General features: G+C 40.7%; 11 protein-coding genes across 14 annotated transcripts; 3 read left to right on the top strand and 8 right to left on the bottom strand.

The window, feature by feature from the left end:
* Positions 1-55,238: 55,238 nt before the first annotated feature.
* On the bottom strand, positions 55,239-67,667 carry LOC115581690 (zinc finger protein 236-like). The gene is made up of 4 exons (XM_030416981.1): positions 65,917-67,667; positions 61,079-63,477; positions 58,309-58,717; positions 55,239-57,874 (listed from the first exon to the last, which is right to left on the bottom strand). The coding sequence occupies exons 1-4, from the start codon at positions 66,086-66,088 to the stop codon at positions 56,514-56,516; spliced, it is 4,341 nt and encodes a 1,446-aa protein (XP_030272841.1). The 5' UTR covers positions 66,089-67,667; the 3' UTR covers positions 55,239-56,513.
* Positions 67,668-67,794: 127 nt separating this feature from the next.
* LOC115581537 (zinc finger protein OZF-like) lies at positions 67,795-74,474 on the bottom strand. Of its 2 annotated transcripts, XM_030416704.1 has the most exons (3): positions 74,188-74,474; positions 71,313-73,455; positions 67,795-69,218 (listed from the first exon to the last, which is right to left on the bottom strand). In XM_030416704.1, exons 2-3 carry the CDS (start codon positions 71,482-71,484, stop codon positions 68,050-68,052), a joined length of 1,341 nt encoding a protein of 446 aa, XP_030272564.1. In that variant the 5' UTR covers positions 71,485-73,455; positions 74,188-74,474; the 3' UTR covers positions 67,795-68,049. The 2 variants fall into 2 exon arrangements, with proteins under 2 accessions (XP_030272564.1, XP_030272565.1); XM_030416705.1 differs by lacking the exon at positions 67,795-69,218 and having other exon boundaries at positions 71,752-73,455.
* Positions 74,475-76,967: 2,493 nt separating this feature from the next.
* On the top strand, positions 76,968-82,094 carry LOC115581533 (zinc finger protein 37-like). Its single transcript, XM_030416697.1, has 4 exons — positions 76,968-77,288; positions 77,438-77,878; positions 79,069-80,731; positions 80,908-82,094. Exons 1-3 carry the CDS (start codon positions 77,117-77,119, stop codon positions 79,842-79,844), a joined length of 1,389 nt encoding a protein of 462 aa, XP_030272557.1. The 5' UTR covers positions 76,968-77,116; the 3' UTR covers positions 79,845-80,731; positions 80,908-82,094.
* Positions 82,095-84,858: 2,764 nt separating this feature from the next.
* LOC115581548 (zinc finger protein 502-like) lies at positions 84,859-87,498 on the bottom strand. Its single transcript, XM_030416720.1, has 2 exons — positions 87,194-87,498; positions 84,859-87,087 (listed from the first exon to the last, which is right to left on the bottom strand). Exon 2 carries the CDS (start codon positions 86,765-86,767, stop codon positions 85,904-85,906), a length of 864 nt encoding a protein of 287 aa, XP_030272580.1. The 5' UTR covers positions 86,768-87,087; positions 87,194-87,498; the 3' UTR covers positions 84,859-85,903.
* Positions 87,499-89,267: 1,769 nt separating this feature from the next.
* On the bottom strand, positions 89,268-92,341 carry LOC115581528 (gastrula zinc finger protein XlCGF57.1-like). Its single transcript, XM_030416689.1, has 2 exons — positions 91,996-92,341; positions 89,268-91,220 (listed from the first exon to the last, which is right to left on the bottom strand). Exons 1-2 carry the CDS (start codon positions 92,171-92,173, stop codon positions 89,734-89,736), a joined length of 1,665 nt encoding a protein of 554 aa, XP_030272549.1. The 5' UTR covers positions 92,174-92,341; the 3' UTR covers positions 89,268-89,733.
* Positions 92,342-92,943: 602 nt separating this feature from the next.
* Positions 92,944-96,261, bottom strand: LOC115581539 (zinc finger protein 699-like). The gene is made up of 2 exons (XM_030416707.1): positions 95,986-96,261; positions 92,944-95,890 (listed from the first exon to the last, which is right to left on the bottom strand). Exons 1-2 carry the CDS (start codon positions 96,155-96,157, stop codon positions 94,836-94,838), a joined length of 1,227 nt encoding a protein of 408 aa, XP_030272567.1. The 5' UTR covers positions 96,158-96,261; the 3' UTR covers positions 92,944-94,835.
* An 894-nt stretch (positions 96,262-97,155) lies between these two features.
* Positions 97,156-101,085, bottom strand: LOC115581534 (zinc finger and SCAN domain-containing protein 2-like). The gene is made up of 2 exons (XM_030416698.1): positions 100,760-101,085; positions 97,156-100,600 (listed from the first exon to the last, which is right to left on the bottom strand). The coding sequence occupies exons 1-2, from the start codon at positions 100,998-101,000 to the stop codon at positions 99,477-99,479; spliced, it is 1,365 nt and encodes a 454-aa protein (XP_030272558.1). The 5' UTR covers positions 101,001-101,085; the 3' UTR covers positions 97,156-99,476.
* A 1,024-nt stretch (positions 101,086-102,109) lies between these two features.
* Positions 102,110-104,238, bottom strand: LOC115581540 (zinc finger protein 98-like). Of its 2 annotated transcripts, none has more exons than XM_030416708.1 (2): positions 103,957-104,238; positions 102,110-103,872 (listed from the first exon to the last, which is right to left on the bottom strand). In XM_030416708.1, the coding sequence occupies exons 1-2, from the start codon at positions 104,126-104,128 to the stop codon at positions 102,986-102,988; spliced, it is 1,059 nt and encodes a 352-aa protein (XP_030272568.1). In that variant the 5' UTR covers positions 104,129-104,238; the 3' UTR covers positions 102,110-102,985. The 2 variants fall into 2 exon arrangements, with proteins under 2 accessions (XP_030272568.1, XP_030272569.1); XM_030416709.1 differs by having other exon boundaries at positions 102,110-103,888; positions 103,957-104,219.
* A 536-nt stretch (positions 104,239-104,774) lies between these two features.
* On the bottom strand, positions 104,775-107,262 carry LOC115582456 (zinc finger protein 761-like). Its single transcript, XM_030418439.1, has 2 exons — positions 106,787-107,262; positions 104,775-106,655 (listed from the first exon to the last, which is right to left on the bottom strand). The coding sequence occupies exons 1-2, from the start codon at positions 106,956-106,958 to the stop codon at positions 105,637-105,639; spliced, it is 1,191 nt and encodes a 396-aa protein (XP_030274299.1). The 5' UTR covers positions 106,959-107,262; the 3' UTR covers positions 104,775-105,636.
* Positions 107,263-107,277: 15 nt separating this feature from the next.
* On the top strand, positions 107,278-112,405 carry cenatac (centrosomal AT-AC splicing factor). The gene is made up of 11 exons (XM_030418441.1): positions 107,278-107,608; positions 108,152-108,318; positions 108,632-108,730; positions 108,814-108,880; positions 109,130-109,192; positions 109,556-109,623; positions 109,738-109,852; positions 109,956-109,986; positions 110,474-110,575; positions 110,859-110,991; positions 111,559-112,405. The coding sequence occupies exons 1-11, from the start codon at positions 107,492-107,494 to the stop codon at positions 111,650-111,652; spliced, it is 1,056 nt and encodes a 351-aa protein (XP_030274301.1). The 5' UTR covers positions 107,278-107,491; the 3' UTR covers positions 111,653-112,405.
* A 969-nt stretch (positions 112,406-113,374) lies between these two features.
* atosb (atos homolog b) lies at positions 113,375-141,916 on the top strand. 2 transcript variants are annotated; one of them, XM_030417538.1, is made up of 10 exons: positions 113,375-113,753; positions 132,424-132,610; positions 133,045-133,258; positions 133,723-135,078; positions 136,588-136,646; positions 137,574-137,673; positions 138,485-138,643; positions 139,511-139,579; positions 139,740-139,945; positions 140,677-141,916. In XM_030417538.1, exons 4-10 carry the CDS (start codon positions 133,888-133,890, stop codon positions 140,828-140,830), a joined length of 1,938 nt encoding a protein of 645 aa, XP_030273398.1. In that variant the 5' UTR covers positions 113,375-113,753; positions 132,424-132,610; positions 133,045-133,258; positions 133,723-133,887; the 3' UTR covers positions 140,831-141,916. The 2 variants fall into 2 exon arrangements, with proteins under 2 accessions (XP_030273398.1, XP_030273397.1); XM_030417537.1 differs by lacking the exon at positions 113,375-113,753 and adding an exon at positions 125,800-126,481.
* The last annotated feature ends 1,014 nt before the right edge of the window (positions 141,917-142,930 follow it).

The following is a 142,930-nucleotide window of genomic DNA, read 5'->3' as shown; positions in this document are numbered from 1 at the left end:
TCGCTACAGACCTCCAAACTTCATGTGGCCTTCAGATTAGTTCAAGAACAGGCCAAGCCATACATCAGCAAGTGCAATGCAAAGCGTCGGATGCAGTGGTGTAAAGCACGCTGCCACTGGACTCTAGAGAGGTGGAGACGCATTCTCTGGAGTGACAAATCATGCATCTCCATCTGGCAATGCGATGGAACAGTCTGGGTTTGGCGGTTGCCAGGAGAATGGTACTTGTCTGACTGCATGGTGCCAAGTTTGGTGGAGGGGAGATTATGGTGTGGGGTTGTTTTTCAGGAGCTGGGCTTGGCCCCTTAGTTCCAGTGAAAGGAACTCTGAATGCTTCAGCATACCACGAGATGTTGGACAATTCCATGCTCCCAACTTTGTGGGAACAGTTTGGGGATGGCCCCTTCCTGTTCCAACATGACTGTGCACCAGTGCACAAAACAAGGTCCATAAAGACATGGATGAGAGAGTTTGGTGTGGATGAACTTCACTGGCCTGCACAGAGTCCTGACCTCAACCCGATAGAACACCTTTCCAACATCAGTGTGTGACCTCACTTATGCGCTTCTGGAAGAATGGTCAAAAATTCCCATAAACACACTCCTAAACCTTGTGGAAAGCCTTCCCAGAAGACTTGAAGAAGAGTTGAAGCTGTTATAGCTGCAAAGGGTGGACCGACGTCATATTAAACCCTATGTATTAAGAATGGGATGCGAGTAAAGGCAGGTGAACAAATACTTTTGGCAATATAGTGTACCTTTTCTCTTGCAGGGATTTAGTAATTTTAATGCCGGGACTTACTTCCACATGCAAAACAAGTTCCCTATTTTGTAGGGGCATCCTCACTGGGTTTGGTCAAGGAACCGAGAAAGGAAGGAAGGGTCATCATGTCACTGAATCTTGCTTTGGAGCCAGACTGTATTGACAGCTGTATCGTAATCAATGGGAGATGCATGGAAAAACACACTTTAACCTAACATATCTACTTTGCATGACTTCTGATGAAGAAATGCCTCCAGCAATGAAAGAACACACATCAGTGAGAGGGTTAGCCACTGATTTCCCCCCAGAATGATCGACAGGGTTGATGATATCGTGCTCAAATGAGGCAGGTCTGACTGATCTCCGCTGATGAGACTGCAATCACATGCTAACGGTAGCGCAAACAGGAGCCCCTCCTACACAAATTGAGGACAGGAACGTGTTGTTAAAAAAAGAAAAAAAAAACTGTTGTTTACCTGCTCTCTGAAGTGTGGTCTTTCATTTTCTGTAGGCATTTCTGCATCAAAAGTCATGCGAAGTAGATTTGTTGGGTTAAAGAGTGTTTTTCAATGCATCTCCCATTGACTACAATACAGCTTTCACCACAGTCTGGCCCCAAAGTGAGATTTGGTGGCGTAATGACCCTCCCTTCTTTTTTAGGTTCCTTGGGTTTAGCCCGGCACAGGATGACTGTGATTGGCTCCAAGAAATACAAACAGGCCAGGGCGTTTTTTCTCCCCATTGGACATAAAAAAAAGCTTTGGTATTGGAGAATTGTCCAGTATCAAAATGCTTCTCTGGGAACCAGGCTGCTTTATGATGGTTTTGTATTTTGTAATCTAAAACACCAGATTGGAAATAAATAAAAATAATTACACTCCACTGAACTTTTCACTGCATCTGTAACATTTACACTACCCAGTCTGTCAGTACACAGTGGATATGATATGTAAACAACAGACCACGCAGCAGAATACCACCTCTCCACGGCATTCAGACTGGTGTCCCAGAACCCCCTGCAGTGTTTTCTGGCAGGCCTCCAAATCTCGAGTACGAATTTAAGAGATTAGACCAGGAAAAAGCACACAAGACCAAGACAAATGGCCCCCACCAGATCTCCAGCCCCCACCAACCTCAACCTCTGGCATCACAGTCTGTTATAGAGACGTCAAGTAGTGCGGGAGGGAATGTGAAACCCAAGCATGTTCCCCCATTTGGCACGTTCCTGAGGCTCCAACGCAGTTATGAGGCCACTTCATAGGAGTGTAAACTGTGTATTTAAAAAGCCGTCATTGTGGGACTAACATTGGCCCTGGTGTAGGCTGTTAGAATAACTGAATGACACAATGGTTTCTTTTCTAAATAAACAGATGTGGGTAGGCTGTTAAAACCTTCATTTTTTTTTCTCTCTTCCTCTTAGTCTCCTCCTCCCCTCCTCCATCCCATCTGTAAGTGGCCTCACACACAAACACACACACACACACACACACACTCTCTCTCTCTCTCTCTCCCTCTCTCTCTCTCCTTCACTCACTCTCACTGCTTCACGCTCTCCCATCTTCCTCCCTCCGTCCACATGTCTAAGAAAGGCAAAGGGCCGGTTTCCTCCTGCAGCTGTTCAGTACAGACAGGCCTCTATTCCAGCCTCGACAGTCAAGTGATATCAGTGGTCTGCACAGGCTGATTAATTGCGTGTCATTCTTAACTCCTCCAAGACCACTGCCCCACTGCAGCAGCCCCCCACCCCTCATCGTCTTCCTCCCATGCTGCACATGGAGGAAATTAACTCACCACAATCCTGCTGGCACTGGACTCCTATCAAATCTAATTCCCAATGAAAGATTATTGTGATATTTCAAAATGACTGAGGCCAGTCCAAAATGATAACAATTATTCATTAGTCCTATGAATAGCTAATGAAAAGCAGCTTAATTCACAATTAGAGTAATAATGAGAAATATATTTTTCACTTATTATTGTTATAATTGCTTGTTATAAACTAATAACTACCTAACTAATAGTTAGCAACAAAACACAGTGCCACAGAAAGTCAGATGGTATTAATTTGAATTTAAAGGGTTGATTTGTCTCCAGACCACCAGGAACAGCAAAAACACAGAGAATAACTTTAGTATACTGAAATCCATTAATAGTTATTGAAAAATCAAACAAATGAGATCCATCACCAGTTTGGCATTATGGCCGTCTTCATGTTGTTTGATTGGATCCAGAGGTGACCATATTTGGATGAGAGGGTGGAGCTGCGGTGGATTTCCTGATTGGATCTGACTGAGAACCCGGGGACACACCTTGGTAGCGACTTCTCAATCACAAGCTAGCCACACCTTAAATAATTTCCTGCTTTATCATCTTATTTTTCTCTAAGTGAGACCATAACTTACATAATGGACATCGTGCTGCGTTGCTTTGTTCATCATTTTGTGAGTTGTTTCTGATCTGAATGGAGGGTCTAGGGATCGAGGGTGTCATATAAAAAAAGATTTTAAGGCCCTTTGAGGCAAATACGTGTTTGGATTTGGGGCTATAATTATCAAAGGAACTTACTTGACCTGATTTTGATGTACAGTAATACTCACTTTCTGTTGCTTTCAACCATCTGGTTCCCAACATTTATAAAAACAGTGGATTTATCAGATTCACTGTAAATCTTCCATTTGAAAAATCTCTAGTAATAATTTATGGTCCATTGAAAGGAAGGAAAAGAGACTTCAATCTGGTTCCTGGATGAAAATAAGATGAAAACTTTTCAAAGTTGTTTAGTTAAAAGTTCAAATGAAGGCTCGCCGTGTGAGTTTGAGATCTACTGAAAATTCGATCAAGATATGCAAACTTACACTGGAAACTTAAGGGGGAATTTTGTTTTAAGAACATTTCAACAACTATTTGCCAGTGTCCCCAACAAAGTAGTGCAGGAGTGCGTTCCCAGCTGGTTCTGCTATGCTGATAAGGCAGCACGGCTGCCTGGTGACCAAATAAAAAGCACATGTCTGACATAGCACCAGAGACGCATCAATCCTCGGTGAACTCTTGACTCTTGGGGATTACTGTGGATAAGAATGATGTGACCGATCCACATGTTTCGCACTTTGAAGAAACACATTCGGCATTTTGGAGTGTCAACTTTCAGACAGTTTGAGTTTTTTAATGTTGATTGTATGTACTTATAAAGATGGAGACTTTTCTTGAAGTGCAGTTTGTCTGTTGTTATATAGTGTAGTATTGTTAGTGGACTGTATGGATGGACAACCCAAAATTAGCATAATAAATGTTGGCAATGTAAGTTTCTGTAAAACATGGATATGTTGACACTATGTTTCTTTAGGTTCAATTTTCACATGAAAACACTTAAGTGTTTGAAAAGATAATCTTTGGCGACATTTTTAGTTACTTGTTTTGCTCGCCACAAACTCAGCTGGAGATGTCCTGACTTCCTTTCAAAAATATGTGTTTTTTTAACCATAAACACAGCTTGATCATTGTCCCAAGGTCTCCGAAGATGATTGAATGCTTTAACACTTATAAATGTTGAAACACTGTGGTCCCTCATCAAAAATATCCATTGGTTTAACAATTAAACATGTTGAAACACAGGCTCGAACTGTGGTCACTGGCTAGGCAGCCTTCTCACCCGTAACTTCCCCACTCCACTTCTCCACTCCCGCTTTTCTAATATATAGATATATTATAGTTTTTTGCCGTGGGCTTAGTCATTACTGAGCTTGAGATGTGGTTATCTGAAGGAAGTCACAGCAACAACAAGAATAATATCAGAAAGCAGGAAAACGTCAATGCTAAGCCAAACATGCAATGACAAGACCGGCAGGGAAAAACCATCCTGAGCACTACGATTGCTAACTGCAGATTCCCCCACCTTCACCTTCAGCTTGCTTTGACTTTATGGATGCCAGTAACCTTGGCCTCAGGCTGGATGGTGATTCAATGAAGACAGCACATCAGGATGAGTGACAGCGTGTTGGCAGGAGCTGAGGGAGGCGGGGGAGACCGGCATCATGAATACTGCTCACTGAACCAGAAGGGCGAAAGGTTGATCTGAGTCAGAATTACTGATGCTGGTTAGTGTTCACCTACTGGCACATTTCTGATTCTGTAATAATTTGAACAGATACTGACAGGTCTAAAATCTTAATTGAATCAGTAAAGTAGAGGCCTGATGTGTTATTGGTTATGGCCTGCAGTATCAAGTTTCTTGAAAATATCCCTGAGAAGAATAATTAAGCAAGAACACCAAAATACTCCATCAAACTAGTTACAGACTGACACTAATTTTTTAAATTAGGTTTTGCTGCCTGGCCTATTGATATTAATAACTTGTTATGGACTAAAACTTTGTTAAAACTTTTACAATTTGACACTTTCCTGTCTGAGGGATGTAAGTTTCATTAGTCTGTCAATTAGAAAAGCAATAAGAAGAGAATATTGAGGGAGGATATTCTGAAGAAGACAAAATTTGGAATGGAATTTTCCTGACAAACAGGTTTCAATACGGATGAATCTGGTCTACTCACATGTGTGTCATTGTCTGGTATTTCCCATGAAATAATTGCCCAATCAGGACAAATGATGATCCACAATAAGGGGGCATTCAGAACCTCTACACCACAATGACTCTGACAGATTTTTACAGCACAATTTTCACGCTCAGAGGACTCACTCGCCGTTTTATCTTTCTGTGCAAGAAGACAGGCTTTCCCAACATTTTCCTCCTAGGTATGAAAATGTTAAACAAAAGCTGTCTAGGTGCTGATGTTTTGCCACAACATACCCCATCAGTGTCTGCTTTCAGCTGATAACGGCCAGGCAATAACTCTTGTGGGGCCCCAGATGGTTTTGGACAGATTCATCACAACTAACACCCCGGGTCAGCAGCAGGTAATCCATCAGGGCGAGGAGCTAATTCAGCAGTGTCAGGGTAGGAGCAAAATAAGTCTGTGCAACTTTTTCCAGCACTCAGTTTAAGTCGAAGGTTGCGACACCATTGACACAACTTATGGCTTTCTCGGAGTGTGTAGCTGGACTGCACACAGGTCACACTCCGATATAAAAAATCTCTAATACTCTCACCTTGAGGGGTTTGCAGCGTGAAAAGTAGCTTCACCCACAGAGAGTTAATGGATTCTCCCACATCCATTAACTCCCCAGAGGAAAAGCTCTCACTTGATAACTGTGTTGTGTGATATAGTGTTCGACTTCAATCACCGGAGCGACGTACAGAAGTAACACCAGTCGACAGCCTCATCACTCATCCCTGTGGACAACGCCTGACATGGCAGCTCACAACAACTGCTAGCACACAAATCACACAGCACTCAATATTACCAGAAAGAATTGGGCATCAGTCCAATAAAACAAATAAAACTTCAGAGAGAAAACATTTTCTTAAGACAGTCCTTCGGCAATGTCTTAGAAATTGCCTCTGTAATGCTGCATTATGCAGCGATATTGTTAACGTAAACATAACATGGCGCGCATTATGCATTTTCTACCCAACTTCTGTAGGCCAAGAAAACGAATGACTTCATATCCAACACTGGATCACTCTGAGATTCTCATTAGAATCGTTGCTACAATGGTTTATGTTTGTTTGGTTTATGCTGTATAAACAAGCAATAAGTCACGAGGAATTCACAGCTAATTTAACATTGATCCGCAGGAAGGGGGAGATCAGTGCAGTGATGCTTGGAGCTTAGCTATTACAAATATTTATTGGCCAAGTCGTCCACACGTCATATTCATTTAGCTCCAGTCGCTGTTTCTCAAGCCTCCAGAAGTCTAATTACAGTTTGTGTGCTTTATTACCCACAACAAGGAGGATATGGTGTATTTGTTTGTTTGTTTGTTAGCAGGATTCAATTAATTAACAACCTCAAAGGATTCAATTACCTTTAGTGGAAACTTCAAGCAGGGGCCAAGTAAGTTTTTAATGTCAGCTGCACCGTGACTTGTCGAGAAAAAAAGCTTTTTTTCATATATTTTCAAGGTAGCCCAAACAGACCTTCAGCCATTTTGAACTTCTTTCTTCAATATTTTTACACATTTTCTTCAATATTCTCCACATTTCATATTTGAAAGAGCTCAATAACCTAAACCACCTTTCCTGTAATTGCATACACTGTACCTGTGATTTGTCTGTCTGCTATTCATTGCAATTCCGCCAATCATGAAATTAACATACAGCCTTGTTCAGCCTTGGTGGAGGTATGTGTGCTTTTTAAGCACCTTTCACACATGAACTGCTTCCCTGAAATTATCCTGTTATTACCTGGAGGAGCTGTCTAATGGAATGGTAGAAAGCAGTATGCAGGAAAGACGAAAAACAGCTAAGACACAAAATCATCCAAATAGAGGTAGCATTGATATCAAAGCTGAAACTCGTCATCATTACAGATAAGTCCTCCTCCTGCCCCCTGCACCGCCCCTCGCCTATTTCCAGTAGGTGAGAATGCATCTGACAAGGACGTCCTCCTGTTGTGTGAAAGGGAACCTGCAGACACTGTTCATGTTCATCTGAAAGAGCAGCTTTAGTTATGTCAAGGGTTGCTAATGGTTTGATTATTCAGCCTCAGTAAAATCCAGGCTTGTTTGATGAAGGAGTCAATACCTTTTATGCACAAAAAGTGAACTGTTGCCCGTGTCTGTGGGGTAAAAGTCTTAAAATTAAGTCAGTGAGCTCTTAAAATAACCATTAAGACTATTAAAAGTAAATCAAACACCACATAAAATCTAAATTAGGAGTATTATGGTCCAGTGGTATGTGTTTAGTCTTCCTCAGAAAGTTGGAAACAGTGAAGGAGAACTGTCCTGGCTTCTTAACTGAGACAGAGTGAAGAGAGGGCAGAAGAGAGAGGGCATCAGTAGGCACTTCAAAATATTTGGGAATCATTACTTTTCATGAAGTAATTAAGCAAATATAGTTAAAAGCTATTCTGCTAAAGGGCTGCACATTAATATCAGCCAAGTGATCACTGCAGAGCCTTAGTTTCCACAAGCAAAAGCTATTTATCTGCGATAAACGACTGACCTTGACTGGTGTTTCTCTTTTCTGCTCAATGCATTGTGAGATTTCTGACTCTAAAAGCTCCTAACATTAGATAACGTTGCATGTCTGTAGTTTTAAAGGGACAGTTCACCCCATAATCCGAGTGTTTTGGTGTGAGTTGTCCGATATTTACCATAGAAATGTCTTGTGGCGCTCAAAAGAACCTCCAGAAATCATGACCCTGTTATTGTCTTTTCACATCACTTAAGGTCCATAAATAATCATCTCTAAGTCAAGTAAATCAACTTAATAACAGTGTTAGAAGTATGTTTATTGGATTCGATCAGTGCTCTGAAGTTGCCCTGCTTTGTTTATTTGCTGTACTCTCATTTCCAATCCAGGTGTGTACCCGTGAGTTCCTCCCTGAGTCTGTTTGTGTAAAAGGGCAGGTGTGTGTTATGGCCAAGAGTTTACAACCCTGTGTTACCTCAGACCGTTGGCCTCTGGTCGTCCTGTGAACCGGTAGGAATGTGAGTGTGGATGTGCAGCGGCTTGCTTGAGACGCCTTTTATGACCCCATGTCTTGTTGGAAGAAGTTCCCTGATTTAAACGAACAAAAAAAAAAACAGAGGAGATATTAACTTTGGTAAAGAAAACAAATACAGATGGCTAGTGAAGAAAAGCATGTCTAATTTTAACATACGGACTGATGGGACAGCAGAGGCTGTATCTTTAGAACAGTGAGGCCACATCTCCACCCTATTACATACCATATCCATCACCACAAGGGACACTGAGGCGACATTTGGCATAATCACGGTCATTTCCTGCACCCAGCCGTGCACCCTGGCTGTCTCGATGTATGGAGCCTGGCAGTCTGGGCCCATATAGACAGCGCAAACACACAGCGAACACACTCATCCATCCAGCACACAGCAGACCTCTGATCCATCTGCGACAGCAGCCTAACAATCTGCTCCTTCTTCTGGCCTTCCCTGTCCAGACATACTTTCTGTCGCAATCTGTCCACCCTGAATGAAGATAAAGGAGAACACCAGAGCCCGATCTATCAGTCAACATTGAACTATCTGAGAGTCCCTTGCACAGATGGCTGGATAACGTCAACTTGAAGATGTTTTTTTCTCCCCCTGCTGATGTCTTTTATCTACCTCCTCCAGACGTTTTCCTGAGAATACTCAGAGCACTAATGATAAGCCTGTGTTTCACAGTCAGAACTAGAGGATTAAGAAGTGAGTCTGTGTGTCTCACAGCAGCAAGCCTTGCCATATACACTGATAACAACTGTAAGAATAAGAGGGCTGTTTCCTTTATTAGATACCTAAGGCGACCTTTCGGGTCAAAAGTATCAGGCACTCCAAAGCCTACAACGAGAAAAGGATGAAAACACAGCTGGTCTCTCAGCTAATAAAGTTAGTACCAGTGTTACAAACAGACCTGGCATTTGTCAGTGTATTTTCTCTGAGATACCTTGACAAAGACGTTGACGCCAGTTATAGTCTGTCAGGAGCTAATAAAAGTAGCCTCACGAACTTGTGTCATTTATGAGTTTTGTGAGCCAAACAAGCTGCTAGCTTACAGTTTCTGCTGACAGATCCAGCAAACACGGAGAAACATTTATTCGGAGTTGTGTTCCTGGCCTTGTTTTGGTCTCCACTAGCTCCCAAGGGAAATATCTGACTCATTGGCTGCTGAATGCTTCACTGTGTTCACCAACTATTTGTTAACTTTGTTTTCGTGCCATTTGGTGATGGGTACGTACTGTCCAGTGAATCTGTTAGAGGTCTTTCTACTGATAACAGCTGCAAAGTTGCTGAGAGCATGAGACTAAACCTGCACAGTGAGTCGCACAACTTAAAACCAAAAACAAGTACAACAAAAGCAAGCCTATGGACATTTTTCTCGATGACCTTTTGGCATGTATGGTCAGTACAATGGTGTCAAAATGACATTGCAACATATGATATCTATCTGTCTGTATTCAGTCTTCTTGCCTTTTCAGCTCCTCTGCTCACCCGTCAAGTTGACTGCTCCGCTGATCACATTAAGCATAATACTTTTCTTGTCTGTCAGCGCGGCTCAACCCACAAAAACACGATGAAAAACATCAAGTGATATTATCTGCGACTGGCATCAACTGTTCTTTCTAGAGGTGTTGCATCTGAAATCCCTTCAACTTCAAACGTGTTTTGACAAATCTGGCATGTAGCGAGAGTTTTTCGTTTTGTTTTTTAAAAGTATGCAGACGCTGATCACTGATAAAATGTCATCAGTGTTATCTTCTTGATCCAAGAATGAAATAGGTGCTTAAATGTCACAATGGTGACAGTCCTCTCTCTGTGAACAGCAGACAGACAGCTGTTTTTGTAGTAGATAAAGTCATGGTGTTTGGCTTTGATTTGATTTGATGAATGTATACCTAAAGAGCATGATGCGATACATGTGCTCCATCAGCTTGAAGAAAATGCCATCAAAATTGATTTCCAGCATCTTTTGTATTTATTTCTGAGCAAAAAATTTGATTTAAAGATTGTAAATAGATTGAAAATAGATAAAGATCTTATATTCTACAAGCCAAAACCTTGGTTATCTAATAATACAGAGTTTGAACGACTGGCACTTTACTTCAGCCAACAGCACAGACGTTTTCCCCTCACACAGAAAAGGTCAGCACGTCTGGTCTTTGAATCTTTGATATCAAACTATCCAGCACACTTAGGTCTTATCATTAAAGCATTTTCTAGGGTTGAGTAAGCCTCTTGACAGAAGAAGAAAGACACCCGGGCTCCGCTTTGAACTTGAGATAACATGGTCTCCACATGGTGTGTGTTAAGGAAGTGTTTTTGTGTGCGTGCATCCATTTGTGTTTGCACATCAAAGTTAAATTAGGCATTAGGAACATTGGGCAGTACATATCCGTAGAGTACAGTTTCCTAAACGTTTTTATCATGCAGGCACCTTGGAACACAATTAAGAACGGAGTATTTAAAACTGCTCATCTGCAGATGTTACACATCAGCAGACTCACACGAATACAAATCTACAGAAAATTTAACCAATTTCCCACATCATGATGCCTTTTCTCCTGAGCTCCCTGCAAACTCATTCCTGTTTAATTCAGTTTTTTCTAGTTGTATGTTCCGGCCACCCGGAGGACAAACCCTCCAGAGTGAGGCCTTGAGAGTCCAAAGGATTCCTTCAAAGTGGCCTGATTTTTCCATCAGGCTCCGCTCAAGTCTCTGGTCTGAGTTTGGGGACAAACAAGACCTGATTTACACATCCTCCACTTCTCCCTCCACCCACCCACCGCCCCCCAGTACCCGACAGGAGCAGCTGCACCTCATGACAGATAGGCCATGTCATCTCCAAAATTCCTGCAGCGCTGACCTGCTCTCAGCATTTCTGTCAGCACTCAATATGACGTTCTAATTTTACCAAGGCTGGCACGCCCTCGCACCCTTACTCATGTGTATATACCCGGTTATATAGATACGCTCTTCAGCAACTAGTTGTCGTGGAAAGTAAATATGTAGACATACTCAAGAACTGTACTGATCTGCCATTTTGAAGTGGCAGCTTTATACTCCTTTAGTGAACATTACTGTACTTTTTCCTGCAATAATTCATTTGGAAGCTACAGTTGTTAGTTTCTATGCAGATAAAGTTTTATCTCCACCTTGACATTTAAAAAAAAATGTGCCTTACAGGTTAATTGGTAATAATAATCTAGTGATATAACATGTAAAACACTCATATGGGCCATAATGTTGATACTTTAAGTACATTTCCTTGAAAATACCCCCCTTCTTGAATTTGAGTAATACTCAAGCAGATACAATGACAACAAAAGAAATGACCTGCTAGTTTATCTGGATTGTGGAGCCATTAATTCAATATTTTTACTGAGAAACGGGTGTTGTAACTCTCTTCCACTCCCACCATATTTTGAAGCAAAAACGCTTAAAATTCCATGCTCAAATTATAATGGCTGTAGCTTCTGAACCACTTTGACTATATGCATGAATGAGGGCTTGCCAGAAAGGGGACACTATAAAGTGTCAGAAAGTTTTCAAGTATTACTGGACCAGAGCAGTGGGCCAGTAAGTGAGCCAGAAATTAAGATTGGGATCGCTCAGGACACAACATCCAATGCATAGCCTCACAAAAAAACCAATGCAGACCCTCCAAGGTCTTGTTAAGGCCATGGAATGAGCTGCACAGCCCTCTGGGTAATGGACTGGGGATGTGCTGGAAGGAAACTCAAGCCCTCTTGCCATTCCAGGCAGAGCACAGCAGGACATGCTCAGTATCAATGACAAAAGCAGACAGGCAGCAAGCACTGATGCATTAAACATGAGCCTGAGAAAGTTAGCACAACTGAGTCAATTATCATTTTTGGAGGAACATGGAACGCTGCAGCAGAACGTCTAAATTAGCGCTTGGTAAGCCACATAATAACTCCGTATACCAAAGTAGGATGCCATTTTTTGAGCAGTGCTGTTATGAACATTGCTACCCCCTTACAATCTGTTACTCTAACAGGAAACAAAGGTAAACAGACTCCATAGAGAATCTTGCATTGTTTAATATATATATACAATGATATTTGATGAAAAATGTCTATGCAAAGGAGTGTTAACTTTAAAACAAACACATTTAAACAAGCACGTAGTCAAACTACTGTGTAGTCCACAAACATACAGCAGTTTTGTATAAATCCAGACAAGGCCAAGCAGTTGTTTTGGCTGAAACCATATGGGACTCATTTGCAAGGGAACTTCTGGCACTGATTCCAGGGCCTGGTTTTGATGTTCAGATAGGCACGATACACATTTTGGTCAACATGAAACTATTCCAAGATAAATGTGTCGCTGTCACTGTAATAGTGAGGAAAATTCCTAACCCAAACCATGCGCACATTTAGAATTACTTTTATTTTTTTTCCACACAAAAACGCAGGGCTTTAACTTGTGCCATATTTTCTAATAACTCTGTATAACATCCATAAAAAAAAGTCAGCTTTAATATTTCTTGTAAGCACAAAATTCTATGTCGAGATGTTCCAGTAATTGGATTCCTTTTTGAAAAAAGTGTAAAAACAATAGTGTCTATAAAGTTACAGTGAACGTCAACTTTAACAGGCAGATTTGTGTCTGCTTTTCTCTCCTGCTTGGATCGAATTAGTTCAGGGGCCTGTTTAGGGAGAACTTGGGCTACAGCAGGGACCAACACAAGCTCTAACTCCAAAACTCTTCTGTTGCATCAGCTTCTCATGCAGTTGCATCAAATTTTGGGAAAACAATAAGAGCGAGAAGCTTCCCAGGACATGAAACCTCATGATGACGGACCGAACTAACCTGTGACCGCTGAGACAAGGAGCCAAGAGCATATCTGTGAGAGCTCGAAGATTTCCATAATGAGGACAAGTTCAACTTATCTTTCAGGCCTGTGGAAAAAAATATGTCTGTACTCTACACAGCTCAAAATGTCAATGTCAAAAACAATGTTTTTACCCCCAGCTCATAATACTTCGAAAAGAAACTAATCAGTGAAATAACAACATATTACTGGCATAGGTTGTTTAGCTTTTTTTGTACTTAACAATGTTCTCACAATGAAAACAAAAGCACAATGTTGAGTATGGGTCCCTAGAGCAGCCAGATTTACTGGCCAATCCAACTCCCACAGATAAAAATACATACAAAAACAAAAAGACCTGCCTAAAGTAGATGAAATTGTTGCTGATTGCGGCAGCACAGGTAATCATTTATATAATGCTGCTCTTTGACAACAGCACAACATATTTGGGTTCCTGTAATCTGCTGTGCCCTTGAAACATGAGTGTTTCACAGTAATGCCCTCACCATGTTAGCCATGCTGTGATTACAATCTGTGCAGCTATGAGAATGCCATTTGCCTTAGCTGCGTGGTAAATTGCAAGGAAAACAAAGCACACACACACACATATAGTAGAAGGCAGACACTGTGGCACCGAAATACAAAAATGCTGCACCATTTTACCTCCAGCACCTCTGGCACTACCTACACTGTCCTGGCATCGGACACTGGGGAGAAAAACTAAATGAATCACTGTACCGTTCTCAAATTTCCACCGGCCGGCTTCTTGCTCCTTTAAAGCTAAGGGAACTTTGAGCACAACCTCCAACTGGTCGAGGATTTTCAGCAGGGCCACGGCTACCTTCAAGCTCCAGTAAGTGGTTTCTTGGCACACAGAGGGAGAGCTCTCCCATTTTAGCGAAGCAGTTTAATCTTGTGGTTTTTCTGCACATTGATGGACTGAACTTTACCTTAAATGTTGGGGTTTGTTTGTGGAATTGTGTCCTACATAACGATGAGATCTCCAAAATCACACTATCCTGCAGTTGTGACCATTTAACCATCATCACCATGCGTTATGTTCCGGTGGGGTCAGTAGCTAAAGGAAAACTGATTTCACACATTACAGTCAGTTTGCAGATCTCGGGGAGCACTGTAGCGTATGCGAAAAAGGTTTTATTAGTACACGTGTGGCTCCAGAGGGAGCTGCATGAAATCTGGTCAGGTGATGTCACTTGAGTAAGCGTCAGTTTGGACTGTAGTTTGAAAATGAACAATATCTGAGGGTGTGGAGTTACAAAGACGTGAGCTTACCAGACCTCTTATCTCTGTTGGAGGCTGTAGTGGTTTGAGGCAAACCTAGCAGAACACACACTAATACACTCTAATCTCAGACTGAACCATCGGCAGTGGAGTTTGGGGTAATGTAGCTGCAGGTTTTGATAAATACATGGGGTATTCTTTTAATGAAGCAAGTGAATTAATAGTGTTGAGGTTTGTCTAAAGATGCACTCTTTAAAGTGTCAATGGGATATTCTCACCAGAAGTCACAAATTGATAAACCAATACCGCAGGCATTTTCCATGCATGTTAAAAGATACTAATGAACTGACCTGAACTGACACAACGAAACATTAGAGCCACATAGGAGAGGCAAATTTTAACGGTTAACTTGTCATTTCAGATGTGTAGGTTGGTAGCTTTGAGGTTGTTGTTGTTGTTTCCCGTAGAGACAGGGATTTTGATAATGGTAACATGCAGATATGGGAAGGGAGGAAGAGAATGATGACTTATACCAACAATCTATCTGGTGAGTCAGACTACTGTCTTGGGTCAAGGTCAAGACACAAACATTTCATACAGTAATAAAGATAATAGATAAAAATGTTTGTGAAGCTTTGCTCTACTGCTCAGATTGCCAGGCACTCAGCTGATTTAAAGAGGCACTACATAGCAATTTGTAGCATTTTACATTTGTTAACCACTTCTTTATCAGTCATATGCGAGCAGATTGTAACATGACGTGAAACATGAGACCTTTCCCAAACCTGTGGACGACTGTTTACTTTGACTTGTGACTTTATGCACATACTCAAAAGGGCCTCAACTCAGAGCCTCTGTCCACTCTGCTAACAAAGAGCAACAGTAGCTAACGTTAGTTTAGTGGAGTCAGCTAACATAAACCAACGACCGGCTTCCAGCACAACACAACATTAAACAGAGCTCCTCTACCTGGACTAATTTAATCAATTCTCACAAAGACTACTTACTGACATAGTAACTGCTTACATCATGATGAGGATTTCACCCAAGAACATTCATTTAACAACTCGCAAATAAGTTACGACAAATGCAATAAGTAGACAAGTTGGCTTATAAGCAGGAAATTTGAGAACGCTTTCAAGTGCAGGTATGGCATATAATTTAGTGTTTGGAGACAGAGGGGCAGCAGTAAAGCCTGCTGGAATTTACCAACCTCAGCATAAATCAAAGTGCCTGCATAGAGCCTCTGCTTTTTAATTTTTTTTTATGCAGCCTTAATATGCCACAATACGTTTTTTTGGACCAGTAAAAAAAAAAGCGTGCTATAGCTTCTATTCCTGCAGCCCGTGACTCTTTCAACCTGTAACTTCAGCCTACCAGCAGCTGCATGCCCGCATGGAGCCGCCTCCATGAGAGATCCACTGCCTGCATCCTTCAGACAGGCAGAGAGAGATTGAGGATGCGGTCCACAAGTGGCAGGCACTGCAGGTTAGGTTTCACATACACATATTGATCAGACGAGATACAGAGGATCAACAACAGGGACTGAGACACTCACTTTCACAAACTCAGAGTACTATTCTGCAGTGATATTCTTTGTTTTTGTCAACAGACCAAAACCAACAATTTGTTTGACTGTATCTCTCTCAACCCTATTTGTTGCACTCCTCTTTCTATTCAAGGCTTACATTTTTTAATCACAATATTTTTGGTTCCCTATAAACCTTGCTTTCAATATCGAATTTTATCTGCCACAGCACACAAAATCTCAGCTGGAGAAATGAAGCCTGACATTCAATCCAGTCAGGCCGGCAGCCTGCCACCAGTTCAGTTTTTACATCACAATTATAGACTGTTATGTTGGTAGTTGCTACTGTGTCAACGATGACACCAATTGGAAACTATTGGGGAGTAAATAAGAAATCTCTTCCAGTCTAATTATTATTTAAAAAGTAGTTAAACGTGCTAGACTAAAAACTTTTTTCCGTTTTCGTTGGCCTAGAGAGCACGCCCACTGGGTCAAAGTCAAACAAAGGTACACTCTGACTCTCTCACTCTGAAGTTTTAATAAAAGTGAATGGCAAACAGTGTAATTTTTTCAAAGGTTGAAAGTGTTATCCTTTACAACACCAGGATGGAGTATGTGGGCTCGATTTAAAATGTTCATTATGATGAAGGAACATGTCAACCGATGCAACAGATGGCACAGAAGCATAACGATACATCAGGCTTTGACACAAGCAGTACTTGGCAGTAGAAACATTTCATCATTTGTTTTGGTCTTTTCAGAGTTTTGGGCTCTTTCATGGTCTTTCTGTGGTCAAAACTGTTGATGTTCCCCTTCATCTCCTGCCGATACGTCTTTAGGGAGGTGAGAAGATGGAAGAATTTGCTGCATCTATGATCATTTCACATTCTTGATTTCTAAGTAAGGACCAAATACTTGAAGGGAAACGAGATACCTTCAACTTCTGGTGGTGACAGCTGGTCAGAGAGAGAGAGAGAGGAGAGAGCAGTGTGTGTGTGTGTGTGTGTGTGTGTGTGTGTGTGTGTGTGTGTGTGTGTGCGTGGGCGTGTGTGTGTGTGTGTGTGTGTGTGTGTGTAAGCTGGAGAGGATGCAGCTGCAGCCTGGCTATATGATGGTAGGGGTCCAGAAGCAGATGGAGGCTTCAGGCTACTCTGCAACACGATAGCCATTTTGAAATACCCACATACATTTTTTTTTTTTGAATAAATAAATCAAATTACTTTCTGTACTCGGTTCTTGAACAAGTTTTTATCTTATGTTTTGAAGCTCATGCATCTGGATGACATTTTCTTGTCCCACACACTGTAAACCTTTAATTTTAGGACTTTACAGCGTTATTGCATATGATAAGATAAGATGCATTAAAACCCAGTTTTTGTCTTTCTGTAAAGAAAACTGAGCTTCTCAGGACTGGAGGCATTAGCTGATTATGAAGGCTTGCAGCCCAGGATTCATATCAAGCGTCTGTCAGAAGACTTCAGGTTTGAAATGACCAAGAACTTTGGCATCTGAACGGAAGGAAACCTAATATTAGGGAATGCCTCCCCCATGAAGCATTCCCCCCCCTCTCTGCCCTGAGGACTTTCAGCCAATAGCCTCACTAAGGCCTCACTCTAATGATATCGCAAATTTTGGTCGAACAGGAACATTGATTGAAATTGATTGCGGTCCAGTCATAGACGGCCTGTCTGTGATGAAGAACCAGTTTCTAATTATTTAACTTTTTCCCAAACTACTGATAACTGCTAATGAGTAGACTGAGTAAAACTTTTACAAAAGAAGATTGATTGGAATTTAAATTGTTATGGACAAAACTGAATCTGTTTGTAGTTTATGCAATTCTGTTTTGTACTAGTTGAATTTAAAGGACCTCAATACACATGTTCACAAAGCATTCGACAGGTTCATGTTCACTTCTGGGGTCCAGCCAATTTAAAACAAAAAATCTAAAATATGACATAACAGCATCATAAAATTTCACATCATAATAACTTATAAAGTGTTTAAAAAATATGAAAAATCAAATCACTACTTGATGTACTGCTATTAATATATTTACGTGCCTATATACTGTTCTCTAAGTGTTGTTGAAAGGAATTCTTGGAAACAAAACAAATGACAAACAAAAACGTAAACATACCATGGCCAATCACTGTTTGTATGATAAAAATTGTATATTACTTAAACATAAGTTGACACACTATAGGTTCCAAAGCAGAAAATTTACGATCACCACTAATCAATCACAATTTTAAAATATTAAGAACTACATTGTCTCAGATCAGCCTCTTACCTCTCATAGGTTTTGGAGCCTCACTATGGGGTTCAATAGATATCAAAGGCTGAAAATTATAAAGGAGAAAGATCCCTCACTCGATGTGAGACCAAGACCTGCCGTCCCTCGAGGAGGTCGACCCCATGAGGCCGAGACCCTAGAAAATCACAAGAATGTCATCAGTCTTCAGCCAAATCTGTTATATTACTTTTCTCATGTTTGTCAAGCGTGACAGCTCTGGGAAAAATAACACTGACTGCTCTATAATCCAGTAAGAAACACTGAAGGATTTAAGGTGAGGCATCAACTGAAGCCATACAGATCCTCCGTACTAATAATCTGGTTGTTGATTTATTACATATTAATAATGCTAGGCTTTCGGTAAGCTCAACAAAGGTACATATTATCCAGTTTTCTGAAAACTGGGATGCAGCGTATAAACAGTTAACAGACAAACTGCCTACAAACAATACAGATGAAGCTGGTAGATGTAAGCTCATATCATGGGTGGATAAATTAACCTCTTGCCTGGTTGCTAGACAAGTGGATGGTTAAGCCAAATTATTTAGGCACTGTTTAATTGAACGTAAAAGTGATACTAACCAGATAAACCGCAGTCAAGCGCTTTGGATAAAACCAGGAATTTTTTTATCCATGTGTATTCATGTGTATCAAAGGACATTTGAGCGAATGAACATATTTCTTAAAATGTCAAATTAAATTTAGATTAAATATATTTCAACATTCTGGGAAATATATTTTATTCACTTTCTTGCTGAGAGTTAGATGAGATTATAAATACCACTCTCATGTCTATCAGGTAAATCACATGGTCAGGATCGATCTTTTGGCTCACAAACACACCAGGAAATGTCCAGAGGTCTCGCTAAAAACAACCTGGTAAGACTTCACCGGTAAAACAACATGTTTAATGATTAGATGAATTAGATATAATGTGTTAAAGTTGCTGAGGGTAGCAAGATGTTCCCCCGGTTTTCGGTCTTTCAGCAAAACCAAGCTAATTAGCAGGAATGAGTAACCTGGAAAAATAAAGATTAATAATGAGTGAAAGAAGGCAGATAATGACAAGTGGCTAAATGAACCAACAGAAGTTGTCGTGCTTGTTGAACGTCGTCCCACCGAACACAGAGACTCACCTCCTCACTAGAATGTCGTTTACTGGTGGACTTTAGCAGTAAACTATCAGCTTTTGCCTCTGCTGGTATATTCATTGCATTCATATGCAACAGAAATCCTTGGGATCCATCAGTAAAGATTATCCTGCTGAGGTGTGTATCATAAACTTGGGGGTGCCAGGGTGAAGCAAACTTCCGGGTAAGCCAACAACAATACATCATCCCTGCAGCGCTCAATAATCAATGGACATACAGTTTATGATAATGCTATCAATCCTCTCACTGAAACATCCACAAGAAAGTTAATAATGATATTTCCAAAAATGGAAAACTTTTCCTTATAAATGAGAAATATCTAATTGTTCTCTAGGCTTCCATTAATGATTAAGAAAACGAGCCAATAAAAGCTGTCTTTACCTCAACGTGCTACATAACTCTTTTGCACAACAGCATGCAAATCCACCTATATGTTTCCCCAGTCTGGACCATGAGTTACAGCGGCTATAATGTGGTGGCTGTTTCACTTTTATCACTCCAATTATAGTTAAAAAACATGACGCCTGCGTAAGTGCCTGCTTGAATTTTCACTGGTCAGGGGGAGCGAGGGGGGACTGAGGGGGGGAAATGTACACTCAACATTGTGAAGTGAGGGTTTATGAAGAGCCTATCCCCCCAGCAGGAGATGTTTTATTAGCGCTGTTTAAATGACCGGCTTGTTAAACATCAAGCGGCGGGCGGGTAGCCAGGCGGCTGTGGCCTCAGGATCCGCTGCACTGCTACATCGCTGGCTATTTTCACCCTCTTCGGAGCTTTATTTGACATGCTAGTGTGTAGACAGGGTTGTTTCAAGACACAATAATCACTTTTAAGTTAAGCTGAAACACTAGATTCCCACCTGTGAGTGGGAGTTAGGACTCGGGTGGTCCTGGGTTTTTCAGTATCTCCACAGCGTCAGAGAGAGAGAAAAAGGCCAGCCAGGAAAGAGAGGTTAGATAAATAAGAAGCCATTTGCTGAAGTTTGGTGATATTAACACCTAAACACGTGCAGAGATCAACTTAAACGCCCCACACGGACAGTCATTCGCACGCAAAAAAATTCAAAGACGACTGAATTTGAGCTCCGTTTTTCTTTATTTTAAAGTAAGACACGATGTGATTCCTTTGCTTGAAGGTCATGGGAGCACATGAAATATAAATGATCCCTGGAGATGAGGGCTGTAGTCATGGAAAATACGGGGCATTAACTGTGTGCTTTGAAGATGATGACACAGATGGAACATCAGGAAATGGGAAAAGTCAAGGAATCACTTTAGATGTTGAGTCACTTTGGGATGATTGTTGATCATTTCCCATCATCTCTCCTGGTTAAGATCACTCCTGAAAACAGTTAACGTCTGCACCGTTTTTTAATCTTCAAGCCATGAAAAAAACAAACTCAAGGAAAGAAAAGCACCATGAACATTATTTATGGCTGGCTTCAATTAAAATGACTTAGAGGAACTTTGCAGTAATTAAAGTTCGGCAAATCGGGCTGTAGAAAATTGTAATAGACATGTTTCCCTTTCTCTGACAGTGGATAGACCAAGCAATTAACAACACAGATATAACTGACAGATGAATCTAAGCAATGAACCAATTAAACCAATTTTATGAAACAAAGAACATTATGCGCTTAATTTACATCCTATTTTGACATATGTTACGAGTGCCTTGAGCTATTCGCATACATAGCCTTCACTAAACTGCAGAGACGGTGAGTAGCATCAGACGCTGTGCAACAGAGGATGTGAGATGATTATTCTCCTCTCTCCGCTGTCAGAAACCTGCCTGGAAAAACAAAAATGTAATGCCTTATCAAAGATGCACCACCCAATCAATTCCCATCCCGCCGGCTGTCAGTCAAAACAGCAGGGATACTGGTTGCATAAGTAGGTAGTGAAGACAAAATATCCCATGGAATAAGTGTTACTCTTCGATGATTGAATTATTTTATCCTCTCTGCCAGTGTCAGTGTCAGCCTGAGGGGTGAATATGAGGACTTATTTAATTGAAGACGGAAAATGTGCTGGACTATTTTTAAGATGAACGTAAGATTCCCTTTCAAATGTTTTTTGTTCTGGATGTCAGAAGTATAATTTCGTCAGTGGTGCTCTAAGGGTTAACCTTCAATCAGGTAAACTAGATGATGTTTGACAGATAATTTGCCTGCTACGAAGAGGCTTCAAAGTTCTCAAAGGAGTTTTCAATAAACTTTGTCAGGAAACAGGCAGTGTTCACATTTTCAGTCTTTATGCTAAGCTTATCTAATTAGCTGCAGCTTTACATCCAAGAGAAATGTGATATTTGTATCAATGTTCTTATCTTCTCTCATCTGACAGCAATAAATCGCTGTAAAGTTTTGTTGACCGGAAAAAGGACAAAGCCAGGAATTTGTCAGTGTCTACCAAAAGGGATAAAATAAGCACCACATATTCGCTTTGACATGAAGTGCTTTCAACATTTACACAGACAAGAATAGCATGCCATACAACGGATAAGCATACAGGCTAGCGACCTTGAAGCTATTCCAGAAGCAGACAACTCAAATTCACAGAAGACTACTTATCTGCGCAGTAACTCAAACAACGCACTAGATTTAGAAACCTTATCATCAAATCCACCTGCAACTGTCTAAATAAATATCTGTATTGGACTGTTGGTGTGCCCAGCAACACTTGTGTTAGTCTGCAGCCCGTGTATGGTCCTGGTTACCATGATCACGAAGAGGTGGTCTAGTCTGTTACTGATATATAATCACTATGTTCCAGCTTTTCTTTGATTAAAGGAAAGAATTGTACAACGATTTGTCTTCACTTGAACCTTCTCCCCAGCTGGAAATGATGGAGGGATGTAGGATGAATAAAGGATCAATCAATCGGAGAGCACACACACAAGGTCAGGCATTTGGTGACTATAAGGTGAAGTCGCTCGCTGAACTAACTTGACTTAAACTAACTTGACCATAGTTGTGCCAGTGATAAACTGTCACTGGGGGAGAATAATGGCGCAACAATTATGGCTTCAGCTGCTCAGCGGAACTAGCGTGAGTATCATAATAACTGACGAAAGGCTGAACTCTCAAGGCTTTCGAAGCGTTAGCTAAGCGAGCTAAGCAATAACAACAGCGTTAGTAGTTTTCACTTGATAAGAGTCGTTAACCTAGATCTTCATGAATGACGGACACACCCTACCACAAGAAATAGGATCAGCGTCCTGTTCACATGGAAAATGCTGGTTCCTGTCAAGTGACTCGACACACTGGAAATCACGCCTATCATTTGTGCAAGTATCATGGGGCCTAGGAATAAAGTGTCCATGGTGTTTGCCTATTTTGTACATTTCCTTTGGGCCGGTGTGAAAGCTGTCAGACAATCCCTGATAGTGACCAAACAACTGGACCAAGACGACTTGATAAGTATCTGTTACCATATATGTACCTGTCATTAAATATTGTAATGAAATATTGCTGAATAAGGAGCCTCTTTTTCGTTCCATCTCTACGAGTTTGTTATTGTTCACAACACATGGTCAATTTGTGCCCTAAGAATGCTCCAAATCAATGAGGTCTATGACCTAAGAAAATGGACATATACACATAAGAGACCATAAAATGCGGCATGACTGCTGTTGCTCAGGGATATTGAACTCTCCCATTTGGTTCCTGATAATGCAGGATGATAGCCGCCCGAACTGTCCAATCGATAGAATCTGGAGGTTAAATACAACATGGTTTATAGCATTTTTCCCTCAGCAACTTAGAGAAACTACAGGTGCGAAAATAGTTTTAGATATAAAACATGTTTCTATTTGTGCATTACTCATAGTAACCAGAAATATGCTGTTGTTGTCATTTTTCAGTGCTGTGAGCACCACAAAGACAGGCTAATTTACTCCCACTGCATTTGGAAGGTAATAGAAATAGTTGTTATCACACGTCCAGCTATGACCTGTTCATATGGTTGTGTTTTCTCTCTTTCTGACCTATGAAGGATTTTTTTTTTCCAATGACGATGATGTGACATTTTCTTTTCCAGGAGCATAAGCAGGCTTTTATTACCAAGTCCTGAAGCCATCCGTTTGATAGATTCGATTCTGATCCTGTGAGAACTGCCCGGCGTAGTTGTCCAGACTGCCTGTGATTTATCTGGTGTCTCCAGATTAAACAGTGTACACTCCTGGCAGCCTCAGAGACGAGCTGCGCTCTGAACAATTTCAAATGTAAATACAACCTGACTATGAATATCTATCTTTGAGCTTTGGGGCTTCATTGTGTTCTCAGAGCAAACGAGGGCAGGGAGCAGGAGTCAGATGATTGACTGCCCAGGGAGTCCTCCTGCAGCTAGAGGAAAAACTTAGATAGGAGTTTTGGGAAGTTGTGCAAGCCTGAAAACCTGGGCTAGCAACCAGGAAAGGGAGCAAAATGCACAATCTCTCTAGTTTGACGCACATTAATGCAAACAAAAGCATACACGCTGATCGGATAATTCAAACAAGGTGGAGAGAGCACAAACATTTGGTCTAACATGGAGTCTAAGCAGAACAAGCTGAACAAATTCTCCTGTACTGTGATTATATTCTATTAACCCCAGCCTGTTTTCTCTGTAAGAGGCGGGGGTTGAAAGCAAATGCTGGCAGCACAGACACAGCGCTGTATTAATGATCCACTTGGGAGTGGTTTGAGTCCAGAACATATTTCATGAGCTACAAGAATGAGTGCTGAGGTTTCGGGTTTGGGGTCATCTGAAGAGTCAAGACCAAACATCCCTCGTGAGGTCCCCACAGGAAGTCATCGCTAAGAGTGTAATTAGGGAGAGGAAGCCCCAGTTTCTTTTTTTTTTTTCTTTTTTTTTTGCTCTGTGAGTCTTCCGGCCCAAAAGATAGCATGAGCATCTCTGTCCTGGGTTAGGATGTGAAACAATATCTGGTCGATTCAGTTAAATGAAAAGTAAAATTGATGCTGAAAATGTGCTTTACACATGGTCCATGACTATGAAGATAACAACCATGGTGCCAACACAGCATCAGAGTCTTGGCAAAACTATAATTCTTTTGATCCCTCACCATGTGGATCTTTTGTTAAACTTAGAAGAAAAATGTCTTAAAGAACTTTGAACAGGTTAAAAAAAAAGCCTATTTCATTTAAATCAGGAAATATATAATCAAATAATTTGTAGACAAAACAAGTCCCTGATGATGCTTAATGATGTTTAGACTACCGATTTGCAGTTGACATCATCTGTATTCACCAAATTATCCACTCTTATAAGCCAATTTCTGCTTGTAGCCAATAAAGCATGATTAAACTTTTTATGGTTATGTTTAAGCCCACACAGCACTCGATAAAGATGAGAAACAGATTGTGGTTTCAGTTTAATATTAGAAAAAGGCAACAGCGATGCCAATAATCAATATTTGTGCATAAAAAAAAACTTGCGCAGAGATGTCACAAATGGGAAAAAAATGTGCATGTGCAACGCTAACCAAAGATTGAGACGAGATGTCTCACTCTGGAGCTAAAACGGAGCATTCAAGACACAGTGTGAAGAGGGATGCTGCAGCAACTGTAATAGAGAAAAATAATGTGTGTTTTGAGAATTGAAGTATGTAAAATTATTCTATTAGGACCCCCAGATAAAAGTATGAACCTGAAAATTGATATGACCTCTTTAAGACAAATTTTGGTTGGTACACAAATATTAAGGTTGATTCCTATCCCTTGTTGGGAACCGGTGAGGACATTGAGACCACCAGAAGCGCTCACAGGTTTTAAGGAAAGGCTCTCTGAAATCGCCAATTATGGCTGAATTGAAACACAGTGACAGTTTAATGTTGTATTCTTTGTTCGCAGCATTATCAATGATTGATGAAGGTGAAGTCATAAAAAAAAAACACATAAATGTTACCAGCTGATTTAATTCAATCAAATTAGCACAGTTAATAGAGCTGCTAGCCAGTGTTCTGAAACAGATTAAAGCTTTTAGATCTAACTCTCCAAGTCTCTGCATGTCGATGTCTCCAACTGTGATGACTTGTACGTGACCGTTTACTCACAAAGCTGAGGGATGTGTGTTTACGTGTTGAGGAGTTTGGCGCTCGCACCAGGCGGGCTTCTGCTCCAGCTGGTTGTTTATGTTCATTCTGGAGACCAACCACCTTCGACCGACATCAATTCAGGCGAGAGAGACACAACCACCATGTGTGAGTGTTCTCTTACTGTAAATATTTCTTTAGCTGTCGGCTGCCCTCCCTGCCAGCACTCACATTTTTAAAAGGTGTGGGCTCCGACAGATTTAGACAGTGCAGGTTTAACTTGTCACGGTGTTATAAACTATGTCTTATAAGTCTTTCTACTCATAGAGAAGTTAGCAGGTAAATAAATGTTTGCTTTTATTTATCACATTGATAAGTGTTGGCTTTGCCCTCATTGGACGTCAACAGTGTGGTGCAAACCTGATCTTAGGACAGATCTTAGTATTCATGTAATCTGAAGAAGTAAATAACCTGAACAAAAAAATGTATCTGATACGCATCAGTTTTGACAAGAACCTGCAGGCTTACTCAAAAACACATTACTTCCCTTCACCTTACAAAGATGCATTGAGACTTCCTGATTTTTATGAGTTTAGACACACTGAGGGCCGATTAGGTGTTTAATCAATCAGTTAAACTAAATAAATGTAATTTGCAACCATTCAACCAAAAATGGCAGGGCTTCACCCAGCCCAGTCCCCAGATATAATGTTTGCAGTTAACCCTTCTTCAAACCACAGACATTCACAAGTGTGCATGTAATACAAGTTTACAAGGTAAATTTATTTAAAGTCATTTTAATAAAAAAAACAAGACTATGCTTGAGTCTTTTAGCTACATCCTTATATATGGAGTGCTAATGATAGTAAATAGGCTGACATACCATATTGATATTTCTCATATCAGGACGCGGAGTGGACGGTGATGGAGATACAGGCAATACGGCTGCCAAGACAGTGACCGCAGATCATTGTGGCCATTGCACGAGCGTGTTTCAGTGTACATAAGTGCAGAATTACTGGATATTTTAAGGAGACCTCGGGACAATTAAGAGGCGTGTTTGTGGCAACAAAGAACGGCTATTTTTCACAAGAAGTCAGAAACATTTCCAGCTGTTTTTGTGGCAATCAAAGCAGGTATTTTTAGCCCAAACATGATGCTTTTCTGACTCTGACCGACTGTTTTTTGTACCTAAGCCCTGATCAGATCATAAACACAGCATTGTCAAAGCGTAACATTTGAAATGCAATCTAAACAATCAAAAGTATCACCATGTCTTTGTTTTGTAAAAACGTACACCCCAAAAATGTGATGCTTTACTTCACTCCCCATAAAAAAGACATTTCACTATAGCTGCTCCATGAACAAGTTAGTGCATCGGGTTAAACCGTGAAGGAATTGTACAATAACAGCAAGCTACAGTTCACAACTATTTACACAGAATCAAATATCTTGTATAAAATAGTACTCCAAGGAGTGTACTGTACCCCTGTAGTTTTGTAGGAAGACTATGAGAACACATTACATGACAATGTGGACTTGTGAGGGGGAGGATAAACCAAAAAGCAGTACCAGGAAGAAAAAAAAAGACTCCAAGCTATTCATTACTAGATTATTGGCTCATGGTTTTCACTTAGAAGTGATGATCGGAGTTTAAACTTTCAGTACACAGTCATGTTCAGGGGCCTGGAACTGGTTTGCTGGATCAAATTAAGTGTACCACAATGGTATGAGTGAGTGTCCTCAAAATCCAATGTTTCTCTTGTGGCATTTTATTTCACGAAAGCAAACACAAGCATGACTAATCTCGGTGTATAGTCTCACTTTCCTCCTTTTCTTTTTCCACGGATTTTCAGACTTTACACTATTTATCTTCCCCAAACTGTGTCAGCGTGAAAAAAAAAAAAAAAACACTAGTTTTTATTCCAATCCGGAGAATGATGAGTGACCAGAACACATCAGTTGGGTTTAGAAATGGATTTTTTCACAATAAATAGTTAGTTTCTATGGCTATGCTGAAGGGAAAATATGATGTTGCTGCTTTGGAATGTCTCCTCTATGTCCTGCCAAATCTGAGCTGGAAACACTTAGTAGGGAACCTGTGTGTACTAGGAACCACTAATAATTTGCTTAAGGGAACCCACATCTGGTCGGATGGCTGAGGCAGAGGTTAAGAGTGTCGAAAATGGGCCACTGCTTCTTGCCAGTTGCAGGCTGAGAATAAGGCCTAATGTTAAACAAAAATCTTAACTACAGGAAATAGGCCTGTTATCATAATATAACCATTTGCCTTGGCCGACTACCAGGCTAAAATTGCTCCTTGTTTACTATTTTTCGAGTAGGGCCAAAAGTTTTTGGACAGATAAATCACAAAATCCTTAGCGGAGCAACTGCAGTCGCCCGCTCTGTTTGTTTTCAGTATCATGGCCAAAAAGTTGAACAAATAGACGGAGCAAGTGTGAAAAAAGGCAAGTTTGTTTACACAGCTATCAGCTTTGTTTGAGGGCTTAGATGATAATCCGGAGAGTTCCGCCCTCTGAGCTACTGAACACTGACGAGCGCTCGAACACCTCTCAATGTCTTGCAACAGCTGCTTTCGGAAAAAAAAAAAAAAAACACAGAAAAGTTACAGTTTGGCAGGAGGAAAAACTGAAAACCAACATGAGGGTGGAGATGTTTCTTCAGCCTTCGATGACTGTCTCTACGGCTGGAGCAAACTATTAGAGAAATAGTAATATCGCCAAGTGCAATAGCCAAAACAGTATAATGAATTACTATAATGCTGCAGAGATGCCCGACCAACAAATCTTGTTCTCCAGATGTAAGAAAACATGTTTGTTTGGTTGGTATACACCTCACTGAGAAACATTGTCAGGAAAACTGGGATGCAAAAATGATAATTGCCACTACTGGTGAATCATACTGCAATCATAATATCTGTCAACATAATCGACATGATTATTAACCACATTGTGCAGCCCTAGTTGTCACGCGTATGATCTAAAAGTAAGTTCTAAAACATGTCACTCATCATTTGTCTAGAGGGAATGCACAGATGATCAGACCAGAAGGATTTGTTTTGGCAAGACATTTGTGTTTCAGCATCATGGATCAACGTGGATGAAAGTTGGTGTGGATTTTGGCCTCAAGGGTCTCACCTGTGCACTCCCAGCTCTGCTGACAAAGCATTCCTTCGACCTGTGGTAACCTTCAGTGCTTTCAGCAATAAATTAACTCAAAGCGACAGCATTGCAAAGTTCAACTCGACGTGAAAACGACTTCTTAAATCCCCTGTAAAAGAACCTTTCAGGCTGTGACTGCAGGGCCTGAGCGGTTCATTGGTGACCAGGATCAGGCCTCAAATCAGTGCAGTGTTTTGGCTCCTGCATCAGGGTCTACTTTTCCATCAGAAAATGGGGTGAACCACATCCATATGAATTGCTGCATATTTGAGGTTATTAAAGGCAGGGCTTAGTGGCCTATGCTGGCATGCTGTTCCTCAGTTCTGCGTATGATAAAGTTTTAGGACCCCGGGACAGTGCGGCACCCTTGTAACTGCAGCAGACCCGCTGCAAGAGGCCTAAAGTAAAAAGAAAAGAGCAGCTGGGAACACTTAAAACCAAAGCTAACATATGAAGTTTTTCCAAAAGCAAAGCAAAGGTCCTTTCACTTATATCGCTATTATATCAGGGGTTTTTTTTGGTTTTATTTCTTGGCTTTTCCTAAATGTAAGCAGTGCCGTTACCCATTTGGTTTTGTGTGTTGCCTACCAAATAAAAGTTGTTTGTATGAGGTTCTTCAGAAGTTTTACGCTTGGACTGGCACTAATATGTAAAAAGAAATATAGTGTAGGCTACTGTCACGTCAATAAAACCCAGGGATAGTCAGAGTTGGGCATATCACGGCCTGATGAGGGCCAAAAATGCTAGCTGTAGCTTTTTTTTAAAGTAATATGGTAGCATCCCCTTACAAATGAAAAGTTGGATTAAGCTGAAAGCTTTTTTTTCTGGTGATTAGAAGTGCAGAAGTGTAATAATAACAAGTTGTTCACTTTCAACATATTTTTTTTACATGAGATGCCAACCACAAAGACATGCAGCATAAATCTTCTGAAGGAAAGAGAGAACAATAAAGAAAAAGTGGGTATTGTACGCAGTGTTTTGTCTTACTATCAATTACACCAACACACTGTGTAGACAACTCCAGAGGGATATAATTAATGTCTCAGACCAACAAAGAACAGATGTAATTCTGTTCATAAAAGGGCCAACTTACAGCCTCTACCAATGTATTACAGAGAAACTATTTGCTTCAGGCACTGCTGCATGCTTATTTTCTTTTAACAAGGATTTCTAGGCTCATGAGTCTCTCATATTTAGGCAGTGAAACACAAAGAGGAGAAACTAGTCCAGCCATGAAGAAAGGTGACATTCAGTATAAAGCTACAGGTAGTAAAGGAAAGTTGGACCTTCACTCCAAGGAAAGACCTGATTCACAGCATCATTTTTGCAGGATTTGAAGCTGGGACGTTTATTCGGAAAAACAAATGTGGAAAAAGAAGGCGCTGTGTGTGAGAGAGATGGAGAGGTAATTACGAGCACAAACCTGGGACAAATATGTAAGGTCGCTCATATCCCTGACAACCAAGTGTTTTATTTGGACACCAATAAACAAAAGAACCAACCAGTGACGACGCTAATGGAGGTTCCTCCTCTGAGTCTTTCACTTTTATTTAGAGCGGTAGTTTATCAAACAAAGTAGAGTGGTGTTACATTTTGGTAGGATCCCATTAATTACAAACTGTCCATTAGAACCAGAGTAAAGGTTAGAAGGTACAGTGCTGCGAAGGCATTATGAAGGAGAGTGGTAGTAAAAAGATTAGACTTTAGAGCCAGATGCACAAAAACGTCAGTTTTTCCCAGCGTATTACAGTTTTTAAATTACTTTAACGATCATGAGCACATTAATATGTTCCCAGATTACACATCAGCTCATGTAATCAGGTTTTTTTTTATTTATTTATTTAATATTTTTTTGCAATTGCATGCTGTTTTTCTAGATTTAACAACCATTTGGTCAGGTTTTATAGACTTCTCACATCTTTCTGAGCAACGTTAGGCTCAAGTGAGCTCTGCATCTCCCAAACACAAAATAGACCATCAACATGTGCAAGGGTGCGAGCCAGCTTTCCAGCTTTTTTTGTTTTTGGTCACTGTGACTAACATGATGACTCACATTGTTAATGTGGAAATGCAACAGGTCTCTTTGAGGTTTACAGTTGTTTTTAATGGAAAAATTGTTGTAAAGTTACGAGTTACAGAGAACACATTCTCCAGTACAAACCTCTTTCTATGGGGTCATTACAGGCAAAGAGAGGGTTTAATTGTGGGACAAATCCAGGAAACAGAAACATTATGGATTTAGAATGAACTGTACTTAATAGACAGACACTGTTTTCCAGGTTTTAATAGAATAAAATAAAAGGTTCTGTGCAGAAGTCTACACTAACTGTATTTTGCTGATATATCAATGTTATGAAAGCAGTGCTTTTTTTAGTGCCAACACTAACAACAAAGTCTTATTTGTTTTCAGGGTGGAACAGGTAAAAGACTGTGTGAGACAAACTAGTAGGTTTTTGTCTGCAGGCCTATCTTAACCATCTGAGGGAACCTAAAGCAGGGGGCCGAACCCAAATCTACAGACTCTTGTCGGAGTTCATTTCCCCCAAACCTCCTCCTCTCAATGAATTCCAGATGTTTTGCAGACGAAAGTGAATTTCAAGAGGTGGAGGGGCAATGGCACTGGGGGGAGATTTTTTTGCACAGTATGTATTATGTATGTATGTCGCCTACCTAAAAAGCAGCATAGGCCTCCTACACATGGCAGGACTCCAAGGTCATGCAGAGACATTTTGTCCTTAATGTCTTAATCAAGTAGTAACTCACAATTCAACTGTAAAGGCAGATAAATAATTTACATTTAAAGAAATTACAAAGAGGAGTATACAACCGATACAGATGAAATAGTTGTGACTAAGAGCAAGTTCACCCATACTATACAATTGCCAGCACAGTTCAAGTAACAGCCAAGAGAGAAACTATTCCAAGTCTAATGAAGTCCTGACTTGCACATCTTTGGCACAGAAAGTCCACAATTCTGTGAACCCTCAAATTCAAATAGTAGGTCATGCAAACAGGCAGAGGAGGTGTTTCAGATCTAGTGACTGTGTGTGGTCTGCCTCACTGGAATAACCTGAGGTAATGAAGTCACGACTGGAAGAAATATACTCCCCTCTATTTTTAATAAATATCAAATCCTTCTTGCCTGAAGGCAAGATGAAAAGAAGCCCCGACCTAGTGTTCCTCTTGGCTCATAATAAAGTGGCAGCCCCCATGCAAGATTCTCACACACGGGGGAATCAAACAAAAAAATGCATGAAATGCAATTACTGTCCCTGCAGTCTATATACAAATGAATGAAAGATCTAAAAGCTCACTCGCAAACATATTAATTTAAAGGTTGCACTTGAACATTAAATACTTTTGAAACTCGTCTTTTTGCTATAACAGCTTGAGGTTAATTTTTGTTTCAAATATGAATGAGGCTGGTGTGAAAAATTTGTGTTTTACCATTAACTTCCGTGACCGCTCATGAAAACCATTACAGCATCCCTCAAATTGCTCTAAGCACCACTATCCTCGAATCAGTCTGACTTCTAGCTGCAAATCATGGTTTCATGCTCACCACTCTTTTGCCTGACTCACTCGACCAGGACTGCAGACTCATTGTTTGCTTTCCTTCCTGGTAGCGGCACACGTCGGCTACCGCGCATGACATTGGCAGCAGATGTGGCGGGGCCCAGAAAAAATAAACTGGCCGACGATGATGCCATCCGCAGAAGCTAAATATTGACTTAGCGACCTGTAATCAGATTCACACACATGACAGAATGGAAATAAACAGCAACATTTGCCCGTGTCGCCTCTGCCGACCCTCCCACCACAACACAGGAACCCCAGCTCGCTGGGAAAAACCAGCCGCCTGGGGCTCTCGGCTCAGCCTATCTGGTAATGAGAACTTGCCGATGACGCCAAGGGGTGGGAATAAGAAAGAAGGAGACATATTATAATGTATAATTAGTTGTATGACAGTCCTTCCTCCTTTTGCTTTGGAGTGAAGCTTTGGAGTGGGCTCCTCTCAGATTTGTTCTCAAAATAGAATTCTACTTAAATAGTCAACTAAGGATTTAAGCTAAAAAGCCGACCTTTGAAGATTCATGACCGAGTCTCCGATTACTATTCAATGCAGCTATATTTTGACCTTTTTATACAAAATAATGACTGAGTGCAAACAATTTTCTGATTACATTCAGTAGTTTAGAGCTGAGGTTCTATTTGAGGCTATTTGAATAAAGCTTATGCTGCCTGTTTAAGAGATAACCTTTCTCCACATCTGTTTATAAGATCAATGTAAATCCAAGCATCTGTTGATCTGCCTGTGTCACAGTGCTAGCTCATCTCGTACAGAGAGAGAAAACATTAAGCATGCATTCTCTGAGCTCTATAAATTAAGGCTCCAAATAGAAGACCTTCATGTGGTTGGAATCTGGAGATTAAACAATGGTTGTAAATCAGGCCCATCTGGGGTGCAATAAATCTGTCGTTCTATCTTTGGGCTCATCTCGCTCTGGGTCCCGTTTACCAGGATTTGAAGAGCTCACAGTGCAGATAGAGGAATCACTTTGGGAGGGGATTATCTCACGCAGTCGTTGCATTGTTCATCCATGAAAATCACTTTTTGCCATGGATCAGCATGTACTTGGAATCAAATTGTCCATGAATTTCATTACTTAGATACTTAGATTTGGTTCCAGGGATTATTTTTGGCTCAGCGTTTCACTTTTCACTGATTTGCAAAAAGGCACATGATTGATTCAGAGGTGACTCATGCAGCTTCGTGGCTTGCACTGAAAACTTTGAGCGAGCACCACCATGTGTGTTATATCCCAGAATTATAAACCAAACTCTTATTGACTCTGAATTGTGAGACATACCTGTGGGAACAGGTTCATCCAATCATTTTTTCATGCAAATTGTGTTCTGCATTATCTTCAATCATGCTACGCGATCAAGTTTGTGTAAGACACTCGTCCTTCCTCTAGACACACACAACCACTCCCTTCTTTAGGATGCGTGTTGATATATGGCAGTCATCCCTTCATTATTATGAAGTAATGTGTTTTATGTCCTTCTCAGAATGCTATTGAATTCATTAATGCATTATTATGTTGCTGAAGAAAAGCGAAGCTTTGATCCAGCTGTAGTCACGTCTATATTTGCGTTTCACGCCTAATTATTATTTCTCTCCATGTCTCCCCGGCTTATTTGCAGCAGATGTTTGGGAATTGATTCTGCATTATACACCAAGCCAGCTGTTATTCATTCACTCTTTATTTGTTTTGTTTTCTATGAATTGAACACACTCAAAACGAATGTTCAGAACCTTTCATCACTTGCCAGTGGACCCAACTAATGAGGGATATGAAAGCTTTCTCCCTGGTTTTATGTTTTGGAGCACTGAAGCTTTTGACCACATACTTTTGCCTAAATATATATTTGTATCTAAAGCCATCAAACTGATGTACTGTAAGAGGAACATTTTATGCCGAAGTCAAAAGATGTTCATGTTTGAACCATAAAAGAGTTTGCAACATAAAGAGCTTGAAGCTTAAAAGTGAGACCACACCGAGTTGGCGTGGCGTCTTTCCAACCAAACCCATACTGTTTTTACAAGAGTTCAATACTTTACTTTTTCCAGCCTTCTCTCATGCACTTGAATGTACCAGGAAGTGTTCACCATGCATTCTGCAAATTCAAGCAACAACAACTCTTGACTACATTAAAACAATACATGGCGTCCATTGCAATGTTTTATGTATTTCAAGCAAGCTTCAAGCCTCTGCAAGTCGGATTTGGATTCTGTGCTGACATGAACTGAAAGCACTGGCTGCCTGGAAGGTAAAGTAAATCTAAGAATCTACAATCGGCTTTTGGAAAACTGTCAAATGCTCAGACAGCGTCCAACTGTCGCTTGTTTTAGCCGTCATGTTTCCAACAAGGCTAGACTTGTAAAACCTTGTCCTTAGCATTCAGCCTTGTTCTCAGGATAATTGTGCACAGGAAAAAGAAGTAACCATTTTACAATTTGACTCAGACGATTCAGAGCTACCTGACCAATGATTTGAATCATTAAAATGAAGGGGGAAGCTCTCATTTGTCCACCAAGGCCTCTCCTAGCATGCAATAGGCTTCAGTCACAGAAACACCTCAGACAGTCTATTGTCAAGACATCAGCATCTTTATTTGTCTGACCAACACATCTGTTGACAGTGGGAAAAAGTGTAATGGATAGGAAGATTAGATTTAGAAATTACATGGAGAAGATGCTTCATACATGAAGACCAAACAAACATTAGCATTCATTCCCTTGAATAGAAGCAGAAGGGCCATCACAGAGGGGAAAAAAAACACAAGGTTGCCCTACAAAGAAAGCCATTTGAGCCATTCGGTCCAATATCATTTGGAAAGAGCCACACAATTAGCCTCAGTTAGCCAGGTGCTAAACAGGTAGTTAGCCAGCACAGTTGGCAGAAGTCTTTAGCTTGCAGGTAGTACTATATACTATATGAATCATCACTGCTATACAGTATATCTGGCATATTACTGACATAGTGAAATGTAACAGTTAAAGCTGAAATTTAATGAGGAAATATATTGTACAGGACTGCATTTGTTACTTTTTCCATACAATCTGAATAGCAGGTTTTGAACACAAGCCAGGTGAGATGGCTGCCATATGGTTCCATTTTGTGTGTGGGAATGTGTTTTGACATTTCCCCTCTATTGTTAGGATCTAAATGAACTATCCAAACGTTGCCTTTTATTTCAGTAGGAGGCTATAATTGTCGAATGCCTGGATAAACTGTCGGCTTAGACCAATTTCTTCCACAGCCATCTGGACCATTCACGATTTGGCCCATTAGTCCCTCTTCAGTGCTTGGACATTTTTGGCCTCTCTACACAGGAGAGGAGATAGCGGCTCAGATGACGCCAAAGGTAATCGCACAGGAACTTGAACGAGCCCCTGCCATTGAGGCCCGGACCGGACTGATAAGTTGGACAAAATGCCTATTGGGGGTTGAGGAGGAGATTTTATTCGAGGTCAGGCTAATTGCTGCTGATTGTCGGGCAGATTGGCGGATCGTTGGCTAATCAAGATGGCAGCAAATTGATTAAACCCTGGCTGGGCCTTTGAATAAGAGCCTGGTCTCTCCAAGTTCAAGCACGCTGTCAACGAAAACAGAAAATCAGCAAACAGGAGAAACACCATTGTTTCATTAAAAATGTTTCTTACTCTTATTCATGCATTTTTGGTCTTATGTGACAGCAGCGCATATACAGAGCTAAATTGTTTACTAACAACATGAGAATATGTTAGGAAAAGTGCTTGGACCGGGGCATTAGACACGTTATCAGATCATAACTATTTGAAATCTAGTCCTTCACGCATCTTAGCTGTCAGGTTCTTGCATAAAAGAGCTGGAGACACTGTAGCTTTGCTGCACGAGACATCAGGACAGGGTTTTAACAAGGTATTCAAAGTATGCTGGACAATTTTTTATCAAATCCAAACCATCTGAGAACTCCATGTTGTGTAATATGAAAAAAACATCATAAACCATTTTCATGATTAGCTCTAAATGAAAACCACACATGAAACTATGGCTACCTCCAAAATAAAGTAACTCCATGCTTCCTCAGGGCCATGAAGTTGTTGCCTACTATATCTTTTCAAGACATTTGGTTTATGTGTGGCAGCTCTTCCTGGCTTTCCTGCTGGGGTGTCACTAGTGTGTAAAGGCAGCTGTGGGGAAAGCAGAGGTGAGCTCCAGAAGTCATAAATCCTCCTGAGTTCGCTTGTTGTTTGCTTGGTGACACTACTTCAAAGAGGAGCCCCCTTCTTCAAATGAACTTGATGCTTCAACTAACACCAGATTGACTTGTCCAGCTGTTGAAAGTGTTTCACTTGTATTCTTTTGAACACCTCAGAGATGATACATGAGATGGTGAAGCAGTGCACTCATACAGTATCAGTATCATTTCTTGGAACAAAGCAGATCCCCAGAAAATCAGCCCAGAGAATGTCATGTGCATCTTTTCTGCATTTTCCATCTCATCTAATTCATTTCCTATGGAGCTTTGCTCAAATGAAAGCCTTCACTTGCCTCTGGCAGAGGCAGTAATGTGGAGTAGTGAATGTTTACTGCAGCGGACTGCAACCATAACAGGGAGTTGCCAGAACTTTCAAACACAATATCCAACAGCAGTCTGTGGTTCTTTGCTAATCATAGCTAACTTAATATACAAATCTGTAATTTAAGTGATTAACCCTGTTTGACTAAGCTAAACAAACTGATCAACAGCAGTTGTGTTGGTTTGATTTAGTGTAATTGAATAAGAAATAGATGAAATTAATATCAAACCTGCCTTTTTGGGGCCACTTTAAGGCAGTGCAACAGTGACACATTATCAACTTATGAAGTTATTGTGTTTCTAGTCATCATACAATTTATTGCACTCTGTAATAAACAACATAAGTATAGCACTATCTCAAATATTTATCGAGACATGCAAGGACAAAAAATAAACAAGGTTTTATGCTTACAACCGTAGCACAACATAACGTACAATAACCCCTTTTAGTGCTATATTATATTATATATAATGTTATATTCTGTCTGTCTGCAGGGACACTGGGTTCATCAAACCTTTTTCACTGAAAACAGCTAAGGAGAGTAAGAGCCAACCAGCATGACCAACAGTCAAGTGTAGCTAAAAGAAATTGCTAAAAGCCACTAAATGCTCCACAGAGTTGAGGGGAACTGCATAGATGTGGTAATTCTTTGTAGGTTTATCACTACCTTTTATATTACAGTTACGATCAACATCATTAATATCAGCAGCTTTAACTGAGCTGTAGTTAATGTACTACATTAAACCTAAAGATCCAAATTTCATTTTGGGGGCATAAGTGAACATCGCAGCTTCCCATGTCATATGTGAGTTTCAACTTTAAGGCAATACAAACGTCTCTAATCCTTCTCGCTGACCTGAACACTTTACTGTAGGGCAAAGGGATTTCTGTTACTGAAAGAAGATGGATGGAGAGTAAAGACAGAGCAGTGACCCTCTGAAAATTACATTTATAGATTTCACATTAACAGATTCGAGCTTCAGGTGCTTTGTTGTCTTTTACAGCTGCAATCTTACAGCTTTAGTCACACTTGTGGTGATTTTTGCGCATTTCACCCCTCAAATTCACAATGAAGCCACAAGTCGTATTATTCAATACCGCATCCAACTGAGCTCTGCCTCGGATGAATTTAAATCCACCCTATTTCCATCTGGGAAGGGCTGTCAAAGATACAATCACGTCTGAGACGGGGGGACAGCAAACTGTTGTTTATTCTTTGGTTTTCTCCAAGGCACTAAGGAGATGCCAACAAGGTTTCCATTGTGAAGGAACAGACATCCTTTGTGTGCCCTGCCACTGAGCTCTGTGTTTCCATAGCCCTGTGCTCTCCACCCTCTAAATCATATAATATTCCTGAATTACAATGACATGTGCTGGATAGGGTTTCTCCTCTCTCAGACGTTTCTGTCAGAGCGTCTTAAAGTTTTGTCTTGGCCAGGAAATTTGAGCCCCTCTCACTAGGCAGCTCAACACACTGGCTGAGGACAATGGCTGTCAGTAATTTATTGGCTGGAAGAGGTCTGGTGGAAGAAGTTAAAGTCTCGTAGAAGAGGAGAAGTTGCGCTTGGTTAATGAATTATGAATATTTCTTGTGCCAGCAGCATCCAACATGGATTTGATCAGTCAATCACAATAGCAAGACAAAAAGTCTGCTGCAGCAGCTCTGTGAGTCATGGGTCAGCAGGTCATTGAGCTAAATGCTATCGTTAGCATGCGAGCGTGCTCACAATAAACATGCTACATGCTTGTTTAGCAGCCATAATGTTTACCGTCTTTGTGACTTGTTAATTGTCATTAGTTGTTTGAGTGTAATATTTACTAATTAGCACAAAGCAAATAGTTCACAATAGTTCATTTTTTGCATTTTTTTCTGATTTATTGTTTAAGCAATTAGCTGTTACCTATAACGGAATACATTCATCAACATTGGGCAAGAAAGCGCAGCAGATTTTAGGAAGATTAAACTATGTTTACCCAGCTTAGATTTAAAGCTACTCCTTGCTAATGGCCAATCACAGGAAAATTGCCCAGTTGGTCAAGCAACGGGGTATCAGAGACTGTTGAGCCCACATCATTACAGAGTCCTTTCTCCATCACAACATCCAGGATTGCTAAAGCACCATGACTGTCTGATGAATGCCTAAACCTTATGGAAAACTATCCGATGTTGTAGGGAAATGCACTTTCACATGTAATTGTGTGCTTCTCAGTTTGACCCTCCCACAATACTGTGCATTAATATCTTGCAGGGTACAATGTCTTATAATTCCTGCCTTTTTCTTTCTCACTCCTTCCCTCCCTCAGCAGCTCTGCCTTCATTCACCTCTTCTCCTCCTCTTATTGGCTGTCAGAGACATGTCTGTGGTTCTGTGGGATCCTCCCATGTAAACAGGCATGTTTTACCGCCAGCAGACTGCCAAAACCCCTCAATTTGTCACTTCCCCGAGTCAGTTAGTGTTTTGTGGCTTGCAAGGTGCTAGCAAAGGTACTTCAAGGGGAAACCTCAGGCAAAGTGAGGCCAGAGATGGAAGCGATGTGGTCGGTGGCTTGCGCTGTTTTGTAGGTGTGCTGAAAGTACAAACCACCAGACTGCCTCCAACAGTAACCAATACAACCTTCATCTGTTTACACTTCAGACTATGTTTTAGCTTGACAGATGTTACTTCTTAGCGAATTAGACCATCAGATCGTCATATTACTCTTGGTGCAGCTTGACTGTGCAAACCGACGGTCACTGGCAGGCTCTGCACATCCAGGACTTGGCATCTGCCTGGTCTGAACCACAAAGCCACCATTCATTAGCAGCACATGGCAGTGGAAGGTTAATATGCGAAGTGCAGAAGTTGAGCACTGTCTTATGCAACCTGGCACTTCATATGCTTCAGTTCAAGAGTCACAGTGTCAAGAGTTTAACCAAAAGTTTCAGAGAAATCGCACACATGTCTCACTGCAGTACTACAAATTAAGGAATTTATTTCAGAAAACTCTCCAAATGTCATCTGTCAGTACTCTGTATGAATGTTTTTTAGTCTTCCAAGAGAGTGAGCAGAATATCTTTTGGTTTTTACACAGCCCCCAGTCATGACATCTTTGAAGTTGTTCTCACAGTCAGAATCAAAGTGCAGAGGGACGTTAGGCACTGACCCATTTCAGCTGCGTGTTATCATACTGAACAAACAATTCGCTGGTTTCATGATGGTGTCAGCTTTTTATACTTGTAACAGCTTGTCAGATAATCGGCCTCCACATCGTGATAATCTGGTGTGGGTCTGATGGTACTTGCGTTTTCATATGTACAAAGGATATCTAAACATTGACAATGAACTCTGAAAATTGCTGAAGAACTGCATTCTTTTTAATACAGAAAAAATGCAGAATAACACTCAAAACAACTCTAAGATGAACATATATCATATGTTTGTGTGTATATTTCTGTTTCTTTAAACTGTATAAGAATACACACTACAAAATGTAGAAAGGTAAAACAATACTGACGTTGTTGTAATATTTTCAAAATCGATCTTTGCACCATCTGGATGTTTTTTATCAGTTAAAATCACCGCTAGAGGAAATATTTTTTTTGGTTTAACAAACGCTTCTAGAGATTATGTCCTGACAGACATGAAACTTCATATAAACTTAACACCGACTTTTACATATTTTTTAAAATAACATCCATATGGTATCAATAAGAAAATGTACAGAAAATGATCACAACCAGATGAGCTACAGTGGGCGCCCCATTAGCTTCACTTTTCATCTGCATGTAGCTAAAAACATCTTCAACTAAAAAAAAAAAAAGTCCAATCACCTCTTGTTGGCTCAGACAGCAGAAACACAACAGGTTTCAGTGGCAGCCTAATTAAAATGAGGTGTGTTGCATAATAGAGTGAGGAGAGACAAAGAAAAGTTTGATAAGAAGTTTGCTGGGTTCATAAGAGGACCTTTATAAACCTTGGTCAGACGCTTTGACATGGAAGCAGCTACTGGAACCTGTCTCTAATTGTACCAGAATAACAAAAAAAAGTATGTAAGCCAGACACAGTGTGCACTGATTTTAACTCCTTTCTGTATAAACCACTTTGAGTTATGAGGGCTACCACACAAGAGTTGTTAGTCCCCGCACAAACCAACCATTAAATGTATGCCTGTATGATTGTGTCCAGTTCTTGTGACGATCCAGACAGATGGATACATTTGCTGTCAAGCGGTTCAGGAATCACTGGCCAACCATCGAGCTTTTTACACACGTGCTTTTTTAGCATGTTCATGCTACCATTGTAAATTGGTGAATATTGAGAGATTTCAGCAATCCTTGTTGGACAGCTTAGCGACTCAAGTGTCAGTGGTTTCTGTGGGTGTCTGTTCAGTGTCGGTACAGAACCAAGAGCTCATATGAAAATACTTTCAGATGGGATTTGGTTGACGAAGACGCACAGTTGCCTTTGTCATCTGCGGGTACGGCACACATGCAGATGTGCACAGCCGCCCCCACACAACAGACACACACACACTCGCCCACACACTTCTCCCAGTACTTGTCTGTTGTCTTTCCACAGCTCATGTTCGCCAGATGCACCAAGAAACAGATGAGAGAGTGACAAAGAGCGAGAGAGAGAAAGAAAGAGAGAGAGAGGAGTGAAACCGTAAAAAAGAAGATAGAGAGAGATAGAAGGGAGGAGAGAAGTGAGGAGTGTGAATGCAGATGTGTGCGTATCTGATGATTCACGCCTGCAAGGTGAAGGAAGAGCGGGGTCAAGGGAACTGCAAGTAGGGGAGGAGGGGGAGACAGAGAGAGAAGATAGCACATGCTGGCCTCCTGCTGATATCTGTGTTAGCCATGAGACTGGCCTGGACAGGTCTCCTCACTCTTTTCACACTCTTCGCATACTCACACACACCATCTGCTCTGCGCTCTATCACCTTGAAATTCCTTTCATTTTCCTTTTTTTGAAAGCTCCAAACTAGCCCTTTTTACACAGCGACGCCACATTATCGCCCCAGCTTTGGTTTTCGCCAACTCTCCGCCGATAGTGATTCACACTGAGCAAAGCATCTCCGCCTTAAAGACGAACCGCTGTGTAATTCACACAGAAAGCCGGCGCTGCGGCTCCTAAAGAGGCGTGACGGTACACGTCATGATGTTGATGTCGGTGTGTTTTCAAGGTGTTTCCCAGGTGTCCCCCCTGTCAGTTGACAGTTTATAATCATATGGATGCAGTTATAATGCGTTGTGATTGAGATCCCACCAGCGAAATTACGTTTTTTAAACTGGAAGCTGTCTGACTCTCTCACTCGCGGGGAGGGAGGCTGTTTTCTGGGGGAAAGTTCACTGAAGTCTCGGTCCAGAGGGCTGACGGTCACGGTGATTTATTTTCATCACAAACACCCAGTGAGTTAAAGTTTTTTGCCGGTGACAGACGCTGTTTCTCGGGCAGAAATGTGACGAAGAGTCGGTAAGACGATCAAGCGGACAGACAGGAGGACGGACGCTTCTCCACATACAACTGTGGTATTTTTTTTCCTCATATAAGTTGCCAAAGACAGTCACAGTTACTACCTTACTTTTGTTTGCTTTGTGGAAAATTTCTCTTTATTTAGCTGAGTGAGGGACCTGTGCAGTTATCAGACTGGACGGTCGACACGCTCTCACTCTGCGCCATCGGCTTATCCATTCACACTGGTTCGGTTCGCCAATAATACGGCCCTGATACTACCTCCAGAGGCGGATCAGCACCAGAGGGAAATTTCACCCCTCGCCGCATCTGAAACTTTCACACAGAGGAGGAGACGGAAAATTGGAGCAGGATGAAACCACACTGCTGCTCTTCTTTTTCTCCCTCTTGCTTTTCAAGTGGCCGATACATCAATTTGAGCTAATTTTTCAAGCATAACTGCAAAATGTTCCTGTTTCACACAGATTCGGTGCTATACGTGGGCTCATGCTATGGGTAAATGCATATTTCTGGGGGATGGACTGTTGGTTGGACTTAACAAGCGATGTAAAGAAATCTGCTTGGCTCTGAGGAACTTTGACAGACAGTTTCCACTATTTTCTTCCATTGTTGGACCAAATAATAATCAACAAAAACAATCATCACAATTATTGATAATGGAAATCAGTGGCAATGGTTATAGTAATAGTAACATTCATTTGGGATTTATCAGTGGAATCATATTGTGATTATGTTTATTTATCATGTTACTGATGTGGAAACTACAGAAAATCAGGATCCAAAATTGAGCCAATGAGTTGTAAAAGAAGTCATTGCATTCAACAGACATTTTGTGTTAGAGCTGAAATTATCAAATAATCATTCAATGGATAGATAGAAACTGAATTACATTACTTGTTTATCAAATTTTCTTTGTATTCTGTGATGAATAAAATCAAACATCTTGTGGTTTTTGACTGTTTGTCAAACAGAATATGACATTTTAAGATGTCCTGTCCTGTCCTGTCCTGTGAAAACTGATCAGTATTCACCAGATTAACTGAAAATGAAAGTATTTGTTCGCTGCACCCCAAATCAGGTAACACGTGATTTACCTGACTATAGGGAAAATTTTGGTTGATTTCACAACAGCTTGAACCAAACTTTTTTTCTTCAGTCATGTGTCTTTCTCCCTCGTAACCGTACCTGTAAAATGTGTCCCACTTTGCCTCCCGTCCACGCAGACTTCCACGGGGGCACAGGGTCAAACTAGAACACAGAAAAAGCCCAGGAGCCTCCAGGAGATATCTGGAGAATGCCGAACATGGCCGACAAATGAAGACACAGCTGCGCTCGTCTGAGAGCTCCCAGTCTCTCAGGAACGTGGAGTTATGAGGCCGCTCACACACGACTCTGTTTGCTTAGTCTCTGACACGGAAAGACAACCAACACAAGAGATGGGGAGAGAGAGAGAGAGAGAGAGAGAAAGGAGGAAAAGGAAGAAAAAAGAGGAGACGATGGTGGGTGGGAGAAAGACTGATGGTAAAGTAGAGAGATCAAAGTGAGCGCAAAGACAGATCCCATAAAGAAAAGAGTAATACCAGGAAGATATTGGAAGGATGTTGCTGTTACTGGAATGCTCTAACACCCTGCAGGCCCCCCAACACATGATCAGCCCAGACTGCTTTCACAACAAGTGGAAGTCAGACACTTGTTAAAGTGATATGCCCTTTTAGAGAAACATTGCAAACTGGTGGTGTTTGCATCATAAATGCAAACACCAGCTGCTTTAATTAATTCTAATCTGGGGTCACAGGAGCGTTCAGGGGCTTTTTCTCTAAACTACCAACAGGTTCATTTGTTTCTTGAAAGAATGCAGAATACAGTCTGATACAGAAAACTGCAATATTATGTATTTGAAAGAAAAATGTATCCCCAGATCCTCTATAATAACTCAGTCTAGAATCTTAACTTAGATCAAACTCCTCCTTATTTTACAACTAAAACTTTTCTTTTCCACCTCCAATCACTTTCATGAGATGTCAGACGTCACGCCACAGCCTCTTTTAGATATTGTTTTGTGTTTTTCCAATGGGTGTGACCCACTCAGAAACAAAATGGTACAAAAATGTGCTCCCATTGCCACATTTTATTATATTATTTTATAGATTTTTACTGTTCGGTTCTTTAACGAGATTCCAAATATGGTTTATGTCTGAGAACTGTGAGATGCAACTAGTATTTTTTTCTGTTTTACTCATTTCCTGCAGATCACGTACACTATTCCAGACGAACGGCTGCCAAAATTGCGCAGAAATATTTTAAGGTATCTTTCCTTTGAAAACATCAGATCTTACTACTGCATCAACAAACTGAGAAAAAAGTCAATACATTCACATTCACAAATGTTGGTCAACAATGATTAACCAATAATCAAAACACACTGCAAGTGCCTGTCGATCAGCTAATCAATTAATAGACTAATTGTTGCCTCTTTCAAATAAGTTGCTTTTAAAATGACACAAACGGCTTTGTGGAAGGTTTAAAAATACATTATAGAATCAAAAACACTAATAGGCTTTGGAAAATGAGCTTGAGTAAAGTAGCGTTTATATGATTTGTATTGTAGCAAATGGACAACAATATACAGAAACACTGGTATGGCCCTTTAACAGTTCAGAATGGCATACACACACACACACACACACACACACACACACACACAAACACACACACACATACAAACAAACCATAACTCTATCCAAAAGGTGTCATTGCTCCTCGTTGGTGGCCCACTGATGTCAATTTCAAGACACGCACACACACACACACACACACAGTTGAAACAGCTGGCCAAGCTAAACCTGTATCAGTTAAGGCAACAAGTTCATTTGAAGACAGGGGTTCTCTTTGAAGTCATGCCACTCGGTCAGTGAGCCAACACTATTGTGAGCTGAGGAAGATTTATGACCTCTCCAGCTCATCTCTGTTTTCCCACAGCTGCATTAACACGATGTGCTGCTAGCAGCCCAGACACACAACTGACTACCACTTTTTAATGTAGTAGGTGTGATGCATTATAGACTCACTAAAAATGTTCCATACAGCTGATTCAAGCTTTTTTTTGTCTTTGTCTAGTGTGTACATGTTAAAATTACGGTAACTGGCTTTATCTGCTTCTTTTTTTTTCTGATGCATGTTTGGTTTGAAAATAAACCTGAACTTAATTTGTTTCCTGGTTCAAATCCTGATCCTGGTGACAAGCTTTTGCTATGACCACCTCTCGTCCAGTGTGAAAGGGGAAACTGAGATTTCTTTTCAGGGTGAGGCAGTGACAGCCCAGTCAGCCAGTGAACTGCTGCCCCCTGCTGGATATGAGCAGGTACTTATTATTGGCAGCTCGAAAGGTGCTAAGGGCTGAGATTTTGATACTTTCTGGTACATCTGGATGATATATGATCCATCATCTATACCAAAGTCATTTATATTATTTACCCTGATGATTATAAATGTAACAAGGATTGTTGTTTTATGCATTTTTTTGTGGTTCTTTTTATCATGTTGCTGTAATTTCTGATCAGTTTGTGTTTTTTATTTACAATTGACCACTTCATGGCTGTTGGCTGACTGTTGGTTGTTGGAAAATAAAAGCAAATTTAGGTCAATCACAGGATTAATCTGGTTTATTAGCTCTGCACTGTCTTTTTTTTTTTTTTACATTGAAGTGCAGTATTGTGTTATGCATACATGCTTCTTCACACTTGAAATGTTTAGAACTGATACTATTTAATTAATCAGTTGCACGGTTGATGGTTATTTTTATTGCTGATTGATGGCTTTATTTCTGTGATGAACATTTTTCACAATTTTAAAACATTTGATAATGTAAAAGATTAATTAAGAGGATAATCTGTAGATTCTTCGATGGCGAAAAATCACTTTTAGTTGCAGCTCTTGAAATGTCACAAGTGATCAATTGATCCGTACATTAGTTTCCTAATTCATCAATAAATTTTTATATAAAGTAACAAAAAAAGTAAAGAAAAAAAAGGCAAGCAGAAGTAAATATACTATATACGACTATATAAATATTTGGCATGTTTCTTTAAAACGACTGATGGATTTTCAAAACTGTTGGAAGATTCATTTTCTGTCAGTCGACATCTGTTGCTGTCCCACCCACCACATGCTGACAAATACATTCAAGCACTGGTGGACTCAGGGGGGATGATTGGCTGCCCTGATGCCCCCATACTGGAAAATACATTGCGAAAGTGCCCTCTTGGATGCTCCTAAGGAAGATAAAATTTTATAAAGTGCCCACTAGGGTGTTCCTCCAGGGGAGAAAATGTGATTAAGTGCCCTCTCTTCACTATATACATATATATATGTCACGACGCTGGTGCCTTTTTTCATTTTTTTCATCCCTCACCCTCAAACATCCTGAGTCCACCACTGCATTCAAATGTCTAACAGCAGTCGCATACTTTAACAGCAGGCAGAATAATGCGTCTTCTGCTCTTTTCTTCAGCTACACCGACTACACAGCAGGTTTAAAGGCCCTTCAGAGCTCCACCATTATCCCTGTAAGAAAAACAAGTTCTCGCTTCATTCAGTCTAAATTATTGCAACAATTGAGCTGCACTTAAGGTCATTATTTATGTTAGAGCTCAGGCTGCCAGGTGGAAACCAGAGCATCAGTCTCCTATGGCTAAGATGGAACTGGTGGAGTGTAAGCACAAAGAGGCACTGCTGCTATAACACATCTGCAATGTGTCTGCTCCATCTTGGCTCCCTGATGGTGGAATAACTGTCCTACTGTGATCAAAAGAGCAGTCGCTTCCTTCTTAGAAAGTCATCTTTTTCGACTATTACCTCATGTCACCTTGAAACAGTCAGATTCCACGTCTGCTTTTCACTGAAAAGTTTCCATAAAACTCCCCTCGCACAGCTCTTCAAATATCATACTGAGGCCATGGAAATATAAGTGGAGAGAAAAGAGAAATATTGTATTGGCAACTGTACAACTTTTAATTGTTTGGCTCCAAATTTAGCAAAGTAGGAAAAAGAAGTCGTCCTGTTGTAGCGCTGATTATGCGCTCAGCATAACGGCATCAGTTTAAAGCCTGAAGCGTGAAAACACTAGACGTCTTTAAAGTAGACAGAGACATGGAATAGATTCAAACTTCTGGGAGCAATATAATTCTGGCAGGATTACAATACATAAATGGGGTCTTTGATATGTAAAAACTGGATTGCTAAGAAAGTCACACAGATTTGGCTGTGTGTAAAGTAAGAAATATAGTTATAATTCAGGAGAGATGGTGGTAGTCCACAATGTTTGTCCTTCACATTTTCAGTAATATACTATATGCCGGTGAAAATGTACCTGCACAATTTGGGGAAACATCTGCCACACTGTGTGAGACATCATCGTGTACATAAGTGTTGGTCTTTCATCAGTTACAGAAGTTCAGCTGTAACACAACTTCTTGTTAAATAATGACTCACAGCGATTAATGGATCATCAAAAGTAAGACTTATTTTCAGTTGCAGCTCTAAATTAAACACACAATCGACTTTGTTTTGAAATGCTGGGTCTCAAAGGTCAATGAGACACTTTACAAGTGAGGAAATGTATTTTACAATTGACAATTAGTGTTTATTATCAATAGGTTTTTTGTATTTTACTTTTGAGTAAGTGAGGTAGCTGTTGTCCCAATACTGTCATTTTGATATAATACCTTGAAAAATATTTGATATGCTGAAAGAACATTGAGGGCATTTAAGTTTTGATGATTAACATAATCTAAACATAATAGATAAAATACAGCCAACAAGAGGTCATGCATTTAAGGTGCTTCTTATAGTGATACCTTTTGCTTTGGTACAGTCTAAATACAGTGTTAGTTAAGAATATTATACAGCCAACAGTGTATGATCATAGTTTCAGCCTCATGAGTCGTCAAACATCCAGCCAACATCCACTGCACACCTGTCTCTCCAGATCCATGCATTTTTTAGACACAAATCAAACATCTACAAAAATACCACATCCTGTGAAAATTAGAGCCCAGTTTTCAAAAACATGCATAACTTCTTACACAAAAAACGCAAACAAACAAAGCCAAAGCAAAACTGGGGTCTCGAAATTGCTACATTGGTAACCATGAAATTACAAGGTAACATTATAGTTTATACAGCTATAAAAACATAATTATGCACTGTGGCTTTATGAATACTGCGGCTTTCAAAATTAGGTCTCTTAGAAAAGCTAAATACCTTTCTGTTAATTTGTTCCCTTTTCCCAGGCCTTTGATTCGGCCTCTGCGGTGAGATAAACGTTTATAAATCACGGGGTTAGTGACTGAGACACTTTCTGCAAGCACACAAGTGTGTCGGGCCAGAATGAATATGGTTTTGATTTTGCAGTGCACGCCAGCGCTCCAGCCAACGCTAATCACCGGGGAAAGCTTGTGAAAACCATGATGGATTTCGCAGACATGGTTTTGGAGCTCAGGGTTTCATCACAAATCCATTTAAGCTTTTATGTAATTTGGTTAAATATACAGAATCTTTTTAATCTTTTTATGTGTCCATTTCAGACACACTGGCCTCGTTGGAAAATTTGATATAGAAGGGAAAATTCCCACTGAAACTGACTTGTATATGAAACTTAAACACTGCTCTGTGTGTGTGTGTGTGTGCGTGTGTGTGTGTGTGTGTTTGTGAGAGAGAGAGAGAGAGAGAAAGAGAGAGAGAGCATGAAAGAATGAGCGTGATGCTGACCGAAAGAGCTGACAGAAGGTAAAGATGGCAATTGTTTGAGTTAAGTACTGTGGCGTTTGGCAGAAGGGGCTCTGCTGTCACTAGAGTGAGACAACCACTCAGCTTCACGCAGTCATGACCGCTGTTCAAGCCAATTACCAGTGTTATAACTAGAAAAATGGATTTACTGAAAAAACAAAATGTCAGCCGGACAATACAGGTAGTGACAGGCCGCTCCAGCCTGCTGTGCTTAAAGAGAAAGAAGTTGGGGAGACTGATGCTGTTAATGAGACCAAGGAATCGGGTCTTCTGAACTGTAATGAGTATTTGAGGCCTAATCCAGGAATACAAAGACCTCTGATTAGTTTCAAACCACACAACTCACTGAGCAATCTTATTTGTTGCTCATATCAGTGTATTTTGGTGAAGTCTGATTCAGTTTTCTATCGGTTTCTCTCGTTTCAAAGGCATCTCAGTGACACTGACTTGTTGCTGACCTAAACCATTTCCTCTATACAGAAAAAGCAGGACCAAAGTCTCAGCTGCTGCTTTTATGAAGCCCTGGCTGTCTAAATCTGTATTTAGTCATCGGTTCACTGCAGTTCTAAAGCAGAAATGCTCAGCCATGGTCTTGATTGTTTGTTTTTTTTATCACTATATGTCTTAAAAACAATAACAGTAATGAAACATACGCACGCATTTAAAAAAAAAAAAAAAAAAAACACCTAATATGGTATTTAAAAGCAGCATCTCCATGTGTGTTTGCACTGACCTCGTCACTCCCCACAAGCAAACAGCACAGTTGACAGTAAAGGATAATTATCTTCTGAGGTACATGCGCAGCAGTGGACCCAAAATAGACAAGCAGCAAATGATTATCAACACACATGCTTAAACCCACATGAAATCATGGCTTGTTGAGGGCTATGTCCGCTGATTTAAGGTCCTGTAATATGGTTAGCAGTAGATGACAATGAGTATTGAGTTGAGTGTGATGGATGTAGCAGCAGTGTAACAGAATTCAGAAATAAAGGTCATATTTAGCTTTATTTGAAGCCAGTATTTGAAGCCAATTATGGAAAAAATATTGTGAATGGAAGCTGTGCAAGGGAAATCATACTAACATTCATAAACCCAAACTTAGAGAGCCAACAGACTATGGAGACCCAGGTTTGTTGTAAGACTGTAACCACAAACCAAACCTCATCCGTCTATCCGACCACCCACTCTGTGAGCAACTTATCCTTATCCTATCCCACACACTCTGTCAAGTAGATATACCACTGTTTAAATCAACTGCATGGAAGCATCTTTGGCAGATAGCTAAAACTTAACACAAGCAAATCTGCAGAGTATTAAACAGACAACATCAATAGCCTGATAGTTTGCATATTGCCGTGATAAGCCCACAAGAAATAACAGTACTTGGACACTGAGGTGAAGTTAGTTTTAGGCTGGTTGTTCGACAGACATTCACACCCAGCAGCATCTTTTACTTAGTTTTAACCAGTGTTGGCAGCAAGAAGAGGGTTAGCTTGCTTCCAAGGAATTCTGGCTGTGCTGGGGGCTGATTCAGGGATCATCATCCTAATATTTTAATAAGATAATGGCTTTTATTTTCAATAGCTTCCATGGTATGTGACCCAGTGTCTCCAAACAAATGCTGAATTGTATGACTAAATGGGACAAATAAGACATACTTGTTTGTATTACATTTGACTGCTTCTTTTATTCTTTTATTTTATTTGAATATTCATTATGAAAATTCAGCAGGTTTTTTTATTCACAATAGCCTCCATGTCATGTGACCCAGTCACTCCAAACCAATGCCAAATTAACGGGACAAATAAATCACACCTGTGTTTTATTACATTTTACTGATTCTTCTATTTTATATTCTATACATTTGTATCACTATTATTCATCATCACTACACAGGCCACAAAAGACACACAAATGTAGCAAAGTGGTTGTAGCAAACTGAACATGTATTTACAGTCTAGAGAGAGAGACTATGGGCCAAATAAGATATACCCACATACATCCATGCCCAAGGGAAATGGCTAAGAAATACTGTGTAAAGTGATTCACTTTACTTGTGTGTCAGTGGTGTGTTCATCAAGTATACTGCAGGTCTTTAACATCTCTGGAGGATAGAAATCGTCATAGCGAGATGGATGGTAGTGACTGTAGAATGGTGGATGGTTCTTTCAAATAGCAATTTAGAACGAAAACAATGCATTTTAATACTTTACTTTATTTTGGGCTGGGTTTTTTCAGTAGCCCCCTTTAAGCCTACTCACGCTTACTCCATTAATCACATAATCAAATATTACTAAGTAAAACAAGTCATCCAGGATGATTACAAATATCTGCCTGTTTGAAATTGATACGGTGGCAGAGGTTGGGGCGAGCAGAGTGAAGGGCTACAACCAGCTGTGCAAACACAATCTAGATGATTTATGAACCCACCTGTGAGCTGCTAATAGTCGAGCTCTGGAACCACGACCCACTGATTAACCACTGCAGCTCAGACTGATAAATGTACAGTACAGAGAGGACGGTAGGTGGTCTGACAGACAGAGACAGTGCCTGCAGTTTTCTTTCATTTTTATCATCTATTATCACTTTGTATATCCCAATGAAATGATACGCATGCACACTACTTTTGGTATCTGACAGCAACCTCTGCGGTGCAATAATATTTTGCAATGAGTGAGCCTTTGATTGTGTGCGTATATATAACAGAAAAGGGGGGAAGATGAAGCGATAGATAAAGCCTGTGTGTGCGTGTGTATATAAGGGAACAGTGAACACAGGCGTGCAGACCCACAGCTAGAGCTCAAATAAAAATTTTAACTGCGTTCAGGCTATTCCTCCTGAGGAAATTACACTGAAGATAATGTCTGTGGAGGAAAAAATAATGTTAACATGGCATATTTGTTTAAGGGGTAATAATGAGCTACTTGCTGTAAAGCACACTTTGTGTCTGGAGGATCTCAGCTTTAATGGCTGTCTGGCACCGAGTCCACTTTCAACGTAACTACAAATTCATGGGGGTTACTTTAACAGCAGAATGTCGGGTTAGCCTGACAACTTGCGCGTAATAATTATACCTCTGGCAATCACCTACATGGTTAACCAAATTTAATGTAAGCGTATCAGTTGGATTAGAACAGCCCCAAGTATGTAGAAGAACCCAAAAGTAAAAATAAGGAATATGTATTTAAATGTATGGAGGCTTTATAATAACACACTTTAACTGGGGAAAGTCCCACTACTCCCACTAGGTAGCCGAATGAAGTCATAACTGATTCAATGCTGCTGGGAGGTTTCTAATGACAGACAAGCAGCATCTGTTATTTCTAAAAAAGGAGATAACTGAACAAGTCAGGATGTATCATGAGGGACTAACTTCTAGAGTCACACAGTCTTTATTAAGGAGATAGAGACAAAAGGCATTAGCAGCATGAAAGCATTATAATACATCTCCAGTACAAACTAAAAACAAAAAAGGTCAGCCAATAAATTAATTCTCAATAGATACCAATAGAAATTCTGCATAGGGGAAGCTGACAGCTGTGCAAAAGCAGAAAATGGCAGCCTAGATATGTATACACCAGGGATGCATGATATATATCTGACAGATAAATTATTAAACAACAAATAGAGCGATTAAATACTAAATCATCCATCTTTGATCACTTAATCTTAGCCTGTCTTATCCTAAGGTGTGCATAAAGCACAGTACCCCTTAATAGAATACAGAAATTTGAAATGATCAGTTATCCCTATGAGCCAGGAGAAGCAGGTATTTATTGGTTATCGACATCGGCTGAACAAAGATCCATACTGTGGATCCCTAGAATTCATACTTTGCACTTACAATACACTCAATACAATATTGTCTGCTCAAAAATTTAAAATCAAATGGTGCAAATAAACAAACGACCACATGATAGCAGTAAAGAGATAATGAGCAACGCAATGTGTCTAGATAGATTGACAGATAGATAACTTTATTAATCCCTGAGTGGAAATAAGGTTATCATAGTAGCAGGTACATTCAAGTACAAATACAATCAAAACACAAGGCATATATAGAAACAGTAAAGTACTATATACAATAAAATGCTTAAAGTAGTTGTAAAATAAAATAAAAAACTGAGTTAAATAAAATAAAATGCTGAGGTATCGAGGAGTAGAGGTAAGTGGAACATAAGGTGCAAGAGGATAAGCTGCAGTTTTATTTGCATTAATAATCATTTAAAACGCAAAAATCATTTGTGTGTTTTGGAGCGAGTGTTATAAAGTCTGATTGTAATAGAATAGGAATAGGAGTAGGAATGATTTCCTCTGCCGTTCCTTTAGGCAGCGGGGTTGAATGTGTCTGTTGCTGAAGCTGCTCTTAAGCCTGTCCAGAGTTTTTGGGAGGGGGTGAGTGGCATTGTTCATGATTGCCAGCGGCTTTGCCAGCATCCTGTCCTCCGCCACCTCCTCCAGGGTCACAAGCTTAAGAGCCAACAACAGACCCTGCCCTTTTTGATGAGTTTGTTTAGTCTGTTTGTATGCTAGAAGGTTTGTAACACCAACTGGGGCACTGGTTATAACCTGTTGATCATGGAGGGTGTTTTTAACTAAATCAACTCTAGCTCTCTAAAATAATTCTAGCTTCTTGTTTTTTTTATTTGTTTTTTTTTTTTCATTCTTTGACTCTTTCATGTCACGCACAGGTACATCCTTTAAAGAACTGCTACCTGGTGAAACACCCTTATGGAAATTCATGTTTCTTCAGCGTTCCCTTTCTTCTGAACCCGTCTCCACACACATTGCATTTGAATGGCGTCTCACCAATATGAATCATAATGTGCCTATTCAAATTGGCACCACAGGTGAAATACTTCCCACAGGTGTTGCAAACATACTGCTTCTCGCCCGCTCATGTGTTTAGTTACCTCAGCCACTTGGGCAAACGTTTTCCAACAAAAGCGGCATTTGCAGGCCTTTTGTGTGCCATTTCAGAGTAGACAGACAGGTGAACGTCTTTTCACATGAGCTGCATTTATAAGGCCTTTCACCAGTGTGGATTCTCATATGAACTTTCAGGTTTTTGGACAAATAATATGATTTGGTGCAGTAGCTGCAGACGTGAGGCTTGTCACCTGTGTGAGTCCTCATGTGCCTCTTCATATTTGCGCCACAGATGAATGTTTTCCCACAGGTGCTGCAAACATACGGCTTCTCTCCCGTATGAGAGAAGCCGTATGTTTCGTGGGAATTGTTTCTCACAGAAGCACCACTTACAGGGTTTTTCATTTGAGAGTTTTAATTTGTTGTTGGTCCGTCTGTGCTCAGGCACAGTATTTGTCATTGGTGTTGAGTCTCTATGGTTTTCTCCCCTCTGATTCTGGTTATTTACTACATGGTAGGTGTCAGTTTCAGATTCTATACATATAATCTGGATTTTGTCAAGAGGATCCTCCTCTGCTGCACCTTGCAGAGTTTGTTTAGGATCTAAAAGCAGAGATAGATCTTTGAATTTGGTTTGATCATACGTAGGAGTCATCATAAAGGTATCAGTTTCCTGCTTCAGTTGAAGCTGCTCTCCATTCTGACTGATGTAGAGTTCATCCTGTTCTTCTTTAATCTGTGGAGGCTTCTAGTCCTCTTGGTCCAACCCGGAGTTCCTCTCCTGCTTACAGAGCTGCTGGTCAAAACAAACTTCCTTCTCCTCTTCTTTGTCCTTCTTGCAGAAATTTTGTGGGAGCACATTGGAAATGTCCAAATAGCCTACTTGTTTTTGCCAAATTCTGTTTTTTCAGATTTAAATTTTCAATGGAAGTCAAATATGATTTCAAATCTGTAACTTTAAAGGGGTGACAGGAGGGAAATCTTTCAAGCCATTTCATTTTATGAATTTAATATTTTGTTATAACAATAATTACATTATGTAAAGGTCTTCTGGAAAGAAGTTGAACTTGTTAAAATGAGTAAAATATCTACCTTTGTTAGAGTGACATGTTTTTCAAGCATTTCTAAAATATATTTAGGTAAATCCAGGGAAGTAGTATGGAAACGATCTGTAAGAACATGTTCAAAAGTTTCTCCCTCACAATCACAAAATGTGATGAGGTCAAAGTTGTACACAAGGTTTGGTGTCAAACCTTCTATCTAAAATGTAACTCAAATGCTCATGCTTTGCATTAGTCAAAGTCTAATTTATTTTAAACATAATCTAAATTGACAGATACACTAAACCCAACTGCTGCATGAAAGCATCATAATACACCTTCCAGACACACACAGGAGCAAAAAAAAAGGTTGGGCCATTACATTTATTCACATCAGATACCAATGGAAATACTGTACATGGGTAGCTGACAGCTGCACTTGGCAACCTACACATGTATTTACCGTGAACGCATGATACACAACTCAAAATTTGTTAGGGGTATTGAGATATTTTTCACTTGACTGTTTATTCTTTGACACATCAGAATTGTTATTTTTATTATTAATGAAATTTGTATGTCTTTTAATGTAATTTGTGTGTGCCTGTAAAGCACTTTGAGTTGTCTTGTGTCCGAATTGTGCTATACAAATAAACTTGCCTTGCCTTTCTATTTTGTGAATTTGTCCCCAAAAATAATGCAACACATTTCATTTGACTTTTATTGCATGCACATGCACATATGAACCTATATCCCATTATGCTTGACTAATTTTGAGTAGTTACATATCAGACAGAAGAATTATGAGCCTGATAATGGGAAATTGATATTATTAGATATCACCAATAATTAAATTATAGCTATAAAAAGAGCTTTAAAATGTCTTAAAAAGTCTATCAGTTTAAACAACAAATTATAATAGAGCAATGGAACATTAACTGATCCATCTTTGCTCACCAGCCTTTCTTACCTATCCTAGTATTCACAATGAGTATATAAATACACAAACATGTGCCTGCTTTAAAATACTACAAATAAATAGTGCAAATAAATGAACAACCACATGATGGCAGAATAGGACCATGATCACAGTGGTGCTCTGCAGAGTGTGCATGTTCTCCCCATGCTTGCATGGGTTTTCTCCAGTTACTCTGGTTACCCCCACCTTCAAAACATGCACACCAGGTTAACTCTCCAGTCAGAGCCCTTAACCTGGGCTCATATCTGGGGCTGCTGCTCCTTCAGGATGGGTTTAATCCAGAGCACAAGTTTCACTATGTTGTACAATCGATGTGATCAAATAAAGAATGGTTGTTAAAAATTTAGTTATATGCCAGACAGCAGTTGACACCGGGTGCGCCAACAGATCTCTGTCAGAGTATGTAGATCCATTTCCAGCAGGGCTGTCATTTCAATTATTTCATCACTTTCTAGTCATTGTTTATCGTCTAGACCACACCTATCTATGTGGATCAGAGGCCTGTATCGTGAAGCATGGTCTGGCAGCAATGTCTTGAAAACCACAGAAGAAAACCTACAAGAGCATTCAGTTCATTCGGGTTATGTTGAGTAACAAGGCCATGAGGTGAAAACATTAAACAAGATCTACAGAGAAGTCTTTTTCTTTTTTTACCATTTGATTACTTTTCCATGTCATGCACAGGTACATCATTTAATGAACTGCTACTTGGTGAAACACCCTTATGGACTTTCATGTGATTCTTCAGTGTTGTCTTCCTTCTGAACCCATCTCCACACACATTGCATTTGAATGGTCTCTCGCCTGTATGGATCATAATGTGTGCTCTCAGTTCTGTTTTTTGGATATAACCAACTCCACAGGTGTCACACTTGTATGGCCTATCACCTGTGTGGATTCTAATGTGTTTAGCCAACGCTGAACTGATTGGGAATCTCTTCCCACATGCAGGGCATTCATACGGCTTCTCCCCTGTATGCATTCGAAAGTGATTCTTCAACGACGAGGAGTCTTTAAACTCCTTCCCGCAGTCGCTGCAGGTGTAAGGCGTCTCACCTGTGTGAATCCTTATGTGCCTATTCAAATTAGCACCACAGCTGAAACTTTTCCCACAGGTGACACAAACGTAAGGCTTCTCGCCCGTGTGAGTCCTCATGTGTTTAGTTACCTCAGCTACCTGAGCGAACGTTTTCTCACATAAGCGGCATTCGAAGGGTTTTTCTCCAGTGTGAGTTTTTATGTGCCGTTTTAGGATAGAGTGATGGATGAAGGTCCTTTCACAGTAGCTGCATTTATAAGGCTTTTCACCAGTGTGGATTCTCATGTGAACTTTCAAGTTTTTTAAGAAAAGAAATGCTTTACTGCAGTAGCTGCAGACGTGAGGCTTGTCACCTGTATGAGTCCTCATGTGCCTCTTCATGTTTGCGCCACAGATGAATGTTTTCCCACAGGTGCTGCAAACATACGGCTTCTCACCCGTATGAGTTCTCCTGTGTTTAGTTAACTCACCGGACTGAGCAAATGTTTTCTCACAGAAGCAGCATTTATAGGGTTTTTCTTTGGGAGTTTTAATTTGTTGCTGGTCCTTCTTTGGTTCTGGCACAGCATTCGTCGTTGGTGCCGAGTCTAGGTTTTTTTCTCCCCTGTGATTCTGGTTATCTGCTACATGGTAGGTGTCAGTTTCAGATGTGACACTTTCAATCTGGATTTTGTCAAGAGGATCTTCCTCTGCTGCACCTTGCAGAGTTTGTTTTGGATCTAAAAGCAGAGACTGATCTTTAAATTCAGTCTGATCATACGCAGGAGTCAACATAAAGGTATCAGTCTCCTGCTTCAGTACAAGCTGCTCTCCATCCTGACTGGTGCAGAGTTCCTCTTGTTCCTCTTTAATCTTTGGAGGCTTGGAGTCCTCTGGGTCCACACTGGAGTTCCTCTCCTGCTTACAGATCTGCTGGTCAAGAACAACTTCCTTCTCCTCCTCCTCCTCTTCTTCCTCCTTCTTACAGACATATTGTGGGAGCTCTGAATGGACAAAACAATGACCAATAAAGATGTTTTGCCTTATGAAGCACTGTGTGGTTTTATAAAGAAATACTTAATTACACAACCTTAATGTCTAACATATGACTCAGTATTTAACTGCAGTGAGAGTAAAGAAGTACAAGTAGTCTGACTAAAGTAGTAGGTAATATACAGAAGTAAATACAAGCTGCTCCATTACTTCAGTAAGCGTTTAGGGTCTGTGCGGGAACTACTGGGCCAGGGTCAGAAATAGAGGATGGTATTGCGAGTTTTCTGTTGTGCTTAGTTTTTCGGGGGCACCTAAGGCACGTAGGTTTTAAACCCATCCATGTCCCTAACACTGAGGTGACAAGTTAGCAACAGTTCATTCGCTGAACTGTTAAGAAATCAATAGCAATAGCTTAAAAAAATGTTTTTGTTTTTTTTAAACTTACCAGGAACATTGAAGGTTTGCAACACCTTATCATCCACTATCACCTTAACAATTGCTGCTGATGAGTTCAAGGCCTCGTCGAGTTGACATGCAGGTCTGTCGCCGAGGACCGAGTCGAGTATTTCGAAATAGGGATTACTCTGTGGCTGCTCACTGCCAATTTGGTTTTTCTTTAGTTCTCTGTACTCAGTTTTCAGCTTTTTGAGTCTGTTCACGATCTGGTCGAAGCTTCTGTTGTATCCCGCTGTAGACATCCCGTGTTGTATCTGCTCGTACGCGGGTTTTGTTCTCGTCGCTCCGACTAGTTTGCTCTGGACTTCAGGTGAGGACCACAGTGCGAGGAGACAGCTCGTCTCCTCCAAGGACCATTTCTTCCATTTCTCCTCCATTGTGAAAGTCTGTTGCTCGTTTTAAAATAAGCCAGGCTACTCAATCTGTGAGCTAAACACTGTTTATGTTCCGGTGGGTCACGATAACCCCGCCCCCAGCGTGTGACGTAAACGGCCCATGTTCTTTTTTTCCCCAAAAAAACTTTATTTACAATACATTTTATAATTAAGAATTTGAATTGCATAAAACAATACAAACACGCTCAAAACGGGCAGGTTAAGTAATACATATTAAAAAATGTTTATACCTGTCAATAGATCAAGAAATACAATAAATAACAACATGTACTTAAACACGAGGCAAAGTTATTTAAGGTTGGATGTTGGACAGACATTCACTCCTGAGACACTCAGTGGCATAATTCATAATAACAATAATAATAACAATAATAATAATAATAATAATAATAATAATATAAGCAGCAAAATGCAATAAAAAGGAGTGTGTGATTTTTGTCCCATTTAGTAATACAATTCAGTTTGGAGTCACTGGGTCACATGACATGGAAGTTACTGAAAATAAACGCTGAATATCCAAATATCCCAAAAAATTAATTAAGCTGCAATTCAGAGACACAATGTCTTCGCTTCATCACTTATCTTAGCTAAAGTTTCTTCCTGTACCTTACCGAAACCGAGAGAGAGCAGTGCTCATCTACTAAGTTATCTAAGTTGCTTTTGACTTTTAGATGTTCTTTTTTTCTTTTTTACTAATGTTTTCTCGTTTATTGTTGCTTTTCCTGTAGCACTTTGAGATGTGTTTAAATGTGCTTTACAAATTAAATATATTATTATTATTATTATCATTAGTAGCCATTTCAAGTGCCTCACGTCTGAGGTGACCTCTGTGTCTGTCCATCAGCTGCCCAAAATGTAAATTGCAAGCAACATAACAACCACACCTTTTTATGAAAAAGGCAAACTTTGGTTTATTCAAGACTGATTGAGCAAAATAATTAATAAAACATTCATTTTTGTGGGTTTTACAGAACAATTGTGCTGTAGTCTAAAAAGCTGCACTTTAAAAAAAACACACATTACCAAGAGGATAAGGCATTAAGGCATTCAGACAACAAAGAGGCTGTTTCTTCCCCAAATACAATGAATAACATTATCGCTGATTCAAATAATGATACAGCAGATAAAAACAGCCATTTTATGTGTATGTAACTGTCATGAAACATAGCAAGGCCCAAAACTGTGGGATTACAAACTGATTTTGTCATCCATATAGACTTGTACCATCAGAGTTAAAACTAGCGTCAGAAGATATGATCCAAGAGTGCCTCTGCCTCAGTCAGATCAACTTCTATTCAAATAAGATTCCTATCATTCATGTTTTTCTAGAAACTGAAATACATTCAATAACAACCTGCACATTTTCTTATTACCATAATCATGACATATTCACTTTGAGTCACCATCATGCGATGGTGCCAGAGATAAGGCTGGTTCCAGACTGACATTGGTGCTACGAGCTAATGTGCAGACCGCTCATTCATTTCATAAAGACAACTCAAGAAAGGAAAAAACAACAACAATGCGTCCAACATTAAAGTTAAAGCTAGATGGACTTTTGCTGCAACACAGTGCAAGTTAATCCAGCAAATGACAACTCTGGCCAGTCGAATAAATACTAGCACACAATCCAGGTTTGTCTATAAAAATGATTGTCGGTTTGATATTCTAATGCTCTGTGCAGTGCTAGCATATAGATCCACCACTCAAACCACCCCCTATTTCATAGCTGAAGCGGCAAACCGTCACCGATGCTGCCCTTTTGAGTTTATAAATGTAGCTCCATTTTTGAGACCTGGACGGCCCAGAGAGAGCGAAGCCAGCTGGCAAATACACTAAACTCAGTCATCGCTTCAAAAACAAGGCATGACTATTATTATTTACGATAAAGACCTTAAAGTATATAACAGAAAACGGCAAATTAAAACGTATAAATTAACTCCACTTTTAACATCAGTGTCTGTTTACAGTTTACATACTGTATGTGAAAAAGCTTAATTTGGCCTCAGAGGGAGCTGTGTAAAGTCTGATATGTCTCAAGTGACATCCAGGCAATGACAGTCAATTGAAAAATATATACAGTATATATATATAAAACCTTTGGAGTTAGAAAGAAGTGACCTTGCCAGATGTCTGTAGCCCCAAGGCTACATTAGAACACAACTGTATCGCTGACTGGTCAGTGCTTGTGTTGCATTGTGGGTAATGTAGGCATCAGATTTCAACAAGGAAGAAGGACTTGAATAAGGATGACTGGTTCTGTCCAAAAATGTTTTAGGAATGCAATGCTTAATTAGGGGGAGTGCTCTTTTAAAATTAAATGTCAAAATACCAGCAGAAATTCTACTGTAGTGCAATTCAAGCATCTTTATCAGAAGTATTAGGGCTTTGTGCTTCACTTGTGTGCTTTCTCTTGTGTTTGCTGTGTTTTAACCAGGTTGAGAACTGTTCTCCACAAGTGCTGCATTTATAAGGCTTCTCCCCAGTATGCAACCTCATGTGTCCTTTCAGGTCTGTTCTATGCCCAAACGACTTGTCACACACGGTGCACTTATATGGCTTTTCACCTGTGTGTGTTCTGGTGTGCCTTTTCAAAGTCGTACCGGTAGCAAATTTTCTCTTGCAATAGGAACACTTGAAGGGCTTTTCCCCCGAATGGACTCGCTGGTGATTTCTGAAAGCCGAAGAATCTGCAAACTCCTTCCCGCAGTCGCTGCAGCTGTACGGCTTCTCACCTGTGTGAATTCTCGTGTGCTTCTTCATGTTCACCAATGAGCTGAAGCTTTTATCACAGACGTCACATTTGAATGGCTTTTCGCCAGTGTGAACCCTTGCATGCAGATCCAGATTATACCGACGGTTGAACCCGTTTCCACAGATCTTGCATTTGAAAGGCTTGTCGACAGAATGAACCACCAGATGTTTATTCAAATCCCAACTCTCCCTGAACATTTTCCCACAAGTGTCACATTTGTAAGTCTTTTCGACAGTGTGGGATTTCATATGAAATTTGTAGTTTTTGAAATTACTCATCACTTTACCGCACCTTTCACACTTGTAAGGGTTGTCACCTTCACCCTCGTTACTACTACTACCTGAGGAGTCCCCATTGTTCTTTTTTGTTGGTGCTGTAGTTCTTCGATTTGACGCTGCCCTCTCATTGTTGCGTTCCTCACTTTGCTTTTGCTCTGCATTTCTGGTTGATGTATTTTCATTCTTACTTTTCTTTATTGGTGTTGATTCACTACTTCCAACTGATGTTGCGCTCCCTTCCTTAAGTCTCTTACGAGTTGTCAACCCCTTGCTGCTTGTAGACACTGTTTTGCCATTTTTAGGTTTCTTATTTGGTGTCAACTCATCGCTTCTGGTTGACGTCGTGCTTCCATCGTTACTCTTCTTGTTTGGGGCTGGCTTGGAACTTGAGGTTAATTTTGCTTTCCCGTCATTGGGTTTTCCTTTTGCTGTTGGATCAGCACTTTTAGCAGATGTTGTCTTCTCATTGTTATGTTTCTTAACTGGTACACTATTCTCTTCTGATGTTGGGTTGTCATCATTATATGTCTCATCTGGTGTAAGTTCGGTGCCTTCATCTGATGTTGTGGTTGTCTCATTACCCTTCTCCTGTGGTGTAGATGATGCATTCTCGCGGTTACAATCCTTATGTGGTGTTGGCTCGATACTTCCAGTAGAAGTTGTTTTACCACCACTGTGTTTTTTTGGTGCTGGTTTAGTACTCGAAGTTGATGCTGATCTCCCATCATTGGGTTTTATGTATGTTGTTGAATCACTACTTTTAGCTGATGTTGTCTTCTCATTGCTTTGTTTCTTATTTGGTGTACTTTCACCATTTCCTTTTAATGTTGAGTCATCTTTCTTCTTTGGCACTGACTCAGCACGTGTAGGTGATGTTGTCTTTTTTGCTGATGATGTTTTTTGATCATCTGGTTTCTTCTGTGGTGTTGGCTCAGTATTTGTGATTGATGTTGTGTTCTCATTTGGTGTTAGCTCGGTACTACTGATTGATGCTGTGTTTTCATCGTTACATTTCTCATTAAGTGTTTGCTCAGTACTTGTAGCCCATGCTGTGTTGTCATCTTGGCCTGTCTCGTTTGGTGTGGACTCACTATTACCTTCTGATGGTTGGGTGTCATCATTATCGCTCTCAGTTGGTGGAAGCTCAGTGTCACTTGTTGATGCTGTGGTCTTATCATTACATTTTTCATTTGGCGTTGGCTCAGTACCTGTAGTTGATGTTGTGTTCCTATCATTGCTTTGGTTATCTGATGTGTGCTCCATACTTGTAGCTGATGTGTTTTCGTCATCGCTTGTCTTGTGTGCTGTTGACTCATTGTGTGTGGTTGGTGTTGCACTTCCATGGGTGCAAGTTATCTGGTGATCTTGGCTCTCAGCTACTTGAGAGTTGTCAGTGAGATTGTCACCGTTTGTTGCTGATACCGCAGAACTGTCCTGGTCAGATCCAGGTAATATATCTTTATTTGAGTTGGTGGATGGAGGATCTTTATTTGACTGGTCTTTGTCCAAATTCTGAGATTGACCACTCTGGACACCTTCCTCACAAGCTGGATTCAACTTGGAGGCATTAGTATCCTCTTGCTGTGCAAGCTGCTGTCGTTCCTGACTGACACACATTTCCTCATATTCCTCTTTGATACGTGGAGGATCTGGTGGGACCGAACTGGAGCCAGTCTGCTGCCTGTTCCGAAGGGCCGCCCCCTCCTTATTGACAGATAACTGTGCGAGCTCTAAAGGGAAGGACAAAGAAATGGGGCAATGATGAAATGCTGCACATTAATAAGTCTGTATTCAACAGTTGTGACTAAGAAAGTCTATAATGACCAGTGTTAATTAGACATTAGTAGTCACCTCTCAAGGACTGACAAAGCAAGGACAGAAGTTTGATGTCTTTGCGTATCAACAACTTAAAAACAACTGTAACATGCCCCCAACTGGACCTTATTGTAAGTGATCACAAGCCAGAAGGTTTAAGAATCAGTTTCAATATTTAATGTATATTCAAGGAAAAGTAGTGTACATGCCTTTATAACCTTAGACAAGTAGATTTAGCTAGTTGACTGATTAAAGTAGTGGAGTAATACATTAACAGCATACAGGTGAAACCATCACAAAATTGCAATAATCAGGGAAAGTACAAATTCATCAAAATTGTATTCAAGTACAATATTTGAGTAAATGTACTTAATGCTATTAAGTTGCTAGTGCTGGAAGAAGTATTCAGATTATTTACCTGAATAAAAGTAGCAATACCACACTGTGAAAGTACTCCACCACAAGTAAGAGTCAGGCATTCAAAACATTACTGAAGTCAAACTATGGAAGTATGTCAGATAAATGTCTCTAAAATATGAAAAGTAAAAGTACTCATTGTGCAGTACAAAATGTCAGTGTTTGTCACGCAGTATTTTACTATTGAACATTAAGGTTTTTATTTATATTACAATTTTTATGTTGTATGTTAACGCTCTAGATGTTTATATCTGAATAATGTTGAGTTATTTAATCTGCAATGGAGGGACAAATGTAGTGAAGTAAAAAGTGCAATATTTACATCCGAGATGAAGTGGGTACAAATTTTAAGTCGCATGACTTAAAAATACTTGATTTGAGTGACAGCTCCTAAAAATTGTACATAATGATGCACTATTTTAGTTTACAATTCAAACAAAGAACTAACCCTATCAACAGAGTGTGAAGAAGTAGCAGTTCTGGCGTTATTTCCAAGATGTCTTTATACTGCATTGCAGAGATATCCACTGCTAAGCAGCCAAGTACGGGCGTCTCTTCTTCTGTAATACATTATACATAATAAACACAGTCCTAACATGTTTTAATAACAACAATGTGTCTGAACTTAAGTCTATTTAGAAGCAGAAATCCTGACCAGCCAGCCCCAGCGATGAATTACCACCCTGCCCTTTATTCTTATCTGCAGCTGGTCTCCTTAACAAGCCCCCCCTAGTGGATGTCTGTCTCTACACATTACATCAGCTGACATCTTTGACCATAATCCCATGACATTTATTCTTTATACTGTGAACTTTTGCACAACCCATGATGAAGAAGTTTTTACAAAACTGTACAGCTTTTTAAGTCTAAAACTTGCATATTTGCTATAGTATTTCTATATAGTTTTATTGTCATTTTTGTGTTCTATATTGCTGCACGAATTAGCCTTCTTTTTGTAATGCACCAAACACCATGGTAAATATTTCAGTGTCTACTATTGCACTGATACTTCTGGGAATTTGTTTTTGCTTGTAATGGCAAAAAAAACCTCATGGCTTTTTTGCGTTGATAATAAACGTGAAATGAAACATTCCAACCAGTCGGAATGGCTTTTGTGCCAGCTTGACACAAATGAAGGTAACGGTGGTTGCTTAGTATGTGTCCTTGCACAGACCTGTCTTTGTCACACAAATAGAATGAGCTGTTCTCAAAATTTAGAGTCAATGTATACCTCCAAAAGTTTTAATCAGCACGTACTGCGCGACAAAAGAATGCAACGACTGAGAACTGGTGGATATATTGGTAACTAAACATATCTAGAGGTAATTATTTAGGTATTTTATCAACGTGCAATGATGAACTTGCAAAGAAACAAATGTTGAACTAAACCTTGAGAAAAGGGGAAATACTGCCCCCTATTCGCTTAAAGCAGGTGGCTGGACATTACAAACAGTACAGTACTTTAGCAAATGTACTTAGTTACATTTAATCACTGGTTAGTTTCCACAGCTGCTTGTTGTCGACAAAGTTGTCTCACATAACGAGCGATGGCCGAGTTCAGCCTTCTGGCAATGTTAAAGATATGTCAATTATTGCCAAGTTTTTATTGACCCCCAGGTGATAGGATCAAAGTATTGAGGCGACTTCCGCATGTAACGAGGCTTCACGTGTCTGACACGCTTCGTGACAGTAGTGAGTGTAATACAGTATATTGTCACTAACAGTTTGGACACATTTAGTTTATGCCTTTTTAGCGACATGCTGAGCCCACTCATCACCTTATCTCCTCAGATGCAATTATCTGTTACACCTGTCAAACTGGTTTGTCCGTAAGTTGAGCTCGACAGAGCTGAAAACTAAAACATGACTTGAACAATACCTACGTCTGTTTAACACAGAACTGGCTTTATTAGGAAAAAGACATTTATTGTCCCAACCTGTCCGGTGTAACTTTATCTCTGGGGTGAAAACTGAGTCCAACAGTCTGCGTTGACGAGCGATTTCTGCCTCGTAGTTTTCCAACTTCTTCTCAAAGACTCCCAGTATTTCTTGAGCGGCGGCGGTCAGTCGATCACAGACAAACTGTCTCATACTCGGAACTAAAGCCATTGTTGAACTGAGAGTGAGACACTTCTTCACACATGAACTTTTAACAAAGCATTAGCGAAAACTGGACTTGCCAGTTCACTGTTTACTTCCGCATGAAAAGTTCTTCTTCTACTTCTTCTTCTTGGTCTTGTTCGTTTGCTTGCTGTTCTTCTTCTATTGATTTTATGAGTGGTTGCCTAACCGCTTCCAGGCTCACTATCGCCCCCTAGTGATCTGGAGTGTCGACTCATTGTCTGCTCTCTCCATGAAGAAATACACACACAAAAAAACAGCTGGACAAAAGAAGATACATAATTAAAAAATTACAATTTATATGACAGTTATCTAAATACATTCATTAGTCTAAGAAAAAAACAGGAAGATGTCACCTGGAGATTGTTTCTTGGACTCACTTAATCCACCTCTCTCTAAATCATACTTTTTGCAGAACAAAACATGGGCCACTGCTTTCTTCCTCTCCACTGTATTCATGCCTCTCATTACTGTGCACTCATATCACATAAGAAATCATTTACAACCCTCTCTTCTTTCATCCATTGTCAAGACCCTCAATTCCCAAACTAATTTTTCAATTTCTAATCAAGTTTCTCCACATCTTCCATTCGACTGTCATCGACTGTTCTGGAGCGAAACTCCAAGAGTATATCAGGTTACATGCTAACAGTGTGTTATCTATTTATGTGTTATCGTCAATGTTTTTTTGTTTTGTTTTTTAACAAAGCATACATTGGAATTATAGTGTCTCCCACATCTACACAAATATGTAGATAGATAAAGAAATGTATTTTTACGGAATTCAATAGATGAGAATTGGATACAACTGAAGAGTGAATCTATATACTGTATAAACACAGTAACACACAGTGATAAACAGAACTGACTGGTATATACAAGTAGCGAATGTAAACTGATTAGCCACAATATTAAAATGACAGAATAAAGTTCAAGTTTGCAGTACAAACAAATACAGCATTCATCAAGCAAAGTAATTCCCCCAAAAAATGTTGTCCATGTGAACAGAAAAAAAAACTAGTTTAACATTAATTGAGAAGGCAAATTACGCAACTTCTTGGATTTAAGTTTGAAAATAAAAACATTCATATTAGAAGCAAGCCTGTTTGGAGATTAGATTTCAAGCCCTAATTAAGTCTGACAGGTACATCCAGTCTGCTGTATCAGCAGCATGACATCAGAATGTCATTTAACACAATAATCAATATTTTATCTATACAGCAACAACAATTTCAATCAAGAACCTGGCTATGGTTTACTCCAGTTCGATGTAGGATTGAATAACTGTTCAAGACGTTACCTCAATATGAACTGCAGTGTGATGTTTTGGAGGACATTTGAGCAAAGACTGATTAGAAGACATAAAAACACTCACAAATGAGATCCAGCAATGGAGAGATTGAGCAGCACATCTAATGTGAGATAATAGTTATCAATCAATTACAATCACACAAAAGTAATCTGATCCTGTCAGGGGAAAATGTATTAACATGTTGAATTTAACAAGCAATGCAACAGTAAATCAAACAGGAGATTAGAGGATTGATGCACTAATAACTCTTTTAGCCAATCAAATAGTGAAAAATGTTCGACGAAAGGTCAGAGCCCAAGACGACATTCATGATGATGCAAATTAAAGTAAAAGATAGAAATAAAACAGAAAAATCCTCACATTAAAGAAACTTTCTGCAACGTGTCCAACATGGCAGTTTGAGATGATTCCAAACAATGTAATCTTACAACAGTTTTGTTTTGTTTTTCTCAATATTTCTAAAATTAAATGTCAGTTCTGTTGTTTCTCCCCTGTATGAATCCTCCTGTGTAATTTCAATTCGTCGTACTGATAAAAATTCTTCCCACAAATTATGCAAACAAACGGCTCTCCTGTATGGAGTTTGATGTGTATTTTCAAACTTGTGTTGGATGCAAACTTTTTCTTCCCACAGCAATTACACTGATAAGGTTTCTCCCCTGTGTGCACTCCGGACGTGAAGGGTGAGAGTTGAAAAGCGAGCAAACCGCTTCCCACAGTGGACGCAGCTGTACGGCTTCTCTCCTGTGTGAGATTGGATGTGCCTTTTCAGATCTGTGCCGCGGCGGAACATTTTCCCGCAGGTGATGCAAGAGTGGGACTTCTCACCTGTGTGAGTTTTCATGTGGCTGACACAGTTTGACTTACAGTAGAATTCCTTTCCACAAACTTCACAACTGCAGGGCTCCCCTGTATGGTGTCTGATGTGTATTCTCAAACCTGTGTTGGATGCAAACTTTTTCCCACACCAATTACACTGATAAGGTTTCTCCCCTGTGTGGACTCGGACGTGAAGGGTGAGAGTTGAAAAGCGAGCAAAGCCCTTCCCACAGTGGACGCAGCTGTACGGCTTCTCTCCTGTGTGAGTTTGGATGTGCCTCCTCAGATCTGAGCTGCGGTGGAACTTTTTCCCGCAGGTGATGCAAGAGTGGGACTTCTCACCTGTGTGAGTTTTCAAGTGACTGAAACAGTTTGACTTCGAGTAGAATTCCTTCCCACAAACTTCACAAATAAAGGGCTTAAACCCGGTGTGACCCATCATGTGCGTCTTCAACCGTGTCTTCAGGGCAAATTCTTTCCCACAAGTGTCACATTTGAAACACTTCCCATCACTGTGGGTCTTTATGTGATCTCCTAGCATCATATATTCATTAAACTCCTCAGGGCAAAGGACACATTTGAAAGGTTTGTTTTCGGTTTTCTGATCACTACTTGCATTCTCTTGGTTTCCCCTTTCAGGGTCTTGACTCGTCACTCTGTCAGAGTGGTCAGAAAGGTGGTGGTCACAGTTAGGTTCTGATTGACCTGAGCCCCCTGTGTCAGATTCAGGTTTTATTGCTTCAACTGGGATGTTGGTCGGTGGCAGTGGAAACAAATGTAGGATTTGTTCTTCACTGCAATCACTTCCCTCATGGGTAGGACTAAACTTAAACAAATCACTCTCCTGCTCCAGTACAAGCTGCTCCTCCTGTTCCTCTTTAATCTGTGGAGGCTCTGGGTCCTCATGGTCCAGACCGAGGTTCCTCTCCTGAACACAGAGCTGCTGGCCATCAAGAGCCTTGTCAATACAAACAGGCTGTGATATCTCTGAAAGGAGGGACAGGAGAAGCACTCTGAGTTGTTAATTTAAAGCAGCTTCAATCCATAGCTACACACATGGGAGACAGTACTCCCGGGGTCCGTTTCACAAAGCAGGTTTAGTGAAAACTCTGAGTCTGTTAACCCTGAAATGAGGGAAACTCTGAGTTTTCCGTTTCACAAAGGGAGGTAACTCAAACCAGAGAAAGAGGGGTAACTCCAGCCTGTTTCACAGAGAGAGGTAACTTAAGCTCTCGGTCAGTTACCATGGTAACATACTCTCTGAAACTAACCTGGTCGGGACCAGGTTTTTCTCAACAAACCTCGAGTTTCTCTCTGTCTCCGCCCTCTTTCAGCCACACACGGTATTTGATTTCCTCATTCATTCAGTCAGCAGGCGAGTTTTGGCGTAGTATAGTTCTCATTGATCATTGCAAAAATCAGTCAGTAGGCCTACATTCAAAGTTATATTAGGTGGCGCCTATTTTCACTGCCATGGCATGTCCTTTTGATAATAATCCCGTGGATGAAGGTGCAGCATTACTGCGCAGAGAATTAAATATTCGTCGGGAGATGATTATCAGACGCGCATAGATGTTCTTGCATTTCCAGACAATTATCTTTTTGAGCGGTACCGTTTCACGTCACAGTCCATCATTTACATACACAACCTAATCCGTCCTTACATTTCCAACATTACCAACCGAAGTCATGCTCTCACATCCCAGCAGATATTGTGTGTTGCGCTGCGTTTTTTTGCAAATGGGAGTTTTTTTTTTACAACTTCGGAGATGCAGAGCACTTGAGCAAGGCAACTGTATGCAGAGCGGTCACAAAAGTGTGCCTCGCCCTGAAATGGCTATACCCATTTTTATCATTTTCAGCTCCTCTGCCTCCGTTAGAGGTGGCGGTGCTGGGCCACCACCCGTCTGTTAGTTTAAATAGGCTTAATTATTTAACAGAACATGATATAGATGAGAAGACATTTATGTGTGTGAAAACAGCATTATGTTGGGGATAAAACAACTGTACAGTCACACAGCCACTTAATATTTACTTTACAATGTAAAACATGATCAAAATGAGGTACCCCCATGAGATTATGCCGAGGTCTAATGTTTTTATGTTTCATCTTAAGCTGCAGCCAAGTGCGCTTCTCAGCCGGGGTTGCACCTAAATGAAATAAATTAATAGGCTACCACTCACGCAGTTTCCCCCTGTAATTTTATTGTGATTGCAAAGGACTTCATTTAAAATTACGCATTGACCCGAGCACCAATGTTCTCCCACGCCGTCTCCCTCTCTTTTGCTGCTGCAGCGGTGTTACACTTCCTTCTAAAAACGTGCTCAAACTCACCGTATGAGCGCATTAATATTTACATTTCCAGTGGGGTGAAAAACGTAGCCCTCCTCTTCCCCGTTGCCATGGTGACTCGTTGAATCCGGGCTCCATTGATGCTGTCTTTTTATACTTATGGTGCACGTGCTTAACTCCAAGTTAAACTACTCCGAGTTGATCAAACTAACTCAAATCAGCTGTTCTGGAACCGAAAACTCAGAGTTTCCTATCTCAGAGTAGATCAACTCAGAGTTCAGGGTTAGACTCAGAGTTTGTTGAACCTGCTTTGTGAAATGGACCCCCGATCCGCTGAATATGTAAACATAGCAATGCCACAGTGTAAAAACACCATGACATGACCCACATTAAAGTTTTGACATTATTTCAAAGACATCTTTGTTTTGTGTTACAGGGGAAGTCTATTTGAGTCAGCATGCTAGCTAGCTTGTCACTACCAACATCACAGGCTACCTAAAGAGGTGACCGTCCAATAGTACAAACACCAACAATCCTCCTCTGCTCCAAGCTCCCAGTCAGGTCAGTGTCAGCTAACCGCTAGTTGCACGGTTAACTGAGCTTACTAGCTAACGTCTGCTACAGTTAGCATCACATACCAGTTGCTCCGGTGATATGCTGCCCTTACAACGGTAAACATTAGCGTGTGCACTTTAAACGGTAGCTTCAAATAATTAACAAGCTTAACATTTTAATTTAACGTAACCCCCCCCCCCCATGTTATTGATTAGCAAAGCATTAAAACAAACCTATCCTGTGTAGTTTTATCTCTGGCTTCAAGACGACATCCAGCAGTTTGCGCTGACGGCTGATCTCCTCCTCGTACACTTTCACAGTTTTTTCAAAGACTTCTAATATTTCCTCAGTTGCAGCAGTTAGTCGCTCATTTACAAACTTTCTGAGACCCTGCACAGAAGACATTTTGAGAAAATAAATTAAGATACTTAGGATTAATTGACTTTTTATTCGTTCAACGCCCCAGTTGAGTCCGTGATAGTGTAACCGCCGTTTACTTCCGCCGGACTCAATATGATGTTACACCGATTTAAAGGGAACCGTCGCTTTCTGTTGAAGTTTCCTCTGTGGCAGCAAAATGTTCATTTAAGTCCACACCAAGCCAACGCGAGGGGGTAAAAGATGATTTTAAAAAATGTCAAATGTTACAAATAATCACAAAGAAAATTTGTATTATAGTGTTATCAACTGCCTGTATTTAACAGATAAAAGGAAAATACATATTTAAATTTAAAAAAAAGAACCTTAAGAACCAAACCATCTTAAAAAGTTTGAGTTACACAATATGTTTTTATTATCTCAAATATCTCTCCACAGGAGAGCCACAGAGAGGATGTTAGCAATAAGGAAGTCATGAATCCCCCTGAACACACAGCTTAATCCTCAGAAAACCATAAAGATGTCCAGTTTTCTTTAATGAAGGGATAAAGATAGATTTATCATATATGAACTTTTTAGTAAACTTTATACATATAAGGTATTAATGGTGTTACAAGCCTTCTCCATAGTGCCAAGAATAAAATGCTGGAGCCTTTAATGATAAATACTTTTTTTACATATAGCATATGTGATGTATAAAATGTAAACAAGTCTAATGATACCAGATCAACATAATAACATGTTTTTTGCCATTTCCTCCAAGCAACAAATCCTAACAACAGATAAGATGGTTCCAGCAACTGTTCTGTAATTATGCTTTAAAAGTTACTTCATTGATTAATTATCAAAACAGTTGTTGATTTATTTTCTGCTTATTTATGTATTATTACAGGCTTGAAACCAACATACAAACTTCCTCAAACACTGGCAAAATGCATTTTTACAAAATTAGATCGATTTAGATAGATAGATAGCTTTTTTAATCTCCAAGGGGAAATTAGGTCAAGTTACAAGTCACAAGTTACATGTAACGGTCACATGTTGTTGAAAATACTGCTCAATCCTCAATGCTTTTATCTTTATTTCATCTTATTAAACTCAACATTTTCTACATAAGAATAATAGCACATTTATTTAACAAGTCATCTAATTAAACACTTAATGATTGTGTGCCAAACTAACTCAAGCTTTTTAAGGACACCCAAGGTTTATTAATCTCTAACAAACATTTTTGAACAGAATTTCAAACATGACATCTATTCAAGCCCATGTGTCTTATATTTCCAACTTAAGTGTGTAGAGCCATGTGCTGTTTCAGGTTTGAGCTGGTGGTGAACTCTCTTTCACAAGTTTCGCATTTAAAAGGCTTTTCGCCCGTATGGATTCTGTAGTGGACTCTCAACGTTGTGCTGACACGAAATCTTTTCCCACACAGACGACATTCATAAGGCTTCTCCCCTGTGTGCACTCGCAGATGCCTCTTCAAAGATGAGCCACACACAAACTCCTTCCCGCAGTACTTGCAGCTGTGAGGCTTCACGCCTGTGTGAATTTTCCTATGTATTTGTAGGTATTTCCTTATTTTGAAACTTTTCCCGCAGATGGTGCACACGCACTGCGCCCTGCCAGTTCCAACATGCTGGTCGCTGTTCCTCTCTGGATCTGTGTCTACAGACCTCTTTCTTTCCTTACTTTCAGAGTCAGATTGCATCCCCTCATCTGGAGTGCTGGTGCTGGTCTGAGGTTCTCCCTCTGCTGCACTCCGACTTTGATCCAAATGTAGAGTCAGATTTTCACTGTGGTCACTGCCATCAAAACCACGTCTCAGCTTAAAGACTTCAGTCTCCTGTTCCTCCTGATCAGTGCAGACTTCCTCCACTTCCACTTTAATCAGTGGAGGTTTGGAGTCCTCTTGGTCCAGGCCGGCACTCTTCTCCGAGTCACACTGCTGCAGGTCAAGAAGAACCTCTTCCTTACAGACTGATGGCTGTGGGAGAGCTGAGGGGAAGAACAAAGAACTAGTACTCTGTTCTGTTAGGGTCTCATAACATATTATCCAGCATCATGCTGACAATGCATGAGATTACAGAGACTGCCAACTTTAAACATGTTTTATTTCTTCCACCTGTAATCTACAATCTGGACTTTATCTATTAATGGCCTGTGTATATAGTATTAATAATATTAATGATAATAAAATAACAATAATTAAGTAATAGTGCCCAGGTTGGACAGGTTTTACATTATTATGAATATGAAAAATATCTGAACTACCATACAGTACATAAAGTAGATAAAACCAGTGAATCATCTAAAGCTAAACACAATATACACATTAATTAAGCAGTTATATGAATCAGGTATCATTAATATATTTTGCTGATTGTACTTAACTGCTTTTAATTATGTACAGTATTGATTGCAGGACTTTTGCATGTACTTGACTATTTTCACAGTATGCTGTTACGTTACATCAAACTCATTATCTTGCCGGACTTCGTTGTTAAAGGTCGAAATTACCTTGTTTTGAAATGCTAATGAAGGTAAGTTAGCTTGTTAGCTAGTATACCTGTGTCTAGTATTATCACTTGTCAGGCTGTGTTGTCTTCTTTCCGTCCTGACCTTGTAATTACTATTCTACTATCAAGTTGAGTCACTTGAATGAGAATATAAAGACATTTCTGGTCCAGGTTTTCATTCCCCAGCCTTGAAAAACGCAATTTTACACACCTGTGCTCTGAAGTTTCGTGTCGGGCGTCAGTCCGTCCAACAGTCTGCGGTGACGAAGGATCTCCTCTTTGTATACTAATAAAGTCTTTTCAAACATTCCAAAGATTTCCTCGGCAGCAGCTGTCAGACGCTCGTTGACGAACTTCTTCAAACAATGACCCGAAGACGTTTCCATCGTAAGACAGGAAAACAGACAGACGCCTTCACCACAACACTGTTCTGGGTGTTCTCCGCTCGTCGATTGTGTGTTTCTGTCGGACTCAACATAATGTTACTCAAAGCTTCCGGCAGACGCTTTTACGTCATACTGCCACCTTGCGGTACTAATTGGTTACTGTACACTATAGCTGTGTGCCAGCTGTGCACAGGGAGGTTTCAAAAGGTGTTCAAAAGACAATAATTAGAGGTAAGAAAAGAAAAATAATCTCAGAATTCTGACTTTAATCTCAGAATTCTGACTTTTTTCTCAGAATTCTGACTTTTTTCTCAGAATTCTGACTTTAATCTCAGAATTCTGACTTTTTTCTCAGAATTCTGACTTTAATCTCAGAATTCTGAGAAAAAAGTCAGAATTCTGACTTTAATCTCAGAATTCTGACTTTTTTCTCAGAATTCTGACTTTAATCTCAGAATTCTGACTTTAAAGTCAGAACTACAAAAAAAATTCATGTGTGGCCCTAATCCTCTTCCGTAGAAAAGCTCTGGCTCCTCTTGATCCAGGCTGGATTTTCTCTCCTGGGTAAGGCAATCTGGAGGTAGAGACAAAGATATTACTCTTAGTATAGTGGTAGTAAAGAGCATGACCAGCAAGAGTAACATTTTTCATAATCTACTAATCAAAAAAACCTGTCCTCTGAGACAATAAACTCAATATATCTGATGACACTTGGGTGACCATTTAATTGTGATGATAATTAGTTTGAGGGACATACAGTATGTGGTGGGAGCTTTGCAGTCAAACTGCCCGACCAGGGCTAAATGAACACCCGTATTTTCAGGCTCACACATCTTACTTGAGCTGACTTGATGTCTCTTACTTTTATGATTGCTTGACCATTTCATTGGTCTGTAAAAACACCACATAATAGTAAATAATTTCTTTCAGTATCATTTGCCCTGGCTCAACTGTGTTCAATCACATCAGAAACCTGGGGACAGCTTGTATTATGCTAATATTTAATTTATTTACTTGCAATCGTTTTTTAAAGGGATACTGCACAAATGTAAACATGAACACTGTTATTAAATGAATGTTGTCATATTGAAAAAGGATTATGAACACAAAACTGTTACTACAGTTTGTAAATTATTTGTTACCATTTATTATAGATAATAATTGAGAGTTGTTGTTGTTGTTTGTTTTTGCTTTGTAGATTTTTGCCAATTTGGACGGACTCAGAGCAATAACTGGGTTGGAAAACAAGAAAACATTTATTTAACTGTATGTCTATGAATATGTGTGGTATGGATATGATGTAGGTCCACCTGTAATTGTTTGCATTTTATCCTTTAAAATGCACCAGCCACAACTTCAATGATCAGTCTTCTTTTAACTTATTTATTGACGTAAATGCCCAAAATTTGAGTCCGTTGGTTGGAGAGATAAATTAAGTAGCGTACAAAAATAGCAAAAAGTATAAGGACTTATATGGTAGGCTAATACAAAACAAAGATGTTAGTCACTGCTGTGGGGAATTTGATGATTCTCCAAGGTCACTCTGTCTCCAAACAATAGGAGGTCATACGTGTCTTGTACAGATGTTAAAGTCTGGATAATGATAGTGATAATTGCTCTACGAGCAATCCTCTCACAGTCTCTGCACCTAGATACCCAAAGCTACTGTAGATATGTCTACAAAACAGATGTCTGATGAACCAAGCCAAGACAAAACTAACTGTTTGTGTTAACCTCGTAAGGAGGCCTTCGATCTATCTATGTTAGTGGACTAAGTGTCTCTGACCTATTTTACCTCTTCTGGCTAGAGGGGAGAGATTCTGCATCACCCTTCTTGCTATGTTATTAAACAGATAACCATGTATGGAAACACTGCCTCCTGAAGCTGTAAGGTATAATTCGGGCATTGGGGAAGACTGGGAAGGATTATCAAGGCAACACCTTGTTGCTCCTCCATGATCATGCATTATAATCTCAACGTAAGCCATCGGTGTCTCTGAGTCTTCTTCATCTCTTCTGAACGGTCAAGTGAGCGGAAATTCCACAACAACTGTCAACTCTAATTCCAGTATGCTTCATAAATTTACACTTGGCAAACCGTTACCATCAACACCAACTACCCTGGGAGACTGTTTCAAAGAAATGCTTTTGCGAACAGAAATATTTGTCGGTAACCCAGTCATATGAGGGGGAAATGTACATTAAGGTACTGGAAACTCATGTAAATTATTTTACATTCAGCTGCAGAGATGCAGCTATTGCACAAGTACAGAATATTTTACAGTTCTGCTACTATGAACTGCTCGAATTGTGCCATGAATCACATGTATGATGTTTGTCATTTCAAAAGATAATGTGGCAATTCAAGGAAGTTGTTGAATATTGTTGAAAAAATTGTAAAATACTATTTAGTTTTGTGTAAACACTGCTCAGTAAACTGCATCGTCTCGTACAATATATGTCACCAAAAAACATGGCCGTCAACGCGCCAAAGAATCATTCCAAAAAAGGGAAACCAGTCACATTATTGTCGTTATGTGGAAGGACGTCTGTTAGTCAAACTCCAATACAAAGGAGAAACAAATAAAAGCTCCAGCACGTCCACTGTCGGAACTTATCAGCGTGACACCCAGCGGAAGTAAACAACACAAGAGCTCATGGTGGAGCGTCAGGTGCACGAATCTAGTGAAGTAACTCGAACATTGTGTTCTAGTCTCGGCTCGGGTAATAACTGAATTTGTTACACAAACAACAATGTCTTCAGTTGAGTATTTGAGGAACTTTTTAAGCGAGCGACTAACTGCTGCTGCTGAGGAAATCTTCGGAGTTTTTATTAAAAGTATCGTCGAGTACGAGGAGGAGATCGACCGTCAGCGCAGACTGCTGGATGTTGTTTTGAAACCGGAGATAAAGTTACACAAGTTAGGTGAGTAAACGTATTTATTTAATCACACAAAACAGGAGAATCGATGAATGTTTAAATGTATACTTGCACTGTAATTTTTCTCACATGTCTGCGTACTTCTCCTTCTCGTCATCACAGTAATGTCCTTTTTTTGTTCTCTGTCCCTGCAGAGCTCCCACAGCAACATGTGTTCACAGAGGAGGAGGAGGAGGTTCTCTCTGACCAGCAGCTCTGTGACCAGGAGAGGAACTCCAGTCTGGACCAAGAGGACCCAGCAGACCCTCCACAGATTCAAGAGGAACACAAGGAGCCCTGCACCAGTCTGGAGGGAGAACAGTTTTCACTGAAGCTGGAAACTGATACCTTTATGTTGACACCTACTTATATGGAAAGTGACTACAGTGAGCCTGAATCAAAAAGTGACCGCCAGTTCCTCTCTGATGACTGGCATGTAGTTAAGAGCCAGGATCAGAAAGGGGGCATGTATGGAGACTTCAGACCAACTACAAGTACAGAGCCAGAAGCAACGAAAACCCATCCCAAAAGCAGAAGTCAGAGTGTCGCTGCATCCAGATCAAACGTGTCAGAGACTGGCCATACTATGCACACAGGTAAGAAGAAGCAGTATTCTTGCAAAGCATGTCGGACAGCTTTTAAGTATGAATCCTAAATACGTAAGGACATGAAACCCCACACAGGTGAGAAGCCATATCCGTGCAATACCTGTGGGAAAGGAATTGCTAGGACAGAAACCTTGAGCAGGCACGTAAGAATGCTCAGGAGACAATTCACATGAGAAGAGTCCATACTGGTGAGCAGCCGTACCTTTGCAAGATCTGCGGTAAAAGATACTCGGTGCAGGCTGTATTGGCACACCACATAAGAGTCACACACAAAAGTCAATGTACAGGGGAGGAGCCATCGGGCTGAAATCTCCTGGGGAGGCTTTTTCATTTTTTTTTTTATCTTTGAAAACAAGTTTAAAAAAATGGAAAGTTTTTTTAGTTTTGATTCTGAATAAGCTTGTTTTTCCCTGTTTGGAACATTGTAACGCATTGTAATTTTTCTTTGTGTTTGTAGAAATAATTTTGACCACAAGTAGCTAAAGTGCACCATTACCCCATGTTCTAAATAGGACTAAAAGCATTCATATCTTCTTCAAGGGGGGGGGGGGGTTAATTTCCCACACACACTACTCACAAGATACATCTATTGGGTTTTTGCAGGTTATATAACATTAGTATCATGTTTTGTTTTGGCTGCTAGGAATGTGTTATAATTGGTGCTAAACTGCTACACTAAAAAATAATATTTGTTTTGAAATAGTTCAGATATCAGCAGTAGTATGACTCGATAACATGCCGCAGTTATTTTGCAGGTTAAGATTTTCACAAAAAATGTCAAATATTTATCCTGTTTGAATTGTGCCATTTATCACAAATATGATGTTTGTCAATTTAAGTGATAATTTTGCCGTTCAGGAAAGTAACAATTTGTTGAAATGGTTGTAAAACAACATTTAGTTTTGTGTAAAAACTAAGTAAACTGCATCAGTTTAGACCAGGAGTCCAGACAGCTGGATATCGTTTGGGGGCCTGAATTAAATGTACACAAGATAGGTAGTATATATGTACGAGTTTCAAACTGCACACATGTCAAAACTTTATTTTAGTGACACAAAACAGAGCTATTCTCTTCATAATGTCCATTTAAAACAAAAGTACATTGGTACCAATTTACTTGAATGTCAGAATGTCATCATCACACTAGTGCCCACTTTTTCTGTCATCTGTCCCTTCAGAGCTCCCACAGCAACACAACAGCATGGAGAAGGAGGAGGAGGACATTCTCACTGACCAGCAGCTCTGTATCCAGGGGAGGATCTCCAGTCTGGACCAAGAGGACTTAGACCCTCCACAGATTAAAGAGGAACATGTTGAACTCTGCACCAGTCTGGAGGAGCAGCAGCTTATACTGAAGCCAGAGACTGACACCTTTATGATGACTGCTACTTATGAGGAGAGTGACCACAATGTGCCTGAACCAGAAAGTGATCGCCAGCTCCTCTTTGAGAACTGGCATGTAGCTGAGAGCCAGGTTCAGAAAGTGGGCCCCCAGTCAATGATAAATACAGAGCCAGGACCAGAGAAATCACATCCCAAAAGCAGAAGTCAGAGTATCATCGTACCCAAATCAAGTTTTTCACAGATTGACCATTATATGCACAGAGGTGAAAAGAAGCAATATTCTTGCGAAGCATGTGGGAAAGCATTTAAGTATAAGTCCCGATTATGTATGCACATGAAAACACACACAGGTGAGATGCCGTATTCATGCACAACATGTGGTCAAGGTTTCAGTTTTCGCAGTTCCCTTATGATCCACATGAGAATCCACACAGGTGAGAAGCCGTTCGTTTGCAAAACATGTGGGAGAGGTTTCACACGTAGGGCTCATATGACAGTTCACATGAGAAGAGCCCATACTGGTGAGAAGCCATACGTTTGCAAGATCTGCGGCATGAGATACTTCGAGAAAAGTGTATTGACACGGCACAGTCTAATACATGAGAATTAAAAAAATGTATTTGCAAAACTTAAAGGTTACTTTTTTTCAGAAGATCACCGTTTTGAGTTTTTTGTTGGTTCTAGTGGGAATTCAGTTCAAAACAAGGAAACAATAGAAAACACTAAAAATATCACTTTTGGTCTGAGATACTTGTTCAAATGTGAGCAGTAGAGTAAATAGTCCCCACATTTTAACCTAGACATTTGATATATCATGACAGCCAAAATACCATAGTCAAGATCCTTATAAATATATATTAATGTATATTACACATTGTGATTACCTTATTTGGGGGGAGAAATGTACAGTAGTCAATGGAGACATATAAAAGTATATATCCCATTTGAATTGTGCAAGGAATAGCACATGTGTCTGTCAATTTTAAAAGATTTTTTTGCAATTCAAGAAAGTCGCATTTGGTTGGTAAGATTGTAGATTACTATTTAGTTTTGTTAAAAAAAACTGCTCAGTTTAAACTATAACAAAAAAACAATGTTTTTTGTTAACCTTTACTTGAGAAATTTTAAATAAAATGTCATCAGTTGAAAGCGGAACAAGTAAAAGCTCCAGCACTACTGTCGGAACTTATCAGCGTGACACCCGACGGAAGTAAACATCACAAGTAGCGTTAGCTGCACCAATGTATTGCAGTAACTAGAAGTAACTGGAACATGATAATTTAGTCTCGGCTCAGTTTATAATTGAATTTGTTATAAAAACAACAATGTCTTCAGTCGAGTGTTTGAGGAACTTTGTTAGCGAGCGACTTGCTGCTGCTGCTGAAGAAATATTTGGAGTTTTTAGTAAAACTATCGTCGAGTACGAGGAAGAGATCGACCGCCAGCGCAGACTGCTGGATGTTGTTTTGAAACCGGAAATAAAGATACACAGGATAGGTGAGTATTTTTTTTTAATACTTTTTATATGTAATCACGCAAAACAATAGAAATCGATGAATGTAACCCCAGTTGTTTAAATCTATACTTGCACTGTAATTTTACACACAGGTCTGCAGATGTCTTCTTTCATCGTCACAGTAAGGTCCTTTTTATTTTGTTCTCTGTCCCTTCAGAGCTCCCACGGCAACATGTCTTTACAGAGGAGGAAGAGGTTCTCTCAGACCAGCAGCTCTGTGACCAGGAGGACCCAGATCACCCAGGTCACCCACAGATTAAAGAGGAACAGAGGGATCATGGCACCAGTCAGGAAGGAGAGCAGCATATACTGAAGATAGAGACTGATACCTTTATGTTGACTCCTACTTATGAGGAAAGTGACCACATTGAACCTGAATTAGAACGAGACCACCAGCTCCTCTTTGAGAACCGGCATGTAGCTGAGAGCCAGGATCAGAAAGTGTGCTCTCAGTCAATCATGAACACAGAGCCAGAACCAGAGAAATCACATCCCAAAAGCAGAAGTCAGAGTATCGATGTATCCAAATCAAACTTGTCAGAGATTGACCATAATATGCACACAGGTGAAGATAAGCAGTATACTTGCGAAGCATGTGGGAAAGCATTTAAGTTTAAATCCCGATTATATATGCACATGAAAACCCACACAGGCGAGAAGCCACATCCGTGCAATACCTGCGGGAAAAGATTTGCTCGGACAGAAGACTTGAGAAAGCACGTAAGAATTCACACAGGTGAGAAGCCGTATTCATGCACAACGTGTGGTCGAGATTTCAGATTTAGCAGTTCTGTTATAGTCCACATGAGAACCCACACAGGCGAGAAGCCGTTTATTTGCAAAACATGCGGGAGAGCTTTTGTATGTAATGCTCAATTGAAAGTTCACATGAGAAGAGCCCATACTGGTGAGAAGCCGTACGTTTGCCAGATCTGCGGCATGAGATACTTTGAGAAGACTGTATTGACACGGCACAGTCTAATACACCACAACAAACATACAGGGGAGGAACTATTGATACAGCACAGTCTAATACATGGGAAACATACAGGGGAGGAACCATCAAGCTGAATACTCCAGTGGAGACCTTTTCCTTCGCCGGTTCACATTGGATACATTGACAATGTTCTGACTGATTGTCTTGTGGAGAAATAAACTAAAGTTTCTTAATATATATTTTGTTGCTTAGATTTCTGTACTTTGACTCAACATTTTGAATGTACCATGAATTACACTGCACCGTTTCTATATAAGTAACTTGAATACTTCCTGAACCACTGCTTCTTTCTTTTTTTGAATGCACAATCCTCATTTGTGAAGTAAAAAAAAAATATTGTAAGACAATATTGTCGTCATAGCGTTACTAATTCTTTCATTCTTAATTAAATGTGCTCAGGAACTTTTATGTTGTGTTTACATGTTTTTGTTCATGTGAGCCAGCTCCATTTCTAAACTAACATTAGCAGCTGTTGCTCTCTATTAGCAGAGCAGAGCAGACCCTAAAGAATATTCATAATGTCACACCCTTTGGATTGTTGCAGAAAACCCACCCTGAGTGTGAAACAAATCATCCACAGGCTCGTATAGGCAACTGAGAGAGATGCAAAAGGTCTCAATTATGACACTCACACATGGTCATTAATAAAGTGATTTATGAGCGTAGACTGCGACGCAGAGCAGCTTCAATAGCAATGTCCTCAGTTGGTTATTTGAGAGAGTTTGTCAATGAGCGACCAACTGCTGCTGCTGCTGCTGGAGAAATAGTTCTTAAAGCTTCAATGGTAACAGGAATATGACTCATATATGATCATATTAGAAATGCTTGGATTAATCTGCTGGGATGTCTGTCATCATCACACAGGAAAGCTATTTTTTAGGTATGTTGTCTCTCCAGTATGAAGAGGATTGGGGTTGAGTCTTTTGTTTAGTTTGGATTTTTTTTACCTGATTCTGAAAATAGTCAGAACTCATTTCTCCCTATGTTCTTTTTTCCTCTGTATTTCACTGATTTCTGATGATGACTAAAGGCGCACTATTTAGTCTCGGAAAATGAATTGAAACTCAGTTTACAATATGATTGTCCAATAATAAAAACTAATAGAAACCCACTAGTGACCCATTTATGAAGCTGGAATAAGATAAATTTGACTTTTCTAAATTATCGTTTTATAAATGGATTACGAAAATAGTTGATTAATTTGATCTTTGACAGCTAATTAATTAATTCATCAAAAATATTGCAGCTCTAAAAGTAATATAGCCATCAATGAAGTGAAGTGCAGTAAAAGTGTGCAATGATTATCTGTGAGATACTAAATAGTATTTAAATGTTTGTGTGTGTACATATATACACCCACACAAACACAAACACTGGTCCTCAGGGGTCCGTTTCACAAAGCAGGTTCAACAAACTCTGAGTCTAACCCTGAACTCTGAGTTGATCTACTCTGAGATAGGAAACTCTGAGTTTTCATTTCCAGAACAGCTTATTTGAGTTTGTTTGATCAACTCGGAGTAGTTTAACCTGGAGTTAAGCACGTGCATCACAAGTATAAAAAGACAGCATCAATGGAGCCCGGATTCAACGAGTCACCATGGCAACGGGGAAGAGGAGGGCTACGTTTTTCACCCCACTGGAATTGGAAATATTAATGCGCTCATACGGTGAGTTTGAACACGTTTTAAGAAGAAAGTGTAACACCGCTGCAGCAGCAAAAGAGAGGGAGACGGCGTGGGAGAACATTGCTGCTCGGGTCAATGCGTAAGTTTAAATGTAGTCCTTTGCAATCACAATAATATTACAGGGGGAAACTGCTTGAGTGGTAGCCTATTAATTTATTTCATTTAGGTGCAATCCCGTGGGGGAGAAGCGCACTTGGCTGCAGCTTAAGATGAAACATAAAAACATTGTTCAAACAGGTAAGACCTCGGCATAATCTCATGGTGGTTCCTCATTTTGATCATGTTTTACATTGTAAAGTAAATATTAAGTGGCTGTTTGACTGTACAGTTGTTTTATCCCCAACATAATGCTGTTTTCACACATATAAATGTCTTCTCATCTGTATCATGTTCTGTTAAATAATTAAGCCTATTTAAACTAACACAGACTTCTACTCAGCCAACAGAAAGAAAGCAGATGCCCGTTAAACGGGTGGTGGCCCAGCACCGCCACCTCTAACGGAGGCAGAGGAGCTGAAAATGATAAAGATGGTAGTAGCCGTTTCAGGGCGAGGCACACTTTTCTGACCGCTCTGATACAGTTGCCTTGCTCAAGTGCTCTGCATCTCCGACGTTGCATAAAAAACACTCCCATTTGCAAAAAAACGCTGCGCAACACACAGTAATATCTGCTGGGATGTGAGAGCATGATTTCGGTTGGTAATGTTGGAAATGTAAGGACGGATCAGGTTGTGTATGTAAATGATGGACTGTGACGTGAAACGGTACCGCTCAAAAAGATAATTGTCTGGAAATGCGAGAACATCTATGCGCGGTCTGATAATCATCTCCCGACGAATATTTAATTCTCTGCGCAGTAATGCTGCACCTTCATCCACGGGATCATTATCAAAAGGACATGCCATGGTAGTGGAAATAGTCGCCACCTAATATAACTTCTAATGTAGGCCTACTGACTGATTTTTGCTATGATCAATGAGAACTACACTACGCCAAAACTCGCCTGCTGACTGAATGAATGAGGAAATCAAATACCGTGTGTGGCTGAAAGAGGGCGGAGACAGAGAGAAACTCGAGGTTTGTTGAGAAAAACCTGGTCCCGACCAGGTTAGGTTCATAGAGTATGTTACCATGGTAACTGACCGACAGCTAGAGTTACCTCTCTCTGTGAAACAGGCTAGAGTTACCCCTCTTTCTCTGGTTTGAGTAACCTCCCTTTGTGAAACGGAAAACTCAGAGTTTCCCTCATTTCAGGGTTAACAGACTCAGAGTTTTCACTAAACCTGCTTTGTGAAACGGACCCCAGGTGTTTCAAGTGAGTGAATTAAGTGAAAGTTATTCAACAAGTGCTGGAATTATTATGTGGCTCCTTCCTTCTTTGAACTGATTTGACACTAGAACTACAGACAAGAACCACAAGACGCTGGGCTTTTGAAAGATGAACTTTTATGACATTTTAAAGGCTCTCATGCACACACTATCGGTCTTTCACACCACACTGTAAGAATCATAGCAACCACTGTGTGCTCAGTGAGAATAAGATACCACAGATACAGAACCTACGCCTTTTTACTGAACTGAAACGTCACCCAAATGTTTTGGCAGAATATCAACCTACATGCATGCAGCCAGAAAAGCTTTGCCACATTTTAAAGAGTCTTTTCCTGTAAAGTATTACAGAGAATATTCAACTTAGTTGAGAAATACATACAGTATGACTCGGGTGGGCATGGAACGATATAAACATTTCTTGTGACAATTATCCTGTCCAGCATTCACAATATTATCACAACAATTCAACCTAATGATACAAAATTAAAAAAAAAAATTAAACTGCACTAAAATATAGTGGAATAACTTTACATTTTGTTATAAAACACAGGACACAATCTTTTCTTTCTAAGGTGTAAAACCAATCAATGAATCTTGAATAAGTAATCAGAATGGTGGAATCCTCCTCCTCTCAATGTAGTGTTTTTTTCATTTGGAATCCGTTATATTTCCACACAGCGGATTTAACTTGTTTTTTGTGGGGGATACAAAGAGCAAGCCGAGCCTTCAGCCATTGTGACAGGATCAGGCAATTCAAAATAAATCTGAAAACCAATACAGGACTGTAATTCAGCAGGCCAGAAAGATTTCTTTCAGTCATACATGTCGGATATATATGATCATCTTGATTCAGGACTAACCCTGATGATCAAAATTATCCATGATCAACTAACTGCGAGGTGCTTTTGCCCCTTAAAAGCCTGCAGACATGTAGCTCCTCAGATCTAGTGTATCTTTTACATTCAATCACTAGAACTGAACAAGGCTACTTGCCTTGTCTGTGGTCTTACATGTATCAAAACAGTCTTTCCTTCAGATCTTACAAAGGCACAGCTCTTCTCATGTGGACTGATAAGTTACCGCAATGTCTGAATGCTCCCCCACATGTTTAGCAAATCTGGCAACCAACAGAATCTTCATCAATGGTGTAGCTCTTGATCTTTATGAGATGTCCGATGCCTTTTCAGTACAAACCCGACCGAGAATCTCAGCCCACAGGTCGTGCAAACGTACGGCTTCTCACCAGTGTGGCTCCTCATGTGAACTTTCAAGACGCTGGCATGTCGGAAATCTCTGCCACATATCTGACATGAATACGGTTTCTCTCCCGTGTGGCTCCTCATGTGAACTTGCAAGACGCTGGCATGTCGGAAATCTCTGCCACATATCTGACATGAATACGGCTTCTCGCCCGTGTGGATTCTTGTATGAGTTTTCAAATCTGACGTGCGATAGAACGCTTTCCCACACGTTTTGCAAACAAACGGCTTTTCACCCGTGTGGATTCTCATATGCCTGGTCAACGTCGAAGCGTTACAGAATCTTTTCCCGCAGACTCTGCAAGGATACGGCTTCTCCCCTGTGTGGCTTCTCATGTGGACCTTCAAGACGCAGCTGAGTCTGAAGTCTTTGCCACAAATTTCACACGAATGCGGCTTCTCACCTGTGTGGATTCTTGTGTGAGTTTTTAAATCCGTCGCCTTTTTGAATCTTTTCCCGCAGGCGCCACAAGCATGTGGCATCTGACCTGCGTGACTTCTCAGGTGGGTATTTAAGCCACTATTATTTTCATATGCTTTCCCAGAGGTGTTGCACGAATATGGCTTCTCACCTGCGTGGATCCCAAAATGACTTTCCAACTCTGATTTCAGACGGAATCTTGTTCCACAGGTGCTGCAACAATGGCTTCTCGTTGGCTTCTCACCTGTGTGGACCCTCAGGTGTGCCTGCAATTTTGACCTAAACTTAAAAACTTTACCACATTGGTCACATTTATGAGACATTTTACCTGAGTGAGTACTACAGTGCTTTTTTGTTTTTCTGATGTCTGTCCTCTGGTTTTGGCTCTAAATAAAGTGATTGATCCCGAGTCTGCCTGCTCAGGGTGGTGGTCACCTTCCTCACAAGCAGGAATCAACATAACGGTATCATCCTCCTGCCTCACTGCAAGCTGCTCTCCCTCCAGACTGGTGCAGACTTCGCCCTGTTCCCCTTTATTTTGTGGAGGCTCTGAGTCCTCTTGGCCCAGACTGGAGTTCTTCTCCTGGATACAGAGCTGCTGGTCAGAGAGATCCTCCTCCTCCTCCCGCTTACAGACATGTTGCTGTGAAGGGACAGGATAACGTAGATTTAGCAAACACCATTTAACAGCTTACATTAAAATCTAATTTCTGTGATTTGAGCAATTTAAATACTCGTGTGTTACACACCTATCCTGTGTAACTGTATGTCAAGTTTCCAAAACGCATCCAGCATTCTGCGCTGACGGTCGATCTCTTCCTCGGAGTTGATGACAGTTTGTTTAAAACATTGGAATATTTCTTCAGCAGCAGCACTGAGTCGCTCGTTAATAACCTCTCTCAAACTCCCAACTGAAGACAGTGTTTCGTTTGTTAACAATCAAATAAAGTAGCAGCGCTACGACTACCACGTCCTCTCCCATATGCAGCTACTAAGCTAGCGTGCGTGTTGTTTACTTCCGCTGGACGTCACGCTGTCAGGCTCCGACCGGAAAAGTGCGCAAGCTTTTCGTTCCGCTTTCGCCTGATGGCTTGGTGTCTAAAGTTAAAGGGGCACGTGTAGATTTAGAACTCAGAATTTGAATATTTGAAATATTGAACACAGACATGTGTTTTTTCCAATACTGAATCAACAAGCTGTTCTCAGAGGAGAATTAGGTCTGAAGTTAGAAAGGGGGCGGGGTCTGCCACAAATATACAAAGTAAAACAGTGTGAAATTGGAAGATAACTTTCAATGAATATCTTTGTCTTCTTAATACAAATTTCTTCCCCAAAAACTACATAGTGCACTTTTAAAGGGATATTCCGGCGTAAATTTAATCCATGGTCTAACACACTGTGACACCGAGTAAGACCCCCCCCCCTCCAGAGATCAAGTTTTCCGACCGCTAGCTTATGTAGTTTTAGCAACCTCAGAAAAGACTGCACAATAACAATACACTGCAGTCTATGCCACCAACCAAGAAACCACCATCAAAAAGCCACTCATAGCCACAAATAATGCAAGGAACAGCAGCAAACTTCAGCAACAGTACAAATAGGGTCCCAACACATAGTTTGAGGCATCAAACATCTGCTATAGCTTTGCCGGATTTCACACAACTCACCACTCTCCTGCAGCAGGAGTCGATTACAGAGTGCAGTAGAGTTCCACAGCTCAAGGATGAAAATGTATGATTATTACTCCATGGAAATGCAATCAATGTTCATATGTGTCTTGCCTACCTGTTAATAACAGTATCGAGAGCTTACAGGGAAAAGAACGGAATTGAGCATTTCTAACTGCACTAACTACTGTACTCGATTCGTCAGGGCTTCCCCACAACAAGCAAGCTGCAGCAGGAGAGTAGTGAGTTGTGTTGTCTTTTCAATAGAAGTTTGGCAAAGCTAGCAGATGTTTGATGCCTCGAACTATGTGCTGGGACCTTATTTGTACTGTTGCTGAAGTTTGCTGCTGTTCTGAGCATTATTTGTGACTATGAGTGGTGTTTTGATGGCGGGTTCTTGTTGGAGGCATAGACTGCAGTGTGTTGTTATCGTGCTGTCTTTTCTGAGGTTGCTAAAACTACATAAACTAGCTGTCAGAAAACTTGATCTCTCGAGGAGGGTCTTACTCGATGTCACGGTGTGTTAGACCATGGATTAATCTTACACCAGAATATCCATTTAAGTCAGACAAGTCTTTTAAGAAAATGATTTTTGTTTAAACATATTTACAATGTGTGTTTGAAGGAGTCAGATTATCCAAGTGGAAATACCACTGAGAAACTGACAATACATTTGGATGAAATCATACCTTGTATGGGGCAGTCATGCCATCAACAACCCAGGGGGGTTATCCTGATGAACCTTGTGCCTATGGGCCCATAGCATCATTGCTCTTCTTTTGAAACTACATTACCTTAAAAACAACAGCTTCCAAATAATTTTGATGGTACACTGTCTCGTAATAGGGTCAATGTTGTCACACCCCCTCCACTCCCCATCACTCTCTGCTCTATGTAACTTAAGTGAGAGGGTAGGATCACAGCATGACACACGTGTATTCAACACATAACATTGTTGTGACCAAATGACTTTTATTTGTATTCAACACCTGTATTATATAACGATATTATATAATACTAAAAAATATATTAAACATGGTTGTCTCAGGTCAGCATACAAAAGCTACTTAACAGAGCTGTTCAGAATGAAACCCTGACATAAAATCCTGCCGACACTCATATCCCATTATAATGAAAAATACTGAATGATGTCTCCTTGTCCTTAATTCTTTATTAAGCAAAGAATGAGCACCACAGTCTACAGAGCATGGAGCCAGAGAACAAAGCAAGATGTAGTTTCCTTTATACACTTGTGTATATATATGTACACTACTTTAACGTAAGGCATCAGGTGAACAGAGTCTCCTTCATCACCTGAGCTGTCACGATTAAAGACAATCCTCAACAGTGGCAGCTCATGCACCTCCTGCTCCTCCAACATGTTCTGCACAGAGACACACAGCTTGATAGATGCAGCTCTGTGCATTATGTTAATATAGAAGTATTATACTCCAGAATCGTGACTACAAATTTTAAGTTTCAGAAGTTTTGCCAATTAGGATCCATCAGCACGTTTGTTTCCTGCAGATCTTGCCGAGGTTGCAGGGCTCTTCTCATGTTGACTGTCACAGAAGCACCAAGTCTGAGAGCTCCCTCCTTGTATGAATGCTCCCGTGTTTTTTTCAGGTCTGGCATCTGTCAGAATCTTTTGCCACATCTTTAGCAGGGTGACAGTTTTTCTGTGATCTCACGTGGGCTGACAACGAACTGCTGGATCTGAAGTGTTTTCCACATGTCTTGCAAAGGTAAGGCTTCTCACCCGTGTGGGTTCTCATGTGCACTTTTACGTTCCCCGCAGATTGGAAGCTTTTCCCGCACGTTTTGCAGGAATGCGGCCTCTCATCTGTGTGGATCATCATATGCCTCTTCAACAGTGACTTGATCGTGAATCTTTCCCCACAGGCCCTGCAACTGTACGGCCTCTCGCCCGTGTGGCTCCTCATGTGGACTTTCAGCTCCCCGCCGAATCTGAAATCTTTCCCGCATGTTTTGCAACAATGTGGCTTCTCCCCGGTGTGGCCTCTCGTGTGGACCGTCAAGAAGCTGTTGAGTCTGAAAGCTTCGCCACAAATCTTGCAGGCAAACGGCTTCTCACCCGTGTGGATCCTCATATGGCGTTTCAGTTCTGAACCCTTAGTGAATTTATTTCCACACACGCTGCAAGAACACAGCTTCTCACCCGTGTGGATCCTTAAATGACTGTTCAAGGTCGATAACTGACTGAATCTGTCCTCGCAGGCGTTGCAAGAATAAGGCTTCTCACCTGTGTGACATCTCAGGTGGACTGTTAAGGAACTGTGCTGCTTGAAAGCTATCCCACACGTATCGCACAAAAACGGCTTCTCACCTGTGTGGATTCCCATGTGGCGTTTCAGTTCTGTACGCTTTGCGAATTTATTTCCACAGACGCTGCAAGGACACAGCTTCTCACCCATGTGGATCCTCAAATGATTGTTCAAGGTCGATAACTGACTGAATCTGTCCTCGCAGATGTCGCAAGAATAAGGCTTCTCACCTGTGTGACATCTCTGGTGGACTGTTAAGGATCTAATGTGTCTGAAAGCTTTCCCACACGTTTCGCACAAATGCAGCTTCTTACCCCTGTGGACCCTTAAGTGAGTTTTCAACTCCGACATCTGACTGAACCTTCTTCTACACTTGGTACAGCGGTGTGGCTTCTCACCTGTGTGGACCGTCAGGTGCACCTGCAATTTTGACTTGCACTCAAAAGCTTTCCCACATTGGTCACATTTATGAGACATTGTACGTGAGTGAGTATTACAGCGCTTTTTGTTTTTCTGATGTCTGTCCTTTTTTTTGGGCTCTGAATATCGGGTTGATCCTGAGTCTGCCTGCTCAGGCTCGTCGTCACTTTCCTCATACGGAGGAATCAAACTAACGGTATCATCCTCTTGCTTCACTGCAAGCTGCTCTCCCTCCTGACTGATGCAGAGTTCCTCCTGTTCCTCTTTAATCTCTGGAGGATCTGGGTCGTCTTGGTCCAGGCTGAAGCTCCTCTCCTGGACGGAGATCTGCAGGTCAGAGAGAACAGTCTTCTCCTCCTCCTCTTCCTCCTCCTCCTCCTTGCAGACATGTTGCTGTGGAAGCTCTGGAGGAACAGAGGACAAAGTATTGAGCCACAATTACATAAAGTGGGATGACTCTGATTACCTTGTGATATTTTAAGAATAAACAAATATAACACACGTATTCTGTATCCTGCTGTTGTTCGGAATCTGGCCTAACTATGTGTCCTGTATTGTCCTTTGAATATGAATGTGCTGTGAATATCCTAGTTACTGGGACAAACAGAACATTAAGAAATAGAAATTAGATCATATCAAACAAGCACACACACACGTAGCCATACAGGGTTGCCAAGTCTCTCCCAAAACGGCGAAAACAGGACATCTGACGACACAGCAAACTGCATCCTGCATCCCGCTCTGGCAAAATGGGAGAGCGCGCGCGCGCGCACGCACGCACGCACACGCACACACACACACACACACAAATACAAATACACGCACATTCGCACACAGATGTTGCGCAATTATCCAGGGAAGACATGGAACATCGTCACCTTTTGGTGACAGACGATCACTGCGCAACTTTAAAACAGGGATGGACAGAATTTGAGGTACAAAATGTTTGGTCAGTCCAGAAATAAAAGAGACCCCACAATCTGCATGCCTCGTCTCCGTGTGATTCTTCTTCTGAGAGTTTTCTCCACAACACTGTCTAAACTCGTATTTGCGGGTTGATAACTGCATGAGGAAATAGGTTTATAAGTGTGTGTAAACAGCTGTCTTCATATTTGAATCCGATATCTCTGTTTTGAGTTCAAACACGATATTTAATAACAGTGAATCAATATGACACACCTGCCCTGTGAAACTTTGCTTCAGGTTTCAGAGCCACATCCAGCAGTCTGCGCTGACGGTTGATCTCCTCCTCCTCGTACCCGCCGATGGTTTCTTTAAAAACTCCCATTATTTCCTCTCTGGCAGTATCCGCTAATCGCTTCATCACAAAGTCCGTCAGGAACTTTAACGAAGACATCGCCAGAGACCATGGTCCCTGGACAGACCACGGAATCGGCTACAACCCCTGTTGCATCGCCGCTTAGTAACAAATCGAGGAGGCGAACAGCAAACACGTCCACCATTCTCCAGTCAGCTGGAAGACTGTCATGAACATCCAGCTGCAGACAGCTGCTGCTGCCGCCGACTTCTTCTTCTTCTTCTTTCCTTTTTATGGCGGATTGAAATCATGACTTTTAGGGCACATACCGCCAACTACTGGGTAGTCTTTTTTTAAACTATTATTCTATTAAAAGTTTGTTGATATCAGCATCAAGGTTGTACATTCACCTCCCTCCCCCTGAAGCATTATCTTTTACTTCACTTTCATCTTCAGTGTGTTTTTGGTCCCTTTGCAGGTGATTTTGCTATAAAATCAACATGCAGTGACTGAAGAAGTATTAAAGAAGAAATCTCACAGTGTAATTCAGTGTGTTATATCATATTTAATTCTAATTTCTGATGCAATAACGAATGTAATTTGATGGTAGCACCCAAACAAGGTGAAGTTCAGTTTCACCTTAAAGAATCTTAACCTGCGATACCTGTTTGAGTTACAGGTGGTGAAGACTGTTCAGGTGTTAACAATTATTTCATTGCAAGTGATTTGCTGTTTTAGTTTTCCCTCGTTTCCTGAATTTCTAAATGCTGTCAACTTTGAACCCCATTTCTTCCCCCACATTCAAACCTGACACGGGTGAGTAAAAGCAGCAAAACAGTTTGATCAACAATAGCACAAATTACAAGAGCCTTGGTTAGAAAAGTTTATTACAAAAGGAATCTGTGATCAGAGATTGTTCCACAGCATGTAAACATGGACACAGTCCAAAAACTTAAATAAGTGTTACATGATCTCAGCTGAAAGATGCACTATGAAGTTTTGTGGAGGAAGAGACACAATCTAATACTGGTTTGCTTTGTAAATACGTGGCGTACCCTGCCACCTTTCTAGCTTCAAACTCTGTTCTTGGGACCTTATTTGTCCTTATCCTTATACCTTATCTGAGAACAGCTGTTATTCAGCTACGGAAGGATATTATTTCTGAGTTTGTATTATTACCTCTTTAATATTTTAACTATAAAAATTCTGACTCCAGAACTACACAGTGCCCCTTTAATACAGACTTACGAGACACCAGACACCCAAAGTCTCCTAACAACAAGCATGTCGAGTGTGAAGGTTGTGAGAGATTACACATTTTTCCATTCAGTAATGTGCTGTAGAGAGCAGGATCAGAATGTGTGAGGAGGAGGGGAGAATTCCCTTTTGGTGAGGTGTCAGAAAGTCATATGAAGGGAAATTATCTCTACATGAGGGGTTACAGGAAGGTAGATAAGATGACATTTACTGTCCTGATAAAACATCAAAGGGTCACTTGCCTTGGAAAGGTATGATCAACCTCAGGCGTTCATTGTTTTGGTGATTGATGACTGTTGAAGGTAACCCCCTCTCCATTTTGAATTTAATTCAGTAACATTTGGAGAGCTGGAGGGAACGTTCTGGACCTTCTCTCCATGCGGCAGGCATTAAAGAGATCAGATTCATCACGCCGAGTCTAAAATTCTTCTGAGAATTGGCAACTCTCTACCTCACAAAGGAGAATATCTGCTACAAGGCCTCTGAAGAGGCTCCCATACTAATGCACAAGTTAAACATTCTGTACATTTCTACCACAACGAAAAAAACACACCATGCATTCACAATGTTAGTAAACTAGTGAAACTACTCTCAGGACAAACGTGAACATGAAAGCACTTACGCTCAGTGGTCCATCTCAGTTTTACTGAGGCCACAATGTACAAACAGCAATGATTCATGTCTTTCAGACGGAACATATCCTTCGAATTTCAATTCATTGTACTGTACAAATACTGATGCCGGCACCCTGGTTCAAAAGACATGTGAGGGGGTGAATTAGACGAGGTGGAGCCGTTTTTTTTTCTACCTAGTTCACACACGGAAGGACGGTTTAACGAGGCATCATGTAAAATAAGCTAATACACGCATAACACACACTAGAGCTGTCATGTAAATGTAAAGGCCTAAAAAGCACTTTCTCCTGGGAGATCTAGTGCAACACACGTATGTGTTACATATAATCAAAGTGGTTTTTTTTTAGTAGCAGCGTTCCAGATTTCATACCTGTAAGATTATTTACACGCTAACCCGGCCAAATGAGGACAATCAATGTAGTTCAGTTCCACCACTGCCTGTATACTCTTTCAATAAGAGGCCCACACTCACAGAAGGTATCCGATCATATAAGTCACATGATGTTTCAGTAGTGCATTTCATTTAATAGATGAGTTTCTCATGTGAATGTAGATCCTTGTGGGTTTTTTCAAGTATGTAATTTGAGTGAGTGCTCCAGCAAGTGCTACCATTTTGTGTCTTCAGCGAGTTCTAATGTGTTTTCACCACTGACCACTGACAACCGATCATCTACAGCGTCTTGCAAACACTGTTGTGTGAGAACATAGCTTTTCATTTCATTTGAGTTTGTCATTTCCTTTCATTTGGGCCTTTTGGCTGCATAACGGGAAGGGTGTTTATGACCTGTAAACACACTCTCTCTCTCTCTCTCTCTCTCTCAGGCACACACCGTGTCGAATCACACACCTTTCCCACAGGTGCCGAAGTGCTATGGTTTCTCCCCAGTGTGGGCTCTTCTTATATGGACCAGCAAGCCACTGCTGCAGCTGAAGTCGCTGCCACATATTTTGCAGAGGTACGGCTTCTCCCCTGTGTGGGTTCTCATGTGGACTTTCAAGACACCGTTGAGTCGGAAATCTTTGCCACATATTTCGCACGAGTACGGCTTCTCGCCCGTGTGGATCCTCGTGTGCGTGTTCAGTTCCGATGTCCGACAGAATGTCTTCCCGCATGTTTTGCAGACAAACGGCTTTTCCCCCGTGTGGACTCTCATGTGCCTCTTCAGCGGCGGCATGGTACGGAACGTTTTCCCGCAGGTCATGCACAGGTACGGCTTCTCGCCCGTGTGCGTTCTCATGTGGGCTGTCAGGGCGGTAGTGAGCGCGAAGTCTTTCCCGCATATTTTGCAGGAATACGGCTTCTCCCCCGTGTGGATCCTCACGTGGGTTTTCAGCGCCGACATGTATCCGAATCTCTGATCGCAGAACTTGCAGACGTACGGCTTCTCACCCGTGTGCACACTCAGGTGCCTCTGCAGTTTGGACTTGTACTGGAATATTTTTCCACAGGTGCCACATTTATGAGACACTTTACCTGTGTGAGAATCACAGAGACTCTCTGACGTGGCAGAGTTATATTCAGTGTTACTGTGACTTGTGCTCTCGTGATGTTCAACCTGTAGTTTTGTCTCTGCATTTGTAGTTGATTGAAAGTCTCCATGCACGCCTACTCTCCGATCATGGCTCTCAGCTACGTGATGAGATCTGTCAGCGAGGAGCTGATGGTGGTCCCCGTTCGATTCAGCTTCACTGTGGTCACTTTCCTTGTAAGACGGAATCAACATGAAGGTATCAGTCTCCTGATTCAGTACAAGCTGCTCTCCCTCCTGACTGGTGCACAGCTCCTCCTGTTCCTCTTTAATCTGTGGAGGCTCTGAGTCCTCTTGGTCCAGACTGGAGTTCCTCTCCTGGTCACAGAGATGCTGTTCAGCCAGAACCTCCTCCTCCTCCTCCTCCTCTGTAAAGACATGTTGATGTTGGAGCTCTGCAGGAACAGAGGACACAATTACTAATATTATGCTGAATGGGAAAAGAACCAGTAGACCTTTAGTGATGTTATTGTTGTCACGTTTTACACACCTATCCTGTTTAACTTTATTTCAGGTTTCAGAGCCACATCCAGCAGTTTGCGCTGACGGTCGATCTCTTCCTCGTACTCGACGACGGTGACTTCAAACACTCTGAATATTTCCTCAGCAGCAGCAGTTAGTCGCTCGCTGATAAACTCTCTCAAATAAGCGACAGAAGACATTATTGCTTTATTTCAAACAAATGAATATTATCCACGTTACAACGGCAATATCATCTTCCAGCTGTCGCTCTGGGGTTCACTTCCGCCGGGTGTCACCGTTTAACGGTCCGCCAGTGAGTGGAGGTGAGCTAGTTTTTTGTTTCCGCCCGGGCATCAGTCTCGTTTTGTTTCACTGTGAAATTATATTATTTTCCACACGTATGTTTGCTTTAAATCTTTTCGAGTCAATATGCGAGACAGTGATTTTAAAAAGAAAACATATAAACATCGGTGTAAGAACATAATGTGATGAAAAGTACCAACATGTGAATATTATAGCCTTATTAATTACAGGTCACATTATATGACTTTATACTCTTATTATATAAAACTACACAATACACATTCTTATTACTGGTTCTTAAATATCCTTGGGTAGTGAGCAAGGCCTGGTGGCAGCCAGTTTGTCCACTGGTGGCAGGGCAGAGTGTTCCTTGTGTCCTGTTCCAGATAAGGAGTGCTCATGTATTGATAGACTGCCTTGTTTATGCCAGATTAAGGATGAGTCATAAGCAAAACATCTACTAGAACCCCAGTAGGAACTATATTGCAGGTGCAATCCCCAGTTCATTGCTGTGGTGCAGACCAGAGTCAAGTGTGTATCACGCACACACCATCAACATGTCAGATCTCCTCTCAAAACAAAGTGATGTATATGAAGAAATCAAATGGGTAAAAACAGAGGATAGGATTCTCTGTTTCCTTGCCAGCAACAACCTTACACTTAACAGGGAAAAGTGCATATTCACTATGTGCAGCCTTCTACGTGCATTTCCTTCCCAAATGCTTGAGACTACTTAATTTTACTCATGTGTATTCGAGCTGTTTTGCAGGCAGTAAACCTCAAAAATAAAAACATATTAGCAGCCTGGGAAAAACCTAACACAGATGTGTAACGCTAAAACCTTCTGGTCAGTCTTCACTATGATGAATAAAAGAATAAACTCAATTAGCCTCAGTTGTCTTTACTTGAATACATATGTTTATTACAACACATATCTGGTGTGAGAGAAGACCTTGTTACAGCATGTAAACATGGACACAGTAAAGCACCACAACCATTGCATTCTCTCAGCTTAATACAGTATTTTCCTCGTCATTCAGAATCACGTATACCGACACCACCAGGGAAAACAGTTTATGTAAGAGACAGCAGACGCCCAAAGCCTCCTCACAAAAAAGTATGGCAGGTGTGAAGGACTCTGAGGAGGCCTCTCAACCACGTTGATACACACAATGAGCGTTACTTGAATTTCTACAACAGTGTAAAAAATACTGCATGCAATAAAAAATGTTAGTAAAACTAGCAAAATGACTCTGAAAAATGCATTTAAAGTATGAAATGTTTAAGTACTCATGCGCAATGGCCCGTCTCAGTGTTACTGAGGCCGTGATGTATAAAAAGCTATTTTCTGTGGCGGCCAGTCGAGGTGGAGCTATTCTATCTTTTTTGCGTAGTTCACACACAGAAGGATAGTTTAACAAGGCATCACATTAAATAACCTAATTAAAAGTTTTTCTGTGTATGTTAATTGCACACATGAGCTGTAAAGTAAAATCTAACAGCCTAAAAAGTACAATATTTGCCTCTGAAATGTTGCAAAAGAGAAGTACATGTAACATACAATGAAAGTACTAAAAGAAGATTTCAAGATTTGATATCGGTGTGGAAATAACTTGCAATCATGGCAATATGAAGGCAATTCATGTTGTACGTTAGTGCAGGATTTAAGTAAATGTAGGTCTGCATATATACTTGTTCAATATCACTTAACCTCCAGGTGGTGGGCTTCAACTTTAAAACACCTCTTGCATGCTATGATTGTTCTCCTTGAAAAGAACTTGACTCTGAATACTTTTACTTTTGATATCAGTCACACCCGTTTACAGTCTTGATGAACAGATTGGGCCTGTGGTGAAATGTGAATCTGGTATTCTTACATTGTTACAACACATAAATAAGAATTAATGAAAGAAAATAGCACTTTGTAAGCCACTTTCCTTTAGGTACTAAAAACAGTATGCACTACAAGCACAAGGGGAACTTAAGTCTGAAATGCTGGCATTTAAAGAATATATTTTCATTAAAATGAAGCAAATTATCAACAATTTGTGTTTTCGTGCCACCTCTAAAACCTGCGTTCAACTTTACATGAAAGTTAACCAATCACAAAACACTTTAAAGTGTCAAATACTGCACTTTGTAATAAAGATTTGGGAGACTGTGATTGTTTCAATGAAAATTGTTGCTAATAGAGATATAAGCTATGTAGTAATACATAATATAAAAGAAAGAAATACATTACTTTAACAAAACTTGATGTTGTTGTTGAAAATGTACTACATAATTACATGTAAATGTATACAAATACAATCAGTAACAGTTGTAGCTACTGCAAAAGTGCATTTAATTCTGTAGGCGAAACTTCTCCACAGGAGTTTCAGCTCCATTCAGCTTCTCCTGCAGTTTATTGATCCTCAAGTTCTTTTTTTCAAAGGATCTGATTTGAGTCAAATTTTTCCCAAAAGTGCTTCAATTATAAGGCTCCCAATTTCTGTAGTCTTGTATATGTCTCAAACACAAACCACTACAACTGAGTTGTCTCCCAAGTTTCACAAATACAAGGCTACTTGGATGTAAATCATCCTGTATACAGGGGTCAGTAACCATAGGCATGTGCACCACCAGACTAGCACAAAGAGACTTTTTGGAAGTGTTTATTGATGAACAAGATGAAGGATTTTAACTCTGATTTTGTTTTCATGGAGATGGCAGGATTCTTGTATACTGCTTATTTTGGTAATTTCTCTTTTTGACATTTGCTGCATTTGAAACACTTAAACTGTAACAGTCGAAAAGAGAAATTAATTAAAAGCAGTGTGCTGGTGTGGGAACTTTTATTTGTAACCACAGGGAGTAATAAAAAAGTAAAAATAGAACTTGTTTGTTCTGTTTATTGCTGATGAACAACATTGGTGAACTTAATAATAATTATGAATTCATGTTGATGTTTTCATACACATGGCAGCCATTGTGTTGGGTGCTCTTGTATGATTGGAATTTTTTCTTTTCTTCAAATGTTGCGGAAATAAAACTGCATCACCGTTGGGAGATTTGTGTTTTGATGTTGTGTCATGATTAAACTTAATGTCAACCGTAAGGCTGATGTGAAACACTGATTAACAAGAAGATTTTAAAATGGCACTTCATATCAAAAATGGTTGCCAACCCCTGTCATACATTGACTAAACCATATACCTTTACCACAGGTAAGAAGTGCTATGGCTTCTCACCAGTGTGGGCTCTTCTTATGTGCGCCATCAAGCCACTGCTATAACTGAAATTGCTGCCACATATGTTACAGAGGTACGGCTTCTCCCCTGTGTGGGTTCTCATGTGAACTTTCAAGACACTGTTGAGTCTGAAACCTTTCCCACATGTTTTGCATGAAAATGGCCTCTCGCCTGTGTGGAGTCTTATATGAGTATTCAATTCTACCGACTGAGAGAATCCTTGCCCACATGTTTTGCACGTATACGGCTTCTCACCTGTGTGAACTCTTATATGCCTTTTCAATGTTTGCTTGTCATGGAATCCTTTCCCGCAGGTTTTGCAAACGTGCGGCTTCTCGCCCGTGTGGATTCTCATGTGGACCCTCAGGGCACTGCTACGCGTGAAATCTTTCCCACATGTTTTGCACAAATACGGCTTCTCGCCTGTGTGGATTCTTATATGCGTATTCAGCACTGACATGTAAGGGAATCCTTGTCCGCAGAACATGCAGATGAATGGTTTCTCACCAGTGTGGATTCTCATGTGCTTTTTCAATGCTGGATTGTCACAGAATCGTTTCCCGCAGGTGGTGCATAGGTACGGCTTCTCACCTGTGTGGACAATTAGGTGTCTCTGCAATTTTGACTTATACTGAAAGGTCTTTTCACAAGTGCCACATTTGTACGACACTTTACCTGCGTGAGCACTACTGTGAATGGTAGAGTTATATTCACTGTTACTGTGACTTGTGCTTTCTTGATGTTCATTCTGTGGATTTGTCTCTGCATTTGTACTTGATCCAGAGTCTCCATACACACCTCCTCCTGTCTGATCTCCGCTCTCAGCTACAAGAGAATGAGGAGAAAGGACCTGGTGGTCACTATTTGATTCAGATTCACTGTGATCACTTTCCTCATAAGCAGGAATCAACATAACAATATCATCCTCCTGTTTCACAACAAGCGACTCTCCCTCTTGACTGGTGCAGAGTTCCTCCTGTTCCTCTTTAATCAGTGGAGGCTTGCAGTCCTCTTGGTCCTGACTGTAGTTCGTCTCCTGGATACAGAGCTGCTGGTTAGCGACTTCCTCCTCCTCCTCCTCTTCTTTACATACATGTTGCTGTGGGAGCTCTGCAGGGACAGAGAGAAAAATAAGTAGGACACTGGTGTGAAAAAGAAAAACAATGGAGGAGAGTTAGCATATTAGCACCAGTACGTATGTACAGCTGGGACTATAAATACATCTAACACATCTGTTTTGTAGCCTTACTGTTACCACGTTTTACACACCTATCCTGTTTAACTTTATTTCAGGTTTCAGAGCCACATCCAGCAGTTTGCGCTGACGGTCGATCTCTTCCTCGTACTCGACGACGGTGACTTCAAACACTCTGAATATTTCCTCAGCAACAGCAGTTAGTCGCTCGCTGATAAACTCTCTCAAATACGCCACGGAAGACATTATTGGTTTACTGCTAATTAAACGCCTATCTACGTTACGAAGACAATACTGTCTACCTGCTAATTCCATACATCCATGAAGCTAACGCTTATAGCACCTGCAGTGTTTACTTCCGGTGGGTGTCACCGTACTATGTTTCGCCAGTAGCAAGTGGGTTAGCTTTCAGTTCCGCTTTCAGTTGAGGTTGGGACATGTTTCTCGCTTTATGTCACAGGCAATTCATTTTTTACGTTTATGTAAAGTCTTTTCGAGCATTTTAGCGTACAGTATTTTTTTATAAATACTTTATAGTATGGATTTAATATCTTAACACTAAAACCAACATTCTTCACCACAATAATTTGACAACTTTGGTTAAAAGTTCAGATTTGTATGTACAAAACATACAACACCTTTTAATAAACGTTTTGCTGTGGAATAAACTATCCAAGAGTACATAGGCCGACAAGTAAAGCTTGAAGTGGACAGTGGACAGAAAATTAAGTGGCAACTGTTAGAACTTGATAATCAGATAAGTCATTGTTAATGTGTAAGCAAAACATTGATACATTGGATAGTTTTGAAAGGTATTTCTCACTATTTTCATATTTTTACAAAAATCAACTAATCAAGAAAAATAATCAGTCATCTATAAAGTTCCTCCTCCACCAACTACTGCAGTAAAATCCTGCTTTTCCTTAATGCAGGACTAATAATAATCTGATGATATGATATATAAAATAGTAAGCCAATAAGCACGGAGGACATTTCTCTAAACTGTTCCTGATTCTGTTCATCCTAAATCCTGATTACACTGACACACTTTTATTTAAACATTTTTAAACAGGGCTTTAACTTTATCAGAGTATTTTTAACAGCATGGTAACAGTGCATTTACTTAAAAATAAGGATCTGAATACTTTTTCACACCCTGTTAAAAAATGGTAGTAACGTCAAGTATGTGTAACATCAAATGAAAGCAGCCAAAGAACAAATACCTTACGATGTATTTCTTTTTCATTCAACATGTTTATTATTATTATAATCATTATGTAATATCTTGATATATTTGCCATCTTGGCCATCTGAGGACAATCGATATTGTACATATATACATACATTACATGAGTAAATGTAGTTACATCACTTTAACACACTTATTCAATATAGGCAGCTCCACTGACCAAATTATTTAACAATACCAGATGATGCTTTCACTTAACCACCAGCTGATGAGCTGCATCATTAAAGCACTTCTTGCAGGTTATGACTCAACACTCTGAAAATAAATCTGCTTCTCTTTGACTATGTTTACTTTTGAAATCAGTCACACCCATCTACATTTTGATGAATAGAATTAACTCACTATAAAGACTTCATTGTAAAACTGATATTCTATTGGGGATTATCCACTTTTTTATTGTGGTACCAACAATATGTTCAACTAGCACCTGTGCCTTTACTGCTGATGTTAAACATAATCCTCCAATCCATTAGTTTGGGAACATCAGTCTGGATAACTGGCATTAAATATGATTTCATTGGCAGCAATATTCTTTGAGAACACATCTAAAATGTGAAACAGAACTTATAAAGTTGACCACAAAATACATTAAATATTAAATTACATGACAGACAAAAAAAATGACAACAATTGGGCAGAACAACATGTGAGTTTCTTAGCTAAGACATCAGACGGTTCACAATCCACTCGTATGAAAGAGGTAGTGCAGAAAGAAAAAAAAAAAGATTTACAATTCGGAGTTGTAAATGGTGCTGTTTCGAAGAAATACAGTTGCTGACATAAATATGACTAATCAAGTAATATTAGAAGAAAGACATGGCTAGTTCAACTCAACTCAATTGGACTACTGACAATGTACTACTTCTTACTTTAAGATAGTGTGACCTTTTCTTTATGCATAGTGGTTAGTTACAAATATGTAGTTTTTAATAGAGTAATCATTTTAGTGGGTGAACACTTGTCCAGCGATGGTTCAGCGTGATGGTTTGTCCTGTTTATGGATTTTTGGGGGGTGAGGGTTAAAGTTGCTGCATTCCTGTGCCTCCAAACACTACTTGCATTTATGCACTTTTATATGCCTTGAGAATTCAAACAATCCAGAGAATCTTTTCCCACATTTGTTGCAGTGATACGGCTTTTCACCAGTGTGGGCTCTTCTGATGTGAACTTTTAAGTCGCCGCTATACCTGAACGCTCTCCCGCATATTTCGCAAGCATACGGCTTCTCACCCGTGTGGATTCTTATATGTGCGTTTAACACGGATGTCTGATTGAACCTTTTCCCGCAGGTGTTGCAGGAATATGGCCTCTCGCCTGTGTGGATTCTTCTGTGAGCCTTCAGTCCAGACGTCTGATTGAATCTCTTCCCGCAGGTGCTGCACGAATACGGCTTCTCGCCTGTGTGGATTCTCATGTGAATATTCAACTTTGACAAACACTTACAGTCTTTCCCACAGGTGTCACATTTGAAGGACCTTTCAAATGAGGGACCCTCTGACAAATCGAGGTTGCATAAATCTTTGCTGGGGCTTTGGGTTTTCTTTGGCTCTGGTGAATCTGAGTCTCCGTGCTCACCTTCTGTCTGATCTCGGCTCTCAGCTAAATGCAAGTTATGAAAGATCTGTTTATTTATTAACTCTGATACTTCTGAGTTCTCATGGCCAGATTCATGTTTTACCCAACTGATACACATGTTAGCTGGGGCCTCCGTCTCTGCAGCACTTTGACTTCTGTCAGGATTCAAATATAGTGTCTCATCTCCTTTGTGGTCACTTTTCTCATAAGTAGGAGTCAACATAAAGGTATCAGGCTCCTGCTTCAGTACAAGCTGCTCCTCCTGTTCCTCTTTAATATGTGGAGGCTCTGGGTCCTCGTGGTCCAGACTGGAGTTAGCAGGACCCTCCTCCTCCTCCATAGAGACATGTTGCTGTGGGAGCCCTGCAGGAGCAGAGAACTGGGATACATTAAAAAGGCAGAGATGGAAGCTAATCAAATAATTATGTTTTGTGATAATAAACACACCCATCCTGGGTGACTGCATTTCGGGTTTGCAAGCCGCATCCAGCAGTCTGCGCTGACGATCGATCTCCTCCTCGTACTCGACGATGGCTTTTTTAAATCCTCTGAATATTTCCTCAGCAGCAGCAGAAAGTCGCTCGCTGATAAACTCTCTCAAATACTCGACTGAAGCCATTGTTGCTAAATTAAAGTAATTAAGAAATTAAAGTAGTTATACTGACCCGCCAACCCCCTGTCAGTTAACCCAGTGAATCCATGCAGCTGACGAGACTGACGTCTGCTTTGTTTACTTCCGCGGGGTGTTACACCGTTAAACTTCCGATAGTGAAGTTATTTATTGTTTTGTTCCGCGCAGAGGTATTTTCTGTCTTTAAACTCAGCATACGAACTGATGTGTTGGTATGACATTTTGCACCCTCACTGATATTTTAACTTCGGTTTAATAATTGTAATTCACTTTTTTTCATTATGAAAATGAGTTAATAATACAATTTTCCATCATTGAATAAACAAACTGTTCTCAGATGGAAATAAGTTTCCCATAGAGCTAGAAAGGTGGCAGGGTCCTCCAAATATCAACAAATTATTAGTAATTGTTGCCCTTTGTGGCGAGTTTTTATTTATATTATTCAGTCATGAAAATGAAGAGTTTGTTTATTCAGTTTGTTTAGGCATAAATTTTATTCTCCAAAACTACATCATGCACCTTTAACTGCAGCCACCTATAAGCAGTTATTCAAACTATTTTGTGAAAAATTGAGAGTTGACATGTGATGCAAAACTAGAACAGAATATACAAAAAAGTCATATGCCAGTAAAAATGCCATTCAACTGGGTTTATTGCAAAAAGCCCAACTTTTTCACAGGTCATACATACATGCATAAAACAAAAAATAAAAGTAACAACAATAGCTCGCTAATTATGAGAAAGTGACAGGAATGTTTTTTTTTTATACAATGTTAATGCAAAATGTAGTTCAACTTAAAATGTAATAACATGAAGTTAATTACTTTCAAACACATGATTTCAGTGTGAATTCAGTATTTTCATGTTGGGACCTCATGCTGTAAAACGGCAGCGTTCAAATAAACACATGACATTTTTTAAGTCTCACAACTGACAAAATCGTTTCCTACTGGTGTTTCATGAGTATGACTTCTCACCCCACAGTGAATCTTTAACGTGTTCTGGTTGCGTATTTGTTTGTGTGATATCTTCTTTTTAGTTCTGGCGCTGCATCTCTGGAGACACATTTCCAACTACAAACTTTTCTCTGGGGATTAGGAACTCGTTGAGTACTTCTGTGTACATCCACTGCAGGAAACATGGTCTAAATCAAGTTCCAGGTACAATTTTTAATTTCTCCTAAATTACAGAGATATATCTATTGCAGAAATATATTCATCTTAGTTGGTGAAATACTTGTCCAGCAAACTTCAGGGTGTATCATTTGAAGAATAACCTATCCCATCACCTCTGTGGGTTTGGGGCATCTTTTGTCCATGAAACACAACTTAATTTTTCTCCCACAGCTGTAGTTTTGCAGTTATGACTTCTCATGCAGACTGTCAAGTCACCACAGTGCTCTCCAATGTTCTACAAATACACTCCTCAAGGGTATGAGTACTTAAATGTCTTCTCAAGACTGTCCTCTGAGAAAATCCTTTCCCACATATGTTGCATTAAAATGGCCTTTTATCTGCGTGGGATGCCAGGTGGCCCTCTAAGGTACTCTTAAGTCGGAAGTTTTTCCCACATAGTTTGCACGGAAATGGATTTGCACTTGAGTGACTCAATGCATGCCTCCTTAATGTATACTTGTCCCTAAAACTTCTTCCACAGGTGTTGCAAAAAGATGACCTCTCACCTGTGTGAGTTATAATGTGTCTAACTAATTTGGACTTACTCTTACAGCCTTTCCCACAATATTCACAGATTAAACTGTCCAGCTTTGTATCTTCACAAGTATTTAGCTTGATCCTACACACATTTATCCTAAGTCTTTTCTGTAGATTTGTATCTACATTTCTAGTTGATGCTGAGTCTCTATGCTCACCCCCTTTGTGAACTTGGCTCTCATCCTCGTGTGAGTTGTGGCAGAGCAGGTGATGGTCAGCGCTTGGCTCTGGTAGCGCAGCGCTCTTGACTGATATGTTGACCATAGTCTCTTTCGCAGCTCCACTCTGACTTAAATCATCTTCAACATACAGAGCGTCATCTTCATTGTGGTCACTTTCCTCATAAGTAGGAGTCAACATAAAGGTATCACGCTTCTGCTTCACTAAAAGCAGCTGCTTCTCACGTGTGTGCACACGCAGGTGCCTCTGCAATTTTGACTTGTACTGGAATATTTTTCCACAGGTGCCACATTTATGAGACACTTTACCTGTGCGAGAATCACAGAGACTCTCTGATGTGGCAGAGTTATATTTGTTGTTACTGTGTCTTGTGCTCTCGTGATGTCCAACCTGTAGTTTAGTCTCTGCATCTGTAGTTGATCGAAAGTCTCCATTCACACCAACTTTCTGATCTGAATCAGTCTCCTGATCCAGTACAAACTGCTCTCCTTCCTGACTGGTGCAGATTTCCTCCTGTTCCTCTTTAATCTGTGGAGGCTCTGAGTCCTCTTGGTCCAGACTGGAGTTCCTCTCCTGGTCAGAGAGAAGCTCTTCCTCCTTACAGAGATGCTGCTGTGGGAGCTCTGAGGGAGCAAAATAAGCAAATGTGTGACACAGCCGCCACTATAAGGTCTACATAATTAAAAGCTAATAAACTTATTTGAGCATGCTAACGGACTGATGTTAGTGAACATTATCATTGTGTTTTACTCACCTATCCTGTCTAACTTTATCTCAGGTTTCCAAACGATATCCAGCAGTCTGCACTGACGAGCGATCTCTTCCTCGTACGCGACGATTGTTTTACTAAAAACTCCGAATATTTCTTCAGCAGCAGCTGCAAGTCGCTCGCGAACGAAGTCTCTCAAACACTCAACTGCAGACATTGTTGTTTATATAACACATTCAATTATAATCTGAGCAGAGATTATAACACCATATTCCAGTTATTTCCATTCATTCGTTTAGAACCACGCGCTGCCGTTGTTTACTGTGCTGATTTATTTTGAGTGGGTGTCACGCTGATAAGTTCGGACAGTGAAAGTGCCGGAGCTTTTTATTGTTCCGCTTTCAACTGATGAAATTTTATTAAAAACTCAAATGCTTAACCGCAGACATTGTTGTTTAATTAAAAGGATAGTGTTCTACACAGTCAATCCTCTGTCATCTTAACTCAATTCATCCACGTAGGGGAACGCGACTGGTTGCTGCTGCCTGTTTCCGTGGGGGACAGATATAGAGACGGCACTACTTCCGGTAGCTAGTTACTATCGCTAGCTTGTGTTGATTTATGTTCTGTTCGATTACATTGAGATACATTAGGGGGAAAATACTCAAAACGCACCTCAGATGCTTGTTTCGTAGTTTAGATTAGTCAGCTTAGTTGTAGCACATTATCTGTTTCTCACACGAAGTCTAAATGGGTGCATATTACTGTGCGATATGTAGGCAAACAACATTCACAGGGAAGGGACACATATTTGGGAAAAATCACCAAAGCAGACTCAGAGTAGTTCTTCTCAAATTCTTAGAGAAGGTAAGTACATTAATATCGACTCATGATTATTTTGTCATAATATTTTCGTCCACTTCATCTGAGCCTAGTAGGGTACAGGGTTAGCCGTGATGCTGACTATAACTGCAGTCAGATCATCGTCACAAACTACATTTTCAGTGTCACCTGTTGAATGACACTGATTTTATGTTTGATATTTCTTGGTGCATCGTGAACATAACATTTATAACCAGTCTAATAAAATGTGGCATTATTATTCATAGAGAAGTAAAATTCATGTAGTTATAGACATGTAGACATGTAGTTATTTATCTCTGTGATATAACGTTAGCCTAATGTATTATTACTGTATAGTGTTTGTACATCACTCACACTTTATTAATTCTTATACCTATATATATTTTTCAGAAAATCTTATACCTCACCATTGCTTTTTTACATAAATAAGACCTAACTAGTAACTACCTCAATAAGCGTTCCACGATGGGAAATCATCACATTATCTGTGTATTATTGGTGTACCTTTTTATGTTTCCTGTTTTTGTTGCAACCTCTGTCTTCTAGGTAAAGGAAGCTCGCCGAACACTTAAAAAACCCCAAGTAGAAAAGTTTGATTGCACACAGCACAAACAGACATTCTGGTGCTACTGCTGTGGGCTTGAAGTTGAAAGAAATGTTACAGACGGCAACATGACTGTGCTTTACGGAGGCCTGATAGAACACATGGCTACGTAAGTTTTATTTTAGTAACTTTAATTGTGTTTGTTTTATTTACACTCGTACACATATCCCAGAAAAGTACATAATCAAACATCTTTTTACTAACATTGGCATGAGCAACATGATTTCACCAGTGCTTTGTTAGGCTGATGAAAAAGAAACTGTATCTTGACTAGTGTATTTTGGCTCAATTAAGATGCAAGCTGCCCTACACATTTGTCAAATGTCTGTGGGCTTGAAGAAATTCTCATATCCCTGCTTTTCTTCATTAGTTGTTGTGATAAAGTAGTGTTGTTTTGACTTTTAAAATATATCTGGTTTTAGCCCAGAGCACAGGAAGAATACTCACAAATTCTGGTGGGACAATAAGGCCGACCCCAAGTTTAGAGACAAGGTCATTATCACAGAAGAGGAGAGTGAGAGGTAAGCCCGCTGAACCAAAAGTCTGTATGAATAACGTGTTTGGAAATAAAAGATTCTTCATGGTTTGTTTGTTTTTTGTTTAGGTTTAAAGCTGAGGTGGCAAACGCTTTGGAATCATTTGTGGAGAAGGAAGATGAATTCATAAAACAGGTAATACAACGGCACCCTGAAAAAACAAATTTCACTTTGATGACAACTTAGCTAGACTTATACTTTATCAATCACACTGGTGTTTTTTGCCAAACTTCAAGGCAGTCAATCCAATAGTTGTTGAAATAACTTATATCTCATAATCAAAGTGGTGGACAGACTGACATAGAGACCTAAGGAATGTTATTTCAACCAGACTTGAAAACTGTTTGTTTTGTTTTTGTTATTGGTTTCCTTGCGTGGCTGCAGCAAGCTGAAGTCATCCGCGCCCATGAGAGGCATCGGCAAGAGGTTCTTCAGTCTCTTTTAGAGGTTTGTTTTCCAGAGATGCAGTGGCAGTATCCATCACTTTGGCCTTGACTGTTGTTTTCTGTTGTTGTTTCAAATGATTAACTGCCAAAGTAGGTAAATAATTGAAGGACAAGGTTGTTGTTTATTTTTAACAAAATTTTCAAGTAAAAATGTAACCAAATTTAACCAAAAAAACTTCCAAACTGAGAACTGTGATAAAGTTGGAGAGGTAAAAAAAAAAAAAAAGAAAGAAAGAAAACTGAATAGAGAGGGGTTTGTGTCAACATTTGGGGCAAATTGGGGTGATAAAAATCGAGATGACGCATGATTAGTGCTCAGACTTCTACTGTGAAACCCTGTTGGCTTTTCCTGAATCAATATCAGCGTGACACAGAGCCGGAGTTGTTCAGTGGGCCCAATGGCACAGACGTGTTTGCAGAGGATGCTGTCAGGTAACACTGTGTCCATCATTGTCATTTTATCCTTCTTTGCATTTAGTTATTAATGGCACTTGAAATACAATTGAAAATGTTGATCTGGTGCTCATCTTACTGTCCTGGGAACAGCTCTCAGTTTCCACCTCAGGGTTCAGACCGCCCAACAGGGAGCGGCTTTGTCGACTCAATGGTCGAAGTACCACGGGCTGCAGCAGGACAAGGCCTGACTTTCATAGGGTATCAGGTAAGCGGACAGCTCTCATTGAGAAAATCATTGTGTTTTAAAAGTAATTGTCTTATTACACAAACCTGTTTACATCACTTGATCCCTCGTTTCTCTGTTACAGGATTCATCAAACGGTGGAAATGTTCATACAGGTACAGTGATATGAGTTTGTGTTATAGCCGAGTATCTGCAATATTGCCAAGAATGAGTTATATATATATATTTGGAGGCTCAGAGTAAGCACTACTTTTGAGTAGGTGAGCTGATGAATGTTACAAGACATATACGTAATTCTTATTAACTTATTTCTACTCTTTATTTTGCTTGCCCAATTAAGTAGAATAAATGATCAATGTGATTTTTTTTTAATTCTTGGATGTGTTTTGCATTTATAGTAATATTTCTTTGAGGATTATTATTCTTCACAAAACATCACATTACATCCTACATAGTCCTGAAAAAACAAATGACAAACATTGGTTTCCGTCAACCTAATAAAAACATATACTAGTTTTCTGTTTTGTTTTCCATGCATTTCAGAGCTCCCGCAGTCAATCCACTGTTTCTAAAATGTATGAGCTCAGTTCACCTCAGCATGTGCTTAACAAAGAGTAAGCATTAAGCCTCTGTGTGTCCCAGGTGCCGTCCCTCCGTGGCTCCAGGATGATCCTCTGGAGGGCACCTCTGGAGCTGCAGCACAACTGGAGATTGGCCCTTCGCTCCAAGACTTCCTTAAACACAGTAAGAATCACACACAGACATCTGTTGTGTACATTTGTTGTCAGCTGAGCAGTTTGTTTGCACAGAGTAATGTTTTAGCCTCGATGACGATTTCCATGAGCAGCTGTGTTTCATAGTTATTAGTAGTATATAGTTTTTTAGATTTAGATACAAATACATACTACTACTGTACCCTTTAGAAATTAATTGCACTTGATAGTATCAACATATATGTCTCTGATCATTATCAAAGTCTCACAAAGATTTTCGTATAACTAAAATGGCCTCAATTGTCTTTTGTCAGAGGAGCAAGAGAAGCTGAGGAAGCTTCCACCGAACAGAGTTGGGGCCAACTTTGATCACAGCTCGCATACAGACGCCAACTGGCTTCCCTCTTTTGGTAGAGTGTGGAACAGCGGCCGACGCTGGCAGTCCAGGTGAGATAACAACACGACATACTACACTTGAGACTAACATAGAATTGTCATGAACCAGGAGTCTTTTAACACAGTCACATACATTTTTTCACACAAAGGAGCCTTGACATAAGGTTTGATATCCTGTGTCTGTTGGTATCACTACCAAACACTTTGATAGATGATCATCATTCTGGCAAGAGGTACATACAGAAGTATGTGCTGTCGCACCACCAGAATATAGAGCAGCTTGTTTCCTCAAGTTGTAAGACTCCTGAGCTCAACAGTCCAACATGAATACTTCATTCTTGATTATTATTCATCAATTAGTCTGCATATTTTATTTTTTTGTTTTTGCAGGTGTGTAGCCTAAGAAATTACAGCAGAAATTGTATCATATATAATTGTGTTCTATAAGTACATTCAATTATACTTACATCTTGAGTCTTGAAAGTTTGAATATTAAAAAGCTTTTCATTAAACACATGTTTTTGTTTTTGATTATGATGTGAGATAGAGCTGGCTGTAAAGGCTAATATGTTATTCCAACAGAATCACTTCACCAGCCTCTCTTTTGTTTTTTAACAGGCACCAGTTCAGACAAGAGGAAGGGCAGAAGACCAGACAGAAGAGGAAGAGGGAGCACGGAGCAGAGGGGTCAAAGAAAACGAAAACGACTTAACGGCTAACAAATTCTGACAACACTTAGAATGAATATGATATGTATTGTGTGAGAGTTCATGAGTGAAGGGATGTATATAGTTAGTAGAATGTGAATGAGATTTTCTACTGTGTTTCTGAGGAGTTTCTGACTGTCCAGGCTGAATAAACACTCACTAGCCCAACAGTAATGTGTATATAGGAAGTTGTACGTAACCTTCTTTATAACATAATTCAGAGTTTGCAGTAGAGATATAAACTTTATTAAGCAGTGCCTATTGGATATATTTATGTTGGAAAGTTACCTTGAATGATTGCATTTTTTTAATAAAAACTCCAAGCTCCGACTACCCAACATGCACTCAATGACCTAAATCAGATTGGTTCTGCCCCTTGATTGGTCACTGACCTTCTCCATTTAAACGAAGGCATCATAGTGAAAATCCTCATTCAAGGCATTCTTTACTGTCTGAATTTTTCCAGCAAGTCCAGGATTGTGATTAGGAAGTCACTGTCTACAGCACTTCGAGAGGAACAAGACCGTTCTGGTGAACAAACTGCAGGGGGCGCCAGTCACTCAGCTAATGTAACAAAGATATCTGAAATGTCAAAAGCAGAGTTTGTTACAGATGGTAAAAACCAGAACTGTAGTATCCATTTTTTATGAATTGGTGTACTATTTGTCCATATGTCCAATAAGTGGCAGGAATTTTGTTTTTTTGTTTGTTTTGGGGTGCTGCAAGGCCTCCTGTAATAAATGTCTCTTCTTGCAGCAGTCCTGCTGAATAGGTTTCATTTCCCTTTTTAAAACACTTGATATGATGAATAACTGGACGAGGCATAAAGGATGCAAATGCAAATGTTACTTCTCACATAAGATGTGACAGTTACAAATGTTAAAGAAACTGCATCAAATATCTGTTAATCTCCGTAGAAACGTGAACGTCCCACTAGCTTCCGTACCATTTTTTTGTAGGAAGAAGGTGGAAAGATCCGGCTCCTATTGCATGCGATAAATATATAACAGATCTAGAGAAGAAAAACTGGGGATTCTGCAGTGAAATGTGTTGCGATTGCTCTGCCAACATCAGAACAGAGGTGGGTGAATGGCCGACAGCAGTAAATGCGATATCCTTTATTCCACTCTGAGAGCTTTCAGTAGGCCCTTCTTTTATCTGCACAGGCCTCCTCTCCTCTCCTCAGCACGGTATAATCAGGCCCCAGTGTGCTCTGGGTAGATGGGCGTGGAGCACAGTGCAGCTGCAAGGCAGTATGGGGATACAACGTGTAGCTGATCTATTCTTAGCTCTGTGACAGTACAGACGGAAGAGAAGAAGGGGGTTTGTGAATATTACGATCATAAACTGTAATTAATTAAATACATGATGTCAGTACTGTGTGACTATATAACGTTGTGCTTTCATGTAAGATGACTGTTCGTTGAAGTTATTATTTTGTTAGGTATAAAACAATCTATTGACAGCCGGAGCTCCAAAGCAGCAGCCACCCTTGGCACTGAAGAATGGGAGGAGAGAAAAAGCACGTGTACTGGGCGTGTCTCGAGTTAATCCACAGTCCAATCACGGAGCGGGATCTTTGAATAAATCTGCATATTTTAAAGAAGGCGTAATCCCCGCGTGTTGATTGGTTGAGCGGAATAGAAGCGACCAATCGCTTAAATGACAGGCGCTCAGCTGGCCATGAAGCCCCGCCCCCTATATATACTTTTGCAGACCCCGGAAACGTTGTCGCTTAAAGGGACAGAGGAGGAATTTCAAGCAAAGGTTGAAGCAACGAAAACAGCTGCGAGCACAGAAAAAAGACAGACAGAGAGAGAGGAAGGGACGTACTAGGCCAACTAGCGAGCTATGTGGCAAGGCAGAGTGGGAAGACGAGACTAAAACTGGACGATTATTTTACCCGTGAGACATCCAGCTAACGTTGTTAGCGGCTTTTTAATCTTCGAAGTCGGTTTTCGCCCCATAAACGTTAGCTACCTGAAATCCGTCAACGCAGCAGGCAGAGAGATAACAAAAAGGCCAAACTCCCAGACGACAGGGACGCGTGAATTCAGGCTACCAGACTGTGGTTTTCCAACCGGGTTCACCTTTTTTTATTGTTAGGTAAGTAGACATCACCATTTTTAGTAGCTAGCTACCGCCTAATCTTCTGCATTGTGTTAACGTTAAAGAAAACCATGTATTGTGTTGACTTTGTACATATGCTCAGGTTATTTGCAAATTTCTGGGTGATTTCAGTTAAATGTTCCCACTTTGAACATGCAGGTCATCAGTTGCATCATTTTCTTAATTAATCAGTGAATCTGAGTAAGGAATGACTGGAATCCAGCCTAAGCCAGCTGATGACCTGACAGTAGCTTGGTGTAGGGGGCGTTCCCCTGCTTTGTCTGCCTTCTTCACTCTGTCTTGATATGTCTGTGTGTGTGTGTGTGTGTGTGTGTGTGTGTGTGTGTGTGTGTGTGTGCAGTCTGCAGTGGTTCGGGACAAAGTGATAGAAATCCCAGTCTGTTACTCATCATATTGGGTGTGTGACCATCAAAATGCATGTGCAAATATTTAATTTTGTCATCACTGCACACTCATGCCCTCCTGGCATTGTGCACATATGGGCTGTGCAAGGAGGGGGGATCAGTCAGCAGCACTGGTAAATTTCTGTGAGATTACGACTGTAGCCAAGCGGGTGGAGTGATGATGATCACTGCAAAGCCTACAGGAGAGAGGATAGTGCCAGTGCAGTGGGTGTATTGTTCCCTTGGATTACACTTGGGAGTTGCATTGCATCATTCAGGGATGGGAGCATTGATGTTGACACTTTTTTACAGTAAATATAGAATCTATAAAGTATTAGAGTCAGCTATTAAAATGTTTTTATGCTCAGCTGCAAAGCAGTAGCTCCCATTGTCCTGACAAGCAGGGCATGATGGCATTGACATACTCATTAGGCACACGTGTATGCACTCACACAATATACATCAGCCATACAGCACACATGCATGTGTAATCGACCAGCTGTCTCACAAATGGCAGATTTCTGCACAAACACACATACACACATTCACACATTGCTGCAGCAAAATCCATCTGCAAGTCGACATTTCTCTCTCTCTCTCTCTCTCTCTCTCTCTCTCTCTCTCTCTCTCTCTCTCTCTCTCTCTCTCTCTCTCTCTCTCTCTCTCGCTTGTCCTTGCGTTGCTCTGACAGCCAACCCCCACCTCCCTGTCTGGGAGAAAAAACCAGTGGGCTTTGTCCTCAGCTGAGCGTGACGTCATGCAGATCTTTGCTGTAACCAACCCTGAAGGCGAGGTGCATTTTGTTCAGCAGGCCTCGGTCCTGGGTCTGGGCTTGTCCCATGCACAATGTCTTTTATGACTTAAGTTCCCAAATGCACACTGGGAGAATCGAAGAGAAGGCATTAATTCAGTCTGTTCAGGTGAGACAAAGGAACTTAGAAAATCCACTCATGTGAAAAAAAAAGGAAGGGAGGGAGGTATCAAACAACTCAAGGAAGGAAAACAACGTCAGGAATCCCTGATGATGACTGGTCTGTTTGCTTACTTCAAAATGTATAACTGCTGTCCCAATATATTTAACCTCAGGGAAATGCTGCGTATCACTATATGCTTACTGCCCAGCCAAATACAGTGAGTCATGAGTAACCTTGTGCTTTCTATATACAGAGCCACGAGTGCCTAGTTAGCCTTTTTATTAGATCAGTACATTATGGTCGACATGACGCTTACTTGAGGCTTGTAATACTGTAAGAGCCCAGTTTCTCCTGATTCTGTCTGAATCGATTAGGCCCACGCTAACAATATTACAGCCTCTGTCAAGCAGTGGTCAGTAAGTGACTCTCCTTACCTCGCCTTCTGTACACCGCTTTATTCATATGTAGACATCAGTTTTCCCAATTAAAGGACACCATTCATCATATGGTTCTCTTTGCACCCAAAACGGAGTGTATACAGTACCTTCCGTACCTCTCACGTCTGTCTGACTGGTGTGGTTAATGGCTGCAATACAAATTTTGTAAGCGTCTGAACCTGGCAGCGCTTTGTGTGTGTGTGTGTGTGTGTGTGTATGTGTGTGTGTGTGTGTGTGTGTGTGTGGAAAGTGGGGTCGGCTATTAAACGCGTTGAGCTGTTGAAGGCTTGTTGTCAGCCCTCCAATGTGTCTCTGCAGGATTTGATGTCCGAGATTACAGATGATTATGTGGGTTAGATCCAGTACTCAACACTGCTCTAGGGTTATATTGATCTCTAGTGTGTGTGTGTGTGTGTGTGTGTGTGTGTGTGTGTGTGTGTGTGTGTGTGTGTGTGTGTGTGTGTGTGTGTGTGTATGTGTGTGTGAGAGAGAGAGAGAGAGAGTTTGTGCCACCATAAATTGTTCTTGCATCCTTATAAAAGCAAATTACCGCTCTTATATAAAGAGCTATTTAGTGGTAAAGGTTAGATTTAAGGATAAGAGCAGGAAAGGTTCTCACAAAAGTGGTAGTATGCACATGTGTACGTCACTGTGAATACATGGTTTTAATATAGAACCGTAAGGCATCACCAAGAACTGGTGCTGACTGGTAGAGTGACAGGAACAATGTCTCCGCAGTTCAAATGATAAAAATGTGCATAGTTTTCCCCTAAGACCATAACGATCTTCCAATGAAAATAAATCTCTAAAACTCTTCCTATTCATATGCCCCCGTATGTGTTGCACCAAATGGAAAACAGTGACTTAATGAAAATGCTTTTTTTGTTATTTATCTAACCCTTAACTGCCATACAATGCTCTTGGAAAACAGGAAAAGGAGTGCTTCAAAAATCAGATGCAAATCAGGCACCCCTCCATTATAGTGGCTAAATCATTCAAAGGTCAGTCTTGCATACAAGAGCTGCAGCGATGAATTGCTTAGTCAGTTGGTTGTTGACGAAAGAAGACATTTGAGGACATTATCTTGAGCTTTAGGAAATGTTGATCAACACCTTTCACCCTTTTTTGACATTTTATAGACCAAACAACTAATCAGTTATTCAAGAAAATAATCAACATTTTCATCAGTGGCAGCCCTATTTCATACATCTTCTTTCGACCCTCTTGGGCTTTGATAATCAGTGCAAGAGAGAGCTCATCAGAGTGCTGCTGTTTGCTAGAAGATGGCTCTCTCAGCCCAGAGACAAAACGGAAGCACGTTGAGATGAAAGATAAAGTTAACAAGAGGACAGGTCAGAGGGCAACAGTAACTGTGTGTTTGCTTGTATTTTTTTTAACCTTAATGATGACCAAATGTCTTCACACTATGGACTAAAGAAAGCCTTCAGAAGGAAGACTTTCTGATGGCTGTCACTTTTACAAAGAGTGGTCATAAGGACATCCATGTGTGATATGAGTCACAGGGTGGGTGCACGTTGTCTCTCTTTCTTTCAGCTTATTCCTAAAATAGCACCTGTGCAGCTTTGACTAGTAGCACTTGAACCCTGAAACCCTCATTCTGTAGCCTTGGATCTTTACACACACAGAGACACACACACACAAACCAAACCTAGCTTTAGGCTGACCATAAAGATCAATCCACTTCACAGTCTGTCAATAACAGGAACTAGTAAGTCCTCTTAAAAACCTTCAGTGTCCATATGTTTGTAACTGTCTTCTTGTAGCAACTGTGGATAATAGGTTAACCTATTTTTTTTTTATTTGCTACCTTTTAGAGGTTTAGATTTCAGTGCATTACTTCTAAGCCTAATGGCTAAAACAACCTAAAATGATGCTGCACCGTGTTTAATCAGGCACATTAAGCATATAAGTAGTATTTAATATTTTATGCAATTTCAATATGCTGCTTCTGACTGACCTTGCAAAGGGTGGATACTGCTTGCTAGATTGTGGGGTTAGGTGTTAGGATTGAAGACAGTGAATGAAAAAAGGAAATGGAGCATCACAATCTCATAACTCGAGGAGCACTAGAATACCTACATAAGGCTAAATATTGAGAATTGGCTATTTGCTAATGGCTAAAAACTGGCTGCAAAATGCAGAAAAATTCCAAAGCTCATGTTTCATTAATACCAGGAAGTAAGCATTGCACCATTTGAATTTTCTCCCGTCAAGTGCTCCATCTTAGTTCAGGTTGATTGTTAGCTCCATATTTAGTAGCCGTCTGCTCACTTTTATTCAAATACAGAGACCGGAGAGAGAGAGAGAGGGGGAGAGAGAGGAGGATGACAAGGCGACAGTACCACCTGCTGAATAAATCAACATGGATTGACATTACACACTGAGAGGCAAAGAGCTGTGATATTAGTTCTGTCCACGATGGGCATGTCAGAGTTTAAACCTTTTATAGCATTAAATATGACTGTTAACTTAGGTCATTTATCAAGCAAAAATACATTTACTGTTAACTGGAAAAAAAAGGGTCCGCTGACCAATTAGTAAATGAACAGCAATGTAATCAACAATATCAACATATTTTTAGTTTTTTTTTTATATATATTTTTTTGGCCTTTTATGGCTTAATTGATAGAACAGCTGAAGATATGACAGGAAACAGGGAGAGAGAGGGGGGAGTGACACGCAGCAAAGGGACCCAGGCCGGGAGTCGAACCCAGGTCCGCTGCAGAGCCTCGGCACATGGGACGCGCGCTCCACCTGCTGAACTAAACGGCACCCCATATTTTTAGGTTTTTAAGTATAAAAAAAGGAAGAGGGATCGCAAGGAAATGAATCAGCAGCCCAAGTTGTGAAAGTGTAATGGGCGTGGTTAATTATTTTTCATAAATTTCTTAGATGAAATGATTGATCAGTTATTCAAGAGAACAATTCTCCACAAACCCTATTAATCGATAATGTAAATGTTGTTTTATTGTCATCACCCCCAAAATCTGGTATCGGTTGGGCTCTCAATGGTAATCAATAAATATAGAACTAAAATATCTAGGTGGATAGTGGAAGATTATATTGTGGGTAGATTCAACCAAGACAGTTTACAGCAACTCCCTTCAGAAACCACAGTTGATCGTGGCTATTGTTTGCTTGATTGATAGTCTTTGTTGTTTGATTTCATTTGCACTAACCACTCTGGAGAAAAACAAGTGCAATATGTGTATTTTGGTAATGACAAGCTGTAGGCCTTTTATGTTCATAATTGAATTCACATATGGATAAACAACAACCTCTTGGGTGTTGAGTTGCCCAAAATCCAGTGCTCACAGCTTCATATCACAATGAGTGATTTAGCATTCACATATAATTCTGTGTATGTCGCCTGTGATCCATTTAGGCCGTTGATAAAGCTTTCATACAGAGCCCAGAATCAATGAGTAGATGTTGGAAGGCAGATGTATCTCTGTGCATTATATAGGTCAACATAGAGCTTATCAAGCTAAGACCTGTTCGCTCTCTGCCCCTCTCCCTTTCGTCCTTGTCTTGTACCCTGTGTCCATTACTCTCTCGTACGTTGTCATTTGTCTCGATCCTCCCGCATTGCATCAAAGCCATCCATCCTCTCTCTGCTCCTCTCAGTCCCATCTCTCCATCTTGTATGTATGTCAGGCCTGAGCCTTTGCATGCATCATTTGTAACTGAAGTTGACCTTTATACTGAATGAGAAGACATTTCCATTTGGAGAACTGCGATAGCCACTATTTGAATTTCATTAATTATAGTATTTTAAATACTGGATTTGTAAGTTCTGATAAAGGACAAAAAAAAGTTATACAAAATGTTGAGAAGGCGCTTCCCACATTTTTGTTTGAAGTGTGTAAACCTGAACAGGGAGGATGTTCAATCAGCTGACACCCAGTGCATTTTACATAGATGATTTTTTTTCCTTGTAGCACCCATAGCAATTCTTATATGTGGTTTAGAGTGAATTGTCTCATCAACTATTGGATGGATTTTCATGAAATTTGGCACCAAAATTGAGTGCCCTCAGAATACATAAAAAAAAATCCTTTGGTGATCCCATAGCACAATTATTGTGTCAAAATGATAATTTGGCCAATAATTCTGTTTAACACCAAATACCTGCAAATGTAATCATGTCCCCATCAGCCTCAACTGCATTTACTGGTAAGCTGTACTTAATAATGTTAAGCTAAACTAAGCTGGTGAATGGAAATATGGATATATGCAAAACAGTAGCATGTTAGCTGGATATTACATTGATATTATATGTATACATGATGTACACAATGATATGAGACTTTCTATTCTTATATTGTGGATAACTCTATATAGTGATTTGGAATCAGTGCTGTCCCTTCCTGGTTTTAATGGCTGCATTACATTAAAGTGAGGTCATTTTCTGAACTTACCCAGCCCATTTAGCATGTTGACGATAGCGTTTAGCCTCACTGAGCTGCCAGCGTGAATGTGGCACAGTAGCTATGGCAAAGTCTTTCCTGCGTTCTCCATGGCCTCTTATTGTTCATTTTAGTTCATTTGAGATGACAAAGACGAGTCAGTTATAGCCTATCGATTGTTATTGCAAGGGCAACATTTAAAAGCATTGAACTAATTTTGTTTGCATGTACCCTGCTTTGATATACTGGCAGCTTTCATGCCAAGAAATGACAGAAAACATTAGCCTTGTGTCCAACCTCTTGAGGTTCCCTGTGTTTTGTCTAATTACCTATTTGGACTCTGATTCATGTTATTTGCTGCAAATGTAGTGTGTGCAGTTCCAACATAGAGTAGAAACTCTTGTGGTAAAAAAAGGGTCTCATTATTAACTGCTGCTTAACGACTATAAGCGTTTGTGTTGGACTGATCTCAGGATTAACCCTAGCCAGACCTCTCTCTGCCCTTCACCCTGTAATGCCCCCCCCCACCCCACCCCCCATACTCAAATGGATGAGCCGCTCTCTTTATATGTGTGTGTTCATGAACACGCATGTGTGCAAGCTTCATTGGTGTTTTTAGTTTAACACTTGTCCTTGGGGTCATTGTAAAGTTGTGCCTCATTTCCTGCTGTTCAGCCTTATCTGCCTACAAATGTGGGCATAAATGAGCTCTAACTGCCATCATAATCCTCTCCACCATCCACCAATCATTAGCCAGGTTGGCTGGTTAGATAGCGAATGTATGCCCTGGTTAGGCATTAGGGAGCTACATAGGAAAGAAAGGGTTTTTTTTTCTTCTTCTTCTTCTTTTCATTACACTGCCCAGATGGCAGGCTGAACTACACTACACGTCTTGAGTAGTGCAACACCACCATGCTGTGCGAGTACCCCAAGCATGAAAGAGAAAGGGAGAAAAAAAGAATTAATTTAAACTGAAGGAAGATGGACAGGGGGGAAAAATGCTGAGAGGATGAGAGAGTGAGAGTGAGAGTGTGAGGTAAAAAGACAGGCAGCTGAATTCAAGGTGAAGGAGTGAGGGCTGAGAGGGAAGGGAGGAGATGTGGAGAGGGAGAGAGAGCGAGAGAGAGAGCTTTATTTCCTGTCCTCCATGAATAGGCAGCATATTTCTCTGGAACATTCCATCCTCTGAGCTGGCCCGGCCTGTCACCAAGACTCAGGGTGCCACACTCCTCCCCATCTCTGCAGTTCTTCCCATTACACCCTGTCTCTCTCAGTTGTCCCTGTGCATATCACTCATTACTCATTTTTTTTCCACTTCATCCCTTTTGTTCCCATCTTTGATTGATTGCACCAAACTTTACAACAGCTGATTACAACAGGATACACAAAAGAAAAAGTTTGCACACTAACAGTGCTGCTGCATATTGCATCGTTAAATGAATGGTGGGAATGATTGCAGAAATGGATGGAGAGACATGTCTGGTAATGGAAAAACAAGCAGACGCTATTTCGGGAATGCTTTATTTGGACAGTGTGGCCTTTTTAAAATGGATTAACAAAAAAGTCTGTGTTCAGCAAAGTCTATTTGCTCCATCTGCCCAGTTTACACCTAACCCCAATCCTAAATGTAATCCCCTTGATCATATCGAGAGTCACTATTATATTAACTGACACTTATAACCACTAGAAAGTAAATTGAGCATAGACATATATGATTAAAATAAAAAGCAATAACAATCAAGGTTTTATTGGTCAGATATATCTAGCTAATTTGCTTAAATGGCAAAGAGGGCAAAGAACACACACATTTGCACACACAGTTAAATGCTTACACCTCCCAGTGCTTTCGATCCTATTTGTCAACACACAGCTGGTCAAACATGCCCTTCCAGATAGAGTTAGTCTCAACGGCTTGTTACAGTGCTTTAGAAATGTAAATATGAAGAAACCACTCTTAGCTGGGAAACAACCTGTAGGAACTTGTTATCTGATTAGTTTTGGTTGTGGGATCTTTTAGGGGTGGGGTTATAGCAGTCAAACTGGCAGGTAAGCATCCTATTCAGAGGTCTTGTTCTGTTGTAAAATCCTGAGAGAGAAAGTGGGATGTATAAGACACTCTGGCCTGGCTGAGAATAAGGGCTGAAATGTTGAAAAAAGAAAGCAGTTAATGTAATTGCCATATGGCGACATGTAACAAATGAGGCTCCTGAAAATAGAAAATGAGGACTAAGACAAAAAACATGTGGTGTAGAAGTGGGAAATCCAGTATTGAATTAGCACTTTTAACTTTATTCTTGACAGTGGTATAGCTCTGAAATGGGAAACATGTTATATTTCTTGTAAAAAATGTTTTGAAATGATTTGTATACGGCTTAAAATATGCCTGACCGGTCAAAGTCAATGTGAAATGCTAATGGTTGTTACTGTAAACATCAGCCTTCCTACAATATTTCCACTCATTATCATGCACTGCTTCACAGAAATATCACCTTAAAACAAAACACATGCATCAGAAAAAAAATCAATGAATTAGAATCAGCAATTCGACGCATTGCTGCTTTTTTCCCCCCGTAAATATTAGCTTTGAAACTTTCTTCTGCACACTGGAGCTATATTGATGTCCACGCTCTCATTGCACATGTTTCAGAGAGATCTACATACTGTACATTCATCTCCATGTGCATCCTACTAACACACTGAGCACAAAGAAACCAACACAGGCATGGGCCCATGCCTCTCTAACCATGTTCAGTATTACACGGACACCCCCTCCCTTCACACACACAGACACAAGTGTGTGTAGACTTTCCTTTCCCACCCTTCCTCCACCTCCCCTCTTCCTCTCCTCCTTTTGTTCTCTCCCTCCCCAAAGAGGAGGGTGAACTGGACCTTGTTTTTGATATTTAACACTGGTCATTTAAAAACTGTGACTAACCGATTTTCCTCACTGAGGTTTGGCACTGGTAGTCAAATCGTAGCTCTTTATGTTTCGAATCCTGTGACTGTTGGGCACTGATGGGTAAATCACACAGCTGGTGTCACTTTGAGAGGCCTAGAAAAACAAGGTATGCGTCTGTCCGTGTGTGTGAAGGTAGTGTTTTAGCTGCGGGGGCTGAAAGTCCAACCCCACGTTTGTCATACAGACATCAAAACAAATACTGCCATGCTTTAAAGTCAGGATTGCATCAGTATGTGTGTTTGATGGAATGCAAGTGTGTGTGTTTTCAATGCTTCTTTCTCCTCAGCTGCACTCAGAGTGCCCTTGAGTGGAGGAGGGTCTTCTCAGTGAAGACACACCCTCTTTTGCCAAATATGGAAGGCAACATGGGCTCTTAAAGGGACAGAAGTGTGTGAATGTGTGCGTTTGTTCGCTCTGAAACACGAGATCCTTAGTAATGTTGCTGCTTGTGAGCAGAAAGTCCACATTAGTACAGTTTTTACAGGCTTTGCTGTTGAAAGCAGCAGCTGAGCCTGTTTAATGACAGGAAACTGCCTGGTTGCAGTCTGGTTCCTTGTCTGTCTGTCAGTTTATCTTCCCCTTCCCCGGCCCATCTCGCTGTCAGTCTTCTACCTCCTCCCTCCCCTCTCTCCCATATCCCCACATCTCTATATTTGGAGGTATGTAGCAGAAGCCCTGTCTTGTTTTTCAAACCTCATCTCTGCTTACTTTTACCATGCACCAAAACAACTGTGACATACTTCCACACATATTTATACACACTGCATGCATATGCACATGTATAGCTCAGACAATTAATCAGTGCATCCATTAGCTGAAAATGAATTAGCCACCACAGTGTTTTGACTATTTGTTGCAATTTTCAAACAAAAACTTCAAAAATGATCTTCTCATTGTTAGTATTTGAGGTTTTATTTGTCTTTTATTACACAGTAAATTGAATACTTTTAGGATTTTGGACTGTTCGCTATATAAAACAAGCAATTGGAAGTTAAATGGATGTTTGTTGCTATTTTGCCCTTGCTAAATAATTGGCAGATTGATTGATGACAACAATGAAAAAATCTTTAGTTGCAGCTCTATGTACATGCCTGTGTGCAAACACCCAAGTGGATTGCAATTACAACCAAGGCCGAAAACTCACCTTTTTGTCCGTCAATGGCAGTGACTATTAAAAAGCAATAGGTTCAAAATGGAAGCCATACAAATACAATACAAAAGGCTAGGCTCTAGGCTGTTAGAGTTCAAATTTGGAGTATTTACCAGCATTTCTTCTGGTGGTTGCAGGTAACCACATCCTCCCTGTAAGTATGTTACTATAACTTTAAATGCAGTTGAGAAAAAGTGTGTTTTTTGTTTCGGCAGATACATTGTTTTTTGTGATTTTGACATAGCAAAACAGTATGTCTACTTATCTTGTTATGCAGATGTACCAATTAGATCATTTTCTGGGCGTAAAAAGTGGTCAAAACCATTTGTTTTGTGATCATCAAATGATTTGCTGACTCAAACCTTATGCTAAAGTATTGCAATAACTTTACTATCAAGTCATTTTCATTTAAAAAGCACCTAATCATGTGATGAACTTGGAGAGCTTTACAAACCATACAACATACAGTGCCTTATATACTTTCAGTGAAAGAAAAGAATAACAAAAATATGAAAATCTCTCCTCCCCCCGTCTATGACAGAGATAGCGTATGCAACTAGCAGGTGTAGAATTTCCATCTTGATTTTGAAACGGACACAGGTTGAAACATACAGATGGAAACTGTGGAGATAAAGGTAGACAAGGAGAGAGACAGAGAGCTATCAATAGGTTTGTCTCGCATGTCTCAACCTGCATGCATCTGATAACAAGACAACCCTGCTTTCCTAAAAAAGGATCAAGTGTAGCGTGGTCAGTGCGTTTGTGTCTGTTGCGCGATAAATATGGGTTCTTCACAGCTTCGTGTATGTTTTTACAGTGCTTTCAACTTCTACAATCTCCACCCGCTGTGTGAGAGAGAGGTGCATAAACGCTAGTGTGTGATGCACTTGCTCGCTGTGTGTGCGTACTTTAACCACACCACTCAGTTCGAAATAGTTCCTGCCTAGTCAACATGCTGTTCCTTATTAGCTCACAGACGGCAACACGCGCACACACACACACACACACACACACACACACACACACACACACACACACACACACACACACACACACACACACACACACAGCTGAGGGCAGCTCCTGGTACTCAGCTGATAAACTTTTTCACATGCATCTACACTCCAGCAGCAGATAAGCCCCTCAGCCTTCGTGAGCTTGTGTCGGCTAAATGTCACTGTGTACAGTTCATACTACACACACACACACACACACACACACACACACACACACACACACACACACACACACACACGGCGCCTTTGTGAGTGTGAGAGAGACGACAGCAAAGGAAGGGGGAGGGTTGACTGCATCTATGTTTGCATCTGTATCCTCTGAGGAATAAACTCTTTTCTGAACTTATGTTCTTTTAACTAACTCGCACACAGACACACATGTGGCTGGCAAGCTGTGGGGCAGAGACTACACAAGTGAACAACTGTACACACAACATGCTTGAAGCTGTCCATGACACACATTTAACACACACACACACACACACACACACACACACACACACACACACACACACACACACTGTTTGGGGAAAGTACTCCATGGTTGTACTTCTGCAGAACAGGCCAAGCAGGAGTAGGTGGGCGGAGTTTGGGCTCCCCACACCTCCTCCTCCCTTTAACTCCCTCCCCTGACCAATCAGGACCTGAGCTACTACAGCTGACCCCCCTTTTCTCTGGCCAATCAGATTGCAGCAACCCCCCCCATGCCTTCACTGCTGAGTGAGCAAAGCATGCCTTGCTCTATCAGCTGAGAGGAAACCGACAGAAAGAAAACAGAGAGAGAGCAAGAGAGAGGTCGAGGGTAGGATGGCTAGAAAGGGCTGCAAGGAAGAGAGGAGAGGGTGAGGAAGAGGAGGAATGGGACAGGAGGAAATGGGGAGTGGCTTTTGTATTCAAGATATTTTGGAGGGGCGCGAATGAGAGAAAGGAAGAAAGAGGGCAAGGGGGGGAGCTTGAGAGACAGACAAGGAGAGGGAGGGAAAAAGGGAGATGGGTGGGGGGTGAAAGTTGTTGATGGGTTTTTGATTTGTGCATGTGTGAGGGTGGAGAGAGGTAGACAGGAAGAAAACAAGATACAGAGAGAAAGAGAGAGAGAGAGCAGCTTAGCAGGCCTCCTGACAAAACAAGCAGAGGGACGCCAAACAACTTGACTGTCTTCTCAACACCACTTTTTCAGGAGGAAGGAAGCACAGAGAGACAACAAACCAGAGAGCCGACACAGGGAGAGACAGAGAGAGAGACAGAGAGAGGGAGGCAGAGAGAAGGCAGCTTAACCCGGTGGAAATAGAAACACAGAGGAGGACAGAGAGACAAGGCAGCAGAATCAGCCATCATCCAGCCACCAGACGAAATAGAGGAAGGAAGGAGAGAGGCAGAGAGTGAGACAGCGAGATAAACCACATCTTTTTGAGAGGGTGAGTGTCACAAGTTCTCCTGCTGTCAAGTGTACTAATGTTGCTCCTGTCATATTGTCAGCTGCGCTCGGGTGACTCAACGTCTCCTAAAATGGCCACATGAAAGGCAGACAGAGAGACAGGCAGGCAGGCAGCAGACACACAGACGGACGGAGGGAGGGAGGGGGGAGACAGAAAGGGACCCTGTGTCAAACAGCATTCTCAGCAACTATGTCACTGAACCGAGCTTAGTTTATACTGCCACGACTCACCAGCCTGAGTACTGTGTGTGCGCCTGGTGTTACATTGTCTTGCTTAGAGGTTCCTGTCAGTTTCAGTGAACACAACCTGTCTCCCTCTGTCACGTTCTGTCTTTCACTGCCACTTCCTGTCTTATGTCTTTGTCTGATACTGAAACACACACATACAAAACCAAACACACACACACACACAAAACACACACACAAAACACACACAAACTCGACTGTCATTCCATCCCCTCTTGCACAGCGACATCAGATTTCCAAACTCTGGATGCTTCCTGTAATCCAATCAACAGGTGACTGTTTGCGGGAGCACTTTGCAACATTTTGTGTTGGAGAATGTGTGCATAATGCGTCTGAGTGTTTATCAGCCTCCAGGCCCAGTACAAGCCTGGGAGTAGCTCGGGTGGGGCCCTTGCTAAAAGTTGATGAGACAATTGGGGCATTTGGGAGGCTGCTAACTTCATGCTGATGCTATCACACCTCTGTTACAGGCTGAGTGTACTGACGTCAGAGTGCAGCTGAGCAGCTAGGGATAAGAGTTTCCACAGAAAGCTCATTCAAGATGACAGCTCACAGTATGTGATTGATACCAAGTCATTTCAGACGGTCTAGGTGAAATATGAACCCCATCCAGATGCCAAATGCTGATTTAAAAAAATGTGTTGTTAAGTTTCAGTCCTGGCAACACGATTTTTTTTTTATTTATTTGTATTTTTTACAACTTGGTTATAATGCAACTTTATCATCTGCAAGCCACGTTTAAAGCTAAGAACATTCAATAGAAGTATGCCTTTTTTAGTGAATGGGTGTTTTGTTTTGTGTGATGGAAAGTACAAACATGAGCGCAAGCTAAAACCTTGCTTTTTGATTACTCTGGCATTGCATTGGTGACTCTCCGAAGGCTATGACTGCCTCTATCACTAAACTCATTTGTATGTTAAAAGGGACTGCAGGGAGAATAGAGACTGTCAGAAGTTTGCCATTGGTTGTCGAAGTTGTAGTTTTTGTTGCAAATATCGTCCTGCATTTGACTGATTAATTCACATTGATAATATGGAGGAAATTAGAAGAGAAACGCAATACTAGTGTTCATGGTTTATGAAATAACCCAGAAGAAACAATCCAGCCTGGCAATTTAGGATCATGACCAAGGGGAGGAGAAACCTATTTTGAAAATGAGGATCTACAGTCCTACATTAAAGTATAAAGTATGATATAACATCTCCAAACTAATGAGGAAGCGGGCAAGTTTCTTGTAAAGTCAGTCAGCCTTTAAACCGAGCAGCTGTTTTTTTCCCATAAACAGTTTCTCAAAGGTGGAGTGCATAAAAAAATCTGAACTATGCAGTGTCTGTGTTTGTTGCCTTTTCGTTAAAGACTGTAAACCAATACAAGTAAATGTACTAGCTTCTTGTAGTTCGTCTTCATTATGTTTATTTTATTGCAGAAACACATAAAGTGATGGTGCCTTGCATTGTTTGTGTGTGCACACATGCATGAGGTATCTGGGTGTTGTGATGAATGTGCACAGGCCAAATGTCAGGGTATTTTCTGACCATGAACTCTGCCCCCTTCACACCTATATATTTCACCAAGAGCTGGTTTTGAGGTCAGCAGCGTGGCACCTAATGACAAGTTTGTGTAGACGACTAGCAGCTTTTCAAAATGCGCAGGATCTTAAGAGTAATTTTGTCTCTTCTGCAGATGTTTTTGCTGAAAGTACTGATGCTCCAGTTGCCACAGTGACTCATAAGAAACTCGGTCTAACATGATCTCTATGGGCCCCTCAGTGGAACTATCCGAGTGTGTGTGTAATTTATTTGCTACATGCAGATCAACGACACCTTGTTTGCCTTTGCCATAGCCTTTTACCACCACCTCCTAACTCCACCTCTCTGATAATGGTGAAATTAAATGCCCCTAGGCCTCCTGACCCGTTCGAAGTCATCTGACCCAAGACCGTTGGCCTCTGACCTTTTGACCACAGTCTTCTTTGGCCTAAAAGTTACACCCAAACTGAACCCATTGACCTCAGTCCTCCTTACACATGGTGAGCGGTAGTGTCTCTTGATGCTATTCCTGAGATTTGGATGCCCTTGTGCACTGCACAGTTGCATTGCTAGTATAGCATTTTCAATTATTTGTTGATAATTACATAGAAGTTCCTCTTTTCCTATCCCATCTCATTTTCCTATTGTTGTCCTAAGCTTGTTTCTATTGGACAATCATTCCCCAGGTTTGGTTATGGACTGGTTGCATTAGGATGTTTCTGCAATCAGGACTATTGCTATTTTGATTGTTTTGTCTTGGTCATGTCCACAACTTTACTGATTATTCATCCTATTTGATTTCCTCTCTCAAGCACGCCCATCATTGTTTGACACCTATTTCCTCATTTGTTTCACATAATCACAATGGATTTCCTCCTCCTTTCATCATAATTAAACAAAAATAAAATGCGACAGAGTGAAACAGTATTAATTCAGAAGTTAGATGTGTGAGTTTTTGTAATTTTTGGTTTTAATTACAGCTAATGTTCAGTCTGATTATTGTACTAAAAGCAATAATGTGCATTCCACAGTGCAGCCTTGCTATTTGCATTTTTTGTTTCAGTAGCAGCAGGAGCTATTTGTCTACTGGACCCCTTTTCAGAAGTGGGTTGTGGTGGCTCAAAAGGATTTCTTTGGCCATTTGGTGCAGCTTGACTTTAAGGCTATGAGCTGACTCAACTGCCGGGTTATGCACTGTAGCCATGAGCACTCTGAGTTGGCCCTAACACCTAGGAGTACTACCTGCTCCTCCTGTATTTATATCTTCCTCAAGGTCTTGGGCTGGGCTCTCTGTGTTCCCCTCACCCTCTCTCCTCTTCTCTTCTCTCGCTCTGCCTCTGTCTTGCTGCTTCCTTCTTGTTAGGCATTTCTCATTCCCTTTGTCTGTCATCCCACCATTTCTCCCCTCGCTTTTCCTCAGTGAATGATTGCTTGCTGCTCCACTTCCAGAGGAGCTGCAGATGTTACATCGAGATTGCACATGGCTTGCCAGTGATGTGTAACATCTTTATGCTCCATTGTCAGCTGCTTTAACACAAGGAAATGTGAGAAGAAATTTGAGGGTAATGACTTTTTGAATAAAGTGGTAGCATTTAGTTATAGCTTGGGGGGGGGGGGCGGTTAATGGTTTTATGTAGATTAGATAAAATGTGTTTTTTCCTTAAGTCTGGAAATTGTTCCACTGAAAATGTAGATTTCCAAACGGGGAATTGCACAAGGAATAGTTGCTGTGTAGCTGTAGGTGTTAATTGTACAGGTAGATAATAGGTGAATATTGGAACTTTGTCCAATAGGGCAGGTGGAGTGTGAGTTTATTAAAACCACTACAAGGCTCTGCGATAATAGAGCTCTTAAATTCTCCAGTCTCAGCTAGCACGCACACCCTGCAACCTGAAGCCTTTCTTGTGGTTGAGCTAGAGTGTTTCTACTCCTTATTGGCTCCTGGATCAAGCCTGAAAAGGGTTGGGCAGCCTCTGCCAGCCTCCGGCTCAGCTAGTTCAAAATAAGGTCAGAAATCAAGTGGGACCCAGCACTGAGCCGTTGGGTACTCCCAGTGAGCTCTGATATATGCAATGATTATAAATACTAATTGCTGACTCCTCTTCCAGACTTTCTCCATCCCCCATCCCCCACTCCCTGAGTCCGCCCTTGGACCCGCACCCTGGAGACTCCACCTGTCTTCAGGCAGACACAAAACAGAAAAGGAGGGGATTTCTTGCATTTTGTTGATTGAACTCTATGCAAGTCATGCTGCCTATCTTTTATCGTTTGACTTGCAAATTAAATTAACCAGACATTCAGGTTTACCGGGTCAGGTCTGGTTCCACACAAATCTCCAAACTGAGAAATATCTACAAAATAACATGAATGGTACACAGCATTTGTCCTCCAAATGTCCTAGCATTGACAGCAGTTGATTTGTGATGATGACATGCTACTCTATGATATTTTCAGTAGTTAAAGACATGTCGCCATGTACCCCCCTGTTCATTTTAGCAGAATTCCTTGAAATAATTGTATTTAGACTACAAATTTCCAAATAATAGCATGATTTGTGGGTTATGTTGTGTTTTTTTCTTTGGTTATTTATTAAAAAACCTCCCCCATCTCAGGTTGTCTAAAGAGTATGTTGTGAATATTGGGAATGGCGCTTACATATTTGTGTGTTTAGTCTGCACAACTGGGTTTTCCCAAAGGCTGCACCATATGACTGAGTGTGAGCCATATGTCTTGTTTATAATCACAGGTGACAAAGGCTTGACGCCTGACATCGTGTCCATGTGATTCTTTGTGTTTAGTGATAGGAAAGCATAATTACCTGATGATATACCATTATGCTTTCAGTTGTATATAATCAGGCTGTAATGTACAGTATATAGGAGCACATTCTGTCTCTATTTGTCTTTTTGTGTCTTCCTGTCTGGACCATCTCATTGTTTTGACATATTTGACAGACGATCCCTCCTTTCTTGGTGCCGTTTAAGTCCATGTTGTTTCCCATATGCAGGCTCATACAAACACTATGACAGCCAAGCAGTCAGATTGCAGTAATACCCTCTTGCTATATTTGTGTAGAAATCTGGGGATTTTTTGTAACATCCTTTAAGACTCCACCGGTGTATACATTTCAGGTATTTTTCAAGCTAGTGGAAAGTACCCATGAACAACTCTAGTTATTTGCATTTCCCTTTTCTCACCTGTTTTACTTTCCTCTTGCTGGATCTTTAGGCTTATGTCATTGCTTCTGTCCACACAATGGATCTCTTCATGTGCAATCACTGTTTCACCCTGATGATTCAAAAGGAAATTCAAGAAAGTGAAGCTGCTGGTTGCTGTAATGTAGGTCTTAATGGGAACCAACTAAATGGCAGCAGTGGTAGCTTTCTTTCCCATTCTCAAAACTCCTCCGATTGTCTCATTTTACAAGCTTTGGATGAAATCTGTAAAAACTATTGTAGGCAGCTATCACAGTATTGACATTTCTGAATGGTTGTACACACCTCACTGAGGATAGCCCTTTTGTTGTGTTTGTAGATATTTTTCTCGGAGGAGCATCTTTGCCAGCCTATCCCTGCCGACCCAGCACCCCCCACGTCCCCTCCCTCTAGTTCTGCTTCTCTTTCTCCCTCTTTGTGGCCAAGTACAAAGGAGCCGTTATCCTTGGGCTACTGGTTGCCACAGCGACGGCTCACTTCCCCCCCCCCCCCCCACATTCCCAAGTTCTGGTCCAAGTGGGTCGGAAAACGTCCCCCTTCTCTTGGCCTAGCACCATTTGAACTGGCTCCTCCATGTTTGATCCTCAGCCCAGAGTCTTTGAGTTTTTGTTCTCAAAATGAGGAACTTTGGTTATAGAAAATAAAAGGTAATGAGTGATAAATGTTATTACTAACATTATATGGGAATTTATTTTTCGATTGAATTGTCTTTTGTGTTCTTCTCAAGTTTATGAACAAGCTTAAATATTGATTTCCATTTTGCCATGTTTGCACAATATGTTCAACTGCAGTGTATGTCTGCTCAAGTATGCACACGTATAAGTATATCATTGTGAAAATCAGTATCAGTCATATTCTGTACATGTATAAGCAGGGGGTAAGATAAAAGCAACTGACTGACCACTGGTTTCTATATCTTTCTGTCTCCTCAGGATTTCTGGGTGGAATGACCCTGTCATGATGCCACAGCCTTGCCACACCATACGCCCAGGTGATCAAGGAGGGCGTGTCTGGCTATCAGACAATCACAGATGGAGCCCCAATAGAGTTACTTCAGATTCCTGTTCAGATACATTTCCTCCAAAGAGCCTCCTGCATCACTGACACTTCGCCCCTCTGGTAAGTTATAGCATTCAAGACGATGATTTCCATTTCTCTTATTTCAGACGAGTCTCTATTTACATGTCTATTGTGTAGGATTTAGGTGCTGTAATTGAATATAATATTCAGAGCATTCATTTATAATGACCTGGATCTAAAAAAAACATTGTGTTTATGTTACAAACAAAGGTAATGCAGATAACGTGTACCGATCAATTGGTGTGGCCAAGTTGCCTGCAACTTACAGTGATTAAAACATACCAAAACATTTTTCTTATTTTTTGTCAATGTATTAAAGGTGTTTAACAAGCATGCATGTCAAAAGTGGAATTTCTTCAGTTTTCTTCCAGTAGTCCATTGTACATAAATGCGCTCTTGTAATTCTGAATTATAAAATCTATCATTGCATTTTCTTTTTTGACCAACAACTTATCTTTTTTATTTCTCCTCAGGTCGTTGCTCCCTCGCCCTCCTCCTTCACTCCTGTTTTCTCTGGAGTCCTTACTGTTTCCTGATTACCCGTCTTGGGATGTTGGAGTCGTTTCATGGCAGCTGCCATGGAGATAGACGGGTTCCTCTAGTAGGTTATTCAAGACACAATCTCCAGATGTTGGGCCAGATGCAGGTCGTCCACACGGGCAGAATTAGACAAGGACGGGCACAGAGGTAAAATGCTGATTTTGATCTATGTTTTCAATTACAGAAAAGACAAAATAGGCTTAAGTCTGCCCTGAATGTTATCATGTAAAGTGTCCCATCAATGCAAGAGCTGTGTCCTCATGCGGTTTTAGAGTTGAAACGTCCTGAGTGGTGTTATACTCAATCAACTTTATCTATAAATATAAGTAGCTGTTTTTCCTTTTGTGGCAAGATAATTTGTCAGGGCAGAAAACACTGGAAAAGACAGGAAAACCTGCATACAGAATGAAATGAGTTATTTTTTGTCATATTTTATAAGAACCCAAAGAATGAAATGTATAATTAAATGTGCTCACATCGTTGTTGATGGCTCAATGCCCTTTTGTCGTTTTCCATCACTCAGACATACAGTCAACCATCATCGATTGCTTTATCAAACTCTTCTTTTGTTTTTTATTCTGAGTAATAATACTGTATTATGTTCCTCTCAGGTGCTGTGCGGCTCAGCTTCCTGATTCACACCATCTGACAAAATCACAGCAGGAACTATAGGACTTCCTATTCCTGTGGAACATCTTGCTCTGGCACTTGTGAGGACCTACTTGACCCTGTTGCACAGAATTTAGTCAGGACTCTTATCCTCCAGCGTAGAAACCATGCGGCACATTCATGTGGAGTTAGCCCACAAAAAGGCTCCGTTAGAGCTTCCAGCCCAGGAGGGGGACCTGCCTCCACCTACAGCCCCAACACAGGGCCTAGACTCTGGGGTCAGACCTGGGGCACCAAGGCACTTTGGTCAGGAGGAGTTACGTCTCCAAAAGGTCTACCAGCTCTCTATTTTCTCCCAGTTGGGGGGATTTTCTACCTCCACCGAATCCCACACTGATACCCAACAGAGGCCTGTCCGGTTGGGTGTGAAAAGGGGGCTAGAGGAACCCCAGCTGACTCATAAGCGCCCTCACCTGGGGGACACCTCAGATAAGGAGGCGTTTGAGGGAGGGGTGCTATGTGGGCCAGCCCCTGCTCAAGGTGTTGGGATGGGGTTAGCAATGGGCCCAGCTGGGCCTGGTTCTGTATACTCTTGCACACAGATGGAGCACAGAGACTCTGAGGGGGGACTGTCACCCAGGTCTCCACCCCTCTCCCCAAGCCACAACCCCTCCCGACGCCCAACTCAGCACAATCATGATAGGCCTATTCCTGATGTGTTTGCTCCTCTCTCACCTAAATCTCCCCCAATGTGTGACCCACACAGTCATCTGTGTGACCAGGGCCATTCTATCGGAGGTTCGGCCAGGACTGAGGCACCTAATGGGGGCCACACACCCACTTACCCACTAGGTAGTAGCCCCGGAAGTGAAAGTTTCAATAATGGCTCATCTGGAGGCCAGCCCAGTCCCTACTTATATGAGATGTCCACATATGAGATTCCCAACCCTACCAGTCCCACCAGCCCTCCAGGCCCTTTCTCGCCCCCACACCACACAGAGCTGCAGGAACCAGGGGAGGCCACCGAATGGGAAGTCGGACTTGAATCCTCCCCACCTGAGCGAAGTGCCACCCAGACTGCTTCCTCCTCCTCTAATGGCCTGGCTTCCTGGGAGAAAACTCCCAGCACTAATGGCCACCGCCTCGCTTCTGGAGGCCACTGGCCGGTCAAAAAGAGACTGCTGTCCCCGAGCGATACTGGGGAGTCATGTTCAGATGATGAGGGACCCTCCACATCCAAGAGAAGCAGGCTGTCATTGCTGGCTCCAGGACTTGGCCCAGCATCATGTCGCAGCACTGATGCTAAAGCCGCCCCTTACTGGAACCACCTGCTGCCCTCTGCATGGGACCGGCCTAAGGTCAGCAAACTCGCATGCATACACAAACATGCATCATCCATCTCTCTAAGGAAATTACTCTGATTCATCAGCCAAATGTTCCAACAACTTTGCTCACTTAAAGCTAACATGAGCTGTTCTGCAACTTGGCTGTATTTCTAAATAACTGAGTGCAAGAGTCATGAATTTATAGATGTGACAGATAAATGTATTGCTGTATCTTGATGTCTTTATCCTATTGTCATGATTTTATAGTATATTGAGTTGCTACTACTGTGAGAAAGAAGCTCAAGGAGATTTTATTGCAGCATGCATAGTAAAACAGCATGTGCACATTTGCATGCAAATACCGTGCTTTTAGACCAAAAACATTGAGACCACCATATGCGAAGGCTCCTAAAACTTTGAATACAGAATAAGAAATAGCTGTTTCAAGTCAGTGGTTGATGGCAAGACATCTGCGAGCCTTGAGGGTTGTGGAAAAGTGGCCAAGGTGTAAATAAAGGGAAACTAAGAGAAAAGGTAAATAGTGAAAGAATGAAGTGATGGCCGGCTCATTATCACACCACGCTGGAACAGGCTGAGTAGCTCCAGAATAAAGCCCATTGAGGGAGTACCATTGTTCCCCCTACATGACTGTGCTGCGTCTCCCATACACATGCACACACAAACACACAGGCGCGCACACACATGTACATACATCCTGCTTGAAAAATGGTTCTGGAAGTGAATTGGCCATTTTTGAACATTGGGAGGCCAGAAAGAGCTTTATGTGTGCACGTTGGTGGGATGGGGGGTGTGCTAATGGTGACAATAGGGTTCACTAGTTCATTAGTTAGGTTTCATACAGTGGTGGGAACACCGTGGATAGAGGTGTTCAGTGTTGTGCGAGGGAAGGGCAGGGAGAAACAGATTTAAGAAAGGCTCAAGTATTCAAAAAAGGGACAAAGAGTACAGGGAGCAAGGCTTAGCCATCACAGGAACCGGTTTTTTGAGTAAGTTAGAAAAATATATTTTTGGGACAATATATTGTTGATATTCGAAAATGCCGTCTGTGGTTTTGATCGAGAGCGACGATGAGACGACAAGCTGACAAAGAACTCCATGCTCTGTAGAGAGCCAGTGTAGCCAAGAGTTAGCTAATACCAGGAAGCTGACCATGAGTGAAAGGTTTGCTGCAGGCAAATGGCTAGCAGGTAGCAAAGGTTTGGCCAGTGATGAGGCATCCGACAGCTGGGTGGCCTTTACGATGAACCGCAGCTTGGAAATGGGAAATGTTAGTGCAACTTCCAATAGTCAGCGCTCTGTAAGTAAGAGGAAACCTGGAATACACAATTACACATAGAAACTTCTCTCACGTGAATGCAGAAACACAAACACATGCCTATTTGTTCTTTGTTTGAATATCTTTACTTTCTCTGTGTGTATTGAGAATCTCTCATTTGTGAATAGCTTGGTGCTGACATAAATCTGGCATTATAATGATAAAGAAAAACAAATAATAATCTCCTTTTTTTTTGTCCTGTTCAGACTGGCACAGACTGCACGAGATCAGGGAGACGGCTTAAAAGTGGGCTGCGGCTGAAGAGGTGAGTGCTATGTCATATTTCTGATGAGAGAAAAAAATTCAAATGGACAGTTATACTCAAAGTCTAAATTACATATTTTTGCATCTGTCTCCTGTGGTGCTATTAATTGATTTAGATTGTTTCAGGATGAATTACACAGTCGTCAAGATATTAGCTGTACAGACATCTGCCTAATAATATGCCTTAGAATATATTGAAAATAGATGGCCCTCGGGTCTTGGCACTCAAAAATACTAATGTCTCTTACCATAAATCATGACCCGGTTACTCAAAATAATCTTTGAGCCATTTCATGTCAAAACAGTCTCTCTACCAAGCTACAATCGGCAACTGTATCATGCGCAAAAGGAAGCATCGACTAATGGACGAGAGGCTTGTGCTCATGACAGAGCAGGATGTAAACTTTAATTGTGTCGTCTTTGGCTGAGCTGTAATGTTAGCCAGCTTTCTTAGCTTAGTTAACTAACCTCTTGTGCATGAGTAGATGCACACTTCTTTCTGCACAGAGCATAGAGAGAAAACACATGAAAGCGCTTGCAACAAGTTTTCTGGGTTATCGTGCGCAATTCGGTCATGATTTCTGGAAAGAGACATTGCTGTTGAGGTTTTTGGATATATCTTTTGGCCCCTTTAGCGCCACAAGCCGAACATCTATTGGCAATTCAAACAATCTGGATGAATAGATAGCACTACAGGTGAGTGGAAAAATGTCAATGTTGTGATGAACTGTCCCTTTAAACCAGCAACACAAGGAAAGACAGTGGGAGTTTGCGTAGGTTAGATGTAACTCTAAATTAAAGGGTTTTGTGTCTGGACTTGAATACTGAGACACACTCAGAGGCATGTGACATGTTGGTTAAGACAAAATTAGTGTGATGTTAGCCACTAACCACGGGTCTGTTTGTGTGTGTTTGCGGTCATATTTAGTCGGCAGCTGCGCAGCGGCAGACACACAGACACCGGCCGCTCCACACGTTCCAGTTGGCCCTCATCATCCATCAGCAGATCGCTACTTGGCAACTTTGAGGTACAAATTGTAAAAGTTTCTTTAATAACTTCAGGAGACACAAGTGAATGCAGGTCAAAAACAGTGCTGTGTTGGGGTATCATTGCAGGTGGAGCCAGGAGAGTTTTGGTTCTCCCTTAACAACCTTACCTAAGCAGACCTTTACAATCGAATACATCTCAGTCATAAATTCTTCTTTTGCTAAGATTATATTGTTCAGGTTGTGGTGACATTGTTGTAAATGTCTTGTATTGGTAAGTAGAGTGATGTTGAACTGGACTACATTATATTGACGGGTGTTTTTAACTACAGTATGATCTTAATGCTCAAATATATATGAGTCAACATCTTTCTGACAGTGTCAGCAAGACTGTCAGTCTTTGTTAAGAAAACTTCACTTTAGTTATTGGGACATTTATGGAGTGCCAAGAAATGGTCCAAATTTTGATGTCTTGATGTACAAGAAAATTCCATTAAAATGATAATTGTAAGTAAAGTTCAGGGAGTTATTTAAAACTATGTGTTTTTTTTAATTATAATGTATTGTCACTAAATGGGGTAGAAAGGGTAACATTGTAATCAAGTGAGTTCATTATTTCATGCAAAATCAACTCACCTTTGCTCACAATGTTGTCGACCTGCAGATACATACGTATATACGTAAATATGGATTTTTCACGGATTTCACAAAGTTGGGCATTTCTCTGATTCTGTGGCCAAACTTGACTCAGGGTGCAACAGTAAACCATGTCCTTTATGAACCCTAAGTAGTATGAAGAGTTTTAAAGGCTCATGTTCATGACTTTATACCCTCTACTCTCATTTGTTTCAGGAGTCTATACTGAAGGGTCGATTCTCCCCGTCAGGCCGGATCGAAGGCTTCACAGCTGAGATCGGTGCCAGTGGCTCCTATTGCCCGCAGCACGTCACCCTGCCTGTGCAGGTTACGTACTACGATATCTCAGAGCACAGCGCGCCCTCACCCTTCCTGGTCAGTGTGTGTATGTGTGTGTGTCTGTAAGATATTGTGTGTTTGTGTGTAGTTGTGTGCACATTCAGTCAAGCACAAACAATAAATCAAACAAAAAACAGCACTGTTTATTTCTCGTAGCAGATGGTTTGTCTGATAGCAGGAAAAAAGTACACTCATTGAAAGAAAAACAAATCGGATCAGAACAAGTACTCCAAACAATAATAAATATAGAATTGGCTTCAACTAAATTGATGTTGGCTTGCCTCCTCAGAACCAGATGCATGAAAAATGTGGCAGCCTTTTCCCACATCTGTCCACGTCAGCACAGAATACAATGCATTCACAATATCTATGCTCAAATAATGATATATACAGTCTCCTAGTCCTTGGTAAAGAAGGATCAGCATTAACATATGAACAACTTTATTCTGACTCATAATAAGTCTGTGGCTATTTGGAAACCAGCTTAATGCCTCATGTTGATTTTGAATTGACGCGGTGAGTGTTAGGCTTCTTATGATTCAGTTCTTTGAACTGTAAATGTACATTTAACATATTAGTGTGTAGTTGCCTTTGTAGCTTGACTCACATATTTTAGAGTTCATCCACTTGCATTTTAGATTTTTTAGTGTTGTTTATTTGGCGTTTTTGATGTCCCTTTTAATTGTAGATGCATAACTTAAACAGACATGTCTTGTCAGTGAATAAAACCAGAAATGAAAATTGCAAGTTTAATGATGTAAGTTTAATTTTAGCACATTTAAGCCACATCCTGACCCTGCTGTATAAGTTTCTCAGCTATTAAAGTGTACCAAAGAGAAGACTTATTTCACCACTGCAGTGAATGAGGACATTCAATCAGTGCCATGTCTCTTTCCCTCACAGGGGGTGATATCCCTTGAGCCTCTTGGAAAGAAAGGATACAGCATACCCAAAGCAGGGACCATTCAAGTGGTAGGTTAATCTTGTGCTTTTCATGGCAAGGGTGAAACCATGTTCAATAATTCTTTTGTCATTTGAATTAAAAAAAAAAAATAGTCTCATTAATTTAAAACTGCTGCACTCTTATTTGTGCTGTTTTAAATGCTGACTTTGGTCTGACTTCTGTTCTCAGACCTTATTTAATCCCAACAAAACTGTGGTGAAGATGTTCCTGGTGACCTACAACTTCGGCGACATGCCCGTCAATCACATGACCTTCCTGCGCCACCGTATCTTCCTGGTGCCTGTGGAGGAGGGGGTTGAAGGGAAAAGCGAGGTGTCCCCAGGAGGCGGAGTTCTCGACAGGAAGAAGATTCTCTGCTACCTGATACATCTCAGGTGCGACTGAGCTCTCAGCCATCTGCGTTACTTGCTACCACCTGATGTTCTGTCAGAAATTGTCTCTATATTTTGTGTTATCAGTCAACATTGTGTCTAGAAAAGTCTAATAAAGCAATGATAACACATTTAAAATATCCCTAATCTGCACAGGCATTAAAACAGAGAGAAACTACAGCATCAGAGTTAGGGTTGGGAATAATTTTCTATCTACTGATCTGTACCCACCAGTACATAAACATGTGCATCTACTCATGGACAAGGTGCTTGTGAAAGCAGGATGTAAACATTACTGCCCATTAGTGGCGTCCTCCTCGATGAGCTGTAACGTTGGCTTGCTTAGTTATCTCAGTGTGCGCTTCTTCTATGCAGTGATTTGGTTTGTGCGTGTAGTTCAGTAGAAAGAAAGTACATCCCACATGAAAGTGCTCACATAATAATATAATAACAGGGATATGATTTCGGGAAAGAGACCTTGCTGTTGAGTTTTTCAAATGTATCTTTTTGGCGCTTTGAGCGTTACAAGATGAGTGCAATTTTAGTTCCATTCCTTTCTGAGAGAAGGCAGACAACTCTATGACCGATATCGCCAAAGGTCAGGAACTCAGAAAAAGAATCTAGACAGACAAATAGCGCTACATGTAAGAGGAAAACTATGTACTTTAGCTTTGAGAACTTTCCCTTTTTAAGTGATAAAAAAGTGTTTTATTTTTCTTTTCTTGCTTTCTCAGATTCCAGAGCTCCAAATCTGGGAAGATCTACTTGCACAATGATATCCGGCTGCTATTCTCCCGCAAATCCATCGAAGTGGACACAGGGATCCCTTATGAGCTGAAATCTTTCACCGAGGTGCCAAGAAACCCCAAATACTCCCCCCGTGTGTGACCCCCAGCTTGACCCTCTGACCCTCTCCGACGCCAACGCAGCCCCTCTTGTGCTTCCTATAGAAGGAGGGAGGGAAACAGACAGACTGCTAGAATGATGGACACAAAACTTGATAAGACTTGATGAGCAACACATGCACACAAGACACAGGTGCACATATGATACAGTGTCGGCGTTAGTAAAAGCCCTGCTTTTTATGCATTTATTCAAAGTCAAAACAGTTTGGTGATGGGAAACTGAACCAAATATGGCATTCCTTCTATCTTTTATTCTCTGAGATATTAGAATTAAAAGCAAAGGAGCAGCCCATCCCGCATGCAGTCAAAAAGCAGGACTTTTTACGACACCTTCGACTGTACAAACACTGACACGTACACAGCACACAGCACACAGCACACACGTCACAGCTGAAACACTTCTGGTGGAGACTGAGTTCAGTGTTAACATGCATGCCTTGTGACTTAAACAACTGAATTTTCCTCTAGTGCCGTATCACACTGTCCTTCACTCTGCCTGCAGCTCCAGCCACCTCATCGGACCAATCATTTCCACCAGTTCAAATTTGACAAGAGGCCACAAAACAATAAGCACATGCCTTGATTGTCGGGAGAATGACGTAATGACCCTCCCTTCACCCTTTTCACACACTCACACACTTTCTGACCAGCGGAGGAGCAAAGACACAAATGCTTGAGAAAGCGAAGGCTGAAGCCGAATCGGCCATCTTGATCTCGGATGTCTCATCATTTAACACATGATAAAAAGTAACGCAGACATGATTTGACCAAACCCAGGACATCTGTTAAAAACAATACATCTCTCTTCCTACCATTTCACTTACCACAGTATGGACCACTGTGTACACTTCAAAACCAGGAGGGTCATACCATGTAGTGAAAAACAGGGGAATCCAGTTCATGTTGTGTAGCCAGACTGAGGGACACTGTGCCGTATCTTTTTTTCATTTTTCGTTTTTTTAAGATTCTGTTCAAAAGAGTCAGATGTTGGAGCAGCAAATTGAGAGAAAAAAAAACCCAACAAGCTGTAGTATTTTTAATTTATGTTTTTTCGCAAATGTCTTAATAAGCAATATGCTGCACAAAGTAGAGTGTGTTTTTCAGCCGGACGAGCTTTCTCTCTGGAGCGGGGGGAACAGAGAAAGCGGAGAATTAAGAGTGGGAGGAATCGGGCGGAGGGAGGAGGGAGGGATGATGAGGGAGGGAAGGGTGGTGGGGTATTTAATATGGGGATAAAGTCTATGTATATTTAAAAGAATAAACTCTGCGACTGGCGAGTAGCACCTGTGTTTGTTGTCGTTTTTGATTGACAGCGATTGTGGAAATCCTACTCTTTACCTCATCATTTGCTGCTACTCCCCCGTGACTTTCCACCCAATTCAGTGGTCATCAACCAGATGGGATTATTCTGAATTAAAGACAGTTTTTTTCATCAGTGTCAGTATATAATGTTTCAACTAATAGTACTCAGTGGGCTGCACAAGTCTCACCCATACAACTTACTACAAAAAGCACACTGCACTTCACATGCGGTATTGCTGGAGTTGCCCTTTTAAACACATTTTCTCAACACTATGTTGTAAAAAATTCAATAGATATATTGAAATCGAAAACTTTTCATGTGTCAACGGGCCATTCTATTTGAGACATACCAGAAATGATAAGTACCACAACATGGAATAAAGGAAGCAGCTGACAGAAAAGAAAGCCTGAGGACCGAGATTCAATTTGATTTCTATCTTGCAGATGTTCACAAATCTGCCTGAGAGGAACCTTTTAAGACAGAAAGCGCTTCCTTCCCCAACTTCTGCTGCGCCACTGCAGCTACTGGCAGGCTGAGTCACAGACAGACAGACTTCATTTGTTCTGGGCGAGTCTGCAAATATTGACATCAAACTGTGTTAATGTCGAGCACTGCGTTGCTTAAAAGAGGAGTCGTCCTCTGTAAATATTCCCCAGCTAAAAATATGGAGGAACATCTAAATTTAAATCTGACCAACAAAACAGCCAGTCATTCCTGCAATACTCAATTCACAATGTCAGGAGACTTTGCTTATACAAGATTAAAATATGAACAAAAAAC

The sequence above is a fragment of the Sparus aurata genome, chromosome 5 (assembly GCF_900880675.1).
Source record: "Sparus aurata chromosome 5, fSpaAur1.1, whole genome shotgun sequence".
NCBI lineage: Eukaryota > Metazoa > Chordata > Actinopteri > Spariformes > Sparidae > Sparus > Sparus aurata.
This window is presented reverse-complemented; position numbering and strand designations above follow the sequence as displayed.

Bases quoted from the DNA above. Each gene is read 5' to 3' on its own strand.
- atosb (XM_030417538.1), top strand. From the start codon at position 133,888: ATGCGGCACATTCATGTGGAGTTAGCCCACAAAAAGGCTCCGTTAGAG. The intron at 135,079-136,587 runs GTCAGCAAACTC...TGTCCTGTTCAG, and splicing joins CTGCATGGGACCGGCCTAAG to ACTGGCACAGACTGCACGAG. The intron at 139,946-140,676 runs GTGCGACTGAGC...TTGCTTTCTCAG, and splicing joins TGCTACCTGATACATCTCAG to ATTCCAGAGCTCCAAATCTG.
- LOC115581540 (XM_030416708.1), bottom strand. From the start codon at position 104,128: ATGGCTTCAGTCGAGTATTTGAGAGAGTTTATCAGCGAGCGACTTTCT. The intron at 103,873-103,956 runs GTGTGTTTATTA...CTGCTCCTGCAG, and splicing joins AATGCAGTCACCCAGGATGG to GGCTCCCACAGCAACATGTC.
- cenatac (XM_030418441.1), top strand. From the start codon at position 107,492: ATGGGTGCATATTACTGTGCGATATGTAGGCAAACAACATTCACAGGG. The intron at 108,731-108,813 runs GTAAGCCCGCTG...TTTTTTGTTTAG, and splicing joins ACAGAAGAGGAGAGTGAGAG to GTTTAAAGCTGAGGTGGCAA. The intron at 110,576-110,858 runs GTAAGAATCACA...GTCTTTTGTCAG, and splicing joins CCAAGACTTCCTTAAACACA to AGGAGCAAGAGAAGCTGAGG.
- LOC115581548 (XM_030416720.1), bottom strand. From the start codon at position 86,767: ATGTCTCATAAATGTGACCAATGTGGTAAAGTTTTTAAGTTTAGGTCA.
- LOC115581537 (XM_030416704.1), bottom strand. From the start codon at position 71,484: ATGTCTTCTGTGCAGGGTCTCAGAAAGTTTGTAAATGAGCGACTAACT. The intron at 69,219-71,312 runs GTTTGTTTTAAT...CCCTCCTTTCAG, and splicing joins GATAAAACTACACAGGATAG to AGATATCACAGCCTGTTTGT.
- LOC115581690 (XM_030416981.1), bottom strand. From the start codon at position 66,088: ATGGCTTTAGTTCCGAGTATGAGACAGTTTGTCTGTGATCGACTGACC. The intron at 63,478-65,916 runs GTTGGGACAATA...CCTTCCCTTTAG, and splicing joins GATAAAGTTACACCGGACAG to AGCTCGCACAGTTATCTGTC. The intron at 58,718-61,078 runs GCTTGAATTGCA...GGCTTATTTTAA, and splicing joins CTAATACTTCTGATAAAGAT to AACGAGCAACAGACTTTCAC.
- LOC115581533 (XM_030416697.1), top strand. From the start codon at position 77,117: ATGTCTTCAGTTGAGTATTTGAGGAACTTTTTAAGCGAGCGACTAACT. The intron at 77,289-77,437 runs GTGAGTAAACGT...CTGTCCCTGCAG, and splicing joins GATAAAGTTACACAAGTTAG to AGCTCCCACAGCAACATGTG. The intron at 77,879-79,068 runs GTAAGAAGAAGC...CTGTCCCTTCAG, and splicing joins TGGCCATACTATGCACACAG to AGCTCCCACAGCAACACAAC.
- LOC115581528 (XM_030416689.1), bottom strand. From the start codon at position 92,173: ATGTCTTCGTTAAAGTTCCTGACGGACTTTGTGATGAAGCGATTAGCG. The intron at 91,221-91,995 runs GTGTGTCATATT...CTGTTCCTCCAG, and splicing joins AGCAAAGTTTCACAGGGCAG to AGCTTCCACAGCAACATGTC.
- LOC115581539 (XM_030416707.1), bottom strand. From the start codon at position 96,157: ATGTCTTCTGTCGCTTATTTGAGAGAGTTTATCAGCGAGCGACTAACT. The intron at 95,891-95,985 runs GTGTGTAAAACG...CTGTTCCTGCAG, and splicing joins AATAAAGTTAAACAGGATAG to AGCTCCAACATCAACATGTC.
- LOC115582456 (XM_030418439.1), bottom strand. From the start codon at position 106,958: ATGTCTGCAGTTGAGTGTTTGAGAGACTTCGTTCGCGAGCGACTTGCA. The intron at 106,656-106,786 runs GTGAGTAAAACA...TTGCTCCCTCAG, and splicing joins GATAAAGTTAGACAGGATAG to AGCTCCCACAGCAGCATCTC.
- LOC115581534 (XM_030416698.1), bottom strand. From the start codon at position 101,000: ATGGAATTAGCAGGTAGACAGTATTGTCTTCGTAACGTAGATAGGCGT. The intron at 100,601-100,759 runs GTGTGTAAAACG...CTGTCCCTGCAG, and splicing joins AATAAAGTTAAACAGGATAG to AGCTCCCACAGCAACATGTA.